Below are 141,800 nucleotides of genomic sequence, written 5' to 3'. Positions count from 1 at the left end.
CCGGGGCGGAGAAGCATGCAGTGCACAGAGCAGATGCTGACTTTCTAGTCACTTTCAGGAAAACAAAATTGCATGTTTAGGTAAGAAAGAATCGGCAGGGCATGGTAGCACACGCCTGTAATCCCAGCACTTTGAAAGGCTGAGCTGGGTGGATCACCTGAGGTCAGGAATTGGAGACCAGCCTGGCCAACATGGTGAAACCCCATCTCTACTAAAAATACAAAAATTAGCCAGGCCTGGTGGTGTGCGCCTATAATCCCAGCTACTTGGGAGGCTGAGACAGGAGAACCGCTTGAGCCTGGGAGGCGGGTTGCAGTGAGCCGAGACCACGCCACTGCACTCCAGCCTAGCTAAGAGGAATCAAACTCCATCTCAAAGAAAAAAATACAAAAAAAAGAATCAGCAAGGCACCATGTGCTCCTTATAAACACCTACTCTAAGGCCTCTAACCCACTCAATTTATGACATGCACATCACTGAAGCTCATGTCATTAGCCATCTGTTCTCACAAAGCTGTCACCACCTGGATGAAAAGCCACTAACACACTAGATGTGATGCAAAGTTGGACACTGCGAAAGAGCAGGAGCTGTCACCCAAACCCTGTGTGCAATGACTCCACAAACCTTGTCAACAAAGGGATGATCCATGAAGTCCGGGCCGCCAATGCTGAGGTTTAACACGTCAATCTTCTTTAAGATGGCATAGTTGAAGGCGTCCAAAAACCAAGATGTGTAAGATACCTAGTTAAATATTAAAACAGTCCGCTTAGTGTTTCAATCAAGTCTTAAAGAGCTAGGACAGTTTTTATTTCTAAGGCTCTTAAAATCATAAAGTATTTCCCTTAATTTTTTTTTTAACTTAAAACCAGAAATAAGGCCGGGCGCGGTGGCTCAAGCCTGTAATCCCAGCACTTTGGGAGGCTGAGACGGGCGGATCACGAGGTCCGGAGATCGAGACCATCCTGGCTAACACGGTGAAACCCCGTCTCTACTAAAAAATACAAAAAGCTAGCCGGGCGAGGTGGCGGGCGCCTGTAGTCCCAGCTACTCGGGAGGCTGAGGCAGGAGAATGGCGTGAACCTGGGAGGCGGAGCTTGCAGTGAGCTGAGATCCAGCCACTGCACTCCAGCCCGGGCCACAGAGCGAGACTCCGTCTAAAAAAAAAAAAAAAAAAACCAAACCAGAAATAAATCCTGAGTATGCATAATGCTCTGGAGAGTAAAATACAACACCTAGAAGTTCTAAGTCCTTGGAACTGAACCTAAGGAAGAGACAGCTGTGTTCCGCAGGTGGCCTATCTCTCCAGGTGAAATGCGCAGCTCTCTACACAAAGAATGTCTTCCTGGAAAACACTCATGCTTCCAACTGCCCTCTCCTGTAAAAGGACTTATCCCAAGGCACTTCTATTAAGTTAAGCATTTTGGAATAGTTCAACTTATCTATCTAATCTTCTCATTCCTAAATAGACTGAAGGACAAACGGCAGCGGTAACAGTTATTTCACAGTATTAGTCCTCTGATGTTCAAGTGCTCCTATGTTCCTTACAAAAGGTACATTACTTTGTGGATCACCTTCAGCTGTTGCTTTTTTAAAAATATAAAATTAAGTTTACAGTAGGAAGAGAAGCAATGTAATGATTAAGATTATGTTTTTAAAAGGCTTTTAAAAGATCACGTCTTTATATTTTCTTATATACACCAAAGAAATTTTAGAAGGAGGTATAAGAAAGGAACATCATCACACAAGAGACACGGGCAAGTGAGGAAAGAACCTGCTGGACGGGGACGGGGTGGGGGCCTCACTGTGTTACCTTTTGACATTTCTGAGCTATGTATTACCTATTCAAAAATTAACCTTAAAAAATAAATGATGAAAAAAGAAACAAATACTAGGACCCTCTCCCTTTTCTACGGTTTGCAAATGAAGAGTGAAGGAACAAAGCTTGTAAACTCACATTACCCAACACAATGCCAGGTGTGGGGACACAGAGGTAAATAAAACAGCTGAAGGTGGTAGGAGCCCAATCAGGGAGGCAAACACACTTATTCTATGTGCAACTGTTCTATTCTGTCATGCAGACACCCGACCCAGGGCACAGAGGTCTGGGGAAGCCTGGAGGTAGAGAAGAAACAAGGGACATCAAAGAATCGTTGTAAGTGGTAGCCTCAGCAGGGTCTTCAGTGTTCAAGTTAGGTCGACACGGTGGCTGGTGGGAGAAGGGCGGAGCCACCCAGGAGGCAGAGGAAGAGTAAACTGGGCATGTGTGCTGCGGTATGAATGGCTCAGCGTCACTGACGTGCACTCCTTTTACATAAGTGTGTTAAGTCCAGTGATTCTGCTTTTTACATTTCAGTATGAATTCCTCAAGTTTCAGGGGTCCTCAAAACACCTACCTGATTATTGGTAAAGACCCTGAAAATGTGAAGCTCTGCATCTGGAGCAAATCCTTGGCACTCCCTCATGCTGGCTATCACACCTGCCACGAATGTGCCATGGCCCAACCCTGTAGTCCATAAAGAAAACAATCCCATTAAACACACTGGATAGCAAGTGCCAGGACGCAACATTCCAGGCCATGAGTTTCACAGCCTTCTATTTCCAAGTGCTGGAGAGGAGGGTCTCTGCTGCTGCTCTACGATCCCCTTGGACATCACTGGCACAAGCACCCCTTCTAGGTCTAGCCACCTCCACGCTCTTCCGGATGGGGAGCTGCCCCTGCACCAGGCATCCCCACTCTCTCCTGAAGCACTACTTCCCGACATCCTCTGAGGTATTCAGAGCAGTTTCTGCCACAACAAAAGGCACAATAACAACTTGGGCTTGTCTGAGTAATTGCTGACAGACTGTGGAATCATGCACTAAATACCCTCTCAATCAATCAGAGAGGACGGGAGTGATGTCCTACGTCCACACATGACCACATTCTCACTGCCACTGAGACCCACCATCGTCCAGCGTTCGCTCGTTGGTCCAGTTGGTTCTCTCCTTCACATTTTTGAAGTGGGGATGCTTCTCGCTCAGCCCAGTGTCAAAAACAGCAACTCTTACATTAGCACCTTATTCGGAAAAGAAAGCAAACACAATCATGTCTGAAGAAATCATCTTTTTGGATTTTGCCTGTAAAATACATTCTTTCCTGGGACCCACAGAAAATGACATACTGTGGAAGGCCAAAGCCTGCTCAGAGCAAACAAGTTAAGCCAGCTGCTCCCAGGGTCAGCTGGCTAAGCCAAGGCCAAGCAAAGAGGACAGCAGGAGCAATGCCATCATCTGTCACCAAGTAAGATTTAAGGATAAGCAGAAAATCCTTCTAGACCCTCCTCAATTGCCACTAGCACTCAGGATGGAACCACTCCTTCCACTCCTAGCGGGCTTCTCAAGCCTCCAGGATGGCACCTACCGATACTCTCCTTCTGGCAATTTATCACAGGTCTCCACCCCCGCTTCTCAGAGGCCCTGCAAAACACTCACAAACCACACACCCAAGGAGCAGGACACAGAAAAGGGGAAAAGGGGGAACCATTCCCATTCCTGACAAGGACAGCAATTTACTCCATGCAGCTCATTTATAAAACAGCAAATGCTGCCGCGAGGAACAACTAACACCACACGGGGCTCATCACACCTAAGAAAAATCACTGCAGCGTGCCCTTTTCTAGAATAGTAAGTCTATTCCAGATACTGGCCAAAGCCATCAACACCAATGTGAAACACAACTGGCCTGTCTGACCAAAAATTCTAGAAAGCATCTAGAAAAAATACAGAATACCTGTATGACTTAACAGCTAACCAGTGTCAAGAGGGTAATGTCTTTCTGGCAAAAGGGCTGTGTACACATCAATACTATGTGAAACAATCTATTACACTGAGATAAATATAAAGATCAATGCTACTTTTAAAAAATGCACACAAAATCAGAAACCATTTGGTTTGGGGGGAATAAAAAATTATTTCTGATGATTAGAAAACTTGTTTTGTGAAGGAGTTCTCACTCTAAAAAGGTGAAACTATGGGGAGACACACATTTTAATGAAATGCCAGTCCACCAGGTATTATAAGTTGAAGTATCTCAGACATTTTGGAGGACAGGGAGCCAAGGAGATCAAAGGAGAGGTAAGGGTCCCTAAGTCAAGGAGATACCAGAAAGACACTTAGGCAAACTGAGATTTCCTGGGAGCAGGTGAAACTGGTTTACATTTAGAAGGTAAAAATCTTCACATTAGATAAAACAGGAATGTTTTGTCATGATGAATCAGCAAAGGAAAAACCCTTATTGTTCTGAGTTTTATTTCACAGGACATGATCATTAACACCGCTTCCTGTTCCGAAACAAATCATTAGCAAGTTGATAGTCAATTACTTAGTCACTCTGCATTCAGGGCACCAAACTCAAGTGATAAACTAATTTCCATGGAATTACCCAGATCAGGGACCATTTTTCCCCAAGAAGTGACAGACCTCTGCAGGCCTGTCGGCCAGTGCCAGCAGCCAGCAGTGCTGTGCTCGTTTGTGTACGTGTCAACAGGAGAGAAGTGCTCCACAGTCTGCCCCTTCTAACCTCAGAAATGGTAACAAAAATAAGACACAAATGGTGGCAATTAGAAAAGCCACAGAAACGGATGCCTGGCATAACAGGAGTCAAAGACGAGGAGTACTTGGCTACCTTCCAGCTCAACAAATAGAACGAAGGTCAGAAGTGGAAGGTTGCAGGGCTTTCGCACTAGGCAGTCCCGAACACGGAATTCCTAGATGTCCGGACTTTCCGCACCTTCCCTGGGTAATAGCACACACCTGTATATCCCATCTGCCAGAGCACGTCTGCCTGGAGTGTCTGGGCAACCTGGCGCGGGATGGCTCTCAGCAGCCGTCTACTCGAATGCCTTCCCGTAGCATGCCAGAAGCCAGAGCCCAGGGACAGACTGGCTCTTCGCAAGGGACGGGATGACTGCCACTTCTGGCTCCATCGGGTTTCATTGCAGGGTACTGTGGGGTCAGCTAGAGGCAAGGGAGAGAAAGGTCAGAACAGAAGAACAAAACACGATACCCACCAGGCAAAACGACCCCAAACACAGCGAGGATTACCATTTGCCATTCTGTTTGAGGGAAAGTGGGATTATCTTCTTTTTCTAGAAGGACAGTCTCAATGCAATTATAATTATAGGATGTTATTTAGCTATCATACTATTCCCAAATAGTTCTCTACTTGAAATTTTCTAACCAAGGTAAGGCAGAGAAAGACTGATTAAATTAAATAATAATAATTTTAAGAAGCTAACTGTGATACTAAAACTAAAGACAAACCTGATTTTTCATCAGCAACTTGTTCTCACTGAACCAGAAAGGGGAGAAGTTAAAGAAAATGACCCTAAGCATTCATGGAGTTTTATTTTCACTAGAAGTTTCACTAGATTTCTGGGATAGGCAAAAGCCATGTCATCCCATTGAGCATCAAATATCAACGGGACTTTAAAAAACCGTATATTGCTCAATATTCTCAATATTCTTATCTGCTAGAATTTCACCTTTCAAAAAAACAAAAGAACTACAAAGGAGTGAGAGATGGGGAATTTCTGAGGGTGATGGAATTATTCCATATCTTGATTTTGTTGGTGGATATTTGATGGTATACTTTTGCCAAAACTTGCCAAACTGTACTCTAAAAAGGACGAAAAAAAATAAGTAAATAAAAATAAAAAGGACGAATTTTACTACCTGTAAGTCTATTTTTAAAAAGCGGAGGAAAAAGGAAATAGCACAGAAATGGCCTAAGAGTTTTCCCTTTACCGGCCGGGCGCGGTGGCTCAAGCCTGTAATCCCAGCACTTTGGGAGGCCGAGGCGGGTGGATCACGAGGTCAGGAGATCGAGACCATCCTGGCTAACACGGTGAAATCCCGTCTCTACTAAAAAATACAAAAAACTAGCCGGGCGAGGTGGCGGGCGCCTGTAGTCCCAGCTACTCGGGAGGCTGAGGCAGGAGAATGGCGTAAACCCGGGAGGCGGAGCTTGCAGTGAGCTGAGATCTGGCCAGTGCACTCCAGCTTGGGTGACAGAGCGAGACTCCGTCTCAAAAAAAAAAAAAAAAAGAGTTTTCCCTTTACCTTTCAAAGACCATGTTACAATGAACAAGTCATATCTCAAATCCGTTTTAAGAGGAGAAAATCTATACTACTAATACAGTTCTGTTTCTAAAGCAAATCATTGTCATTTTTATTCCAGCCTTACCAAGCGACACCCATGTAAGTACAGGGACCTGGAAGCATACACAGTCACGTCAATTCTGGTAAGTAAATATTTGCACAGTCCAGCTGAAATGGTTCTTAATTGAAATTCCTGTGCTGAGTCTGATCTTTAAATCAACAGCACAGGACAATGCTGGAGGTGCTGACTGAAGAGCAACACTGAGACCAGGAAGGGGTCTGCTCTGCTCAACCCTGCACAGGCCAGACTACACCTCCAGTATTATACTCAGTTCAGGGCTTCACAGCTTTAGAATAATTTAGAAAAATTAGTACATTCAAAGGAAAACACTTACAATGATGAGGGGACTTGAAATCATGTCATCTGAGTAACTATGGAAGGATCTGAGTAACTATGGAAGGAACTGGGGATTTAGCTTGGAGAGAAAAAATTGCCAAAAGAGACACACCATGGGTATCTTCAAATATCAAAAAGACAGTTATCTTCATCATATCTTTAACTATTGTCTTGTAGAAAACAGGTACGCTTTGTCTTACGGATAGAATGAAATGGGTGGGATCCAGAGTGAGAATGGTGTCAGCCCAAAATAAAGCATAAAGCAAAACCTTCTATGAGTAAGAATCATAGAAATCGTTAACATTTGGTTACTTACAACATCCTGAACACTCTACTGCTTTCCTCATATGCATTACTTCATGTTCTCTTCATGACAGCCCCGTGAGGCGGGGAGTATCAGCTCCATTTTATGAATGACAAAACTGAAGCTTCAAGATGGGAAAGGCGCTTACTGCTGAAGGCCACAGCTACCTTCAAGGGGCACGGGCAGGCAACGCGGGCAAGGTTCCCCTCACAGGGGGGTCAGGCACCCAGGACACACGCAGTGGAGATGGTGCACAAGGGAATCCCACCTCCAGAGAGTCTAGGATTCTTGTGCTAAAATTAGGCAACTCCGTGTCTCCTAAAGCATTCTAGAGCTCTTTAAGATAACTGAAGTCAAGTAAAATACCACAATGTATATATTTGGCTAATTGTATCAGGTGTGATTGGCTTTTATCTTCCTGGATTATTCTGAGGTGTCACTACTTTTTAAGGAGAATAATACATAACATCTGGAGTAAGCAGAAAAGGCTCTGAGAAAGTCAGATGCCTGAAGTTTACACCTGGTTTTACTATGAAAATTAAACTTCTCTTCGTGTGTGTGTGTGTGTGTGTGTGTGTGTGTGTGTGTGTGTGTTTAATGCAGCAAAACCTCAGAGGCTCTTAGGCCTAAAATATGATAGATAAAGAAGAGAAAAATTTTAATTTCTTCTTCCTTCTGATGAAAGAAATGATAGTAAACAATAACAGAACTAGCAATTTGTTAACCTGATTTAAGATAAACAGGAAAAAAAAACCCTTTTCCTTTGGTAATATATATCTTTGGAAAATATCATTTAATAAATATGCAATTTATTACTTGAGGCTAAACTCTATCTTGACAAGCCCAATTGTAATGAAGTAGGAAAGACTAAGCCCTGGAGAAGAACAGGAAAAGCCAAATTCCTTCCATCCTCACACGTGCACAGCTGATGACTTAAACAAACCCAGCTGATGCATGACTACTGCTGGTCAGGAGGCTTTGAGAAAAACAAAATGAAACCCAAGGAAAACATATTTTGCAAGACTGCCTTAAAAAATGGGACCAGGAACGGTGGCTCATGCCTGTAATCCCAGCACTTTGGGAGGCTGAGGAGAGCGGATCACCTGAGGTCAGGAGCTCAAGACCAGCCTGACCAACATGGAGAAGCCCCATCTCTACTAAAAATACAAAACTAGCTGGGTGTGGTGGCGCATGCCTGTAATCCCAGCTACTCGGGAGGCTGAGGCAGGAGAATCGCTTGAACCCGGGAGGTGGAGGCTACAGTGAGCCAAGATCACGCCACTGCACTTCAGCCTGGGCAACAAGAGTGAAACTGCGTCCTGAAACACACACACACACACACTGAGAGAAGCAAAATGCAAGAAAGAAGCAAACATAAGGATGCGTCTTTCAGCACAAGAAGGCAGCCGCAGCCGCAGCCTTGAAGTCTGAAAGCTCTGAGACGAAGCTGGCGCAAATCACTTCCAACAGAAACAAAGATCACTACCATCTACCACTGCAAACCCTCAGATTTTCTTTTACCAGAACAGCACGAGGTCTCTTTTTAAAAAATAATTCCACCCCCCACCACCAACCCTGTGCACGAAAAAAACAAAATTAAACTAAAAAATTCCTACCAGGAAAATGTTCACAATTAGCAAACTAGATGGAAGGACACGGATACTCACTGTACTATTTTTCAAGTACTCTGCAGTTTGAGATTTTTCAGAGTAAATGGCAGAGACAGAAATCTGCCTACAATCACAATACTCACATTCTGCATACTTGAGGGAACGGAAGACTTTCCGTTGGGGCGTGACCCGTTTGATGTTTGGATGATCTTCCAGTGTCAGCAGCCCTGCTTTCTGTTTTTCTTTTATCTGAATCACCTCAAAATCACTAGGGTAGTCACTGGATGGATTGTTTCGAGGTATAATTCTCCAATTGTCTACTTCACTGCTCTTCAGGGCACTTGAAATAAATGAATTTCTAGCTTTGGCTGTAAAGTATCCATTGAAAGCCACAATATATTCTGAAACCAATCACCACAAACAAAAATAAGAATTTAGGCACATACATTGTAACATATACTACATTGTATCTAATCTAAAATCTGGCAAAACAAAAATTATCTTAAAGCCCACAGCAGATGAAAGGAAAACACAAAGACTACTTTCAATGGCTAGACAGCTGTCTGCAGAGCTTTGAGTAAAAATCATCTATATGGGGCTGGGCGTGGTGGCTCACACCTGTAATCCCAGCACTTTGGGAGGCTGACGTGGGCAGATTATGAGGTGAGGAGTTTGATACCAGCCTGGCCAACATAGTGAAACCTCATCTCTACTAAAAATACAAAAAATAAGCTGGGTGTGGTGGTGGGCACCCATAATCCTGGGAGGCTAAGACAGGAAAATCACTTGAACCCGGGAGGCGGAGGCTGCAGTGAGCTGAGATCACGCCACTGCACCCCTATCTGGTGACAGAGCAAGACTCTGTCCCAAATAAATAAATAAATAAATAAATATCTGTATGAATCACCTAACCACACAGAATACATCATTCAAAACCAGATACCTGTGATATTTTTTTAAAAAGCATATACCTACAGAAGTCTGAATACACAACAAAGAAATGTATATAATTTTTTTTCAAATAGGAAAAGAATTCAGAGAACTGAATGCTCAGTGTTTCTTAAAATGAAAACAATAGCAAAATTCCAGAGTGGATTATGTGACACTGTTTGCTTAGTTCTTCATATAAACTCTAGAACATAAACATTCAGCACCTCCCAGCTCCCCATCCTTACCAACTACAATGGCACCTGTTCCAAAGAATCAAGGTGTAGGCTGGGCATAGTGGCTCATGCCTATAATCTCAACACTTTGGGAGGCCAAGGCGAGAGGATCACCTGAGGTCAGAGTGCAAAACCAGCCTGACCAACATGGAAAAATGCAGTCTCTACTAAAAATACAAAATTAGCCAGGTGTGGTGGCGCATGCCTGTAATCCCAGCTACTCGGGAGGCTGAGGCAGAATGGCCTGAACCCGGGAGGCAGAGGCTGTGGTGAGCTGAGATGGCGCCACTGCACTCTAGCCTGGGCAACAAGAGTGAATCTCCATCTCAAAAAAAAAAAAAAAAAAAAAAAAAAAAGAAAGAAAGAAAGAAAAAGAAAAAAATTAGCTGGGCATGGTGGCAGGTGCCTGTAGTCCCAGCTACTTGGGAGGCTGAAGTGGGAGATCACTTGTGCCTGGGAGGTCAAGGCTGCAATGAGCTGAGATGGCACCACTGCACTCCAGCCTGGGTGACAAGAGCAAAACTCTGTCTCTAAAAGAAAAAAAAAAACAGAAGGTGTAGGTAAATAATTCATGTCAATTTCCTTGTATCATATAAGCTTACTCTACTGGGAAACAAACTTACACAAAGTTAATATTCATGAGCTGTGCAGTCAACCCATTGGAAATTCACGACAGAAGGCCAGGCACAGTGGCTCATGCCTGTAATCCCCGCACTTTGGGAGGCCAAGGAGGGTGATCACTTGAGGTCAGGAGTTCAAGACCAGCCTGGCCAACATGCTGAAACCCCATCTCTACTAAAAATACAAAAAAAAAGGCCATGAGCCACCATGCCTGTAGTCCCAACACTCTGGTAGGCCAAGGTGGGTAGATCACGAGGTCAGGAGTTCAAGACCGGCCTGGCCAAGATGGTGAAACCCTATCTCTACTAAAAATAGAAAAAATTAGCTGGGAGTTGTGGTGGGTGCCTGTAGTCCCAGCTGCTTGGGAGGCTGAGGCAGAATTGCTTGAACCCGGGAGGTAGAAAATGAACCGAGATCATAGCATTGCACTCCGGCCTGGGCAACAGAGTGAGACTCCACCTCAAAAACAAAACAAAACAAAATATTAGCCAGGCACGGTGGCAGGTACCTATAATCCCAGCTACTTGGGAGGCTCAGGCATGAGAACTGCTTGAACCCAGGAGGCAGAGGTCACAGTGAGCAGAGATCATGCCACTGCACTCCAGCCTGGGTAACAGAATGAGACTCTGTCTCCAAAAAAAAAAAAGAAATATACTGTAGAAAAGAGGAACATGTTCTTCAGCGATAGCTAATGTTATATTAAGCACACTTGAAAAAAACAGGATGGGAGGTCCTAATATTGAAGACAACATCGTTACCATATTCCACAACTGTTGATGAGAATTCCACCTTCAAAGTCAGGTGGGAACAGCCAGGGCATGGGGCCTTTTCAAAAGATTTCTTTTCCAGTCTGTCGCCCAGATGTTTCTTCCCACAGAGCAAAACCACTAGCAGAAGCAGCCAGATGTTGACAAGCTTCATGGTCATAAGCGAATATGATCATAAAATTGCATACGTTCAAATCACACTTTTTTCTTCTTGATTAGAAGTAAATTTTTGTTTCGGCTAAAAGCTGCAACATTACTGATCAGCCATCTTACAGTCTTGTCCAACGTAAATAAAAGTTAAATCCCATGGCCTTTTGTGGTTCAGCCTGAAGCGAGGCTTTCATTTCTTTCTCCGCTTCTTCTCCATCTTGGAAATAAGGCTTCTCTCACTCAGGCCGTGATGACTGAGTCCTATACTCCATTTGTACCACAGAACCAACGTCCAACAGGGTTGATCAATCAACCACTGTGAGCCAATCTATGAAACAAAAAATAGTGCAAACAGACATTAGTAGCAAACTGACATAGCCAGGTATGATTTAGTTGTATTTATAATTTAAACAGGTGGGTCAGTCAGGCAAGGTGGCAGGTGCCTGTAGATCAGCTACTTGGGAGGCTGAGGTAGGAAGATCATTTGAGCCCAGGAGTTTGAGTCCAGCCTGAGCAACAAAGTGAGACCCTATGTCTAAAACAATAAATAAGAGAATAAAAGAGATATCCCAGTTTTAAGACAAATTAATGTGCCATACAACCATGAAACGTATTATTTCGTGTTTATTTACTTATTACTCACTGCTTTCATGGGAAAATTTTTTTAGGCATCTTCAAAAATAAAACAATAAAATAAATGAGAAAAATGGAAAAAACTAAGGATAACAAAACAACACCAAAAATATTAAGCACACTGGACCTGAGCATTCTAGCAGTCAAAGAGAAGAGGGAATCAGGATGATCCTTTGTTCTGTTTCAGATTCTGTATTTCCTATCATTTGCAACTCAATCCCCAGAGGATTTCCCCAGTTGGCACTTTTACTTCCCACAAATTTCATGAGGTTTTCAGGCAAAAGCTTGTTATACATCCTCACTTTCTGCTGTAACATTAATACCTAACAGCAAAGTAATTTCCATATAAGTGATATTTAACACCTTCTTTAAGAAACACTATGCTTTAACATTACAGATTTTGAAATATTTTCTACCAATTCTATGAAAAGAGCATAAAAGGGTTTACTGTCTTGAAATCTATTTTACCTGAAACCTCACACTTAAAGAAATATAACTCGCTAAATGTGTTACAAAACCAGATGATCTCTTTACTGGAGTGACATGAGAGGACAGTTTGTGAGGGATGTTACTGCTAAACAAAAATGTCATTTGAATATTAAATTACACATGGACACTGACATCTTCCAAAACATCTAAATTGTAAGAAAAACTGCCATTCTTCACAATGAAAACAGAGCAATAGTAAAGAACAATGCTGGCTGTAACATACCCAGAAAAATCAGTTGCACAGACCATACCTGGGGCATAAATAATCCAGCAGGGTGGGAAATGCGTAAATGAAGCAAGAGAGGCCTTCCAGTGTTACTTAGGATTTTATTACTCTTATTTATTTATTTATTTATTTATTTTGAAGAAGGGCCTCACTCTGACACTGAGGCTGGAGTGGGTGGCGCAATCTCTGCAGTTCACTGCAGCCTCAACTTCCTGGGCTCAAGCAATCCTCTGGCCTCAGCACCCCGAGTAGCTAGGACTACAGGCATGCATCACCACACCCAGCTAATTTTTGGATTTTAATATAGAGAAGGGGTCTCGGCATTTTGTCCAGGCTGGTCTCAAACTCAGGTGATCCAGCCACCTTGGCCTCCCAAAGCGTTGAGATCACAGTCATGAGGCACCATGTCTGCCCACTACTTGTATTTAAAAAGAAAACATTAAGGACAAGGAGTTAGTCATCTATTAGGAAAGGTACTTCAAGCTCTAAAACTCATTCTTCTGGCAGAAACTGGTGCTTCTGAGTTTTTGGTTTCTGGAACTATCAACATGTGCTTCCGCAAGTAGAAAAACATTGATAAAAGTACTGTGAGGGGTTAAAATATCCAAACGATATTTTTACATTTACTAAGTAGGGACTCTCACTACTGTACTAACAACTGATCCTGAAAAACAAGTCTATCTCTAGTACTGGCACTGGCAACTAAGAGACGTGGAACTCATCTGAGACGAGTGAAAGTTTAAAGCAGTTACATCCACCTTGACAAGAACAACAACAACGAGAATGCCAACGCACGAGCAAAAGCAAAGAGCCAAACAGAAAGACCAGAAAAGCAGAGGGCACCTAAAGCCACCCTAACAGGTTTCACAGAAGTTTACTCAGGAGTAAGCCCCTATTTCTCAGTTTCTTTATGCTTGATACATCCAGCAGTGGAGTACAAAGAAAATAATGACATGAAGCATGTATCTAGCTTAATTAAAGACTACTGGCCAAAGAAGATAAAAGCCAGTAATAACAGTTCTCATACCACAGTAAATGAATATATATTTAAAAGATATTTATTAAATGGGTTCCTTACTCAAGGCAGGTTTTTTGATGTTGCTGTTAAAAAGGAAGGAATAATCATTTGAGCCCAGGGGTTTGAGACCAGCCTGGGCAACATGGAGAAACCCCATCTCTACCAAAAAATTATTAAAAATTAGTCAGGCATGGTGGTGCATCTATAGTCCCAGCTTCTCAGGAAGATCGCCTGAGCCTGGAGGGTTGCAGTGGGCCAAGAGTGCACCACTACATTCCAGCCTGGGTGACACAGTGAGACTCTGTCTCCACTTAAAAAACAAACAAAAGAGCCTCTTAAAACTTTTCTGCCTCAAGCTAAATAATCTACGACACATGTCGGCTCCATATAACACAAATATAAGTAATAGTAGTGAGAAAAATCTTAGACCCAACTGGGTTAAATCAACTTTAATTCAACCTGTTCTAAAATAATTCACTCACCAGGCGCGGTGGCTCAAGCCTGTAATCCCAGCACTTTGGGAGGCCGAGACGGGCGGATCACGAGGTCAGGAGATCGAGACCATCCTGGCTAATCCGGTGAAACCCCGTCTCTACTAAAAAATACAAAAAATTAGCCGGGCGAGGTGGCGGGCGCCTGTAGTCCCAGCTACTCGGGAGGCTGAGGCAGGAGAATGGCGTAAACCTGGGAGGCGGAGCTTGCAGTGAGCTGAGATCCGGCCACTGCACTCCAGCCTGGGCGACAGAGCGAGACTCCGTCTCAAAAAAAAAAAAAAAAAAAAAATTCACTCAAAGGTAAAGACTCTTAGGTAAGAACTTATAACACAGCCCATGCAGAATAGATGGCTGATGTTCTCTTACAACTTAGGCAGATACTTGCCTTTAAAAGAAATGGAAAGAAAGGGTTTGGTTGTTTTTTGTTTTTGTTTTTTCTGAGATGGAGTCTTGCTCAGTCACCCAGGCTGGAGTGCTGTGGCACGATCTCGGCTCACTGCAAGCTCCGCCTCCCAGGTTCACATCATTCTCCTGCCTCAGCCTCCCAAGTAGCTGGGACTACAGGCGCCCATCACCATGCCCGGCTAATTTTTTTTTTATATTTTTAGTAAAGACGGGGTTTCACCATGTTAGCCAGGATGGTCTCGATCTGCTGACCTTGTGATCCACCCGCCTCAGCCTTTCAAAGTGCTGGGATTACAGGCGTGAACCACCACACCCGGCCGGGTTTGGGGGTTTTTTACTGAAAAAAAGGCCAGGTGTGGAGGCTCACACCTGTAATCCTGGTGTGATTCCACTTTGGGAGGCTGAGGCGGGCGGATCACTTGAGGCCAGGAGTTGGACACCAGCCTGGCCAACATGGTGAAATCTACTGAAAAAAAAATTAGTTGGGCATTGTGGTGCATGCCTGTAATCCCAACTACTGGGGAGGCTGAGGCAGGATAATCGTTTGAACGCAGGAGGCAGAGGCAGCAGTGAGCTGAGATTGTGCCATTGCAGCAGTCCCGCCTGGGTGATGGCAAGACTGTCTCAAAAAAAATAAAAAATAATAAATGAAAAAAAAACTCTAAGGTAATCAGTTCTTCCCCAAATTAAAAATAATAATAAATTTGGGGTTTTTGGAAAACGGAGAAGGCAATTATTATAAGACACTTTACCTTAACTTATTCATTAGATCAGGCAACTTTAGAGTACTTACCAACTTAAGATACTATCAGGTACTACAGAACAAACACGGATTATTAGCGCGTCGGGACACAACCTTCAAAGTGTGATCTAGTTAAATTTAAGGAGGCCAAACACAACTAAACAAAATGCAGGAAATGAAAATGCCAAAGGAGAGGCAGGCATCCAGGGTCATAGATGCTGAACTGACACACAGTTCTCTCCAGGCTGTGAAGAGGGCACCGCAGCAGCTCTGGAAGAATCTGAGCTCGGCAGGACTGAAAGATGGGCATGAGGGAGGGAGGAGCAGAGCATCCCAAGGATGGCAACGCTGTAAAGACACGGACGTGCACAAGGATCAGCACCACCCAGCCTGAGGAGGGAGGCAAAGACGGGTCAGTCTGGAGAGGCTGAAAGCCGAGGGGGGCAGAGAGGACCTCAAGCAGGTACACCCCAGCCAACAACTGGAAATGCGGACCTCTTCCATCCAATGGCAGTGAACAGCACAGAGATAAAACACGGCCAAAGGATGAGATTGCTGAGCTCCTGTGTTCACGCATCCAACTCATTTAGTGAGAAACTATTACAAGCCAGTAACTGTTCTAGGAGTAGGAATAGAGTAATAAACAAAACACCATAGAAATCTCTGACCTCATGGCGCTCACCTTCCAGTGCAGGGAGACAGACCGTAACTAAGACAAGTAAAACATATGGTATTTAGATGGTGATAAAAACTACATTTGGGAAGGAGAAAAAACAGCTGGGCACGGTGGGTCACATCTGTAATTCCAGCACTTTGGGAGGCCAAGGCGGGTGGATCACCTGAGGCCAGGAGTCTGACCATCCTGGCCAACATGGTGAAACCCTATCTCTACTAAAAACAAAAAAATTAGTCGTGCGTGGTGGCAGGCGCCTGTAGTCCCAGCTACTCAGGAGGCTCAGGCAGGAGAATCACTTGAACCCAGGAGGCAGACATTGCAGTGAGTCAAGATCACACCACTACACTCCAGCCTGGGCAACAAGAGCAAAACTTCATCTTAATAATAATAAGAAGAAGAAGAAGAAGAAAAAACAAAGAAAAGGAATACAGCAAGTCAGGAGAGGGCTGGCTTTCTGCTACAGTGCTACCTACAGCAGCTGCTGAGAAGGGGCCTTTTCACTGAAGGCCCTTCGGATGCAGGAAGCTGGCCAAGGGTCTGGGGAAAGAGAATCCAGGCAATGGGAAAGCAAGTAAAAAGGCCCTGGGGCAAGGACCACTCCTGGTGTGTGTGAGGAAAGAAAGGCAAAGAGGCTGGCGTTAAGCAAGGGAAAGCCGAAGATGAAATCCGAGGAAACGGGGGAGATAGCCCGGGGAGGGCCTGCAGGTCCCAGAAAGGACTTCAGCTTTGATTCTGAATGGGAAGAGAAAGTGTGAGGCAGTCCTGAGCACAAGAGGCTTGCGTTTTAGCCCAATCGCTCTGGCTTCGGTGTGGAAGAGGGCACAGGCTGAGGCAGGGAGCATCTGGAGGACTTCTATATAGAAAGAGCCAAGGGAGAGCAGATGCTGGCTTGGACCAGGGTGGGCAGGGGAGGTGATAAGAGGCAATGACATTACAGATACGAAGGTAGAAGTGACAGATGTGCTGTCCACCAGATGTGGGGGGGCACACAAGTAAGGATTCATGGCAACACCGAGGCTGGTTGCCCGACTGGACCAGTGGAACTTGCCCCTAACTGAGACGGTGAAGATAGCAGAAAAGCTGGCTTGGGAGACACCAGCAGGAGCTGAGCTCTGAGCATGTTCAATTTAGGATGAGCCTCAGGGTCCAGGGCATGGCTTAGGGCAGAATCCCAGGCAATCCAGTGCCTTTTCTTTCAGACATGACAAAAGACAGAGGGCACAGGAAAGTCAGAAGGAAACCACAACCTGTGGGAAATAATTTGCAAAAGGAAGCTGGGCAAGCTGAAGAGACAGAGACCGCTAGTTTAGTAACTGGTCCCTTCTGGAAAAGGGCCACATGAGTGAGTGGGTGAGCCTGGCCGCGAGACTGCATTTTACCAAGCCTATCAACTCCAGCCCACCTGCTCTAGTCTACCAAACCACCAGCGGCTGCAAGGTGCCTTCAAGTGTAAAAATCCCATGGGGATGAATGAGGCTGGAAATGACAGGGACAAGGACACACCCCTTGCTGTGTTTGGATCTTGTGGACCTGCTTGTGTTCCTAAAAGGTGAGCTAAAATCCAGGTTCTAACAAGACACTATTTCAAAGGATTTATGGCTCAAAAAATATGGCAACAGATCCTGAAGTTTCTATAGTTTCCCAATCCTAGAATAAGGTGGTTAAAATGTATATTTCCTTTAAGGAAAACAAAAATGCCGAAATGGGGGCAAGAGACCGGTAAATGATGGCAGAGGGACTGGGGTCCCCAAGGCTGTACTTGTTACCAAGCCCCAAACTCCTGGGCCTTTTTTTTTTTTTTGAGACAGGGTCCCGCTTGGTCCCCCAGGCTAGAAGGCAGCGGCACAATCACGGTTCGCTGCAGCCTCACCCTCTTGAGGCCCAAGTGATCCTCTCACCTCAGCCCAGCAGTTGCTGGGACTACAACAGCACCACTATGCCCAGCTAATTCTTTTTTTTTTTTTTTTTGGTAGAAATGGGGTCTCACCATGTTGCCCAGACTGGTTTCAAACTCCCGGGCTCAAGAGATCCTCCTGCCTCAGCCTCTCAGAATGTTGGGATTATAGGCGTGAGCCACCATATCTGGCCTGGGCCTAAAGAGATCTTGTTCCCACTGACTCACTAGACAAGTCCGTGAGGCTTTGCAAGCACAGACTGCACTTTCCGGGGTCTAATACATCTATTCAGCTGTGACGACTGGTCCCTCCTGGTTCTCACTATACAATGCAAACCTGATGGGCACACTTCCCAAGACAGGCTCACCACTGAGAGGTAAGCAGGTAAGCAGCAGCAGGACAGGCAGACAGAGCATGCACATGCAGATACAGACACACACACCTAAGGAAAAGCACTTTTTTCTTCTTTTTAGATGGAGTCTCACTGCTTGCTGTTTTGTTTTGTTTTGTTTTGAGACAGAGTTTTGCTCTTGTTGCCCAGGCTGGAGTGCGATGGCGCAATCTCCGCTCACTGCAACCTCTGTCTCCCAGTTCAAGTGATTCTCCTGCCTCAGCCTCTCCAGTAGTTGGGATTACAGGCGCCCGCCACCATGCCCAGATAATTTTTGTACTTTCAGTAGAGACGGGGTTTTGCCATGTTGGCCAGGCTGGTCTTGAACTCCTGACCTCAGGTGATCCACCACTCCCCTCAGCCTCCCGAAGTGCTGGGATTATAGGCCTGAGCCACTGCGCTCAGCCCAAGAAAAGCACTTTCTAAAAAGAGTGCTAACTCTGCCTTTTCTTCTTCCCTTTCTGAAGAATTCTGCTGAAGACAAGAAGGTAGGTATTCATGGGAGAACGGCAGAAGCCCACCATGGGGTCTTAGAGTCTGAGCAGAGTGAGGAAGGTATGTGAAGGGAGAGGCACCAGGTGAGGGGGTCAGAGCCTGGCAAGTAAAGAAGGCACCACGCAGGCAATGGGGTGATAGCAGTGAAGGTGAAACTGTCTGATCAAAAAAATATTTTACATATAATGGGATGGAGTTTTCTTACTGTCAGATAAGGGAGTTAGAAATATGAAAGAGAAAAATACAAATGAACCATTCAGTATCAGAACAAAATGATAAATGCTGGTCTGCATTTAAGGTTTTCAATACATAGACTAACAGATGTAGAAAGAAAGAAATCTAAGTGCATGTGTACATGCTACATACATTTCCTAGCTATCTCCAAAAGGGTGTGGCAGCAGTGAAATCCCAATAGCAAGGAGCCCACCTAGTGCCCACAATTGGTTCTAAATATCTCTCTCCACTAAAAGAACCCAGGCTCTTTGGACAGAGAGCTAGTTCCAGGTTGGGTAGGGTAAGAATAAGACGGGTTTGGAACAGTGTCACTCAGTGAGGAAAGGCTCACAGAATGATGGGGAAGTGTCCAAGGAACACGGAAGCCAGTCTGGAGGGGCCCCCACTAACCAAATCCGGGGCAATCTGAGCATTGCAATAAATGATGAATATAACAGATCCCAATTGGTGGAATAAAACAGGAACACAGGAGTCCACAATGACATAAAGTTTGAAGAAGAATGAGATATTTACATCATCTCAAAATGCCTTACTGCTAACAAAATCTCTCTTTTCAAAGGGGAAAAGTCATTTTACAGCGGAGAGGCTCCACCAAGTTGTCCAAGGGAAGCATTAATGGGACAAATGGAGCCAGGTCTACAAGAGCAGATGCACTGAGAAGAGCCTGCATCACTTCTGGGAGGTTCCTGACAAAGATACACAACCTGAAATCAAATCATGAGAAACATGAGACCAACCCAAACTGAGAGACATTCTACAAAATCAACTGGCCTAGAATTTTCCTAAGCACCAAGGTAATGAAAGGCAAGAATGTCTGAGCTACTGCCCCAGATTGAAGGAGACTCCAGAGACAATGCAACTCATGAATCCAAACTGGATCCATCTGCTGTAACAGGCACTCAGGGACAACTGGTAAAACCCAAATAAGCCTGCCTGTGGATCAGATGGTAGTGATGTATCAAAACTAATTTCCTGACTTTGACAACTGTGCTGTGATTACGTAAGAAGGTACTTGCTTGGAAGATACGCCCACTAAAATACCGGGGGATAATGGAGTATCAGGTCTGCAATTTACTCGCAAATGCTTCAGAGAAAAAAAGGTTTCATACTGTTCGTGCAACCTTCCTGTTAGGTTCAGCCTGTTTCCAAAGCAGGCAGAAAAAATAAGTTCTTTATTTAGCCTCACCTGCCAGGGATGCACGAGCCTGGGGGTATTTTAAATGTGGTGACAGGGGCATTCTAAGCCTCTTATATTGGATTCAGTCAGTGCTGTTCACTGCTATGAAACCAAACCACATACCATGTCAGATAGATTTACACTCATCAATTGTTATGTAGAAGGACATCCAAAGATGGGACTGAGCTAGTTAAAGGGAAATTAAAAGTATATCTCATTTTAGGAAATTGACAGAATTCCTGAAAAGATTCATGGTAAATTTCTGCTAACATTAATCTGTGTTTCTATGATTTACATTCAACAAATCAAATGACATTTTGACAGAAAAAATGAGGCACCCCCTGTAGAATAAAAATCATGTTTATTAAGTCAACAAATCCAATAAAGTAAGTACTCTCACACGTTGCTGGTGAATATTAAAAAAAAAAAAAAAAACTCAACCTTTTAGAATGGCAATTTTCAAATATGTATTAAAACGCTCAAAAACGAACATTAAAAACTTTTGGTCCAACAAATCCAAAATAACAAAAACTAACACTCACTGAGCATTGATTATGTAGCAGGTGACATTCTAAGTAGTCTGCAAGTATTAACTCATTCAATCCTCCCAACAACCCATTACTACCCCCATTTTCAGATAAGAACTGAAGCCCAGAGTAGCCAGGCAACTTGCCTGGGGCCACACCGCCAGCAAGCAGGACAGCTGGGCTGGAAACTCAGGTGGTCAGCCTGGCTCCAGAGGCTGCACTCGTCAGAGGCAGGTCGCCTGCTTTTCTAAAATCTCCCCTAGGGATTTAATTCAAGAAGTATGAATGTGGAAGCACATAAGGCTTTATGTCCAAGGATACACACTGCAAGATTATGAGTGGGAAAAGCTGGAGACCATCTAAATGTGCATAAACAAGGAGACTGACTAAATAATTATGGTTCGTGCATACCACAGAATGCCATGCAGCAATTTCAAATGCTCCTCCTGCAGTAGGCTTAACAATGGTCCCCACAAACATGCCCACATCCTCATTCCTAGAACCTGGGAATGTTCCTTTATACACAAAAGCATACAGGCCAAAGGGACTTTGCAGCTGTGACTAAATGAAGGCATTAAGACAGTATCCTCGATGATCCAGGTGGGCCAGGTGTCATTACAAGGGTCTCTATAAGAGAGAGGCAGGAGATGAGAACAGGTAGTAAGAGACGTGACGATGGAGCAACGGGTTGGCTGGCCACAGTGGCTCATGCCTGTAATCCCAGCACTGTGGGAGGCTGAGGTGGGCAGATCACCTGAGGTCAGGCGTTCAGGACCAGCCTGGCCAACACGGGGAAACCTCATCTCTATTAAAAATACAAAAATTAGCTAGGCATGGTGGTGGGCGCCTGTCATCCTAGGTACTTGGGAGGCTGAGGCAGGAGAACCACTTGAACCTGGCAGGCAGAGGTTGGAGTGAGCCAAGACTGTGCCACTGCATTCCAGCCTGGGCAACAGAGAGAGAGACTCCATCTCAAAAAAAAAAAAAAAAAAAAAAAAAAAAAAAAAAAAAAAAAAGAAGGCAATCAAGAGGATGAGATAATCTGAGGAAGAAGTCAGGAGCCAAGGAACACAGGTGGCCTACAGAAACAAAAACAAAAGGAAACTGATTCTCTCCACAGAGCCTTCAGAAGGAGACAGCCCTGCTGAAACTTTGACTTGAGCTCAGTGAGACCGATTCTGGACTTCTGATATCCAGAATTGTGAGACAATAATTTCACGTTGTTCTAGGCCACTGTTTGTGGTCATTTGTTACAATAGAAATACGGGGAAATGCTAATGAAATGTTAAGTAAAACAGTTCATATACCATATAATCCAAATTTTATTTTACATTTTAATTTTAAAATGTGTCTATGAGTAAGAAAAAAAAATGCAGCTGGGTGTGGTGGCTCATGCCTGTAATCCCAGCACTTTGGGAGGCCAAGGCAGGCGGATCACTTGAGGCCGGGAGTTCAAGACCAGTCTGGCCAACGTAGCAAACCCTGTCTCTACTAAAAATACAAAAAATGAGCTGAGCATGGTGACACATGCCTGTAATCCCAGCTACTCGGGAGGCTGAGGCATGAGAATCGCTTGAACCAAGGAGGTAGAGGTTGCAGTGGGCGGAGATAAAGCCACTGTATTCTAGCCTGGGCAACTGAGACTCTGTCTCAAAAGGAAACAACGACAACAAAAAAACCCACTCAAAGCCACATACCAAAATGGTTACAGTGGTTCTACCTTTCAACTGTATGATTACAGATAGTTAACTTCTGCTTTATTTTATTTATGTTTATAGGGAGCACGTTACTTTTATACTTAGATAAAACATATCATTTAAGTATTTTAATAAACCTTTTCAAATAAATTTTAAAGAATAGGCCAGGCCTGGTGGCTCATGGCTGTAACCCCAGCACTGCAGGAGGCTGAGGCTGGGAGTGTGCGGTGGGGGCGGATCACCTGAGATCAGGAGTTCAAGACCAGCCTGCTAACATGGTGAAACCCCATCTCTACTAAAAATACAAAAATTCGCTGGGTGTGGTGGCATGTGCCTGTAATCCCAGCTACTCAGGAGGTTGAGGCTGGGAGAATCGCTTGAACCTGGGAGGCAGAAGTTGCAGTGAGCCAAGATCAAGCAACTGCACTCCACCCTGGGTGACAGTGAGATGCCATCTCAAAAAAAAAAAAAAAAAAAAAAAAGAATAAATCACACTTTCTGGTAAGACAGTGGCACAAAAATTCAAATATATATGCTAGATTTAATTTTATTTGTACATATACTAAAGCTTAAAAGGGGTCTATCTCCTACAAATCGTTGCCAAAGATCTGTCTAAAGCTATTTTCCAGCCTAAGGAAAAGACAGCCTTTGAAAGTACTAAGCTTTTGGCTAGTTCATTCTGAAAGGCTTATTATCATTTTTAATATCACTTAAGAGAGCCTACTTAGGGCTGTTACTGGATCCACTAAATGTTAACTGGATTTAGTTTCTATAAATTCTTTATGCAGAAGACCTGGTTATCTTTCCATACAAAGGCATAACCTTAAAAGACAGTATTTCTATACCTATCGATTTTTCATGAGAATGATTACATCTCTAATACAGGAATAATTTAAAATTTTTGACATCAAACACTAACTTAAAAAGACACAGTTCAAATTATAGACATAGAAAACAGGACTTAATGGGATTTGTGTAGAAGGGAGATTCGGCAGAAGAAATGGATTACCGAGCAAGCAGCTGGCCCAGTTGGTGGCTGTGCAGCTCTTGGAGCCTCCCACTTACAATTTTCACAAGAAAAGAATATCACAAAGATTATAATTCTGGGCATAACTAAAATATACCTGAAATTATCTCTTTAAAAATAATTAGAACATAATGCAGGTGAGAGAAAATGACTTGTATCACCCGATAATCATCTAATTATGCAGCTATGCCTCGCTTTGTAATAAACTAGTTTACTAAAATAGCTCCAAAGGAGACTGAATTGTGTTTAGACCACAAAAGGTTACTATCCAGTCCAACTAAAAGTCGGCTGAAAAACTACCACCGTCAGAACCAATTGCATACTTGGCTGTATTACCACTGTTTAACAGGCTAACAATTAAGTCATGCCAGACCAAACTATAGTAAAACAAAGGTGTCTTCTTTCTTTTTTTTTGAGACGGAGTCTCACTCTGTCACCAGGGTGGAGTGCAATGACGCGATCTCGGCTCACTGCTACCTCTGCCTCCCAGGTTCATGTGATTATCCTGCCTCAGCCTCCCAAGTAGCTGGAACTACAGGCGTGTGCCACCATGCCCGGGTAACTTTTTGTATTTTTAGTAGAGATGGGATTTCACCGTGTTAGCCAGGATGGTCTCGATCTCCTGACCTCATGATCCGCCTGCCTCGGCCTCCCAAAGCGCTGGGATTACAGGCATGAGCCACCGTGCCTGGTCGACAAAGTTGTATTCTGGTGTATTCTTACATCCAATGCAACCATTTCTTCTGGCACACTCTATCCATCAGGTGGTCTTGTATTTAAAACAAAAAAAGTTCATCCCAATGTATCACTACAGTCAAGAGTGAGAAACCTTGGTCTGTGGTGTCTTCACTGCCTACTATTTCACACAGGTCACTCTTGTCTTTTAGTCTCACCCTTGAGTCATCCAGTATTAGTGGGCCACACACAGGGCACCTCCAAACTTCTTACCTTCTTTATTTTACTTTAAAATGCGTTTCCTCAACTGGGCACGGTAGCTCACGCCTGTAATCCCAGTACTTTGGGAGGCCGATGCAGGCGGATCACAAGGTCAAGGAGTCTGAAACCAGCCTGACCAACATAGTAAAACCCCATCTCTACTACAAATACAAAGACGAGCCGGGCGTGGTGGCAGGCGCCTGTAGTCCCGACTACTCGAGAGGCTGAGGCAGGAGAATCGCTTGAACCCAGTAGACAGAAGTTGCAATGAGCTGAGATCTGCCACTGCACTCCAGCTTGGCGACAGAAGGAGACCCTGTCTCAATAAATAAATAAATAAAGCGTTTCCTCAAGCAGATTTCTGCAGTAATGATGGGAGCAATGCACAGTTCACCTCAGCCTTCAGTCTTCCCAGTTCTTTTTTTTTTTGAGACATAGTCTCACTCTGTCACCCAGGCTGGAGTGCAGTGGCGTAATCTTGGCTCACTACAACCTTTGCCGCCTGGGTTCAAGCGATTCTCCTGCCGCAGCCTCCGAAGCAGCTGGGATTACAGGCGCCTGCCATTGTGCCCGGCTAATTCTTGTATTTTCAGTAAGGACGGGGTTTCACCATACTGGCCAGGCTAGTCTTGAACACCTGACCTCATGACCCGCCCGCCTCGGCCTCCCAAAGTGCGGGATTATAGGCGTGAGCCACCGCGCCCGGCCCAGTCTTCCTAGTTCTTGCTAACCTCCTGACTAGAAGAGCTCCCACTTCATCCCTAGGTGCTTCAAAGGTTTCGCAAGCTCTGCATTGGAATTTCCCCTTTTTATATAGAAAGGACCAATTCTTGATTATACAGGGTGCCTGGGGAGTGCAGTAGTTTGACACGTGTCTGGGTCAGGTCCCAGCTTCCATCCCCAATCAACAATTTTGCTGTCATCTGCATCACACACTAGAGCATAAAATAAAATTTTATTTGACAAAAGTATTCTGCATAAATGTTTAAACAAAATGCAGTAGAGCCATACAACTGAATATTATTTGGTCATAAAAGGAATGAAATCCTGATTCATGCTACAACATGGATGAACTGTGAAAACATGCTAAGTGAAAGAAGCCTGACACAAAAGGCCACATATCATATGTTTCCATCTGAATATATGAAATAGTCATTAAAGGCAAATCTAGAAAGTCAAAGTAGATGAAAGGTTGCCTGTGGCGGAGCTTGGAAATGGGTATTGACCACGAATGGGCATCAGAGGTCTTGGGGTAACGGAAATGTTCTAAAAGTGGATTTGGTGGTGACTGTGCAGCTGTAAATTTACTAAAAACCACTGAATAGTACACTTAAAACAGGTGGATTTTATGGTATGTAAATTCTACTTCAATGAAGCCCTTACATTAAAAAATAAGTATAAATAATAAAAGCGGATTCTCCAGATTGAAAAACAAAAAATGAGAGGAATTACTTCTCTTCTGCAAGCCCTCCTTTTCTTACATATACAATCGCAGACCCTGACGTTAGGAGGGCTTACCTACATAGTTAAGACTTAAGGACGAGTCTCCAGAATTCAATTCAGGTCATATTCCACTCCATGTCATTTGGAAGTGTCAATCACAATCTAACAACTCCATGTCATTTGGAAGTGTCGATTAGAATCTAATAACTTGTGTAGACAAATAGACAACCCAATACGAAAAGTAAACATCTTAATAAAAATATTGACGATCCACAACGATCTTAGGTAGCGCAACCATGCCAAGGCGAGGCAAGATTTTTAAGATGCTACAGGTTTAAAAGGCAACCAGGTTCTGAGAGTTCGCCGAACAGGATCCCTGCATTTCCAAAAACCAGCAGTGGAATATGCACAGACCGAGATAAGGCAAAGACTCGAGGTCTTTTAAACCTGAAGCCAGCACTGCCCCGGAAGCGCACCTAGAATTCAGTCTGTTTGCAGGCTCGGGGCCAGAGCAGGGCGTATTGTTTCACTCGGTGAATGCTCATTTCACGTAAAGAAAACCATGCAACGGAACAAGCCGCCGGAGCGCGCACACCCCCGCAGGGCCGCGGGACAGGCACGCTGTGTCCAAACAACACCGGAGGCCCCGCGCCCATCTTCCCCGGCCCGGCCCGGCCCGGCCCCCGCAGCCCTCGCCTTGGGGCCTCGGACGCAGCCGGCACAGCTGAGCGAGTGGGCCGCCGCTGCTAGACAGGCGGGCAGGGGAGCTGTCCGGGAAGGCCGCGCGCGCGGGCGGCTGACGTACCTGCGCCGCCTGGAGCTCAGGGCCGGCGGGCCCGGGATAACGGCGCCTCCGCGGCGAACACGCCTGGGCACTCCATTCGGGGCTGTTTACTCCCAACTCTCGCGAGACTGGGCGACAGGGCCAGGGAGGCCCACAGCTGGGAGCGTCAGCCCCACAGACCCAGCGTGCCCTGTGTGTCCCGCGCTCCCGGGCCTGCGTGCGCGCTCTGGACGCCGTGGGCCGCGGGACCACGCCGGGAGGATGGACGATGGTCTCGCGACATTTGCGGTCGGGGACCTGTGGCAGGGTGGAAGCGGAGGGGCGTGGCCAGCGCGGGGCCAGGCGGCGACAACGCGCCGGGGGAACGCCTTGTCTGCGCTGCGAGTCGCTCTAGGATCCCAGACTCGGAAAAGGAGCCCGGATCTAGAAAGACTGCCTGGTGCAGGCTCCCTACCCCCACGGGCCTGCTGTCATGGAACCGTGGAGAACTCGCTTCCGGCGCGGACCCTCCCTGCAGGGGTCCACGTCCAGCCATCGGCGGTTCGGACTCCCCAACCCTGACCGGGCACCTGCCCTGAGTGCCCCTTAACCCGGGCGGTAGCTGGTTAAGATGGCGAAGTGCCAGACCGGAACGCGCGAAACCCCAAATTCCGCCTGCCCGACCTCCTGACCCCTGGCGCCGCAGGACGACAGACTGGGCCTCCCGACGCGCAGCGCCCTGCCGGGACACCGGTGCGTGCGAAACGGAAGGACCTTTGTAACGCCACGTGTTTGCCCTTTTTGAAAAAACAAGAATAAAGGTGTTAAACTCTCTGAAAAGCTTGCCGCCTGAAAGATGTCTGGGTGACTTAGATGCTAGGATCACAGGTTGTTTTCAATGTAAATGGCCCCATAAGGGCTGCTGGTGGGCGGTGATGCGCTATAGGTCGATCAGACGATTTTTTGTCTTTTTGAACTTGACACTGCACCACAGTAATGCTGAACTGCACCAGTATTACAGATCACAGCGCACCATCTTCCTTCAACATGATTTAACACAGTTGACTTAATATAGTGGATACATGTAGAATTACAAATTACCATATCCCACCTCAGGCTTCTACTTGGTAATTTTGAGCAAGTTATTTAACCTCTTTGTACCTCAGCTTCTTCATCCCAAAAATAGGGGTACCAGCCGGGTGGGGTGGTTCACGCCTGTAATCCCAGGACTTGGGTAGACCGAGGCAGGCGGATCACTTGAGGTGCGAAGTTTGAGACCAGCCTGCTCAACATGGTGAAACCCCATCTCTACCAAAAATATAAAAACTTAGCTGAGTGTGGTAGCCTGCGACTGTAATCCCAGCTACTCAGGAGGCTGAGGCAGAATTGCTTGAACCTGGAAGGCAGAGGTTGCAGTGAGCTGAGATTGTACCACTGCACTCCAGCCTGAGCGACAGAATGAGACTCTGCCTTAAAAATTAATAAAAAAATTTTAAAAAAATAGGGGTACTAATATCTACCTTAAATGATGAGGGTTAAATTAAGCACAGATACAAGGCCTAGCGCAGTGGCTTATGCCTGTAATCTCAACACTTTGGGAGGCTGTGGCGGGAGGATCACTTGAGCCCAGGAGTTTGAGACTAGTTTGGGCAACAGAGACATGTCTCTACAGTTATGTTTGGTTTTGTTTTTGCCAGGAGTGGTGGTGTGCACCTGTAGTCCCAGCTACTAGGGAGGCTGAGGTGGGAGGATTGCCTGAGCCCAGGAGGTCGAGGTTGCAGTGAGCCATGATTGTACCACTGCACTCCAGCCTGGGCAACAGAGCAAGACCTTGTCTCAAAAACAAACAAAAAGCATACGCATAAAGTACTCGGCTCCTATATGACTCAATACTTGGTGGATACTTGAATCCTTTCCTGACTCAGATCTCATATGATTTTCTGAACTTTTGGAGAACCCTTGCCTCTCTTTGCATTTGCAAACTGTCAAAGGCACTCCCTTCTGCCACCACAGAAAGCATTTGATCTTAAACTTGACTATGTCCTTCTGTTCCAACTTTGGGTAAATTAATCTTGGTCAGGGTTCTCTGAACAGCCCTTTAGTCACTGTGCCATTGAATACATGGCCCTACTGTTGGAAACTGGGGTAGAATAGTGATTGCAGTTATCAATCATGTGACAGTGAGGCCCCACAGCAGGGGAGAGAATACCACCACCACCAGTTCCAGAGAATGCCTGTACACTGAGGGGACTGCCGTGTGGCGGAGGAAAGTTACTTGGAGAGCTACCAAGACAGCCTGAGCTACAGGATCCTGGTCTACCACTGCTGGATTCCCACCATTCTGGTTCTAAAATAACTTCCTCAACTTGTGCTTCACATACAGAATAAAGCATCTGCAAATCTTTATTCAAATGAAATGTTATTTTAAATAATAAGAGCTGATGGCACAGGCATGAGCCAACCCTGGGAAAGCCTCCCTGGAGCTGTGGCTCCTGGGGTCCCAGCAGCCACTCTGCAGCGATCTCGGAGGTCCTAGTAAACCTGCCGGCAGCACTGCAGGCAGGCTGCTTCTTTTGGGCAGGGATGGCTTTGCCGAGAGCATCAACACCTCGGAGGCAAACACCAAGGAGGTGTTTTCAGGCAAGATCGCACCTGAGTCACTGCTGCTCGATGTGCACCTGGAGGAGACATCCCTGCAGACGTCTCCAGCCTCTCACTATACTCACTACAGCCTCGCCCACCAGCACTTCTCAGGGGTCCGTGGCTTTTTCAAGGACAACTTCATGCTCCTGGTGCTGGAGCTCTGCCACCTGAGACCTCTCGTGGACCCGCACACACAGAGAGCCTGAGGGTGCTACTGCCCACAGTAGATTATCCTTGGCCGCCGGCACCTGCCTGAAACTGGATTATTCACCAGGACCTCAAGCTGTACCCCCTCTTCCTGAATGATGACCTGGAAGTGAAAACGGGAAGATTTGGACTGGCAACCAAAGTCCAACATGACAGGAGGCAGAGGAAGACCCTGGGTGGGACTCCTGATTCCATAACTCTCAGGGTGCGGGGAAAGAAAGGGCACCGTTTCAAAGTGGATGTGTGGTCCCTTGGGTACGTCACACATACCTTGTTAGTGGGCAAACCACCGTTTGAAACCTCTTGTCTAAGAGACCTACCTCTGGTCAAGAACACACACAGCGTTCCCAAGCACAGCCACCCCGTGGCCACCTCCCTCATCCAGAAGATACTTCAGACACACCCGACAGCCCCCCACTGAGAAGCTTCTGAATAACGGGTTTTTCACGTCTGGCTCCATCCCCACCCGTCTCCCCATCATCTGCCTCCCATCACACTGAGGTTCTCAATCCCTCCCAGCAGCTTGGACCCTCGCAACTGCAAGCTTCTTGTGATCCTCAAGGCATGGAGAACCCCTGCCTGAGCAGCCCCAGGAAAAAGAGGAACCAGTGCCACCCGCATCCCCAGCTTCTGGGTCAGTGAGCGGGTAAACTGTTCCAACAAGCACAGCCTAGGGCATCAGCTGTGTGACAAGTGTTACACATGCCTTATTTTCGACAACACCGTGACAGCCTGCAGTGCGGTAGTGCTCCCTTATCTGGGGGGACATGTTCTAAGACCTTCGGTGGATGGTCTTGGACTCACCGTGGCTGGAACTTCAGCAGTTTGAGGTGCGACAGCAAAACTTCCATGAATTTCTTTTTCCTTCTTCCCAACGTCATGGAGAGAAGACTTGTTTTACTGTAGATCTCAGCAACTTCAGCATACAATATTTTTCTTTCCTTATTAAGTGGAGAAGTTTTACCTTTTCACTTAAAAGAGCACTTTCCAGCTTCTCGGCATATCCGTAGTGCCAGCATCACTACTCTTGGGCTTTGGGGACATTACGAAGTAAAGTAAGGGTTACCTGTGGACATGGGGAGAATTCTCATCCCAGGCAGGAGGGAGTGGGATGGTGCGAGATTTCATCGCGCTACTCAGAACTGTGTGCAATTTAAAACTTATGAACTGTTTGTTTATGGGATTTTCCATTGAATGTTTTCGGACCCTGATTGACCACAGGTAACTGAAACCTCAGAAAACAAAACTGTGGAAAAGGGGAAACTACTGTCCACAGAACATGATGACACAAGTTCTGCCCCATTGTGAGTTCCCGTCCAACTCACTGATGGAGGTCACCCCCCCTAAGTATTTCCACAACCACCTGAGCAAACACTTACTGGAGAAGGGTGTCAATGTCACGCCACGGGAAGGCCATGAGCCTGTCCACCCCCTCCCCTCTGGGGAGCACCTGGCTCCATACCTGCAGCACCATTATCCCGCCCTCAGCAGTGGCACTGTGCGGGGCTGCACAGAGCACATCGCCCTCGCAGGGGGCTTGCTGTGGAAGTTCTATTTATGCATGTTCCAGAGTGGGTTCTAGAGCCTCCTCCCCTTCCCTTTCAGTCTCACCATAGGAATTACATAGAGTCTTTTTTTTTTTTTCTTTTTATCTTTTGAGATAAAGTTTTGCTCTGTCTCCCAGGCTGGAGTGTAGTGCGGAGATCTCAGTTCACTGCAACCTCCGCCTCCCAGGTTCAAGTGATTTTCCTGCCTCACCCTCCTGAGCAGCTGGGATTACAGGGGCGTGCCACCATGCCCAGCTAATTTTAGTATTTTTAGTAAAGATGGGGTTTCACCATGTTGGTCAGGCTGGTCTCAAACTCCTGACCTCAAGATCCGCCCGCCTCGGCTTCACAAAGTGCTGGGATGACGGGCGTGAGCCACCGCGCCCGGCCAGGAATTACACAGAATATTTCTACTGAATTCACGACTGTCCTGTGCTTGGCTTTATACTCATTAAACACATATGAATCTTTAAAAAGAAAAATAACACACAGGCCAATACTGAGATTGAGACATAGATAGACTGGAATAGGTTTTGAGGACATAACCACCTAACCCTCTGGTTCCCAAATGTGGTTAGATTTTAAGTAATTGAGGTTGAAACACAGGAAAGTCTCCTAGGAGCTGTCTCTATCTGCTCTCTTCCCTTTTTTTCTTCCCATTCTTTCTTGAATCCATTACAATCTAGCTTAAAGACTGAAATGGCTCATGGAAAAAAATCACCAATGATCTCCCTCCACACAGCCAAATTCCACGAGCAAATCAATCTTCACCTTACTCAACCTACCAAGAGACAGAGATCCAGAAGTCAACTCAGCAGCTTCCAAAGACTAGGTACATTGTTCTCAACAATTTTGTTACTGACTTGTCAGCTTTCAACCAGTTATGACCGCTGGTGTTCCTAAGTTAATTTCTTGTAATCACTTCTAAGAAAAAAAAAAATTCTCTCATTCCAAATTACAAACATCTGGAACAAAACACTTCCAAAGGAAACAGAAACAACTACTTTTATTGTTAAACTTTCAACTGACAGATTAAGTTTCAAAGGTTCATATTTCCCATGTTCTTTTTTTTTTTTTTTTGAGACAGGGTCTCGCTCTGTCTCAAGGCTGGAGTGCAGTGGCACGATCTTGGCTCACTTCAACCTCTGCATCCCGGGCTCAAACGATTCTCCTGCCTCAGCCTCCTAAGTAGCTGGGACTACAGGCATGCACCACCATGCCTGGCTAATTTTTGTATTTTTTGTAGAGACAGGACATGTTGCCCAGGCTGGTTTCGAACTCCTGGGATCAAGTGATCCACCCACCTTGGCCTTCCAAAATGCTGGGATTACAGGCGTGAGCCACCATGCTCGGCCCATATTTCCCACATTCTTAATGAGACCCCATCCACAGTGGTCCAATCAACTTTCAAATTAGCTCTGGGGAAAAAATATATTTAATGAAAGCTAGAAAACCTAGAGGTCTTGCTCTTCATCTTTCGCTACAGCTACGGACAGCTCTGCGCCACACTTGCACCAATCAGCATGTTTGCCCATGTCCTGCCAAGGAGAGAAATTTACATCATCACTGACAAGGTGCGTTCACCTATTCTCATCACGTAACACTGATTCTGATTCCATACCTAATTTATCAATCTAAGACATTACTGAACCACGCAACCTTACATATTTTCACACGACAGTATTTTCACACGAAGTTGCTGCTGCTTATTACACATCAAAGTTCACGTCAATGTGGCATGAAGTCAAGAGGATTCCAAGTTAGCTCAATCAAAACCTTGGGGGTCACACAGCATCTCCCAGTGTGTAGATGTTCACATCTAAGTTCTGAAGACATGATCTGAGCATGGAAGAGCTTCTGGAGTTGGCCGCTGATCTTCTCAGTGCAAGTCCCATCTGGAAATCCTGTAGGCAATGTCATGGGCAAAACTGTGTCCATAAAATTGTGCTCAGGTCTGCTTATGACAGATTATCATGCCACAGAAAAAATGCCACAGGAGTCCAGACTTTTAACCAATCTACCAGCTTCTGCATCAGTATCACAATGCCAAGCCCTGAATTTTAAATGTGCACATATTGTCATATTCATATAGTGACTTATAGTTTTCAAAGCACTAGGTACATGGTCCTCAAAAATGGTTGGCTTTATAAGACCCCAACTAAGGACATTTCATAGGTTTCAATGTTAACGCATATTGTGAGGGTCTGTGCATAATTATCTTCACACCAATAAAGGTATTCACTACAATACATAAATTCATTACACAAACCAAGAATAAGCTTCTAACTTATTGACAGATATATCATGTCGCACACATAATTTGTCCATATTTTACTATTCCATAAATGCGTATTATTTCTATCAATAATGCTACTGGAATGGAATCATATTACATAGAAAAATGTAGGAAAACCAGATATAACAAGCTGCAAAGGGCTAAATTTCAGTTATGAAATGGGTCAGAGGCTGAGAAATCACTATTTATCCACAAGGATTGCCTTACAAATCAAAAGATGACTGCAGGTTTCTCTTACATATCTAAATCTAGGAATAAGTTCATTCCATAGCAGATTTGAAAAAACAAAAATATAATGTAGGAAGTAATATTATTGATGGCAAACCAACAGCATGAAATTTGGTAGGCTTATCTAGGATGAAAAGGAATAATCTAGATTGTTTTAATACCCTCTAAGATTCCATGTTAAGTCATCCTGACAAAAAATCTTTTTAAAAATATGGTAACCATAAATAAAGCTGCTCAAAGACACCACACCCACCCACACACACACACACACACACACACACACACAGACACACACGTACACAAACACGGTTCTCTAATGAAATACCAGTTGAAGTGCAGCATTTTCATTACAGATAGTCAAACAGCTAGAGCTATACAATACACACAGATTTTTCCTAATAGTACCAGCAATCTTAGTTATAAAATAATACTTTTCAGTAGTCTTTCTTGATGCACATTTAAAAACTAGTACAATTCCTCTAGTGTAATGGTCAATTTCCCTTAAAAAACAACATCTGAAATTATAAGAGCTGACAAATCACATTATATTTCAATATTAGACTGCTGTGGCTCTAGAACAACAGAAAAGCGTAACTTTTGAACAGGTTAGGGAAAAAGCATGAAATGTAGATGTCTTCAATCAGCCTCAGGCATTACTGATCCTGTGCCATCCACACACCCTTGAGGTTTTTCACAGCATTCTGACAGTATGATGTCTGCTTTGCAAATGACAAATCAACAGTATGCTGAATAATCAGCAATAAAACACAGGAGATAAATTAAATGTGTTTTTCCAAATGTCGGAATACCAAGGTTCCCAGGAGTTGGCAAAACTTCTCAAGCGGCCATCCAGACTCAGGCTGTGCAGGATAAGGCCTCCTTACGTAGTGAACGGTTGAGAATATTTGCTCCCCACACCCAGAGCCATTCAGGCATATACTGTGCAAAAAGAAACTAAAAATGAAAGAGAAAAAGGTTGTGAGGTTAGAACGAGAAATCAACACTGAAGGAACAAGTACACAGACCAGCACATGAATACCCACCAACCACAACAAATACCCACCAATCAATCACAACAAATACCCACGGATCACAACAAATACCCACCAGTCACAACAAATACCCACCAATCGATCACAACAAATATCCACCAATCACAACGAATACCCACCAGTCACAACACATACCCACCAGTCACAACACATACCCACCAGTCACAACAAATACCCACCAATCGATCACAACAAATACCCACCAGTCACAACAAATACCCACCAATCGATCACAACAAATATCCACCAATCACAACGAATACCCACCAGTCACAACAAATACCCACCAGTCACAACAAATACCCACCAGTCACAACAAATACCCACCTATCAATCACAACAAATACCCACCTATCAATCACAACAAATACCCACCAGTCACAACAAATACCCACCAGTCACAACAAATACCCACCAATCGATCACAACAAATACCCACCAGTCACAACAAATACCCACCAGTCACAACAAATATCCACCAATCACAACAAATACCCACCAGTCACAACAAATATCCACCAGTCACAACAAATACCCACCAGTCACAACAAATATCCACCAGTCACAACAAATACCCACCAGTCACAACAAATACCCACCAATCGATCACAACAAATACCCACCAATCGATCACAACAAATACCCACCAGTAACAACAAATATCCACCAGTCACAACAAATACTCACCTATCATATTAAATACAACAATGGAAAAAGCCCCCAGGCACTACTGTATTGAATACCTAGTTTTGCCTAAGATCTTACCCTAGATTCTACAGGGAATAGAAACATGACCACCACCCACCTACCCTACTTTCTGTAATGAGGCTGGACTGTCCTGCATGTAAATACAATTCTATCTTTACTTAATGTGATATGAACAGAATGTTCACTGGTTAAGAACCACAAAATCGGCAGGGCACGGTGGCTCACACCTGTAATCCCAGCACTTTGGGAGGCCAAGCGTGGTAGATCACAAGGTCAGGAGATAGAGACCATCCTGGCTAACAAGATGGAGCCCCGTCTCTACTAAAAATACAAAACAATAGCCAGGCGTGGTGGCAGGTGCCTGTAGTCCCAGCTACTCGGGAGGCTGAGGCAGGAGAATGGTGTGAACCCGGGAGGCGGAGCTTGCAGTGAACCGAGATCGTGCCACCCACTCCAGCCTGGGCGACAGAGCCAGACTCCGTCTCAAAAGAAAAAGAAAAAGAAAACAAAACTCAAAATCATTATAGGAATAAATCAGTTGGAACAGACACACGCATACATGGTTAGTACTCTATGAGAAAACTGGGGCTTGTTGGGTAGGATGGAACAAAGTTCAACAGGAAAACAATCAGAAACACCAAGACGTTGGGATGGTATCTTGACCTATGATGGGGGGGCTCAGGGGACCAGGGGAGGGAGTCCTGCTGATGCTGCTCTGCTTCAGGGGTCTCACTCAGGGCCTTTGTGCTAGCAGCAGACGTAGAGCAATGTCTGAAAACATATTTGGTTGTCACACTGGGAGTGGATGCTACTGGTATCTAGTGAGTGGAGGCCCAGGGTACTGCTCAATATCCTACAATACACAGGACACTCCCCATGACAAGGAATTATCCGCTCTCAATGCCAACAGTGCCGAGGTGGAGAAAGCCCGCACTCCTCTAACAGATTTGTCCAGAACTGAATGAGAGTTCTACTACCGCATATACGAAAGAGAAGAGACAGGCCCTTGGCAAGTACTGACATTCTAGCCTTGAACTGAACTGATGCATGACAATAGAGGTTATCCAATCCTCTTGTCAATAAGTGGACACAGGTTACTCTCCAGGGAGGACACACACACACACACATACACACTCACGCACTCTGTGTACAAAGAAAATCACAGCAGCAAAAGCTACCAGAGAAATATGCCACAGACAAAAAGCAAAGGATGAATCAAATCTTTGATGTAAAATTGGAAATAAAAAATGATAGTGTTGAAAATAATTTGAGTAACATAAAATGAAAACAGAAAGTTTTAACAACTTTATACAGAAAACTACTCCAGGAATTAAATCAGCTTAACAGAATTTCTTGGCAGAAAAACACATTCCCAAGGAAAGTTTATCAATGTGAACAAAATTTAATCGTGAGTAAAATGTTTGTGTTTTATAAATACAGTCAAAATATCTACTGCATCTAAACCCCATCCTCATCATATCTTTATTTCTAAAACAATTTTATGGTCAGTGACTTCTAAGACTACTTCTTAGGTTTCTCTGCTTTTCTCAAGTAATTAAAGGACCTAGAAACAACTACTTAAATAAAACTGCTTCTTTTTTTGTTTTTGAGATGAAGTCTAGCTCTGTTGCCCAGGCTGGAGTACAGTGGTGTGATCTTGGCTCACTGCAACCTCTGCCTCCTGAGTTCAAGCGATTCTCCTGCCTCAGCCTCCCAGGTAGCTGGGACTACAGGCGTGCCACCATGACGAATTAAGTTTTGTATTTTTAGGAGACGGGGTTTCACCATGTTAGCAAGGCTGGTCTCGAACTCCTGACCTCAGGTGATCCACCTGCCTCAGTCTCCCAAAGTGCTGGGATTAGAGATGTGAGCCACCGCCATGCCCAACCAAAACTGCTTCTTATTAAGCTCTCATTTTCTTTTTTTTTTTTTTTTTGAGACAGAGTCTCGCTCTGTCGCCCAGGCTGGAGTGCAGTGGCCGGATCTCAGCTCACTGCAAGCTCCACCTCCCAGGTTTACACCATTCTCCTGCCTCAGCCTCCCGAGTAGCTGGGACTACAGGCGCCCGCCACTTCGCCCGGCTAGTTTTTTGTATTTTTTGGTAGAGACGGGGTTTCACCGTGTTAGCCAGGATGGTCTCGATCTCCCGACCTCGTGATCTGCCCGTCTCGGCCTCCCAAAGTGCTGGGATTACAGGCTTGAGCCACCGCACCCGGCCTTAAGCTCTCATTTTCATAAAATAAGTAACTGTTGATATACGTATATGTTTATTTGGTAGAGGTAAATCTAATACTCTTTATGCAAACGTCCCAAAAATATCTGTTTGGTAATTAAGAAAACTCCGAGTATTTAAAAAAAAAAAAATTGGACCAGGTGTGGTGGCTCACACTTGTATTTTATTTATTTTATTTTTTTTGAGACGGAGTCTTGCTCTGTCGTCCAGGCTGGAGTGCAGTAGCACAATCTCAGCTCACTGCAAGCTCTGCCTCCCGGGTTCACGTCATTCTCCTGCCTCAGCCTTCTGAGTAGCTGGGACTACAGGCACCCACCACCACGCCTGGCTAATTTTTCTGTATTTTTAGTAGAGACAGGGTTTCATCGTGTTAGCCAGGATGGTCTCAATCTCCCGACTTTGTGATTCGCGGCCTTGGCCTCCCAAAGTGCTGGGATTACAGGCTTGAGCCACCGCACCCAGCCAGCTCATGCTTGTAATCCCAGCACTTTGGGAGGCCGAGGTGGGTGGATCACCTGAGGTCAGGAGTTCGAGACCAGGCTGACCAGCATGGTGAAACCCCATCTCTACTAAAAATACAAAAATTAGCCGAGCGTGGTGGCATGCACCTGTAATCCCAGCTACTCCGGAGGCTGAGGCAGGAGAATCGCTTGAACCCAAGAGGCGGAGGTTGCAGTGAGCCAAAATCACACCACTGCACTCCAGCCTGGGCAACAAGAACAGAACGCTATCTCAAAAAAAAAAAAAAAAAAAAAAATTCTAAACTAGGGCACAACTCTTTACTAGACCAGATAAAGGAACTCAAGTATATTATAATGAATAATGATGCATCCTCATATGAATACTTAGGATCACAATTTCAAATATCTGACCCAGTTACTTTCCAAAGTCCTAAGAGGTCCCAAGCCTTTGTCATGCCTAAACGATAAACTTAAAATAAAAGTTCTATGCTGCTTGAAAAAATTAGTCTAAGACTATATGGACATATTATTTGATAAAATGGTTGCATGAAATATAGCCCTATCTTGTGGTTTTGTGGTTTTTTTGGATAATATTTTTAACTTAGAGGTAGTCCTCAAGCAGTACTAGACTCTTTTACTTTGAAATTCCCATGTAAATACTCAGCATTTTTATAGTCCTACCATCCACTTACAGCAGCATATTTCTTTTTTTTTTTTTTTTTGAAACAGAGCCTTGCTCTGTCGCCCAGGCTGGAGTGCAGTAGCGCGATCTCGGCTCACTGCAACTTCTGCCTCCTGGGTTCAAGCGATTCTCCTGCCTCAGCCTCCCAAAGCAGCTGGGACTACAGGTACACACCACTAAACCTAGCTAATTTTTGTATTTTTAGTAGAGACGGGGTTTCACCATATTGGCCAGGCTGGTCTCAAACTCCTGACCTCAGGTGATCTGCCCACCTCAGCTTCCCAAAGTGCTGGGATGACAGACATGAGCCACCACACCCCGGCCAAAGCAGTATATTTCACCTTTAAGGTGCCACATAGATTGAACTTTGAAAGAATTTTGAAAATTCTTAATGTAATAATCTCACAAAAGAAAATGTAGTGTCTTAACCAAAATTATTAAGTGTCAGGCTTCAAAGTCAGAATTTACAATTCTCATCTTAGGCTTTAATCAGATTCCTCTGTATCACTGAGAAAGGTTCAGGATGCATTAATCTAATTATGAGACCTGAAGCACACTCCTACCTGAATAGAATGGGACCAGTACCCTGTGGTCCTTTTGGAAATCCCAAGAGTAGAAACAGCATGATGTGCATAGACTTTTGGCGAAGGCACCAACCACGAGCACCTGTGCAGAAAGCTGCTGGGTGCTGCCATGCTGGTGGCTACATAGAAAGGGATTAGACTCTGTACAAAGATTCCTTTAGAGGCATATTCATACTGCAAGGCTCTGCTGAAGTGGTCTAAATAAGCCTGTTGAGACAGAGGGAAGGAAAAGATTTTTAATTCTGGGTGAATTTGAAAATCCAGGAGAAAAAAAGATTTGCTTATTATCAATTCAGGAAAAAATACAGGATAAGCAAATGTGAGTTGCTGACAAAGAGTTCAACAAATCAGACCAAACAATTGTTAATAAATGTTCTGTGGTATTAGGATTTCATCTTCCAGTAAGTAGTATCTGACCTTAGAAGCAGAAAATGCAGCCAGCTGAGGAGTGGGTTTGCAGCAGGAGCCAGAAGAGATCGTGACGATGGCACCTTTCTTTCTCTCCACCATTCCCGGTAACACGACATGGACCATCAAACTAGCGGCGGCTATGTTCACATTTATGATGTCCCAGAGCTTGTCCTCGGAGAGCTGAGTGAAATACTGTGGGTAGGGATAAAACACACCCACGTTATTTACCAAGATGCCAATGTCTTTGTCCTTCAGGGCTTCTCGAATTGGAAGGTAGATCTCACGGCCGCTGCTGAAGTCCGCAACTATAATATCAGTTTCCACTTTGTACGTGTCGGCTATGTCTTTGGCAACAACCTGCAACTTCTCCTCGTTCCGACTAATCAGGATGATATTGAGACCTCGGCTTGCTAACTCCTCAGCGTAGGCTTTTCCAATCCCATCTGTTGCACCTAGGATGCAAGTCAGGAAAAGTGAGCACGCGCACTTCATGGTGTGACCCTTAAAATGGACCTCAAGTACCCCCTGTCAGGTTTAGTCCGAGAAAAATTCACACTAGAAGTCAAGTGAGTTCTAATATCTACAAGTCAAGGGCACTGTTGCTGAGTCAGGAACGTGAAGGGCGCATGCTACACACTCTCCCAGACATCCTGACACACGGACAGGGAGTTATTTTACATTCACCATATTGATTAGGAGACACAGTAGGAATTTGTTTTCAAACTATTATCTGGCTTGAATGAGTGGCAGGAGGTGCTTTTCTGGGAAATCTTCATAAATTAAAATGAAATTCAAAATACGTGAAGCATTTCTGAAAGTGGTGACAGTTTCTAAAGATGATTTTAAAACAGAGAACAAAAAGGAAAAAGCAAGTGGTACAAGTGGGTCTGGAGGAGGCCTGGGAACAGCAGAGAGCAGAATAGGAAGGATACCAATCATGAGGCAAGTTCTTCCTCAGATGAGAGCAGTAAGAAAATGTGAACATGGCCGGGCGCGGTGGCTCAAGCCTGCAATCCCAGCACTTTGGGAGGCCGAGACGGGAAGATCACGAGGTCAGGAGATCAAGACCACCCTGGCTAACATGGTGAAACCCCGTCTCTACTAAAAAATACAAAAAACTAGCCGGGCGAGGTGGCAGGCGCCTGTAGTCCCAGCTACTCGGGAGGCTGAGGCAGGAGAATGGCGTAAACCTGGGAGGCGGAGCTTGCAGTGAGCTGAGATCCGGCCACTGCACTCCAGCCTGGGCCACAGAGCGAGACTCCGTCTCAAAAAAAAAAAAAAAAAAAAAGAAAATGTGAACATAATCATGGCAGGAGCCATAAGTTTCATTTTTTTATCAGCATGTTCCCATAAAAACATCACATTAAATTCAATAACTCCTTGAGTAATGCATCCGACTTCATAGAAAAGATTATTTTGATTATAAAGTAGGTTACCACTGACAACGGCCCATCTTCCATACTGCTTGATCAAGTCTGCTCTGCTCCCCAGGCGGGGGATAAAATGCAGCCTGATCAGGCTGTAAAAGTCACAGATGACAGTGATGCTTTTTCTGGCCGTATACCAGGCTCCAACCAAAGCTAGAGCTTCCATATAGCAATTGCAAGACCTGGCGATTTCCCTGTACAAGAGGTAGAAGCTGTCAACAGCAGCCATGGCAACCTGCAGGGAGAAGGAAAGAGAGAGAGCCTCTTTGGTTAATAAATTAAAGGAACATACACAGTCTGAGTGAAGACATCCAGCTGAGGGCATCAGATCTTGTCAGTTGTGCATTCAAATAACAATAACTTTTCAAATGCACATGGCCCATGGATTCAGTCTGTCTGTCTGTCTATCTATCTATCTATCTATCTATGAGACAGAGTCTCACTCTGTCGCCCAGGCTGGAGTGCAGTGGTGTCATCTTGGTTCACTGCAACCTCCACCTCCCGGGTTCAAGCGATTATCCTGCCTCAGCCTCCCAAGTAGCTGGGACTACAGGCACACGCCACCACACCTGGTTAATTTTTTATTTTTAGTAGAGATGCGGTTTTACCATGTTGGCCAGGATGGTCTCGAACTCCTGACTTCAGGTGATCCGCCCCCACCTTGGCCTCCCAAAGTGCTGGGATTACAGGTGTGAGCCACCATGCCGGGAGATTCAGTCAATTTATGATCTCATCATTTAACATCTGTAGCTTATAAAGTTACTTTCTTCCAAGGAGACTAATCAACATAACTACCAGAAGTTACCAAATTCCCACTAAAATCAGGTACTACACTACATGCTGTGGCTACAGAGACAAACACAATATGCTCTGCGCCTGAAACATGCTCCTAGTCTAATAATAACAAACACAAAGCTTCTAATTCATACAGCGGAGGTACATGTATTTCTTTGCTTTATTCACAATCAGCAAGTACGGAGGACCTACTACCTGCGTAGGGACAAAGGAGATGAAACAGAGGTGGCACTAAGACATGGCCTTGGCCTCAAAAGCTTACGATCCACTGGAGACAAAACTCAGCTTTTAAAAACCTTTACATCAATTTAAAAAAAAATTTTTTTGTTTGAAGAGATAACCACCAAGCTTGGAAAAATGGCTTCTCAAATGACAACAGAGTGAGCACTCCTCCATCTTCTAACTTAATTTGTAACCATCATGTTGCCTGGTCGCTTAAATCTGAGGAAAGAAAAGTCCAACACAACTCTGGTGAATGTCCACAGAGCATGCATATACTAAGCACCTACTAGGTTCTATGTACTGTGATTCGAAGGATTCACAGATGAACTAAATGACCGTCCCTAGGTGAAGACCCAGACATTTAACAAAATAATGTAAAATGCCACATGATCTGGTAGATGTGTGCCTGCAATCAGAGATAACCCTGCAGAAGTGGACCAAGGCAAGGCATGGGGAGCCCTGGCCACAGACCGAGTGAGTGGACTTCATATCAGGCTAAACCAACTGTGTTCATCCTGTGAAAGACAAAATATCAAAACAACTGCAATAGACTACACTTATATCACAGGGAACTCAGATACACACAAACCCAAGGACACAGCTTATATTCTAAAAAGAACATTGATTTTAAGCCAAAAGAAAAAGAAATATAAAACTTCTGGGGGTGGCCACTTTTAAAGAAATCCCTTTAAAATAGAAAAAAAAAAAAAAAAAGGTCTGGAACCTAAGAAAATACCCAACAGTAGCAGCAAAAATGAGCATAAGTTTAAGAAAGAATGGGTGAATTCCCTCCTACTCCACTGCAGTGTAATTTGAGCTCAACCAAGTTTTGCAGAGTAAAAAAGGAACCAAGCAGAAGAAAACAAATGAACCACTGAAATGGAAACACGCACAAGAACGGCACCATATTGTGACAAGAGGCATATAAAATCATTTAAAAACTGTTGAATAAATATATGTAACTGTGTAGCGTTCATTACAAATCAACACAACATACAAAATAAATAGGACTGAAAACTGAAGAGGTAGAGAAGCAGTAGGGTTCCTAAATGCGCTACGGTAAGGAACAATCTCTCAAAAACAGCAAGTTCCACAGTGGCACCGTGTGAAGCTGGTATTGCTACCATATGAAGTTACCAAATTCAGCTAATATGGCATTAAGTTTAAAAAATGTTTTCCTCGGCCAGGCGCGGTGGCTCATGCCTATAATCCCAGCACTTTGGGAGGCCAAGGCAGGTGGTCAGAAGTTCAGGACCAGTCTGGCCAAGATGGTAAAACCCCATCTCTACTAAAAATACAAAAATTAGCTGGACACGGTGGTGGGTGCCTGTAGTCTCAGCTACTTGGGAGGCTGAGGCAGAGAATTGCTTGAACCCGGGAGGCGGAGGCTGCAGTGAGCCAATATAGGGCCACTGCCCTCCAGCCTGGGCCACAGAGTGCGAGTCCATCTCAAAACAAACAAACAAACAAACAAGTTTTCCTTAAATGAAAAGTCGGGCCCCTTTATTCCCTACAGGTAAAATGCTGCCCACTGGGGCTCTGTGCACAGAAACTCACCTCCCGCAATGAGAATGCCAAAGTTCATCAGGAAAAGGAAACGTTTTAAATTTGACTAAGTACATAAGCCAAATACTTAAGCTAAAAACAACTAAAATAAATGCTCCTTTGGGGTAGTTTTTCTTTATGCACCAGATTGGCTGAGTTCACCTAAAATATGAGCTGTGTAGTTCAATGAAGTCTTTCATTTTTCTGAGCAATCTTCCATACAGCAGTCACCAATACCCCTTACTGCTCCCAAATCCTTTGATTGACAATCCTTTGAAATATATTCAAAGTTAGGCCCCCCTTCTGGGTAGCGAATGAGCATGCCTGTTTCCAGATGTGCATGACAGGAAGCCGCACCACCACCCCTCCCACAATCCTCCTGCTGCTGGATATGCTGATGACGGGGCAGGTATCAGAGTTTTCACACTGGCTGCAGCCCGTCAACAGTCATAATTACTGGGTTCCCAAAGACATGCCCAAAACAGATTCCCAAAGACATGCCCCAAACATTAATATCCTATAAGAACAGTAAAAACTGAGATTTCAGCCAGGGACAGTGACTTACACCTGTAATCCCAGCACTTTGAGAGGCTGAGGCAGGCAGATCACTTGAGGTTAGGAGTTCAAGACCAGCCTGGCCAACATGGTGAAACCTGATCTCTACTAAAAATACAAAAATTAGCCGGGTGTGGTGGTGCATGCCCAACTTGGGGGGCTGAGGAAGGAGAATCACTTGAATCTAGCAGGCGGACATTACAGTGAGCCGAGATCGCACCACTGCACTCCAGCTTGGGCAACAGAGTTAGACTCCGTCTCAAAAAAAAAAAAACCCAAAAAACAAAACAAAACAAAAAAAAACCACCTGATATTCTATGTTAGACCATCCTAAATTGTGAGTTCCAGAAATAACTCATAAAACGTGTGTGTGCCTTTTGTCATAACTAATCAAACACATGGCCATGAGGAAAGTAAATGCAAAAACAATTACCTATATGTAGTTACCTGTACGTACCAGGACTTCTCAAGCAAAATGTAATAAAACTGGGAATAACAAGCTATGACTAAAGAAACCTAGACACTTGGAACATTAAGCTTATTCTTCTAATAACAGGTAGGCACACATCTAGGCTGTTAAAACAATGTTTTCAATGAAAAAATAGATAACTACAAGCCGGGCACAGTGGCTCATGCCTGTAATCCCAGCACTTTGGGAGGCCAAGGCAGGCAGATCACGAGGTCAGGAGATCGAGACCATCCTGGCTAACACAAACCCCGTCTCTACCAAATATACAAAAAATTAGCTGGGCATAGTGGCGGGCGCCTGTAGTTCCAGCTACTTGGGAGGCTGAGGCAGGAGAATGGCGTGAACTCAGGAGGCAGAGCTTGCAGTGAGCTGAGATCGTACCACTGCACTCCAGCCTGGGCAACAGAGCAAGACTCGGTCTCAAAAAAAATGAATAAATAAGAAAAAAAAAAGAAAAAGAAAAAATAGCTACCACATATCAAGATCAATGGGTTTTGGTCAAAGCAGTATTTGTGGGGAAATTAGTTGCTCCAAGTGTACAGAGTAAGGCTCTCGCTACAAAAAGAAGGTCAGGCTTGTCTCATGGAGGGACCCCACACTGATGGAAGCTTCCTCCTTAAGCCTGATTTTTTTCAAGAATCTGAACCTTTTTGAAGTAAATATCTAGCAAAAGGTGGCTGACAACACAGGGGGCCCCAGTTTCTCTGCTGAGGTCGTTACCTGCCCTGGGGTCTCTTACCTTCTAAGTCTGCCAGTTCTGGGTCGTCAGCAGTATACAGCTCTGTCCTTCTCTTAAGGCCAATCTGTGAATAAAACCAACAAGAAACAAATGCCTTTTCTTTTCCTCTTAGTTCAGCTGGGAAAACTATATTAAACTAACATCCAAGTGCTCAAAAATTAAGAAAACACAAAAATTCTTACGCCATGAATCTCTGTACGGCAGCAAACCATGTACTAAGCTCCAAGTACCCTCCTCTCAGAATAAGAAAAGCTTCTGGTGTCTGCTGGGGACACAGTGCATGTGTCCTCAGGAACAGCTGGAGGGTGCCCCCCTTTTCCTATGCCTTTTTTCTTTTTTTTTTTTTTGAGACAGAGTCTCGCTCTGTCGCCCAGGCTGGAGTGCAGTGGCCGGATCTCAGCTCACTGCAAGCTCCGCCTCCCGGGTTTACACCATTCTCCTGCCTCAGCCTCCCGAGTAGCTGGGACTACAGGCGCCCGCCACCTCGCCCGGCTAGTTTTTTGTATTTTTTTAGTAGAGACGGGGTTTCACCGTGTTAGCCAGGATGGTCTCGATCTCCTGACCTCGTGATCCGCCCGTCTCGGCCTCCCAAAGTGCTGGGATTACAGGCTTGAGCCACCGTGCCCGGCCTTTCCTATGCCTTTTTTCTTAGGGAACATTTCATCAAATGGGACAAAAGCCCATTCCAATCCCAGGGACCCTTGGGAAAACACCACCCAGGCACCACGCCGGCGTCAGGGAAGGGAGCAGCCACAGCTGCCCTTGGTGCCTTTCTCTGCCTGGTGCCTGTCTGGATTTCACATGGGCCTCCCACTGCCTCGCTCTGCACACCCCTTCTTCAGTTCCACCTGCAGCGTTCCCTGGAACATCCACATTGCCACAGGCTGTCCTGGCCTCTCCTTCCAAATCCTGGCAGGGATTCTGGCCAGCCTACCTGAGTTCAGGTGTCCACCACCTGTCTAATCTCCTGGCAGGGTTGCAGGGAGGAAGGTGTCCCACTGTGTTTGGGTGCAGCCCCCCTGAGGCTGTGAGTGGGTCAGGTGCTGAGGAAATGAAAGGAAACCTCTGGTCCACATTTTCCCTCTCCTTCACCACGCACACCGCGCTGGAACTGTTCTGTCTCTGACCACCCCAGCAGGCTGCAGTCCTCCAGCGCAGAGGCCAAATTCTACTCCTCTCTGTTTCTCCAGCACCTTCCACAAATCCTGGCACAAAGAAGCTCAACACTACCACATCTCTGGCTGCAGCTCAGAGGCAGAGTCTTTTCCTGTCCGGCTCTCAGTCTCCGCATGGCAGGATCCATCTCAGCCCCCAGCTCAGGAGCAGACCACCCACAAATTCCTTTGATCCTTTACAGAAAGAAAAGCTTGTGTGCTAAACCCACCAGAGACCTCCCACTCAGGCCAGCAGAGGAGACACACCCACTGCAGAGGTGAGTACAGGAACCGGGGGCTGAGAGGCTTCAAGTCCATCATGGCCCAGCTTTTCAACACCCCCACTAGACACCCCTCACCATCTTGTCAGGGGAGGACCATCATGCGCAAGTACCTTAAACATGTGTTAATATTATGGTTGCTACGTATATTTTAAAAATCACAGAGCATCAGAGGGGTTGATGGCATTCAAGGTCTGGTCCTCAGCCTTGATGGACAGAAATGCAAGTTTTTCATTCCTCAGAGGCAGCTCAAGACAAAGAGATCTGACTCACATCCACAAAACCCACAGAAGACTGATACATTCAAATGCCGATTTAGGAATGGATAGTGAACCCACAGCGAAAAGGCCTAAACACACATGGCCACTGGTCCCACAGTCTCTCGAGATCTACGTGGAAAACAAACTTCTAGAACAGCAATGAAGACTGAGGACACCATCATGAATAAACCAGGACTCCGTGCCACCTGCTATACACGGAAGTCAGAGAAAGATACACCAAGCAACTGCAACGTAAGGTGGCAAGGGCGCCACTGGGGAGAAATGGGTCTTGAAGTGTGAGTAGAATCTCTAGGCAGAGAGGAGGGAAGGGGCCTCCCAGGCCTGGGCCCACGGAGAAAGGCTCGGCACTGTCAAGGATCTGGCCTGCTCAGGAAACACTGGGAAGTCCCCCGCGCGGACAGCACAGGCTGTGCCATCCTGTGTGAGGCCCCATGTGCGCAGGCACACAGGCTTGAAGGAGGCTGGGAGAGGCAGACTGGAGACGCCTTCACGCCAGACTGGAGTGCTTGGGCCTCCTCCTTGAGCACCAAGGGAGGGAGCTGGTGGGGCTTGTTTGCGAAGGTAACGCAGCAGGGGAGGGGGGGGTCCTGAACCCTCATCACCCAGCTGGGGATGAAGGTGGGCCACATGGAGAGCACAGGCTCTGTGGCCTCTGCTGCTCCGCAGCCTCGCCAGACACTTCACATATTCTCTCACACCCTGATGGGCCAAAAATGTTAAGAGAATTGGAAATTAAAATTCATTCCCTCCTCTCGATCTTCTTCCCTGCCCTCTGTACATGATGGAAAATAACATTTTTCTCATGACAAAAGAAATCAGTACTTTCCCCCAAAGCCACCACATTTCAAAAGCTCATGGCCTCTCACTGAAACTTTCAAAGGAATCTATCACACGTTTAAGCCTAGAAGCCCACGAAGGGATATGTAGATATCAAGCCTCGTCAAAGTTGCTTTAGGTGTCTGACTCATTACTGTTTTGTGGCTTGAATAGTGAAAGCTATTAACCTGTGCTACGTCTGGTCTGAGCATTTGGCCCCACTACCCGATTGTCGGTCTTGAAACTTAACCCCCCAGGTGATGGTTTAGAAGGGAGGGCCTTTGGGAGGTGATCAGATAATGAGGGCTCCACCACCTTGAACTTGGACAATTCAGCCTCCCAAACTGTGAAAAGTGTTTGCTGTTTCCAAGCCACCCAGTTCATGGTATTTTGTTAGAGCAGCTCAAAACCAACTAAGGCAGCCTGCAACCTAGAGAAACCCATGATGCGGAAAGCAATACTAAAACACAGTAAAATTCTGATTCCTGTACAATCTACCTGCAAAAAGTTATTCTAAAGCTTTGTTTTCTTAAACAGAGAGTAGAATGGTGGTTGTTAGAGGTGGGGGCATGGGTGGGAAGTTTTCGTCAAAGGGTATAAACTTTCAATTATAAAATGCGTACATCTGGAGATCTAATGTACAGTACGGTGACCGTAGTGAGTAATACCAAACTGTAGGCTTAAAATCTGCTTAGAGGGTAGATCTCAAGTGTTCTCACCATAAAGAAATAAAAAAGTAACTGAGGAGATGAATGTCTTAATTAACTTGGTTGTAGTGATCATTTCACAAAGTACACACATATCAAATCATGTTGTACACCTTAAATTTCTATAATTTTATTTGTCAATTATAGTCCAATGAAGTTGGAAAAATATAAAATAATTTTTTTAAAAAAATTTTAAGCTTTGTTTTCTCATCTCTGCAGAAAACTAAAACATCTGTGAACAAAACAAAACAAAACCAGAACTGTCTCCAAACTAGAAAAAGAAGAGCAATTCCCTATTATCTTTTAAGCATTTTCTACTTCTACGGGTCAAGAGTCATCAAAAACCTACAGGAAACATTACAACTGCAAAAGCATCATGGGACAATTATGGTCATAACTGCAAGGAGCAAAGTCACCTCTTCAAAGCACCACTGCTGTGGCCTGTAACCCGATCCCACTCCACAGTGAAGGGGACTCCACTCCACCTAGCAGTGTAAAGGGCAATCAAATCAAATACAAAAACCTTCATGAACCAAGAGTTCTGGGAGGAAAGTCTTGGCTGAAACATGGACATCACCAAGCTATCCAAATGCATGCGACGTGGGGCGGGTGGTAAAAGAACACAAGGCAGACTGGCCAGGGTTTTAAAGAAGACAAAGCAAGTAGGACAGAAAAAAAACAATCAAAGCACCAGCGAACGACAGTGTGGTGGGCAGAGTAATGGCCTCCAGGGATATCTACAGCCTAATCCCCAGACCCTGTAAATACGTTACCTTATGTGGCAAAAGGGACTCTGTAGATGTGATTGAGTTAAGGACTCTGAGCTGGGGAGGGTGGGTCCAATGTCATCATGTGTCCTTGTAAGGGGGGTAGGAAGATCAAAGACAGAGAGCAATGTGACTAGAGGGAGAGGTCAGAGAGAGCTCGAGTTGAAGGTACTCTGTGCTGCTGGTTTCGATGATGGACAGAGGGGTGGGTCACCAGTCAGGGACTGAGGGTGGCCTCTAGAAGCTGGCAGAGGCCAGGAAAAGGATTCTGCCCTGGAACCTGCAGAGGAAGACAGCCCTGCTGACACCCTGACTTTAGCCCAGTCAGAATGATCTCAGATTCCCGTCTCCAGAAGGAAGAGACATCTGGGTCATTTTAAGCCCTACCTTTGTGGCAGTCTGTTACATCAGCCACAGGGGATAAGGATAAACAGTGGCAGGAAGGGATGGATGAACAGTCAGTTCAACTTTCAGGACATGGAAGAGACAAACTGAAAACTCTGCAACCTCCCTTAGGCTAAAACCACGATGTGTATTCAGGAGCCAGAAAGTCTCAGAGATTCCTGTCATCTTCAACTGACCAGGGTAGACCTGAGGTCCCCCTCCTTACCAGCTGGGATTATCTAGCTTTTCAGTAAGGCTCCAGGGCTATGACTGTTTTCATTGAAAACATTTTTTCAAAGAAATCTTACTTTTTTTCAGAGTGTGAATCTGTCTTGTACTCAGCACTCCAAATCCTCTGTTCTTCCTAACCTTTCAAGTCCCATGCCTTCTCCTCAGTTCAATCACTTCCTGACAAGCACCGACAACATGCCAGCCCTGGGGAGAAACTTCCTTCCTGTCTCTTCCCTTCCCAGGTCGTGGCACTGCCCCCGCCTCTGAGTTCCTCTCCATCTCTCTTACCCATGTGGCACTTAGCACACACTGCTCTGGATTCTATGTAAACACTAAACTTGCTTATATCTCAGTTTCTTGGTTGTCCAAGGAGAGCACAGGCCTCTGGAGGACAGGAGATGTACAGAAAACAAATTTTTCTGTAACTAAAAAAAATTTTTGTTTTTAGACAGAGTCTTGCTCTGTCTTCCAGGTTGGAGTGCAATGGTGCAATTTCTGCTCACTGCAACCTCCGCCTTCTGGGTTCAAGCAATTATCCTGCCTCAGCCTCCCAAGTAGCTGGGACTACAGGTGCCTGTCACCATACCCAGCTAATTTCTGTATCTTTAGTAGAGATGGGGTTTCATCATGTTGGTCAGACTGGTCTTGAACTCCTGACCTCAAGTGATCCACCCATCTCGGCCTCCCAAAGTTGCTGTGATTACAGGCATGAGCCACCACATCTGGCAAAATTTGTAAAATATATACAGAAGTACGTAAAACGTATTATGCACAGTTCAAAGAATAAAACAGCCACTTAGCCACCAGCCTACTTAACAAAACTAGTGTCCTAGAAGTCCTGTATGCTGCTCCTCTGATTACAGCCCCTCCTCTATCCTGGAGGCAGCCTCTGTCCTAAATTTTGGGGTAGTCACTCCCTGACTTTTTTAACAAAACAGCTGTATACCCCAAGCATGTATTCTGAAACAGTAACAGTACTGCCAAGTTTTGCCTGGTTTTGAGCCTCATGTAAAGGAGCCACACTGCATGGACCCTTTGGTGACTTCTTTCTTTCACTCAACATTATTCCCGAGACTCATCCATGCCCCTGCAGCTGTAGTCCATCCTCCTCTGCAGCTGCACAGTATCTAACGGTTCAGATGCACTGCCGTTCACAGATCCCCCTGCTGCTGGTGCTGGGCACATGCATTGTTTCTGTTGGTTTTGACTTTACAGTAAGGAACAGCACTGCAGGGGGCACTTGTCCCCATCTCCTGCACACCTGTGCAAGAATTCTCAAAGGCATCTGCCCATGGCTGAACTGCTGGGCCACATGCATTCCACTGCCAAATGCTTTTGCAAAGCAGCAGAACCCATTCACACTCCCGCCAGCAGCGGGTTCGTGCCACTCCTCAATGTCACTGGCTGGTAGCATCCAAAGCTTCACCTTCTGCCAACAGGGTGGCTGTGAAATGGTATCTCATTATGGTTTTAATTTACGTTTCCCTGGTTACTAATAAGGCTACAGTCCTTTTTATACGTATGTGCTGCCTGTGTTTTGTAACCTTTGAAATGCCCATTCCTATCTTTTGTCCTTTCCTTCTTTTTCTCTTAGAATTGTAAGAATTCTTTAAATATTCTAGATACTAGCTCTCTGTATGTTTTGTGTCTCATTACAGTATCTTTGATAAACTAAATGTGCTATTATTATTTTGAGACAAGGTCTGGCTCTACTGCCCAGGTTGATGTGCAGTGGCATGATCACAGCTCACTGCAACCTCCGCCTTCCGGGCTCAAGCCATCCTCCCACCTCAGCATCTCAAGTAGTTGGGACTACAGGCATGTACCACCAAGCCCAGTTTTTTTTTTTTTTTTCTTTTCTGGTAGAGATGGGGTTTCGCCATGTTGCCCAGGCTGGTCTCAAACTCATGAGCTCAAGCAATCCACCTGCCTTGGCCTCCCAAAGTGCTGGGATTACAGGTGGGAGCCACTGCACCTGGCTGAATATCTTAATTTTGAAATAGACACACGCATCAATCTTTCTGCTTTAGGATGTGTACTCATTACGTTTTATTTCAGAAATCCCTCCTTAGCCTCAGGTCATGAAGAAACTTTTTTGAATTATTTTCTAGAAATTTTACACTTTTGCTTTTTCAGTTTAAGTCTTTAATCCTCCTGGCGTTTTGTGATGGTGTGAGGCTGGGATCTCACACAACTTCTTTTTTTTTTTGAGACGGAGTATCGCTCTGTCGCCCAGGCTGGAGTGCCGTGGTGCGATCTCAGCTCACTATAACCTCTGCTTTCCAAGTTCAAGCAATTCTTCTGCCTCAGCCTCCCAAGTAGCTGGTACTACAGGCGTGTGCCACCACACCTGGCGAATTTTTGTAATTTTTTTTTTTAAGTAGTGACGGGTTTCTTCATATTGGCCAGGCTGGTCTCAAACTCCTGACCTCATGATCCGCCCGCCTCAGCCTCCCAAAGTACTGGGATGCGCCCAGCCGGATCTCACACATCTTTATATTCCTCCTCAGCACCTGACATGCTACTGTAGACAATTTTATTTAATAAATAGAACCAAATACTGCTTTGTGTTTAAAGCTTCAAATTTAACTCTTGAGAAAAAATTTTAAGAAGCTTCTCATATTCTGTGTCAGCAGTTTGACAAAGTTAGTCATTGGTGTATCATGACTTTTTGGGATTTATTTGCCTTCACTGCCAATTTTTGGTATATGACTAAACGCACAATGAAGCTGAGCCTAAGAGCAGCAACATGGAATTAGAAACCTGGATTCTAGTCCAAGATCCAATACTCCTCACTGTCATATCTGTATTTGTGCAATAAGAATTAAAGTATTCAGAGTACCCCACTTCTAGGCGGATACCTAAGATAATTAGAAATTTTGCTCACATAAAAACTCCTACTTGCATGTTCACAGCAGCCTACTCACAACTGCCAGAAGGCAGAAACAAACAAAATGTCTATCAACGAATAAATGAATAAGCAAAATGTGGTATTACCCATACAAAGGAATATTATTCAGCCATAAAAAAGCATGAAGTACTGATACATACTACAACATAGATAAACTTTGAAAACATTATGCTAAAGGACAGAAACGAAATACAAAAGGCCATATGTTGTATGTTTCCACTTGTATGAAATGTCCAGCGTAGGCAAATCCACAGATAGAAGATAAATTAGGGCTGCTGAGGGACGGGGGAGAAAAGGGGTATGACTGTTAATGGGGTTGGGGTTTCTTCTGTAGGTGATAAAATGTTCTGGAATTAGTTACTGGTGATGGATGCATAGCATTGTGACTATAGTAAGAACTACTGAGTTATACACTTTAAAATGGCTAAAATGATAAATTTTATGTCATGGGAATTTCAATTTTTAAAAACCTACTTTTAAAAAAAAGTAGCGCCAATTTGTTCAACTCTATGCCCCTGCAATATTCCTGCAGTGATTAAAACCAAAAGCGGCCGGGTGCAGTGGCTCATGTCTGTAATCCCAGAACTCTGGGAGGCCAAGGCGGGCTGATAACTTGAGGCCAGGGGTTCAAGACTACCCTGACCAACACAGCGAAACCCTGTCTCCACTTAAAAAAAAAAAAATTAGCTGGGTGTGGTAGCACGTGCCTGTAATCCCAGCTACTGGGGAGGCTGAGGCACAAGAATCGCCTGGGCGGGGGGTGGGGGGGTGGGGGGTGGAGGTAGCACTGAGCTGAGATCGCAGGCACCACTGCACTACAGCCTGGGCAACGGAGCGAGACTGTCTCAATAAATAAATAAATACACACACACACACACACACACACATTCTGAAAGGGGCCTGCCTGGGTTGGAATCCACCTCTCCATTTAAGAGCTGTGTGTCCTGAATGACGTTACTTTGCCTCTCTCTGCACGTTGTTCACACCACCTGTAAGAAAGGGGATAACTGTTTCTGCCTAAGAACAACAAGAGGAATAAAATGAGGTGGTCCATAGAAAGCACTCAGAACAGTGCCCGTCCATGACAGACCTAAGCTATTAGCCACAATTATTGTGTTTGATATTAGCTACTGGGTATCTGTGGCGGTCAGAGTAAAACTGAGAACTCACTTTATGCAAAAGATGCTGCTAAGTGCTTTATTCCTATTCTCTCACTTTATTCTCTCATTAACCTTATAAGGCGCAGTCAGATTCTCCTGTTTATATATGGGGAAATTGAGGCTTACAGAGGTAAAGTAGTACACTCAACACCCCACAACTCAGAAAGGGCTGCCTGCAATTCAGATGGAGGTGTAGCAAGGCGCAGAGTCCTGACCAGGGAGCCCACTGTGAGACCCCCAGACTGCCTCGCAGTCAACTGTACACATCCTGCTGGGATCGCCGAGGGGCGCTGCAGCGATCTGGTTTCTGGGGCTGTGTCTGGGTGGCACGTTTTCAGAACAGGGACCTGCCTGGTTCGTCTTCCAGTCCTTCCCCTCCAGCACCCGGCAAGGCCCAGTCAACACGAGCAAACTCGGAAATCCTAGCTGAACCCACGACCGCTGCATGAGGAATCGGCGTGCCCGTTCTTCAGGAGGTCAATTCTTCTGAATTACTTCCATTTTAGAAAAACAATGGTAACAACTCAAACCAAATCGTTTAGAAAGGAGAATAAAGCAGCACCGACAAAGGAGGCGATTGCTGGGGTCGCTCGGGGTAGGAGCCGGGTGAGAGGCTGCAGGGAGGGCAGGGCACCCGCCGGCGACAACGGGGTTCGGGGTTCGGTGGGAGAGGCCCGGGGGAAGGGAGAGTATGGGGGTGCAGCGCCGCGGCGGGGGGCGTGGGGATGGAGCCGGCGGAAGGAGGGCTCTGAGATGTGAAGGGGCGGGGCTGGGGGTGTTTGGTCTGAAGGAAGGAGTCTCACGGGACGAAGGGACGAAGATTTCCTGGGGTCAGGGGCGCCGAGGGGCTTCGGAGCCGGATGCCGCGGAGGGGGCCCGGGGCCTGGGGGGCGTGGTGAGAAGTCAGAGGGGTCCGGCGAAGCAGCCGGCTGGCGCAGAGGGGGCCGAGGCGGGGTCTGGGGCGGAAGGGCCGCGAGAGGGCGCCCAGGGCGCTGGGGGGGGCGCGGTACCTGCAGGGCTGCAAAGTCTTCCAAACCGGTCCCGCCAGACCCGCGCGGCCACCGCCCACGTCTCTGCCGCCGCAGCTGCTGCCGCTCCGCGCCCTCACGTGACGCGCGCACGCGCCGGGGGCGGAGCCGTCTCAGGCCCCCCCGACCGGCGTCCCCAGCGCGCCGGCCCGACCCGAGTGCGCGTGCGCGGCAGTTGCCTTGGCGACCGGGGAAGCGTTGAGCTGCAACGACTAGGGCGCGAACGGCTGGCGAAGAAGGAAAACTGGGAGTCTCTGACTGGGCGGGGGCCGTAGCGACGTCCACTGCGGACCAGGGCTCCCCACAGCTGCGAGGCGTTCGGTGTCGCCGAAGTAAACATGCATCCTAAACCCTCGGAGCCTGCGGCAGGTGGGGCAGCAGAGCTGGATTGCACGCAAGAGTCCGGCGTGGAGGAGTCTGCGGGTGACCACGGGAGCGCAGGCCCAGGGGGCTGCAAGGAAGGTGCCGATTGCCCCCCACGGAGGGTGGTGGGCAAGGGGCCGACACGGCTGGGCGCTCCAGCCCCCTTCCCACACCACATACCCGATCTTCACAGCCAAATAATAACAATAATAGTAACGGTAGCAGCCAACGCTCTGCAGTAGGGGCTTCTCTCCCCATTTCCTACAGAGGAGGAAATACTTAAGATACTTAAGGGGTTATAAAACTTTCTCCAAACAGATAACCCTCGGCTAGTCAGTGACAGAATAGACTCGGCCGGGCGCGGTGGCTCATGCCTGTAATTCCAGTACTTTGGGAGGCGGAGGCTGGCAGATCATCAGGTCAGTCAGGAGTTCGAGACAAGCCTGGCCAACATAGTGGAACCGTGTCTCTACTAAAAATACAAAAAATGAGCTGGGCGTGGTGTCAGGCGCCTGTAGTCTCAGCTACTTGGGAGGCTGAGGCAGGAGAATCGCTTGAACCCGGGCGGCGGAGGTTGCAGTGAGCCGAGATCTCACCATTGCACTCCAACCTGGGCGACAGTGGGAGACTCCATCTCAAACAAAAACAAAAACAAAAACAAGACAAAAACACCCACCAGACTCAGGCCCAGACAGTATGGGTCTCCAGAGCCCCAGCCCTTACCCACCACGCCATTCTCCCTGCTCCCAACTTTGATGCTTTAAATATATCCCTTTATTGCTATCAGCATGTAAGATCAAAGGCTTTCTCCCCCTCCAGACTGCATGTTGTGTCAGGGCAAGACATCCTGATTGAATTTGGAGTTTAGTCCAGTGCCTGACCTAGGGTAGAGAGTCCAAATGAAGAGTTGGTGGTTCTGGGGTCAGTGTGTGACCCCCTCACCAAAGTTTGCCAGAATGGACTTGAAAGATAACTTTCATAGCTGGGCGCAGTTGCTCATGCCTGTAATCCCAGCACTTTGGGAGGCAGAGGCAGGTGGTCACCTGAGGTCAGGAGTTTGAGACCAGTCTAGCCAACCTATCGAAACCCTGTCTTTGCTAAAAACACAAAAATTAGCAGGGCGTGGTGATGTGTGCCTGTAATTCCAGTTACTTGGGAGGCTAAGGCAGGAGAATTCCCTGAACCGGAGAGGCGGAGGTTGCAGTGAGCCAAGTGGGAGGCTGAGGTTGCAGTGAGCCAAGATCACACCACTGCACTTCAGTTTGTGGGCAACGGAGCAGGACTCTGTCTCAAAAAAAAAAAAAAAAAGAAAAAAGAAAGAAAAAGAAAAAAAAGGAAGGAAGGAAGGCCGGCTTCAGCTTCTGCTCCCAGTAGACTAGACTTGGTGCCCTAAGGGAAACCTTTTAGTGATTAGATTAAAAAGCCACTTGATTTGTGTTCCAGTTTCTGAACCCAGGCAACAAATAAACCAGCTGATTTGTGTTCCAGGCAACAAATATATCTTAAGCATCAACTGTCCAGATGAACCTTGTATGAGGAGCCATAGGGAACTGGCATTGCTCAGTGGAAAGACACTGACCTTGGAGCCATTGACACTGGGTTCAGGTTGAGGCTTAGCAGCTGGCCAGCTTTATGGCCATTGGCCCAGAGCTTAACCTCTCGGAGCCTTAGTCTCCTCATCTGTAAGCTGGGATAATTATACAGGAGTATATGGAGAGAATTACAATTAAATGCTCCAGCATATAGTGGGCCATTATTAAATGGTAGCTCTTATTAATTACATATTAATATTTATATATCGAGCGCTTATTCTTTATTTTTTCCACAAACATTTATCTGTTGCTTCCTGTGGCTGGGCATTCTATGCAAAATTGATGAGTTTAAGAATCAGTCCCCCCACGCACAGCCTTTAGTCTTGTTCACTAGACCACACAAACACAGAAAGCAGCAGACAACCGCTCTTAGTTAAGTGCAGTTGAATTGGCCAATTTTGAATGACCTTTAAAAAAAAGTATTCATTTGAATGTGCTCATGTTATTTTTATCAAAGATATTCTCACTATTTTTGTTTCTTTTCATGTGATTTTCCTTTCGAAGATTTTTTTTAAGAGATAGAATCTCACTGTGTTACCCAGGCTAGATCTTCCTGCCTCAGCCTCCTGAGTAGCTGGGACTACAGGCGTGCTCCACTACACCTGGCTTGAGAAATTTTTTAAAAGGCAAAAGAACAAAGAACATTGAAACGAATACCCATGTTTTGCCAGCAAGAACTGAAAATGATTAACATTTTATCATATTTACTTGAAGTCTTTTTTAATTAAATAAGTTCCCCCCAAACAAAAAATAAATAAAAATAAATAAGGTCGGGCACGGTGGCTCACGCCTGTAATCCCAGCACTTTGGAAGGCCAAGGCAGGCGGATCACCTGAGGTCAGGAGTTTGAGAGCAGCCTGGCCAACATGGTGAAACCCTGTCTCTACTAAAAATACAAAATAATTAGCTGGGCGTGGTGGTAGGCGTCTGTAATCCCAGCTACTTGGGAGGCTGAGGCATGAGAATTGCTTGAACCTGGCAGGCAGAGGCTGCAGTGAGCTGAGATCCCAGCACTGTACTCCAACCTGGGGGATAGACCAAGACTGTCTCCCCACCCCCCAAAAAAAGAAAGAAAACATTTTACATAAAGTTGGTGTTCCTTTTGTCTCCTATCCCCCACCTGATTTCTAATCCCATTCCTTTCCTCCCTTGTCCAGAATTTTATATGCATTCTTGCAAGCACTTCTCTATACATACATGCCCTGAAACAATGCATAGCATTGGTTTGCATATTTTTAATTTATGTACGGTATCCTGTGCTTATTGTGAAACTTGCTTTTTTCACTCCATATATGTTTCTGAGAACTATCCCTATGGATAGATGTACTTCTAGTGCATTATTCTCAAAGGCAGAAAAGCAAGTCATTGTTTTATGTAACCAGTCCCTATGGATGGACATTTACATTGTTAACAGTTTTTGGCTTTTATAAAAAAATGCAGAAACAAATCTCTTTGTCCATGTTTTCTTGTGCACCTATACAAAAGTTTTTATAGAGGACTATCTAGAAGTGAAATTTACACAGTCTTTGCCAGTGCTTTAAAAATTGTTATACCTTTAGGCCGGGCATGGTGGCTCATGCTCGTAATCCCAGCACTTTGGGAGGCCGAGGTGGGCAGAACATGAAGTCAGGAGATTGAGACCATTCCGGCTAACACAGTGAAACCCCATCTCTACTAAAAATACAAAAAAAAAAAAAAAAAAAAAAATTAGCCGGGCATGGTGGTGAGCACCTGTAGTCCCAGCTATTCAGGAGGCTGAGGCAGGAGAATTGTGTGAACCTGGGAGGTGGAGCTTGCAGTGAGCTGAGATCGCGCCACTGCACTCCAGCCTGGGCGACAGAGCGAGACTCGGTCTCAAAAAAAAAAAAAAAAAAAAAAAAGTTGTTTGCATTTAAAGATTACTAGTGTTCTTTTTTTTTTTTTTTTTTTTTTTTGAGAGACAGGGTCTCATTTTATTGCCCAGGCTGGAGTGCAGTGCTGTGAACACAGCTCACTGTAGCCTCAACTTCCCAAGCTTGAGTGATCAACCTGCTTCAGCCCCACAAGTGGCTGGGACTACAGGCACGCACCACTACATCTGGCTAATTTTTGTATTTTTTGTAGAGATGGAGTTTGCCGTGTTGCTCAGGCTGGTCTCAAATACCTGGGCTCAAACAATCCACCTGCCTCAACCTCCCAAACAGTGGGATTACAGGCATGAGCCACCATACCCGGCCGCTAAAGAATACTGGTGTTCTATAGTAAAAGTGGATGGTCATTAACCAAGCTGAAGTTGGGGGATATTTTTTGGTATATATCTTGGTCTCTACAGACATGATCTCTTTTATTTTACAGAAATTAATGATCCTAAGGAAATATGTGTGGGTTCTCCTGCCACATCCTACCAAAGCCAGCAGAAACAGAGTGGTGATAATGGGTCAGGGGGTCACTTCGCACACCCAAGAGAAGACAGAGAAGATCGGGGCCCCAGGTATGTGGGCGTGCTGCCAAGTAGTGCACATTTACGGAGTAAGGTGGATGACGTAATCACTCCCTTGTACAGATAAGGAAATAGAGACTGGTAGAGAATGAATTGCCTGCCTGGTGTCTGAGAATGGAGTGAGGATGGCACTGCCTTTGCTGCACAACTGAGCGCACATTCTATTCAACTTTAATGCCAGACCTGCAGAGAGGAACAGCAGTAGTTCCTGATGACACCATTTAAAGTATTTTTTATTAGAACATACATTGCAATTTTTAGGCTGGGCACAGTGGCTTATGCCTGTAATACCAGCACTTTGGGAGGCTGAGGCGGGCGAATCACGAGGTCGGGAGTTTGAGACTGGCCTGGACAATATGGTGACACCCCGTCTCTACTAAAAATACAAAAAATTAGCTGGGCATAGTGGCGGGTGCCTGTAATCCCAGCTACTCAGGAGGCTGAGGCAGGAGGATCGCTTGAACCTACGAGGTGAAGGTTGTAGTGAGCCAAGATCGTACCACTGTACTCCAGCCCGGGTGACAGAGTAAGACTCTGTCTCAAATTTAAAAAAAGAACATACATTGCAATTTTTAAGAATGCTGAAAATAGGCCAAGCACAGTGGCTCATGCCTGTAATCCCAGTACTTTGAGTGGCCGAGGTGGGTGGATCACCTGAGGTCTGGAGTTCAAGACCAGCCTGACCAACATGGTGAAACCCCGTCTCTACTAAAAATACAAAAATTAGCCGGGCATGGTGGTGCATGCCTGTAATCCCAGCTACTTGGGAGGCTGAGGCAGGAGAATCACTTGAACCCAGGCAGCAGAGGTTGCAGTGAACTGAGATTGTGCCATTGCACTCCGGCCTGGGCAATAAAGTGAGACTCGTCTCAAAAAAAAAAAAAAAAATGCTGAGAATAATACTGGATGAGGCCCTAAAATCTATATAAAAAAGAAGAAGAAAAAGAAAAGGAGAAAGAGAAAAAGAAGAACTTAAAATAGGTATCAGGCATATAGGATGTTATAGAATTTTGGGCAGGAATGGATGTGGTAAAGAACTGTGAGAATATATTTTACAGCTGACAATTTGCAATAAGCTTATTCATATTTTACATTTTAACAGAATGACTAAAAGTTCCCTGCAAAAACTCTGCAAGCAGCACAAGCTTTATACTACCCCAGCATTGAATGATACGCTGTATTTACACTTTAAAGGTAAGGCCCTAAGAGAGGAAGTGGTTCACGTCAGGTGGAAGGATTCTGTCTAGTGGTATAAAAAATTACTTGCAGGGATCATCTTTAGTTCTCAGAATGTATCTAAGCAGGACATTTCAGAGTTTAGTGGAGATTTATGGAAAAGGAATAACTTATATTTCAAGAAAAAGTCGGCCGGGCGCGGTGGCTCAAGCCTGTAATCCCAGCACTTTGGGAGGCCGAGACGGGCGGATCACGAGGTCAGGAGATCGAGACCTTCCTGGCTAACACGGTGAAACCCCGTCTCTACTAAAAATACAAAAACTAGCCGGGCGAGGTGGTGGGCGCCTGTAGTCCCAGCTACTCGGGAGGCTGGGGCAGGAGAATGGCGTAAACCCGGGAGGCGGAGCTTGCAGTGAGCTGAGATCTGGCCACTGCACTCCAGCCCGGGCGACAGAGCGAGACTCCGTCTCAAAAAAAAAAAAAAAAAAAAAAAAAAAAAAAAAAAAAAGAAAAAGTCTTGCCTGACCAGAGTTTACAAAGGAGCCACTGGCTATAGGAATACCAAGGAAACACATTATCTTTTATTGTTGTTTCCTAAGGAATTTTTTTCTTTTTTCTTTTCTTTTTTTTTTCCAGATGGTGTCTTACTCTGTTGCCCAAGCTAAAGTGCAGTGGCACAATTTCTGCTCATTGCAGCCTCTGCCTCCAGGTTCAAGCTATTCTCCTACCTCAGCCTCCTGAGTAGCTGGGTTACAGGTACCCGCCACCACACCTTGCTAATTTTTGTATTTTTAGTAGAGGCGGGGTTTCACCATGTTGCCCATTCTGGTCTCAAACTCCTGAGCTCAGGCAATCCACCTGCCTCAGCCTCCCAAAGTGCTGGGATTACAAGTATGAGCCACTATACCCAGCCAGGACTTTAATTTTTCATACCAGAAAGTTAGTTTATAAGTACTTTGGGCTTGGGAGGTATATGTTGGGAAGGATTGCAGCTTGATGTTGGAAACAAATAATGAAGATCTTTGGGTGCCCCTTAGAATGGAGAGTCATGAGCAGGAGCCAGGGTTGGAGTCCAGTATCACATATAAATGGAAGCTCAGGGTCACAGACAGGGCTTTTCCCAGCCTGAGGGCTCCCAGCCTGTGCTGATGGGGTGACCAACTTGCTCATCAGTCCTCTCATTGTTCTTTTGTTTCTTCAGTAGCTGTTTGCTGAGAGTCTACCGTGTGCCCAGCACTGCTCAGTGCTGAAAATGCACAGAGGGAACCGGCAAATGTGTCTTTGGTGTCCTGGGGGATGGGAGCAGCTGTTATGAGGATGGTGCCCTGGCAGGGAGATGCCCAAAGGGATCCAGGAGCACAAATGACTCAAGGGGTCAGAACAACTCCTATGGGTCTCCTCACTCGAAAATTCCCCACCCAGCATCCAAGTGTAGCAGTGAGTAAGATGATGTAGGAGGACAGACCCCCGGGGGACTGATACTTAGGCGGCGGAAAGAAAAAAGGAACCAGTAAGTTTGACTAAGTAGAGACAGTCAGAGAGGTAGAAGAGCTAGGAGAGAGAGGTGCCCATATTAGTTATCTATTGCTACATAATTAACTACCCTGAAACATAGCAACTTCAACTCATGATCTCACCCAGTTTCTGAGGGCTGGGAACTCGGGAGTCATTAGCTGGGTGGTTCTGGCTCAGGGTCTCTCATGAGGCTGTAGTCAGACTGTCAGCGCAGCCTCACTCATTTGATGGCTTGAGTGGGGCTGGAGAATCCACTTCCAGGCTCTAGGCCTCACCCTCATAGCTGTTAGCCACAGGCCTTAATTTCTCACCACAAGAGCCTCTCCATGGGAGCTGGCTTCCCTTAGAGCAAGTTACCCAAGAAAGGAAGCAAGGCCAAGACAAAAGTGGAGGTGACACTTCATCACTCCATTGTATGCTGTTGGTGTCAGGATCCACTCCTGTCTTACTGCATTGCTAACATGAAGGCATCGATACTAGGAGGGTGATCCAGACAGCCTGAGGAGGAAGCTTGGAAAGGGGTGCAGGGCCCATGGGTCAGATGCCTTGGAATAGTCAAGGGCTAAGAGGACTGCCAATAGCGTGTAGCAATTAGGATCTTAGGGAGACTTTAGCCAGGTGGTTGCAGTGATGGGGGGATCCAGTGGTAGCAGCAAGTTGGAGATGGCTTGAACAGCAAAGGGGGAGGAGATGGGGTGAGAGCTAGAGCAAAGACCGGGGAGAAAAACCAGAATGTCAGAAACCAAGGGGACAAATAATCCAGTTTCTTCAACAAAAAACTGCAATGGAAGAAAGAGAGAGACACACACATACACACTCTAGGTTAAAAGTGACGTAAGGCCGGGCGTGTGTCTGTTGCCTGTGATTCCAGCAATGTGGGAGGCCGAGGCAGGCAGATCAGGAGTTTGAGACCAGTCTGGCCAACATGGTGAAACCCTGTCTCTACTAAAAACGCAAAAAAAAAAAAAAAAAAAAAAAAAAAAAAAAAAAGCCAGATGTGGTGGTGCATGACTGTAATCCTAGTTACTTGGGAGGCTGAGGCAGGAGGTGGGCTGCAGTGAGCTAAGATTGTGCCACTGCGCTCCAGCCTAGGCGACAGAGCAAGATTCTGTCCAAAAAAACAAAGGTTGGCTGGGCGCAGTGGCTCACACCTGTAATCCTAGCACTTTGGGAGGCCAAGGCAGGCAGATCACCTGAGGTAAGGAGTTCGAGACCAACCTGGCCAACATGGTGAAACCCCATCTCTACTAAAAATACAAAAATTAGCCAGGTGTGATGGCGGGTGCCTGTAATCCCAGCTACTCAGGAGGCTAAGGCAGGAGAATCACTTGAATCTGGGAGGTGTAGGTGTAGGGTATAGTGAGCCGAAATTGTGCAATTGCACTCCAGCCTGGGCGACAAGAGCCAGACTCCATCTCAAAAAAAAAAAAGTGACTTAAGAGACATCCACTAATGACAAGGTTCGGACCTTATTTGTGTGTTGATTCAGGCAGTAAACAGTTTGGAAAAAAAGACAACAAAGAAGTGTGACCAGTTACTGGCTATTGATGACATTGAGGAACTGTTGTTGAGACGTCACAATGGTGTTGTGCCTATCTTAAAGACGTAAAGACAAAAAAAAAAGTTCCTATCTTTCATAGATACTGACTTCAGCACGAAGACCTTGGAGTAACATGACAAATACTTCCGCTATAAAAATTTTTGTGGAGAGGGTTTGCAAGGAGGGAGAGCATCAGGAAGACTAGCTAATTGACGCTGGGCTTAGTACGTAGGTAACGGGATGACCTGTGCAGCAGACTACCATGGCACACACTTACCTATGTCACAAACCAGCACATCTGGCACAGGAACCCAGGAACTTAAAATAAAACTTGAAGAAATAAAATAATCAAAATTTTTGTGGAAAAAAGATAGGATTTAAAAAAGTCTATCTATACAATACCTATGTTTAAGTGTATTCTATAACTATTTTAAATATTATGTATGCTCATAGCAAGCTTGGAAGGCGAGAGAGAAAAATGAAAACGATTATCTGTTGGCAGGAACATGGGTGCATTTTTGCTCACCACTGATATGAAAAATTTGTAATAAAAACTTTTTCAGGCAACGAAATAAAGAACTTTAAAAAGTGTTGGTAATAGTAGGTAAAGCATGAATTACACATTGATGATGAGTTACTAAAGGAAACTGAAACGTTTGTTTTCCTAACCCTAAATTTGGCTCATAAAACTGAAAAAGAGAACAAAACAAGGCCTATAGTTTGCACCAGGGTTAGGCCTGGTGGGGGCATTTTCAGGGCAGGTTTACCCCCACTGCACCCCCACCTCCACCCACTCCCTACCATGAAGGCAGCAGTAGGCTCCACCCTTTCAGGTGGGTGATTCCAGCAGAAACACTATTGTTCTTTTCAGCAAGACCCCCTGGGATGCATCAAAGTTGGTCTTGCTTGGCTAAGTGTGGCCACCCCCGAATGAGTCCCCATGACTCTGATAGGCTGCCCAGAGAGCCGTCAGGTGATATTAGGAGAAGGATGGTTCCTCCAAGAAAAGTTGTTACTGGAGGAAGGAGGTGTGGATGGCTGTTTTGAGCAGACTAAGATACCATAGCCTGGGTGGCTTGTAAACAACAAAAATGTATTTCTCACAGTTCTGGAGGCTGGAAAGTCCAAGGTCAAAGGACTGGCAGATATGGTGGCTGGTGAGAGCCTGCTTTTTTATTCTCAGATAGCACTTTCTTGCTGTATCCTCATGGAGTGAAGATGGCAAAGGAGCTCTCTGGGGCCTCGTTTATGAGGCCACTAATCCCATTCCTGAGGGTTCTTCTCTCGTGACCTTATCACCTCCCTAAAGTCCCACCTCCTAATACCATCACATTAGGGGTTAGGATTTCAATGTATGAATTTTGAAGGGACACAGACATTCAGTCCCTAATAGCAGGCAAAAACAAGGGTGACCATGACCCCTCTGCCCCGTGAGTAGGAGCTGAATTCCCATGTGCTTCCTTCTTGTTAGGTTTTGATCGCATTGAGAACCTGGAAGAGTACACAGGGCTGCGCTGTCTCTGGCTGCAGAGCAATGGAATACAGAAAATCGAAAACCTGGAGGCGCAAACCGAGTTGCGTTGCCTCTTCTTGCAAGTGAACTTGCTCCATAAGATCGAGAACCTGGAAGCTCTGCAGAAACTGGATATTCTTAACCTCAGCAACAATTACATCAAGACCATTGAAAACCTCTGTAAGAGTACCCAGGAAGCAGTGTGCCTATTTGCCATGTGTCCATCACTTTCCCCTGAGGGCGCTTCTAAGATTTTATATTATGGGCAAGAAGTGTTTTTGGTTTTGTTTTGCTTTGCTTCTTTTTGAGACAGGGTCTTGCTCTGTCACCCAGACTGAAATGCGGTGGTGCAGTTACAGCTCACTGCAGCCTTGACCTCCTGGTCTCAAGCAATCCTCCCACGTCAGCCTCCCAGGTAGCTGAGACCACAGGCACGTGCCACCAGACCTGGCAAGTTTTTCTACTTTTTATAGATATGGGGTCTCACTATGTTGCCCAGGCTAATCTCAGACCTCCGGGGCTCAAAAGTTTCTCCTGCCTTAGCCTCCCAAAGTGCTGGGATTACAGGTATAAACCCCTGCACCTGGCCCAAGAAGCATTTTTATGCCTTTGTTTTTGACTTCTGCTGACCTTACCTTCCAGCCTGCCTCCCAGTCCTGAACACACTGCAGATGGCCCACAATCACCTGGAGACGGTGGAGGACATTCAGCATCTACAGGAGTGCTTGAGGCTTTGTGTCCTTGATCTTTCGCACAACAAGCTGAGTGGCCCTGAGATCCTGGGCATTCTGGAAAGCATGCCCGATTTGGTAAAAGCAAGAAAGCACGAAAAAGCACCACAGGAAACCATTTCTATTATTTTCATCAACTATCAAGTCCTTTTGTCTTTTTTCTCCTTCCTGCCTTCCTTCCTTCCCTTTTTCACACTTTTTCCTCTTTGTGTTTTTAGCTGGAATATCTGAAATGCCAGATGTCACATTATTTTACCCTCAAACAGTTCAGTGTGTCCCTCTGACAGATAAGGCCTTTTTTTTTTTTTTTTTGAGACGGAGTCTCACTGTTGTCACTCAGGCTGGAGTGCCATGGCACGAACTCGGCCTACTGCAACCTCTGCCTACGGGTTCAAGCAAATCTCCTGCCTCAGCCTCCCAAGTGGCTGGGATTTCGGGTGCACGCCACCACACCCAGCTAATTTTTGTATCCTTAGTAGATTCAGGGTTTCATCATGTTGTCCAGGCTGGTCTTGAACTCCTGACCCTAAGTGATCCACCCGCCTCAACCTCCCAAAGTATTAGGATTACAAGCATGAGTCATCACGCTCAGCTACCACTCAATTGATTTTTCAAGGAAACCAGGTCCTCTGTCTGGTGTTATCCACATTCTGGATTTAGCTGACTGCATCCTTGTGGTGCCACTTAACATGTTCTGCTGGGCCTGGTATTTCCTGTAAAATGATATCGGAGTCAGAGACTGGATGGTATTCGGGCTCAATATTTCACCTTGAGGTGTGCCAGGCCCTTCCACTGCCGGTTCCTCACATCAGGGAGCATGTGATGCCTGCTTGCTTTTCCTTTTGTCATTTTAAGATTCACTAGTGGGTTCAGATGTTGTCAGCTTTGTCCAGCCATTATCAAGTTTCCCATCAGTCCTTCTCCCAGTTATTTCAGCAGTCACTGATGAAAGTTGCCTAGATGAATTATTTAATGAGAAGTCACACAATGACAACTTTCCAGTTCTCTCACTGTCTCATCATTTGTTAGCTAGAATGCGTCAGCTAGAATGCTTCTACAAAGAGCTTTCACTCACCAACTAGTGGTTCATGCAGTTCATGCAGAAAAGGCCAGAATCAATGTTTGGCCCTTTTATTTATTCATTTTCTTTTTCTTTCCTTTCTTTTCTTTTTTTCTTTTTTTGACAGGGTCTTGCTCTGTCACCCAGGCTGGAGTGCAGTGATATAATCGTGGCTCACTGCAGCCTCGACCTCCCGGGCTCAAGCAGTTCTCCCACTTTTGCCTCCAAGTAGCTGGGAGCACAGGTGCACACCACCACGTCCGGCTAATTTTTATATTTTTTGTAGAGATGGGGTTTTGCCATATTGCTCAGGTTGGTTATTTATCAATTTTCAGTAAAATGAATTGAGACCCTAGCAACCTCTCATGGTGACAATGAAGTCTTTCTTTTTTTAGTATCATTATGAATGCATGCATTTATATATACAGTATTTGACAAGATTTAACTCTTGCAGTCACTTTAACTTTTCATGTTCAAATTTTCCCATCCAGGTGAGGTATGGTGGCTCATACCTATAATCCCAGCACTTTGGGAGGCCAAGGTGGGCAGATCACTCGAGGCCAGGAGTTTGAGACCAGCCTGGTCAACATGGTGAAACCCTATCCCTAATAACAATACAAAAATTAGCTGGGTATGTTGGTGCACGTCTGTGATCTCAGCTACTTGGGAAGCTGAGGCATAAGAATTGCTTGAACCCAGGAGGCGTTGCAGTGAGCTGAGATCTCACCACTGCACTCCAGACAGAAAGAGACACTGTCTAGAAAAAAAAAATTCTCATCCTTTGGCTTGCTTCCCATGTCCTTTGAAGTCCTCTCTAGTACCTTTGACAGCTTCCTTGCTGCTTAGTGTCTATGTGTTGTCATGTGTACTAGGAACAAAATACTAAAACTAGTACACAAAACCCTTGAGTTTATTGTATACCGCTTAGTGCATTGATAAACAAGGAGAAAGCGAGTCAACTGAAAGCAAATCACAGTTCAGGAACAATCTGTAGCATGTAATATCAAAAGACTAGTTTAGAACTGCAGGGCATGGTGAGAATAGAAAGCTCTATTATATTATAATCCTCCCATTTGTTCGTTTTTGTTTTGGCTGGGGTTGCCATAAGTACTGTGTGGCTTAACCAATAGAAATATATTTTTTCGTGGCTGGGTGTGGTGGCTCACGCCTGTAATCCCAGCACTTTGGGAGGCTGAGGCAGGCGGATCACAAGGTCAGGAGATCGAGACCATCCTGGCTAACATGATGAAACCCTGTCTCTACTAAAAATACAAAAAATTAGCCAGGCATTGTGATGGGCGCCTGTAGTCCCAGCTACTTGGGAGGCTGAGGCAGGAGAATGGCGTGAACCTGGGAGGTGGAGCTTGCAGTGAGTCGAGATCGCGCCACTGCACTCCAGCCTGGGCAACAGAGCTAGACTCCGTCTCAAAAAAAAAAAAGAAAAGAAATTTATTTTCTCATAATTCTAGAGACTGAACGTCATGAGCAAGGTGTGGGCAGGGCTGGGTTCTCCTGAGTCCTCTCCTTGGCTGGTAGAGGGCCGTCTTCTCCCTGGGTCCTCACATGGTCCCTCCCTATGTGCTGTGTCCTACTCTCTTCTTCTAAAGACACCAGTCAGATTGGATTAGGGCCTACCCTAATGGGCTCATTTCAACTTCATCACGGCTTTAAAAGTCTTATCTCCAAATACGGTCACATTCTGAGGTGCTGAAGGACTTTAACATGTGAATTTTGATTAGGACACAATTCAGCCCAGAAGGAAAGCAGGTTGCTTTATATTAATAGTTGTTTTGTGACTGCATTTAAATCCTCCCCACACTGTGTACCCCTTTATTGCTGCCTGGGTGTATTGCTCCCACTGCCCCACCCTGTGCAGGGTAAGTCACTTGAAAATAGAGCAAGAATGGTAAAGACAGCATGAGAATGAAGTTTGGGAAATGCTAAACTAACTCATTTACGATATCTTCAACAAAGAAACAGTTTAGATATGAAAAATATTCCATCAGTTTAGGCAGACAGATTTTGAAATGGTTCACCCTCATGTTGCCTTAAGCATTCAACTTCTTTTTTTTTTTTTTTTTTGAGATGGAGTTTTGCTTTGTCACCCAGGCAGGAGTGCAATGGCATAATCTCGGCTCACTACAGCCTCCGCCTCCTGGGTTCAAGTGATTCTTCTACCTCAGGCCCCTGAGTAGCTGGGATTACAGGTGCTCGCCACCACGCCCCTCTAATTTTTGTATTTTTAGTAGAGATGGGGTTTAACCATGTTGGCTAGGCTGGTCTCGAACCCCTGACCTCAGGTGATTCACCCACCTTAGCCTCCCAAAGTGCTGGGATTACAGGAATGAGCCACCAAGCCCAGCCCCTCTAAGCATTCAACTTCTTTGAGTTTCTTTTTTTTTGAGACGGAGTCTCGCTATGTCTCCCAGGCTGGAGTGCAGTGGTGCGATCTCGGCTCACTGCAAGTTCCATCTCCCGGGTTCACACCATTCTCCTGCCTCAGCCTCCCGAGTAGCTGGGACTACAGGCGCCCGCCACTACGCCTGGCTAATTTTTTATATTTTTAGTAGAGACGGGGTTTCACCGTGTTAGCCAGGATGGTCTCAATCTCCCAACCTCGTGATCCACCCGCCTCGGCCTCCCAAAGTGCTGGGATTACGGGCGTGAGCCACCATGCCCGGCCAACTTCTTTTAGTTTCTTAAGGCAATAGAGGAGGTGACAGTATTTAAAGATGGGGGAGGATGGCAAGTGGGATTGCTGAACCCCTTCCTCCTCCCTGGTCCTAACTGACAGCAGGGAGCACTGTAAGCTGAGGGAGAAGGGCCCTCCATCCTGCGGCACTCAGCAGAAGTAAGCGGGCACTCTCCATCCTTTCCCTTAGTCACTGCTGCTTCTCTGGCTAGCAGCTATGTGCATTTTCTTAAAATGGATCCTGGCTGGGAAGAAAAGAAAACAATCAATTAGGCAGAGATTCATTTCAGTAAAAGAGGTTGGGTAGCAAAACTATCAACTGCTCTCAGAAAAAGCCTCAGAAAATGTTTTCCAGTATTGTTCCGGAGGGACAATGAGATCTAAGATCTGAAGTTCAAGTGGAGGAAAGGGCTGCTGAATGATCTAGACAGCTCTGATAGCATGAGAGCAATGGAAACCTTCCGATTTCTCCCATCAAGTCACCAGGACGTGATATTGGCACTTCTCTAGATTTTGTTCATTTGTTCTTAGTGCACAGCACATATCAAATAATTCAGTCGCATCTTTCAGTAATCATTTTGGTTCTGCTTGTCTTCTTGCAGCGTGTACTGAATTTGATGGGAAACCCGGTTATCAGACACATTCCTAATTATAGAAGGACAGTCACTGTACGACTAAAGCACTTAACATACCTGGATGATAGACCAGTGTTTCCAAAGGACAGGTAAGAAGAGAAAAGCCTTCTGATCACATTTTAATGTTTAATAGTTGACCATGCTTAATATTAAACTTTTTAAATTTCTGATTCTTGAGCAATTTCACATATCGAAAACGTTCTTTGGAAATAGGCTTGATGGCTACATAATTGACTATAATGGAAATTTAAGCACTTATTCATAGATTTTTATATTCCTTTGATAAGTATCTTTGTATTGGTGGTTTACCTCTTTGCTGATGAGTTCCTTGGAATGGAATTTTGGGAGTAGCATCACTGCATTGAAAAATGCGGTTTCAGACTTTGTAAAAACTCTTACACATATTTTCTAGTTGTTTTCTAGAGAGTGTGTACCAATGTACAACCTCACAAGACATAACCATGAGAAGAAATCTTTGCCAAGTTAGTTAATGGGTGAAGACAGTACCCCGTTGTTTTAAATTGCCATTTTTGGATAATTGATGAAGTTGGGCATTTTTTTCACTGTTACTGGACACTTATATTTCCTCCTTTGTGAATATTCTGTCCGTGACTTTTTCCGAGTTTCTTTCTGAAGTGATTTTCTTACCGACTTGTAAGAGCTTCTTTAATATTAGGAACATTGTACCCTGGACTGCCATGTTTATCGTCACTGCTTTTATCTGTGTTTTTAACTTACTTTTAAATTTAGATCAATTTAGTAATTCTAATTAGAATAAAATATCAGTCATATAGGCTACTTGATGAGAAGTACAATCTGAATTTTGCATTATACGACATTTAAGATCAATGTAGCTTGTAATATGTTTTTAAACTCACAAATTTAAATCAAACTAACAAATATTTCCAATAGAGCTTCCACTTTAGCCAGGTAAGAAAACAAGACCTGCTTCTGAGAGGTTCAACAGAAATTGACCCAGCTCCCTGGGCCCCAGGTCTGGGGGTGGTGAGGACGGGGAGAGCAGCCAGTGTGCAGGGGCCTGACGCCCAAGCCAGCTCTGCAGCCACGAGCTACATTACGACCTTGGGGGAGCTCCCTAACCTCCCTGGGCGCACGTTCCTCATCTGCAGAGTGGGGATGAGAATATTGTTGCCACAGGGTCCTTGTGAGTGCCTGTGAGCAACATGCAGGACTCTGAGCAGGTGCTGGGCTCCTAGGAGTGAACCAGTGGGAGCAGCTGCCACTGAAGAGGCTGCCCCTGCCCCGGGGGCCATGCTGAGGAAAGTAACGTGGATGTGAGCAATAGGAGCCACCGTCCTTTACAGCATAGCCCAAGACTTCAGCTCAGGAGTCAGATTAACCTGGCTTGAATCTTTTTTTAGAGACAGGGTTGTACTCTGTCACCTGGGCAGGAGCGCAGTGGCGCCATCACTGCAGCCTCAAACTCCTGGGTTCACACAAGCCTCCTAAGTAACTGAGATTACAAGTGTGCATCACCAAACCCAGTTAATTTTTAAGTTTTTTGTAGAGATGGGGGTCTCACTATGTTGCCAAGGCCGGTCTCAAATTTCTGGCCTCAGGTGATCCTCCTGCCTTGGCCTCCCAAAACTCTGAGGCTCCCAAAGCCTCACAGGCATGAGCCACCACACCCCTGGTGTTGAATCTTAATCCAACCACTGACTAATTGTTTGACACTGGGTACTTGCTGTCATCTAGGATGCAGCAGGCATGTCTCACCTGTCATTAATGCACTCTCCATGACCTATGTAAATAGTGCCTTCTCCACTTGATGTCTCTTCGGCCTGATTTAATTTCCTCTTAGGACACATCAGCCTCTGACATTTCTTTGTTTAGGATCTGTCTTCCCCGATTAAAAGGGCTCCTCTAACAGAGATGAGCTCGTACACTCACTGCTGGGTCCCCAGCCTCTAGAACGGTGCCTGGCACGTAGCAGGCAACAGATAGGCCTCTGCTGGCTGTCTGCTCTGAGATCAAAGGGTCTGAGGTTTTCTCACTGTGTGGTAAATGGACTGGAACCTGGCTTATTCTCCTTAGCATTTTCTGTCTCAGTGACTTGTGGTCTTTCTCTGCTATAGTATACTGTGCAACAGCCTGTCCGACTATTTCCAAACCCCTGTACCTTTGATTTTACAGCAGGGATCTGCTGCTTCTCTCTGAAGGTAAGCCTCCTGTTTTTAAACCACCAGACTTTATTTTTCAAATAACAACTTTGTTGGGGTATTATTCACATCCCATACAGTTTATGTATTTAAAGTGTACAGTGTGGCTGGACGCAGTTGCTCACGGCTGTAATCCCAGCACTTTGGGAGGCTGAGGTGGGTGGATCACTTGAGTTCAGGAGACTCCCTCTCAAAATAAAATAAAATAAAATAAAAATATAAATATAAAACAAAGTGTACAATGCAGTGGCTTTGAGTATATTCACAGAGTTATGCAACCATCGCCACAATCAATTTTAGAACATTCTCATCACCCTAAAATGGAAACACTGGGCCGGGCGTGGTGGCTCACGTCTATAATCCCAGTGCTTTGGGAGACCGAGGCAGGCGGATCACGAGGTCAGCAGATCGAGACCATCCTGGCTAACATGGTGAAACCCTGTCTCTACTAAAAAATAGAAAAAAATTAGCCGGGCATGGTGGTGGGCGCCTGTAGTCCCACCTCGTCAGGAGGCTGAGGCAGGAGAATGGCATGAACCCGGGAGGTGGAGCTTGCAGCGAGCTGAGATCACACCACTGCACTCCAGCCTGCACAACAGAGCGAGACTCCGTCTCAAAAAAAAGAAAAGGAAACACTGGGCATGGTGGCTCACACCTGTAATCGCAGCACTTTGGGAGGCCAGGGTGGGCAGATCATGAGGTCAAGAAACCAAGACCATCCTGGCCAACATGGTGAAACCCTATCTCTACTAAAAGTACAAAAATTAGCTGGGCATGGTGGTGGGCGCCGGTAGTCCCAGCTACTCTGGAGGCTGAGGCAAGAGAATCGCTTGAACCTGGGAGGCGGAGGTTTCAGTGAGCCGAGATTGCGCCACTGCACTCCAACCTGGGTGACAGTGCGAGACTGTCCCAAAAAAATAAAAACACCATCCCCATTAGCAGCCCACCCCCTATTTCTCGCTGCCTGAAGGCCCTGGCAGCCACTCCTCTCCTTTTCCTCTCTGTTGATTTGCCTGTTCTGGACATTTCATATAAATGGAGTCACCCGCCATGCGACCTTTTTTTCTTTCACTCAGCGTCATGTTGTCAGGGTTCATCTGCGATGTGGTGTGCTCCGTCCAGTATTCACTCCTTTTTGTTGACACATGATACTGCATTTTGATACACTACATTGTATTTGTCCATCAGCTTTTGGAAATTAGGATTGTTTTCACTTTTTGGCTATTGTCAATAATGAAGTTTTTGTGTGGACAGCTGTTGTCTCCTTCTGGGTACGTATCTAGGAATGGAATTTCTGGGTCATACAGGGACTTTATGTTTAATTTTTGAGGAGACACCCCCTTGTTTTCCAAAGCAGCTGCACCATTTTACATCCCCATCAGCAGCGTAGGAGGGTTCCAGTTTTCCCATATCCTCACCAACACTTCTGATTGCCTGTCTTTTTCTCCCTTTTTGTTTTTTTAAGATGGAGTCTCACCCTGTCACCCAGGCTGGAGTGCAGCAGTGAGATCTCAGCTCACTGCAACCTCTGCCTCCCAGGTTCAAGCGATTCTCCTGCCTCAGCCTCCCTAGCAGCTGGGATTAGAGGCATCCGCCACCATGCCCAGCTAATTTTTCTATTTTTATTAGAGACGGGGTTTCACCATGTTGGTCAGGATGGTCTTAATCTCTTGACCTCGTGATCCACCTGCCTCGGCCTCCCAAAGTGCTGGGATTAAAGGGGTGAGCCGCCGCGCCCAGCCCTGTCTTTTTATGTCTAGTCCCCTGGATGGTATGAAGTGGTGTCTCACTGTGGTTTCCATTTGCTTTTCCCTGGTAGATAATGGTGTCGAGCATCTTTCATGTACTTATTGGCAGTTTTTATGTCTTCTTTGGAGAAATGCCTGTTCAGTTTCTTTGCTGATTTTTAAAAAATTAATAGACTTCTGACAGATTTTCTTTTTTTTTTTTGAGACAGCGTTTCGCTCTGTCGCCCAGGCTGGAGTATAGTGCTGCAATCATGATTCCCTGCAGCCTCCACCCCCTGGGCTCAAGTAACCCTCTCACCTCTCAGCCTCCTGAGTAGCTGGGACTGCAGGTGTGCACCACCACGCCTGGCTAGTTTTTGTGCTTTTTGTAGAGATGGGGTCTTGCCATGTTGCCCAGGCTGGTCCGGAACTCCTGGGCTGAAGTCATCTGCCCACCTTGGCCTCCCAAAGTGCTGAGATTACAGGCATGAGTCACTGCACCTGGCCTAGACTTTATTTTCAGGGCAGTTTTAGATTTACAGAAAAATCGAGCAGAAAGTAAAGAGAGTTCCCATATACCACCCACCCTCACAGTTTCTCCTATTTGTAATGTGTTACATTCGTGTAGGACATTTGTGACAAGCAATCAACCAATGCTGGTACCTTATTATTACTGAAGTCCATCATTTCTTTAGGGCTCATGCTTGGTGTTGCACATTGTATGGGTTTGGACAAAGGTATCATGTCATGTATTCCCCATCACAGTATCTCACAGAATAGTTTTACTGCCCTAAAACCCTCTGTGCTCTGCTTATTCATCCCTCCCACCTCCTCAGCCCCAACTCCTGGCAACACTGATCTTTTTGCCATCTCCGTGATTTTGCCTTATCTAGAAAGTCATATAGCTGGAATCATACAGCATATAGCCTTTAGGGACTGGCTTCTTTCACTTAGCAATGAAGTTAGGCTTCTTCCATGAATTCGTGTGGCTTGACAGCTCATCTCTCTTCACTGCTGAGTGATATTCCTCCCTCTGGGTGTGCCAGAGTTTGTCTATCTATTCACCTACTAAAGGATATGTTGGTCACTTCTAATTTCTGCCAATTAGAATAAAACTGCTGTAAACATCCATGTGCAGGTTTGCATGTGGACATAAGTCTTCAGTTCATTTGGGTAAATACTTAGGAGCACAATTGCTGGATCATATGGTGACAGTATTTTTAGTCCTGTAAGAATCCGCCACACCGTTTGCCAAAGTGGCTGTACCATTTTGCATTCCCACTAGGAACAAGTGAGAGTTCCCGGCACTCCACATCCTCATTAGCACAGCGTTGCCAGTGTTTTGGATTTTAGCCATGTTATAGCCACATCATGTTATCTTGTTGTCCTAATTTGCATTTCCCCAGGACATGTGATGTGGAGCATCTTTTCACAGGCTTATTTGCCATCTGTATATCTTTTTTGGTGAGGTATCTTGATCGTTTGCCCAGTTTTTTATTGGGTTGTTTCCTTATCTTTGAATTTTAAAAGTTATTTGTATGTTTTGGATCCAAGCCCTTTCCCAGATAGCTTTTTTTTTTTTTTTTTTTTTTTTTTTTTCAAATATTTTCTCCCAGTCTGTAGCCTGTCTTCTCATTTTTTAAAACTTTGCTCATTTTTTGTTTTGGGTGGAATCTCACTCTGTCACCCAGGCTGGAGTGCAGTGGTGTGATCTCAGCTCACTGTAACCTCTGCCTCATGGGTTCAAGCGATTCTCCTCCTACAGCCTCCCGAGTAGCTGGGACTACAGGTGCATGCCACGACACCCGGCTAATTTTTGGATTTTTAGTAGAGATGGGGTTTCTCCATGTTGGCCAGGCTGTTCTTGAACTCCTGACCTCAGGTGATCCACCCGCCTCCTCTTCCCAAAGTGCTGGGATTATAGGCATGAGCCACCATGCACGGCCTAAACTTTGGTCATTTTGAAATTGTGTCATCTTTTTATTAATGAGTTGTGAGGCTTATTTATATTTTCCAGGTACAAGACCCTTATCAAATATATGATTTGCAAATATCTTCTCACATTCTTTGAGTTGTCTTTTTACTTTTCTTCGGTAGAGACAGGGTCTCGCTATGTTGCCCAGGCTGATCTCAAACTCCTGGGCTCAAGTGATCATCCCACTTTGGCCTCCAAAGTGCTAGGATTACAGGCATGAGCCACTGTGCCCTGCTGGCTTTTTTTTTTTTTTTTTAAATTATTATTTATGGTATTCTTTGCATGACAAACATTTTTAATTTTTATGGAATCCGATTTCTCTATTTTTTCTCTTGTCACTTGTGCTTTTGGTGTCATATCTAAGAAGGCTGTGCAGACCATTCCACCTTAAATAATAAAATTCACACGTGTAAACTTTCATCCTTGCAGTCACATGTCTGATGCTCACTTTGCTTTCATTTTGAAGAAAATGAGCAAGTTGATCAGAGAGTGTGTGTTTGGAGTTCACCTCCCCTATTTATGTTTCTTTGTTTTTTTTTAAACAGAGCTTGTGCGGAGGCCTGGGCTAGGGGAGGGTACGCAGCTGAAAAGGAGGAGAGACAGCAGTGGGAGAGCAGGGAGCAGAAGAAGATCACAGACAGCATTGAAGCCTTGGCCATGATCAAGCGGCGGGCGGAGGAGAGGAAAAGACAGAGAGAGAGTCAAGAGAGAGGTATGCGCTGGGCCGAAGACAACAGCCCCAGAGTTCCTTTGAGGTTAGGCGAGTCTAAGCTGTCAAACTCACTCTTTAATCTTGGGGATTTTTTTCTTTTTTTTTTTTCAGACAGAGTCTTGCTCTGTCGCTGAGGTTGGAGTGCAGCAGCATGATCTTGGCTCACTGCAACTTCTGTCTCCCGGGTTCAAGCAATTCTTGTGCCTCAGCCTCCCCAGAGCTGGGATTACAGGCACGCACCACCATGCCTGGCTAATTTTTGTATTTTCAGTAGAGAAGGGATTTCGCCATGTTGTCCAGGCTCGTCTCGAACTCTTGGCTTCAAGTCATCTGCCTACCTTGGCTTACCAAAGTGCTGGGATTACAAGCATGAGTCACTGTGCCCAGCCTTGGATTTTCTTTTTTTCTTTCTTTCTTTTTTTTTTTCTTTTGGTGGGGACCAGATCTTACTCAGTTGCCCAGGCTAGAGTGCAGTGGCACAATCTTGGCTCACTGCAACCTTCACCTCAAGTGCTCCTCTCACCTCAGCTTCCTAAGTAGCTGGAACTGCAGGTGTGCACCACCATGCTTAGCTAATTAAATTTTTTTTCCCCCGTAGAGATGGGGTCTCACTATGTTGCCCAGGCTGGTCTCAAACTCCTGGGCTCAAGTGCTCCACCCACCTTGGCCTCCCAAAGTGCTGGGATTATAGGCGTGAGCTGCTGCACCTGGCCAGGGATTTTATTAAATTCTGTGGGTCAGAAGCCCAAAATGGGTTTCACTAAGCTAAAATCGAGGTGTCTCAGGGTTATGCTCCTTCTGGGGGCCCCAGGGGAGAACCTGCTTCCTTGCCTTTCCCACCTCCTAGAGGCCGCCTGCGTTCCCTGGCTCGTGGCCCCTTCCTCCAACTTCCAGGTCAGCAGTGTGGCATCTTCCAGCCTCGTTCTGGCTCTGACACGCCTGCCTCCCTATTCTGAGGGCCCTTGTGATTCTTTTGAGCCTGCCTGGATAACCCAGGACAATTTCCTGATCTCAGGGTTCTAGATCCTAATCACATCTGCACAGTCCCTTTGTCCATGTAAGGTAACATGTTCATAGCCTAAGATTAAGGTGTGAACATCTTTGGCTAATATTTTCGTATTTTTTTTTTTTTTTTTGTAAAGACAGGGCCTTGCTGTGTTGGCCAAACTGGTCTCAAACTCCTGGCCTTAACCAATCCTCCCACCTCAGCCTGCCAAAGCGCTGGGATTATAGACGTGAGCCACCGCGCCTAGCCACATACACATTTTTATGTAAAAATGGCATAATTATGTTGCTTCCTGTCTAGTCTTTTGAATTAGCATACTATAACTATTTTCCATACAATAGATATTTTCTTACTACAGATATTTTATCTTTTCCCAACTTTTCATTTTGAAATGTTAAAAATTTTCGGAAAAGCTGGAAGAATAGTCAAACATAGTTGTATGTCTGCATTTATTAATAGATTCTGCGGTTTTTCATAATTTGCTACATATATTTGCCACACACACACACAAACACACACACACACACTTTGCTTTTCCCCTGAACCATTTGAAGATAAAGGCAAACATCATAGCCTTTAAATCCCCAGTGCTTCAGCATGCATCTTCTAAGAACTTCTTGCGTTCTGTTTTCTTGATGGCTGTGACTTGTTCCATTAAAGGGCTATGCTCAGCAGCGCCTTCATGGGCATTTGGCTGCCATCATTATCCACTGTAAACGACACTAATGAACATCCCTCAAGGATACTTCTTTTTTTTTTTTTTTTTTTTTGAGACAGAGTCTCACTCTGTCACCCAGACTGGAATGCAGTGACTCACTGCAACCTCTGTCTCCTGGGTTCAAGCGCTTCTCCTGCCTTGGTCTCTCTAGTAGCTGGGATTATAGGCATGTGCCACCCTGCCCAGCTATTATTATTATTATTATTATTATTATTATTATTATTATTATTATTATTTTAGTAGAAACGAAGTTTCACCAGGTTTGCCAGGCTGGTCTTGAACTCCTGATGTCAAATGATCTGACTGCCTGGGCCTCCCAAAGTGCTGGGATTACAAACATGAGCTACCACGCCCAGCCCCTCGAAGAAACTTTTTAAACTGTGTTCCTTATTTATTATTTTTTTTTGGACACAGAGTCTCGCTCTGTCTCCCAGGCTGGAGTGCAGTGACACGATCTTGGCTCATTGCAGCCTCCACCTCCCAGGTTCAAGCGATTCTCCTGCCCCAACCTCTTGAGTAGCTGGGACTACAGGCGCGTGCCACCACGTCTGGCTAATTTTTTGTATTTTTAGTGGAGAGGGGGTTTCGTCATGTTGGCCAGCCTGGTTTTGAACTCCTGGCCTCAAGTGATCCACCCTCCTTGGCCTCCCAAAGTGCTGGGATTACAGGCGCGAGTCACTGCGCCGAGCCCCTCAAGGACACGTTTTTAAACTGTGTTCCTGACCTCTTTCCTGGTCTCAGAAGTTTGCTGTGAGCCCTTGAAGTATGCACGAACACCCTTGTCCTCCCGGGACACTCCCACATTCACCTTTGCATTTTCCGCCAGTAGGGGAGAGGACATCTTCAGATGATAGTGAGAACGTGTCTGCCAGTGAGGAAGGCAAGGAGGAGGCTCCCGGGGACAGAGAAACAAGGCAGAAGATGGAGCTATTTGTTAAGGAAAGCTTTGAGGCCAAGGACGAGCTCTGCCCGGAAAAGCCAAGTGGAGGAGAGAAGCTACCTATGGAGGTTAAAAGAGAGGATGGAGATCGAGAGCCAGAGAGAACCTTCCCAGCTGAGACTCCACCACCCCTGCCACCTGTGGAGGTTAAAAGAGAGGACCGAGATCAAGAGCCAGAGAGAACCTTCCCAGCTGAGACTCCACCACCCCTGCCACCTGTGGAGGTTAAAAGAGAGGACCGAGATCAAGAGCCAGAGGGGACCCTCCCACTTGAGACCCCACTACTGCCGCCGCCTGTGGAGGTTAAAGGAGAGGACCGAGATCAAGAGCCAGAGGAGACTCTCCGAGCTGAGGCCCTGCCAGCGCTGCCCCTCGGAGCTGCCAGGGAAGGTAATGAGAGCAGAGAAACACACACAGACACACACGCCTCTCAGAGAGCCCCAGCCTTTGACTCAGGCCTCTGTGGGACCTGGGGCTTGAGTTTCACTTCTTCTGTGTTGCTGTTTCTAGAAGATAATGTACGCAAGTTGTCTTGTTATCTAGAACAGTGCTGCTCAACAGAAATGGAACAGGAGGCTGGGCGCGGTGGCTCATGCCTGTAATCCCAGCACTTTAGGAGGCCAAGGCGGGCGGATCATGAGGTCAGGGGATCGAGACCATCCTGGCCAACACGGTGAAACCCCGTCTCTACTAAAAATACAAAAAAGTTAGCTGAGTGTGGTGGTAGGCGCCTGTAGTCCCAGCTACTCGGGAGGCTGAGGCAGGAGAATGGCGTGAACCCGGGAGGCGGAGCTTGCAGTGAGCCGAGATCTGGCCACTGCACTCCAGCCTGGGCGACAAAGTGTGACTCCGTCTCAAAAAAAAAAAAGAAAAAGAAAAAAGAAATGGAACAGGAGCCACTACTAGATTCTCTGGTAGCCCTATTTTAAAAAGTAAAAGGAACTTTGGGAAGCCAAGGCAGGAGGGTTGATAGAGGACAGGAGTTTCAGACCAGCCTCAGAAACATAGTGAGACCTCATCTCTACCAAAACTACAAAAATTAGCTGGGCATGGTGGTGTGCCCCTGTAGTCCCAGCTACTTGGGAGACTGAGGCAAGAGGATTGCTTGAGCCCCGGAGGTTGAGGCTGCAGTGAGCCAAGACTGCGCCACTGCACTCCATCCTGGGTGACAGAGTGAGACCCTCCCTCAAAAAATAAATAAATAAATAATTTAAAAATTAAAAAGAAACAGTAAAAGTATTAATGATATATTTGATTTAACCTAATATATAAAAAATACAATCATGTTAACATGGAATTAATATAAAAATTATCAATGAGATATTTTACTTTTTAAAAAAAATTAAGTCATCAAAACCCAGTATGTATTTGACATGGTTGAATGGTAACTTTTTAATGGTGAAAGGTGGGCTGTTCATCTCTGACATAAATGAAGCCCTGAGAGCAATAGAGGGATCAGAGTACAGGACCCAAGGATACAGCCTGCGAGGTGGCTCACTCATGTAATCCCAGCACTGTGGGAGGCCGAGGCGGGCAGATTGCTTGAGGCCAGGAGTTCGAGACCAGCCTGGCCAACATAGTGAGAAACCCCCTCCCCGCAACCCCCGAGCCTCTACAAAAAAAACCCCAATAAATTAGCTGGGCATGGTGATGACCACTTGTAGTCCCAACTACTTGGGAGGCTGAGGTGGGAGGGGGTAGGAGACGGGAGGTCGAGGCTGCAGTGAGCTGAAATCGCACCACTGCACTCCAGCCAGGGTGACAGAGTGAGACCCTGTCTCAAAAAAATAAAAATAAGTAAATAAAAAGGAAAAGTAGGGGCCTGGACGAGGAAGGGGCCCATCGCGATTCCACATTCCTCAGGCGATCTTGCAGTTATGAAATTGTACAAGCCCTGACCCTCGTGCAGCAGGAGGGGCGTGTGCCTGGCTGAGGGACAGGCCAGCGGTGGGATGTGAAGCCTGCCCCTCTGTCTCTGAGCTGGCATCACTTGTCGCCCCACAGCGGCTGCCGTTTCCAAGATTCCTGCGGCTGCTGCTTTGATTCCTGGATGGTGCTCTTCATCTCATGGGATTCGCCTCCAGGTTACAGAAAGGGGGAGCTGTGCCATTCTTTTCCCAGCAGACAGAAGCCTGTGGTGAGCTGCGGCCTCTGTCATGGAGGCTGGCCTTTGGGCTCTGAAGAGGGTTTTTGTCTTTTTTTTTTTTCGAGATGGAGTCTCACTCTGTCACCCAGGCTGGAGTGCAATGGTGTGATATGGGCTCATTGCAACCTCCACCTCCTGGGTTCAAGCGATTCTCCTGCCTCAGCCTCCTGAGTAGCTGGGACTACAGGCGCCCGCCACCACACCCGGCTAATTTTTGCATTTTTAGTAGAAACGGGTTTTGCTATGTTGGCCAGGCTGGACTTGAACTTCTGACCTTGGGATCCGCCCACCTTGGCCTCCCAAAGTGCTGGGATTACAGGCATGAGCCACCGAGCCCAGACCTTGGGAGCCCTTCTTCACCGTGAGCTTGTCCATCTGCCCACTGTGTGTTAAACTAACTCCAAGACTTGTTGTTGCTCTTTAGAGCTGACTCCCCAGGCTGTGGCCACTGAGGGTGTATTTGTTACAGAACCTGATGGGACGAGAATGGAAGATTTAGAAACCGTTAGACTGGAGACAAAGGAGACATTCTGCATCGATGTACGTGAAGTATTTAATCTTGGAGATAAGTATCAGTTTTACTGTTAGTAAAATAGGTGATCAGATGCAAACTCTGGAGACCCTCGATACCCCAAGTGTGGTCCTTGGGCCGGCAGGACTGGCACTGCTGGGGCGCTGGTTAGAAATGCAGACTCCCAGGCCTCACCCAAGGCCCACTGATCAGAATCCAACTTCAATGCACTGCCCTAGGTGATTCGTGCACATGCGTGCTCAAGTTTGGGGAGCCCGGGCCCAAATCACTACCCTTGAACCATGTCTACCACACTCGATTCGTTTTTTGCTAAAGAAGCTACTTTGCTAAGCAGTTCTGACTAGTTGCCTTATCCAAATTGGTGGTGAGAGTTACATTGTATCATCAGAGTTACATTGCATCATTATACATTGTATCTTTTTCCTCCTCCTCGGACACCACCCAGCAGGTAGCTCAGGCTCTCACTGGCGTTCTGGCTCATGGAGGTGTGATGGTTCAGTGTCCCATTCCCTTGAGTGAATGTTTGATCGCAGCCTTGCCTGTCACTCTTCCCTGAAGCTCTTCCCATTTTGATGACAGTCCCAAATGCTTAGGCCCACAAGAACGGTACCATGGGAATTCACACATTGTGTCACAACCCCCCAAGAACTGTCCTTTGATGGGGCAGGAATAGGAGAGGCATTTCTGGGCACTTCTGACCTCATACCTTGGAGAGGTGGCCCCCTCCCTACTTCCTTGTTAAACTCCTAAACTGGTGTTTCTAATGTCCAAACTTCAGAACTTCACATGACCCAGTAAGAGTTAAAAGTGATCACGGTCAGAAATCATAGTGGGTTTCTAGTTTTCTGGAGCTACATAAAAAAAGAAACAAAGGCCAGGTGTGGTGGCTCACACCTGTAATCCCAGCACTTTGGGAGGCCAAGGTGGGTGGATCACATGAAGTCAGGAGTCAGCCTGGCCAACATGGTGAAACCCCATCTCTACTAAAAATACAAAAAAAAAAAAAAAAATTAGCTGGGCATGGTGGCAGGTGCCTGTAATCCCAGCTACTTTGGAGGCTGAGGCAGGAGAACTGCTTGAACCCAGGAGGTGGAGGTTGCAGTGATCCAAGATCTCACTACTGCACTCCAGCCTGGGCGACAGAGCAAGACTCTGTCTCAAAAAAAAAAAAGAAAGAAAGAAAAGAAAAAGAAAGAAACATAATTGGGCAATTTCTCTCTCACATTTGAGAACTGACCATATAGATAACTACAACACTAATAGCTAATATTAGCTGGTTTCTTATTATATGCGTGACACCATTCTAAGTATGACTTGTATTGATTGATGTAACCCTTCCTACAACTCTAAGTGGTACATACTATTATCATCCCAATTTCCCAGATGAGGAAAATGAGAAACAGAGAGGTTAGGCAACTTGCCCAAAGCCACACAGCTAGAAAATGGTGGTGGGGGAGTAACAACCCAGGCAGCGTGGCTCCAGTTCATGCATCCAACCACGCACTATGCTGCCTCTCCAGCCATGCACTGGTTTTTATGGACAAAGACACCAAACACCCACAATACAAGAAAGTCCTACCAGTTTTGGAGAGATACAAAATATATTACTTTTATACCACCGAGAGTTTTTGGACTAGTTTGTACAGAGGTGCATTTGGTTTGGGTCCCATTATTTCCCCCAAGATGAACGGACTGTGTCTCTTAATAAAGAAACAGAAAAAAGATGTGGAAATTCTTTAAATATGTCACACATTGCAAGTTCCCTTTCTTTTATTAGATCCAGACACCTGAAGTGGCAACGCTTGCTTTGTTTGTGCCTAGAGTTTCTTTGGGTGGGGAACAGGCAGAGGAGTCACCCGAGTGATTTGAGTAACTGTAACTAAGGCTGGGTTGACTGTGTGTTTGCCTTTATCGTGCCTATCAGAACGTTGACGGCGCATGTGCCTCCCTGGTGATGTGCGGCTCACTTGCTCTTTCAGGACCTACCTGACTTAGAAGATGACGACGAAACAGGCAAATCTCTGGAAGACCAGGTTAAGGTCATTAGTCCATTTTCCCACAGTCAGCTTAATTCCACTTTCATTCTTGTCATTTACAGTCTCTCTCCCAAACTTGAAAGTAAAATGTTCCCTGTGCATAAAAAGCATTGAATCCCCCATATTCTCTTTTTTTCTTTTTCTTTTCTTTTTTTTTTTTTTTCAGGCAGAGTCTGGCTCTGTCGCCCAGGCTGGAGTGCAATAGCCTGTTCCTGGCTCACTGCAACCTCCACCTCCTGGGTTCAAGCAATTCTCCTGTCTCAGCCTCCCGTGTAGCTGGGATTACAGGCATGTGCCACCACGCCCAGCTAATTTTTGTAGTTTTAGTAGAGATGGGATTTCACCATGTTGGCCAGGCTGGTCTCGAACTCCTGACCTCAAGTGATCCACCTGCCTCAGCCTCCCAAAGTGCTGGGGTTACAGGTGTGAGCCACTGCACCCAGCCCACACCCCCCATATTTTCACCTTGCTGAAGGAAATGCCATTTGTTCTTGTTCAATTCTTTAAGATTTTATGATTAACCCCTTGAGAATCTATTGCTGGTTTGTAACAGCTGAGCACAGTGCAGTTACCTGAAAGCACTTTCTGTCGTTAAGATGTAGTTCTATGTCCATCCTATGAATGTCTGTCTGAATATAGCTACAGGTAGAGGGAAAGAAATGAAAACAGGAGAGAGGAAAGAAAGGGGTGAGTCTGTGAGGCACGGTGGGGAATTCTCTCAGAGTGGCGTGACCCTCTGCCCAGAGGCCATGACTGAGATTACCAGGAGCCCATATGTGCCAGACCCGTACCCTGAGGGAGAAGGAGGCATCAGCCAACATCTCTGTGCGCGAGCTCAGTGGCAAAGAAAACAGACACAGTTATTGTGGGGGGGCTGCTGTCCAAGGAGCTAATTCTAGAGAGTCTGTGAGGGAAGCTGGGTTCAGGGGTGCGTCAAGCAGAGCCCAGGGCTCAGGGGTGTGCCCTCTCGGGTAGCAGGAGGGTGTGGAATAGCCAGTGGCTGGGGGAGCAGAGGCCGGAGAGAAGGGCATGGACATGAGCCGTGCCCAGGGAGTGGCCACCCCACCCCCAGGCCTAACTTTCAGAGTCCTGTGCTCCCTTGGGCCTTTCTTGGATGTGACAACAGAATAGTTTGTGACATTGGGTGAAAAAGCAGAACTGGCATGGTGCATTGTAGAGTGACTCTGTTGTGAAAACAGAAACTTGCAAACACATCTTTTCTTCTGTGAATAGAATATGTGCTTTCCGAAGATTGAGGTCATCTCGAACTTGAGTGATGACAGTGACCCTGAACTGGACTACACGTCACTCCCTGTGCTGGAAAACCTGCCCGCAGACACTCTGTCAAATATATTTGCCGTCTCTAAAGACACCTCAAAGGCGGCTCGGGTGCCCTTCACAGACATCTTTATAAAAGAAGCTAAGAGGGACTTGGAAGTCCGAAAACAAGACACTGAGTCCCCACGACCCCTGATCCAGGAGCTCAGCGATGAGGACCCCTCTGGCCAGCCACCAATGTCCCCCACCTGCCAAAGAGACGCTGCACCACTCACTTCCAGTGGAGACGGGGACAGCGACTTCCTTGCAGCCTCTTCTTCAGGTAAGAGCATGGGGCCGAGAGCACAGTGGAGATGGTGTTGGCTCCCCGGCCTGGGATGGGTGGGGCAGGGCAGTCACTCAGCCCTACCCCAAGCTTTCATGTTCCTGGAGGAGTCACCTAGGACAGAGCACACAGATCCTCTGAACGTCCCATTCCTGAGTTCACGGCTCTGAAGCTGCCACTTGCTGGTAGCCAGCTTGGGCCAGAAAGCTGCCGAGCCAGCCTGTTCTTGGGCAGCCAAGTCTGACTGTGTGTGAGGGTCACAAGGCACCTGTGGTCATGCAGATCTCCTGGGGCAGGGGCCTAAGGACCCTGCATTTCCACCCCCTCCTCACCATCCCTGGTCTCAGCTGTTCTAGACCAAGGCTTTTGGAGGGGACCACGGACACCACTGCTGGGGAATGTGGGGCAAGCGAGGTGACAGCGGCAGGAGGGCGTGGCTGCTCCACAGTGACCCAGGCCTGGGTGAATCACAGGCCAGTCCTACTGGCCTTCAAGGTGGGGAAGGCAAAGGGGCACCAGGCAGGGAAGGCGGCCAGAGGCCTGGCTGCAGAAGACCCAGAAAAACATGCTTAATGTACTGGGGCCTCCCCTCATGCTGCAGGCTGGCACATGTGCCTGGCAGATGTGGTTTGGGGGAACAGCTGGTTAGTGCTGAGGACAAGCAAGCTGGGCTGTTTTTTCATTCAGCACCTGCCTTCAGGTGCACCCCCAAATCAGGGGCTTTGTGGAGCCTGGACCATTCTACTCTCACCCAGCACGCATCGGTGGCCGGGCTTTTTTCTGAAGACAGCTGCCTGGCTGACTCCAGACTTGCAGGCAAGAAGCAGGGAGGGCTTGAGTGCATTTCCCGGGAACACTGAGTGGCCTTTTCTTTCACTCTAGGAACCAGCACAGACAAGAGAAGTGCAGTCTGAGCTGGAGCCCGTGGAGCCTCGGGTGGGGGCAGGCCTGGAGGACACTGAATAATTTTTGTTTTGTTTGAGACAGTCTCGCACTGTGGCCTAGGCTGGAGTGTAGTGATGTGCTCTCGGCTCACTGCAACTTCTGCCTCCTAGGTTCAAGCAATTCTCCTGCCTCAGCCTCTGAAGTAGCTAGGATTACAGTGTCACAACGCTGGCTAATTTTTGTATTTTTAGTAGAAACGGGGTTTCACCATGTTGACCAGGCTGGTCTTGAACTCCTGACCTCAGGTGATCTGCCTGCCTCGGCCTCCCAAAGTGCTGGGATTACAGGTATGAGCCACCACGCCCAGTCAAGGACACTGAATTTGGCCTGGACTGAACCCCAAGGCTGCCCCCCTGTCCTTGGAGTTACAGTGACAGGAAGAAAGCACAGGTCACCCTTCCTTCCACAGTGCCGACTGAGCGCGCCACCACACCCTCAGAGACGTGTGTCGGAGTTGCCCAGCCCAGCTCTGCCCACGTGGGACCTCACTGCATTCCCAGCACCGAAAGCATCATGGTTCCCCCCGGTTATATGTAGCATAAATGGTTTAATTATAAATGTCTCCTTTAGGCATGATAAACATTTTAATACCCACGCGAGTTAATGTGTGATTGGGCTATCTCCTATTTGTGTGAGTCACATGCAATTCCTTTCACCAGCCACCCTGAAAAAAGACCTTTCTCTTACTGTGTCATGAGAAACCAGACAGACCCCAGGTCCCTGCAAAATCTCCAGTGGGCCTTTTCCCCACAGGAAAGCAGAATCTTCCACTGCAGCTAGAGAAACTCAGAGGATAAGGGACTTGATGCTTTAGACATCAAAATAAGAAGGGGAGAGAGGAAAGAAAGGGGGGAGTCCGTGAGGCACAACAGAATTCTCCCAAAGTGTTATGACCATGATCCTCTCCTCAGAGGCCACTATCGAGAGCCCACAGGTGCCAGACCCATGTCCCGAGGGAGAAGGAACATCAGCCATCATCTCTGTGCGTGAGCTCAGTGTCAGGTAGTTACTGCGGCGGGATGCTGTCCAGCCTAAAATATGTGACCATTCCAGTTCATCTTCAGCTGACAAGTTTATTTAATCCCTGAACCTGGATCCAAGGCATCTCCCTGTACAAAACATCAGACCGTGGCAGAGACCGACAAAGCAACCCAAAACAGCAGCTGCCGACGGCCGCTGTGCCCACCTCAGCAGTAGCTCTGTGCGGGCCTCACTCCACCCTCACCAAACACAAGGAGGAGCCAGCGCTACTGCCCCATTTCACCAGACAGGAAGGCACGAGAACTGAGAGACCTGCCTGAGGCCCCCACAACTGCAGGGCAGCGGAGCCCTGTCTCCCAGCACAGACTAGACTCCCAGCAACACAGGCCCGCCAGCACCTCCAGCCTGCCTTTTGGGATGATCCTCAGGCGATATACAAAATACAGAAGAAACTACTAGTATATTTTGTTGCCCTAACCCTTCAACTTGGCTCCACCTTGCTTGGCTCATCATCACAGTGGCCTCCAGAAGGTGGCGAGATCTGCTTTTTTTTTTTTTTTTTTTTGAGACAGAGTCTTGCTCTGTCGCCCAGGCTGGAGTGCAGTGGCCAGATCTCGGCTCAGTGCAAGCTCCGCCTCCCGGGTTCACGCCATTCTCCTGTCTCAGCCTCCCGAGTAGCTGGGACTACAGGGGCCCGCCACCTCGCCCGGCTAATTTTTTGTATCTTTTAGTAGAGACGGGGTTTCACTGTGTTAGCCAGGATGGTCTCGATCTCCTGACCTCATGATCCGCCCGTCTCGGCCTCCCAAAGTGCTGGGATTACAGGCTTGAGCCACTGCGCCCGGCGAGCTCTGCTTCTTAAGTTTCAACTGTAGAAGGCACATTTGGTCCCGGAGGAAGGATGAGGGGCTCTCTGGGGCTTGAGGGCAGCCCACCTTGTGTCCTCAGAAGCCCATTCGAGGCTTCTTCCGGGGGCGCTGAGAGCCAGAGAGGACGGGTGTGTGCTGCTGGGAGCGGGTGGTCCAGACGCTGGAGGCCTGGGAGGAGGGGGCTGTGGCGGCACATCCTGGGGTGCCCCTTTGGGGTGGCAGCTTAGTCATGTAGTCACGGAGCATCTGCCGCCGCTCTGCGGGGACGCCCTGGGCACACGCATCCGGAGTCAGCTCCTGGGAGGGTGGGGTCACAGGGGGCTGGGGCAGAGCATCAGCAGGTGGCCACTCAGGGCTGTGAGGGGGGCTGGTGTCCTCTGAGGGGTCCACATGGCCACTGAGCGAAAAGGTGCTGGACAGCTGGGTCCGGCGCTTGGGCCGCCTGGGCTGTCTCCCGGGCCCTGAGGTCCTGCCCTGCTGCCTCTCCCACCAGGCAGCCCCTCGGCCTGCCCAGGCTTCCCCCAGGCGCTCACTGAGCTTGTCCTCCGGGCCTGACTCGGGTGCAGGGGGTGGCTCTGCCACAGGGAGGGAGCCCAGGTCTCTCTGCAGCAGGAGCCGCCCTTGGGCCATGGCCTTGCGGAGCACGTCCGGCCGCTGCCCTTCCTCTTCCTCCCGCCGCAGCTCTATGCTACCCAGCAGCTGGCGGTGGGTGAAGGTGGGTGCTGTCCACACAGGAGGAGCTAGGGGCACTTTCAGCAGGGCCTTCAGCCACTGGCTACAGCCAGCAGTGTCTTGGGAGGTCCAGGAAGCAGTGGGGGCATGACAGTCAGACTCGGTGTCACTGCGAGGCCTGGAGTCTCTGCGGTGGTCGGAGTCCGCCTGGGGGCGGAGCTGCTGGTAGAAGACATCCCCCGCCGCGGAGAGCTGGAAGAGCACCAGGCCTGGTGTGGGCGCCGAGGGCAAGGGTGGGACGACGGCGGCCAGACCTGGTGATGGGAATGACAATGACCTCCAGGGCCTAGCGGGGGGAGGGGTGTTTTCCACCGCGCCCCCCAAGCTCACTCCCCTGCCCCAGCACACACCTATGGTTGGTGCTTTCAGGCGCTCCTGCAGCCGCCACTGGATCTTAGGCTCCAGCAGAGGAAATGCAGGAAGGGAGTCGGTCCTGGAAGGAAGAGACTGGGGGGGGCCTGCCAGGCGGGGCACCGACGCCCCTTCTCCTGAGGAAGGACAGACAGCTGAGGCCCCATCTAGGCCCCGACAGCCCCATCTCCCACATGCCGCCCACCCTGGCCTAGACCCTCACCAGCCAGGTGCAGCAGTTGCAGCTGCCCACCCTGGCCTCCGAGGAGCAGGGGCTGCACGCAGCCGGGTCGGGGCGGAGGCAGCAGTCGGGCCAGCAGGAGTGGGGAGGGGAGGCCATGGTTCCACTTCAGCATCGGCACCAGGGGGAGGCGCTCGTCCACTAGGTAGAGAGAGAACTGGGGCCCGAGAAAGAAGGGGGATGTGGCTGAACCTGGGAGCTGAGCTGTGTAGTGGCCCTCCAGGCCCCATGTGGCTCTCCGGGTGAGTACAGAGCCCTGAGGGGCAGCAGCATCTCCCATCAGCCTCCAAGTGCCTCTCAGACTGTACCTGCCAGCCCTGAACAGGAGGTGCTTCCCGAGTGGGTGGCACCTTCACCAATTCTGACCAACAGCCAGGTAGAGAGACAGAACAAGTGGGAAAGGTGTGCTCAGAAGAGGTGTGGGGGAGCCTTGCCAGCAGAAACCTGCCTGGCCTTCCCGCAGCCACCCCCAAACTCTCCTGACCCCAGAGCCTATGCTTGAGGCATGCCTACAAACGTCCCCAGGAGGGCGAGGGGAGGACGGACCTGCTCCCTCAGAGCCCCTGCCTCCTGCACAGCAGAAACTGTCCAGCTCTGCACGGAAGCCCCACCCTGAGGCTCCTCCTCCCCCTGTTCCACCCCTGGCTGTATCTTGAAGCCCTTACTAAGGGGAGGCCCTGGCAGAGCTTCCCCACCTGCCTGTTAGCACTGGCTGTAGGATCCACTGCGTGTTTGAGCCACAGATTCATCCAGGGTTGAGTCTGGTTTGCTGGGTGGTTGTCTGGGCCCAGCAGAGCCGCTGGTAAGCAGCAGCCTCTAGTGACCATCTGAGACAGAGCAGAGGTGGGGCGGGGCGGTGTTGTGTGCCACTCACCTGGGTACAGACGAGATGGAGAGTAGGGGGTAGGCATTCAGAGCTGGAGTGCCCCAGGTACTGGGTGAGCAGGACACGTTCCCCTTTCTGGCACGAAGCCTCTGCCCCCACACGAAAAAGCAACAGACCACAGCCCGGCGGGCCCTGGAAGAGAAACACAGGGTCAGCCCTCCCCAGTCCCAGGCCCATGACACCATCCTCGCCCAGGCCGCAGCCAGCCTGGGACTCACTGCCCTGCGGCTGCTCCCGCAGTCAGGGCAGATCTCCTGCCGCCACCGCATACCTGAGTGTCAACCATCTTCACTCCAGTGCGGTCACCCACAGTCAGCACCCGAGGGTGGGCGGTGAAGTCTGCCCAACGCCAGGAAGAGGAATCCCGGAACACAAGGGTCTCGGGGTCCTTGTAGACTTGCTGCAGCCTTGGGGAGATGGGCAAGCCATGGGTAGGGGGGACAGGCTGATGTGGAAGGCAATCAAGGGTCGCGACATGCTGAACAGGGAGTGACGGGCCAGAGTTGTTAGGGTGGGGGGTTACATGGGAAGCAGCAATACCCATCCTCAGGGCTCCACAGGCAGACGGCTCCTGAGCGGCTGCAGATGGCCAGCTCCCCGGGCAGGTGAGGGCTACGGGGCAGGAACGTATTCACATCAGGCTGCTCGCCCCTGCCCCCAGCCCCTCCTCACTGACCAGACTGACTCCCCCTCACCTGAGGCTGATCCCTGTGGCCCCCTTCTCCACCTGCATTGCCTGCAGAAGGGTTGGCTGCCACTGTTTACCAAACTTCCACACGGCACAGTGGTAGTCAGAGCGGACGGCCAGCAGAGCTGAGGAGGGATGGAAAGGGTCAGGGGTCAGGGGTCAGGCAGCAGGTCAGCCAGTGAGGGAGGAACGTGTGTAAGGGCCTTACTTTCTCCCTGGACAGTGCATGTCACCACCTGCCGGACAGGTCCCTGGAGCTGGATGCGTCCAGGGTTCCCAAGGAATTGGGGACTGTCACCTGGGCTCAGAACAACCTCTTGGAAATCTGGGCCTCTCACTAAGGATCAGTGCACGAGCTGTGGCCACTGCAAGCCCCACATTCCTGCCCTTCCCTGGACCATGCCAAGAGCACCTCCTCCACCAGACGGGAGCCCGCTGGGATCTCCTGTCTCGAAAGAAAGGATACGCAGCCTGTCCAGGGCGCCTCCAGCAGGGTAGACCAGCTGCCCAAACTGGGGTGTCCTTCCAGGCACCCAGGCCAGCGCACCCCCAGTGCAGGCCTCGTCCAGAAGCAGCTGCTCCCACCGCAGCACCAGCTCCTCGTGCAGCAGCTCTGCCAAGTGGCTCGCCACCGATGTGCCCAGGATGGGGCCCCCAAGGATAGAGAAGCGGCGCTGTCGGTTGCTGAGGTAAGCCCAGGGACACCTGGGGACCAGAGAACAGCAGGAGGATCACTCAGTGGCACTCAGGGGAGGACAGGTCCCATCCCAAGGAGGCCAAGTGCAGTGGACACATTTCTTATTCACCTAGAATTTCTTCCTTTGGGAAACCACCCCATCCTGTTCCCATGCCCTGGAAGCAATCATGTGACCCAGACCTGGCCATCAACAATATTCCATTGCCCTTGCCACAGTGACTGGTTCACAGACGAGTGTGAGACCCAAGCCAAGCCAACCAAACTCCTTTCTGGGACTTCTGGTGCCTCAGAAAGGACACTGGCTCTTTCCTTAGATCATAAACCATCTTGCTGCTATCTACAGACAGCCTGTCTAGGAACTGTGCAGGAAGAGGCAAGTGGACGACAGAGTAAAGACAGACACAGCTCTACGAATATTATTCAAACACCTGGATGCAGCCATGCCTGAAGTCCACAAATTTAAATCTGCTTTCCCCTGAGATGATTTGGAGTTGGAAGTCTGCTATAAGAAAGTACAGCTCAGACTGCATGGAGCAGGGGGAAGTGTGTATGACAGAAACCTGGATGTGCGTCCTAGCACCTCCTATATCCCCACCACCAGCTACGTCTATCCATCTCCTCCTTTCTCATTAGCCACTTGCCCCCAGGGCTGGTGTCCACCGAGGTCCTGGAGCAGCTTCTTCACACTGACCACTGTTGTCTTCTTAGTGCGGCTCTGCATGGAAAGGGCCTCGTCAAGCTCACACACCCTCAAGTTCACCCCTGAAGGACAGCAGGGAGTCCCTACCCCTGGTGTCATGGGCCACTCACCCCTGCTCCCTCCAGCTTGAAATTCTCCAGCATCAGCTTCCCCAGGGGTGCAAAGGCTACGTCTCCATGATCCCAGAGGAACCGGCTGATCTGGGGAGAGGAGAAGGCCAGGTCACTAAGCATAGTCTCCAGGCTACGCAGCACTGTCCCCCGTGGGTCCACTCACCTGCTCAGTCACATCCAGCACGACTCGGGGTCGCCTCCGATACCGGTACCCTCCGCGGAAAAGCAGGTCCCGGGCAGTCAGGCCAGGGTCCCAGGGATCTGAGAAGGAGGTTACGGAAAGGGATGGGGCGGGCACAGGAGTGCAGCCAGATGCCCTGGGCGACTGGAGGCATCCAAGGGCCCCGAGCGAGCACAGGCTTAGCAGGGAGAGGAAGGTCTCAGGAGTGGGAGCCGCGGGAAGAATAGGTGGAGCGGTGTGGAATGAGCCCAGAGGAATGAGACCCTCACCGATGATGGAAGGCAGCATGGGGAGAGGCCCAGGGGTCGCCGGCTCCCACAGCAGGTCCTTGGTCACATGCAGTGCCCCGTTCTGAAGGGAAGACAATCACAATGACAGTATCATGACGAGTGCCTTCCCCGGGCCAGGCTCTGTGCAGGCATTCATCTTTTATCAACTCATCCAATCCTTACAACAATTCTGCGAAGTTGGGATGACTGGCATTGTCACACTACCACCTGCCCCAGATGACAGAGCTGGTAAAGAGAATAGCTGGGATGTGAACCCAGGCAGCCTGACCCCAGAGTTCATGTTTCTGACCTCCGCCTGTGCTGGCTTTCAAAGAAGGAAGCCCCTCATGCCACCAGTGGCTGGTCCGCATCCCACTTAACCTCACTTCCATTCAGGAGACCTTGCAGTCACTCTGGGAGCCCAGCAGGCAGTTCCACCTCCCTTTGCTGGGCTGGCCTGAGATGTTTCAGCTCAAATGACACAGATCTAGCAAACCAGACTCCTAGAGGAGCCCCAATTTGATGTCAGACCTTCCCTCATAAGGAGGCCATGCCTGACCCCTGTCCCCCAAGCCCCCACTCACTCTCTGTCTTTTTATTTGCTCATCCATTTGCCTCTGCCAGGCTTCATTCCTAGACAGGGTGTTTCCAAGGGGAACTAGGGGGCTGAGGATTCTAAGCAAAGGGCCAGTGTCCCTCCAGAGGCACCAGAAACCCTGGCAGGTCTCTCCTCCCCTCTCCCAATCCTACTATGCTGTTTCGGCATCCTTCTGGTTTCATTCCAAGCTCGGATCACATTTTGTAAACACCTTATCCATTGGATAAAGTTCACTTGTTTATTCTCGCTCAACTCAGCTCTCCGTTCCAGGAAGGAAGGGGTCAACCGACTGATTCAGGCAGCATTTCCAGGGTCTCATATGGCATCCGGCATAGTAGGGGCATCCATCTAGGGATGGCAGGGTAGCCCACGTACCCCAGAGGAGGTGGCACAGCCTGTGTCTCAGCACACTTGTGTGAATGCCACCCCACTCTGTGGCCTTTCAACTGGTATGAATGTGAGATAGGGGACCCAGGAAGGGGTGCCCCTGGAGCTGCCAGGGCCCCTGCCTCTATCCTCACCTGTGAGTTCTGGGGCTGGGTCTCTGGCAGAGTCAGCGCATGTTGCCAGCTGCACATGAAAGAGAGGTCTGGGATGTCGCTCAGACCAAGGGGTCCAGTCATAAACAACGCGGGGCAGAGGGAGTGGGGGAAGTCCATCCCGGAAATAAGGACCAGGCACCACACTGGCCACCTCGAGAGACTGGAAGCTGGTAAGGGGCGCCAGGGTTCCTGAGGAGAGAAAAGTGCACGATGGGAAGCATATGCTCTTTGAGGAAGCAGATAACAAAATATATGTAGCCCAATACCAAGCAGTAATGAGAACTGTATTAAAGCAAACCACCCGTCCAGGAGAAGGGGATCTGGTAATGGGCTGAGGGCATGGTTTCAGCAAAGCCAGCCAGGAAAAGCCTCGTTGAGAAGGTGGCATTTGAGCACAGCCTGAACCCAGTGAAGGACAGAACCACGTGCATAACTGGGGAGAGGGTTCCAGGCAAAATGATCAACAACTGTGAAAATCCTAGAGCAGCGAAGTGTGTGAGAAACGAGGCAGCCAGAGTGAGCGAGGTGAGAGCGGTAGAGATGGAGTCAGACAGACGGCAAGGGGCAGCCTCTCTCACAGCTCGAAACCTCATCATACATTTACAGACTACACCCCCAAGACGCTCGAGTTACTCCAGCATCTGCATCTCAGCATTGTCTTCCTACTGTTAAGCACAGTGCCTCCCAGAAAATGCACTATGGGTTGAATAAAAATAAATTTCTATCACAAGGGGCTAGGCGCAGTGGCTCATGCCAGTAATCCTAGCACTTTGGGAGGCCAAGGCGGGTGGATCACTTGAGGTCGGGAGTTCGAGACTGGCCTGACCAACATGGAGAAACTTGGTCTCTACTAAAAATACAAAATTAGCCGGGCGTGGTGACGCATGCCTGTAATCCCAGTTACTCGGGAGGCTGAGGCAGGAGACTTCCTTGAAGCCGGGAGGCGGAGGTTGCAGTGAGCTGAGATCGCGCCATTGTACTGCAGCCTGGGCAACAAGAGCGAAACTCCATCTCGAGAAAAAAAAAATTATATCACAAGGCTTTGGTAAATACAGTCCTCTAGAAGTATAAGCAGCCATAGCATCCCTCCTTTTTAATTAACAAAAATAACAGGGGCAAAAATAATAGCAGCTCTCACTGACCAAGCGCCAGCATCTATCTGCCAGGCACAAGCTAAATGCTGCACTCTTCTACCGCAGCCCCTGTTACGGAGTTCAGGAAACCAAGGCTCAGCAAGAACTTTAGTTCAACAACTCTTAGCTGCCACATCCAAGACTTGATTCCCATCCGATTCAGAGGCAGAGCTCTGAACCACTGCTCTCGCATGCACCGAAATGCAAACGCTAGCATTAGAGTCTCGCTAAACACAAATCTTTTCCCTTTGGCCGAGTGCGGTGGCTCCCGCCTGTAATTCCCGCACTTGGGGAGGCCAAGGCGGGTGGATCACCTGAGGCCAGAAGTTTGCGACCAGCCCGGCCAATATAGTAAAACCTTGTCTCTACTAAAAATACAAAAATTAGCAGGGCGTGGTGGTGCACACCTGTAATCGCAGCTACTGAGGAGGCTGGGGCACGAGAATCGCTTGAATCTGGGAGGTAGAGGTTGCAGTGAGCCGGGACCATGCCACAGCACTCCAGTCTGGGTGACAGAACAAGACTCTATCTCAAAAATAAAATAGAAACAAAAGTATTTTCTCTTGGAACCGCATAGCCTGAAACGATCGTAGGCAGGCGGAGAGGGCTGGTGGAGCGCACGACCCCACAAAAGCCCTCAGACAAGGCAGCCTCGACTTCCCCGGCCGGCTTCCCGCCCTCGCTGCGGGCTCTCCAGGCCCCTTTAGACCTCCAAGACTACAGGACTCAGTCGGGTCCGCACTAACGACAGGCCGGGGACTGCGAAACGTGAGCCAGCTGCGGGGACTGGGAATTGGGGGAGTCCCTCCCCGCCTACATCTGCGCGGGTCCACTCCTCTCGAACATGCCCAGTCCGCGCGGAGGGGCGCATGCACTTACGTGACCCCGGTCTCGTCGTGGTCGTCTGGAAAATGGGCTTCGGCGTGATGCTCGCCGGACCCTGACACCACGAGGGAAATCTCAAGTAGAACCCCAGCTTTGGCACTCAGGATGGGTCAGCCCCGCCGCAGCTACTCACGGTCTTCCGGTTTGGACCGGAAGTGCCTCCTGGTGAGGCAGGAAGTCCCACCTCCCCGCCGGGCCTCTTAGGGTCCTGGCGCGCCCCCTCCCGGGAGGAGAGGGAACGGGCGTGCAGGCGGCGCGCGGGCAGCGGAAATAAAGCTCCCTCGAGTTCCAATAGTGGAGGCCGGGTGGACTTAGGTTCGAATCCCACATCTGCTTCACCAATTTCCTCAGAGTTGTATTAAATTAATCATTTAACGAACTCTCACGGAGCACCTACTATAAGCCGGACACTGTATTAGTCAGTAGGTATCCTACTGATTGTCCTTAAATCCCAAGAAGCGGGCTTCACAAATAAGGGTACAAATACCTCCTGAGAGTGAGGCTTTTCCAGGGGTAGTCATGCAGGGAGAGCTTTAGGCAGTGGTCCTCAAACTCTAGCTAGTGTGCGTCAGCAGTAGCACCTGGGGGGCTTGTTAAAACACAGTCTCCAATTCGGTGAGTCTGGGGTGGGGCCTGATAATTTGCCTAAGTTCCCAGGTGATGCTGATACTGCGTATCTGGGGCCCATGCTTTAAGAACCACTGTCCAGTCATAAACCTTACCATTATCCTAACATAGTAGTTCTCAAACTTGAGTGAGCCTTAGAACCACCTGGGGGAAGTTTGCTAGGCTCCGCCCTACCTCTGCCCCCCGAGCTGCTGATTCAGTAGGTCTGGGATGTGGCCCAAGAGTCTGCATTTCTAGCAAGTTCCCAGATGATGCTGGTCCAGGGGCCATACTTTGAGAACGGTTGCTTTAAATAATCAATTTCCAAATTCTCAGCTGTCATCTATACCTTTATTTGTTTATTTTTTTGAGATGGAGGCTAGAGTGCAGAGGCGCGACCTTGGCTCACTGCAACCTCCGCCTCCTGGGTTCAAGCAGTTCTCCTGCCTCAGCTTCCCGAGTGGCTGGGATTACAGGCCTGCGCCAGCATGCTTGGCTAATTTTTGTATTTTTAGTAGAGATGGGGTTTCACCATGTTGGTCAGGCTGGTCGAACTCCTGGCCTCAAGTGATCCTCCTGCCGAAGCCTCCCAAAGTGCTGGGATTACAGGATGAGCCACCGTGCCTGGCCTATATGTTTTTTTTTCTGGAAGTTTTTACCTGGACTAAAAGTGTCAGCAGGGCTGTGTTCCTTTTGGGAGGTTCTAAGGAAGAGTCCACTGTGTTGCCTTTTCTGGCTTCGGGAAGCTGCCTGTGTTCCTTGGCTCATGACCCCTTTCCATCTTCGAAGCCAGCAATGCCAGCTGGATTCTTCTCATGAGGCCATCTCTCTAGTTTTGACTCTTCTGTCTCCCTCTTTCCCATGTAAGGACCCATGTGATTATAGTGGGCCCACCCAGGTAATCCAGGATAATCTTCCTATTTATTTTTTTGAGACAGGGTCTCACTCCATTGCCCAGGCTAGGGTGCAGTGGTACCATCATGGCTCACTGCAGCCTCAATTTCCCAGGCTCAGATGATTTTCCCACCTCAGTCTCTCGAGTAGCTGGGATTACAGGCACGTGCCACCATGCCTGGCTTTTTTTTTTTTTTTTTTTTTTTTTTTTTTTTTTTGAGACAAGAGTTTCACTCTGTCACCCAGGCTGGACTACAGTGGTGCGATCTTGGCTCACTGCAACCTCCGTCTTCCAGGTTCAAACGATTCTCCTGCCTCAGCCTCCTGGGTAGCTGGGACGACAGGTGCCCACCACCACACCCAGCTAATTTTTCTATTTTTAGTAGAGACAGAGTTTCACTATATTGGCCAGGCTGGTCTTGAACTCCTGGCCATTTGATCCACCCACCTCGGCTTCCCAAAGTGCTGGGATTACACACGTGAGCCACTGCGCCCAGCCTAATTTTTGTAGTTTTTGTTGAGATGGGATTTCATCATGTTGCCCAGGTTGGTCTTGAACTCCTGGGCTCACGTTACCCTCCCACCTCGGCTTACCAAAGTGCTGGGGTTACAGGCATGAGCCCTATTTTAAAGTCAGCTGATTAGCAACCTTACTTCCACCTGCAACCTTAATGCCTCCTTGCCAAATAATATACTCATAGGTTCTGGGGATTAGGCTGTAGGCATCTTTGGGGGAACCATTATTTTGCCTACCACACTAATATTCTATATTACCCTTATAAAACACCTATCCAGCTTTGACACTGGGAGGCCAATTCCAGTTCTTCCTTCCCTCCTTTCTCTAAATAAGCCATTATCAATTTGCTTTTGTAACTGACATATACTTAACATGCAGTAAAGCACACAAGTCTTAAATGTACAACTCATTTTTTATTAATACATACATAGAAACCCACATAAACACCACTCAGATCAAGACAGAGAACATTTCTATCACTCAGGAAAGTTCCAGCCAGGCACAGTGGCTCATGCCTGTAATTCCAGCACTTTGGGAGGCCAAGGTGGGAGGGTTGATTGAGTCCAGGAGTTCAAGACCAGACTGGGCAACACAGCAAGACCCCTGTCTGTACAAAAAACATTTTTTTTAAAGAAAATTCCCTGGCGCCACTTTCCGGTCAATACTTCCTTCAAGAAGGAACCACTATTCAGACTCTTATCACCATAGATTAGTTTCGCCACTTCAAGAACTTTACATAAGTGGAATCATGGAGAGGATGTGTCTGGCTTCTTCTGTGCCCTGTGCCTAATAGAGTCACCTGTGTTGTGCACGCAGCTGTTGGTTCCTTTTTAAATTACTGAGTCGTGTTCCATTGTATGAATATACCACCATTTACTTGTTCACGCAACCTCCTGTTGGTGAGCGTTTGGGGCGTTACTGGGTTTGATGACTTTGTGGAAGCCTCTCTGTGGATATGTGCAGCCCTCAGTCCATTTCTGGACATCTGCTGTGCTGTCCCTTCACTCTCCTGGGCCTCATCCCACTCTCTGAGCTGCACACACACACAAAATGGAATTGTTCTTCCTGATGTCAATCCTTGACATGTTGAGGAGGCCGACTACCCAGCCCAACACACCTGCTCCTCCCAAGTCAAAGGTTCTGGGAGGACTCCACCACCTGCTCCTTATATGCCCCAGCACCCTCACTGTCACAATCCTGGTGAGCGCTGACAGGCCTAGCTTCAGTAGCAGCAGCAGCAGCAGCAAGCACTGTGATAAATCTTACAGACACTGGTCATGCTTTCCCAAGTAAGTGGCTACTGTAAGACTCAGTTAAACTTGCAGCCTCCTTCAAGCAAATACGCATTGCATCACAGTAAGCCTGTGTAAATTGTCTTCATCCCTGTCTTCATCTTATTTTTCCTATTTCTCTTGATCTCTAGCTCCTCACTTTAAACAATTGTTATCTTGTGGTATTTTTATGAATCAACTCAAAATCCCTTCTTAGGGGGGGAAAAAGGCAGACTGTCAAATGGCTATTTAAAAAAAAATTTTTTTTTTTTTTTTGAGACGGAGTCTTGCTCTGTTGCCCAGGCTGGAGTGCAGTGCCACAATCTCAGCTCACTGCAGCCTCTGCCTCCCAGGTTCAAGTGATTCTTCTGCCTCAGCCTCCTGAGTAGCTGGGACTACAGGCATGCACCACCACACCAGGCTACATTTTGCATCAAATGGCTAATTCTTGGCTTGAGAGCACTTCTGTTTGACTTCAGAAAGGCCTGCAGTGAAATTTTATAGCGTGGATTCCAATGATCCTGCTGACAGTGTGAACCCGGAATTCCTGTGTTGAAGTCTCCAGGCTCAGCCAGTGAAGCAGCTGAGCAGCCTGTGATGTGGAGGTGCCTAGGGGCCTATGGCAGGAGTCAGAGTGTGGAACTGGACCTGAGGCCCCCAGATCCTCCTCACCCGCCTTCAAGGCTCCGCGACCACCCACGGTTAGAGAAGCAACTGCTAGAGCAACCCCTCACCCACCTGCCGGAACTTCCGTTCAGGCAGAGAGACGTTGGCCTCAGCCATAAGCATCCAAGCCGCCGCGGTTAGGAGACTGGCTTTCCCATTGGCAGGATGCACTGTCCGTCAGAGATCTAAGGGCTCTCATTGGCCAGCGGTGTGGCAGGGGTGGAGCGCACCATGCTTTGTCCACGTGGTCCCCACGTGAAGGAACCCGCCCTGCGCGTGTGAAAGGGCGAGAGCAGCGCGAGATAGGGCCCAGCGCCTCAGATCTTTGTTGGCGACTATGGCTTCGGCTTCTCAAGGCGCTGACGACGGCAGCCGCAGGAAACCCCGCCTGGCTGCCTCGTTGCAGATCAGCCCCGAGCCCCGCCCCTGGCGACCGCTACCCCCTCAGGCCCAAGGTGCCTGGGAGCCCGCGCCCGCGATAGACCACGCGGAGGGCGGGCAGCCCCAGGTCTCGGTGTTGAGGGACAGTGGGCCTGGGGCAGGGGCCGGAGTCGGGGAACTGGGGGCAGCCCAGGCGTGGGAAAACTTGGGGGAACAGATGGGGAGGGCCCCGAGGGTCCCTGTGCCCCCCGCAGGGCTGAGCCTGCCGCTCAAAGACCCACCTGCCAGCCAGGCCGTGTCCTTGCTCACGGAGTACGCGGCCAGCCTGGGCATCTTGCTGCTCTTCCGGGAGGACCAGCAACCAGGTGAGGCCGGGCCGGGGAATGGGTGTGCCAGAGGACAGAGCCGCGGAGGGCTGGGTCCCAGGACGTGGGGAGGGGGTCTGAGGAAGGTGGACCTTGGTCCCTATGCTCAGAGACACCGCCAGAGCAGGACCTGGCCTGAGCCTGAGACCTCGGGGTGGACCCTGCTGTGAGCAGTGGTCTCCAAGAATCACCAGCCACACCAGATGCTCAACTGTGGCAGGGTCACGGCAGGTGAACGTTCTCTCCACCTGACGTCCAGGGAGACTGAGGCCCCTTGGTATTTCTGCATACGTTTTTAGAGCCACTTACATGCAATTTAAGTTGCCATGCCACTAGTGGAGATACCGGAATGAGAGCCACTCCCCTGACTCAAAGACGTTATTAAGCACAGTTTGGTAAATGTAACACCGTGTATGTGATACAGAGGTAAACCGTTATTTCCTCTTCTTCAGTACATACCTCTCAAACCCCTTGACTCAGTGTTTGTGTGTGTGTGTGTGTGTGTGTGTGTGTGTGTGTGTGTGTGTGTGTGCGTGTGTGTGTATTTAAGCCAGGGTCTTACTCTTGTCCAGACTGGAGTGCAGTGGAACAATCTTGCCTCACTGTAGCCTCTGCCTCCTGGGCTCAAGTGATACTCCCACCTCAGCCTCTGGAGGAGCTGGGACTACAGGTGGACTCCACTACACCTGGCTAACTTTTTTTTTTTTTTTTGTAGTGATTGTGTGGTTTTACCATGTTGCCAAGATTGGTCTTGAAATCCTGGGCTGAAGCTATCTGCCTGCCTAGGCCTCCAAAGTGCTGAGATTACAGGCGCGAGCCACCCCACTTGGCCCAGGGTTTTAATTTAAAAGTTAATTGCAGATATTATGCTCCTTACCTGTAAGACATTATGCTCCCTACCTGTAAATACGTTCACGTGTTTGTGTGTGTGTGTGTGTGTTTTTGAAACGGAGTTTTACTCTTGTGGCCCAGGCTGAAGTGCAGTGGCACGATCTTATCCCACTGCAACCTCTGCCTCCCAGGTTCAAGTGATTCTCCTACCTCAGCCTTCCGAGTAGCTGGGATTACAGGTGTCCACACCAAGCCCGGCTAATTTCTTTTTGTATTTTTGGTAGAGATGGGGTTTCACCATGTTGGCCAGGCTGGTCTCAAACTCCTGACCTCAGGTGATCCGCCCACCTTGGCCTCCCAGAGTGCTGGGATTACAGGCTAGAGCCACCTTACCCAGCCCTCTTTTTTTTTTTTTTTTTTCCCTTTGAGAGAGTCTTGTTCTGTTGCCTAGCTGGAGTGCAGTGGTGAGATCTCAACTCACTGCAACCTTTGCCTTTCGAATTCAAATGATTCTTGTGCCTCAGCCTCCCGAGTAGCTGGAATTCCAGACTTGTGCCGCTGTTCCCAGCTAATTTTTTTGTGTTTTAGTGGAGGTGGGTTTCACCACGTTGGCCATGCTGGTCTTGAATTCCTTTTTTTTTTTTTTATTTTTTTTTTCTGAGACGGAGTCTTGCTCTGCCGCCCAGGCTGGAGTGCAGTGGCCGGTTCTCAGCTCACTGCAAGCTCCGCCTCCCGGTTTTACACCATTCTCCTGCCTCAGCCTCCCGAGTAGCTGGGACTACAGGCGCCCGCCTCGTCGCCCGGCTAGTTTTTTTTTGTATTTTTTAGTAGAGACGGGGTTTCACCGTGTTAGCCAGGATGGTCTCGATCTCCTGACCTCGTGATCCACCCGTCTCGGCCTCCCAAAGTGCTGGGATTACAGGCTTGAGCCACCGCGCCTGGCGCTGGTCTTGAATTCCTGTCCTCAGCCCCCCAGAGTGCTGGGATTACAGGAGTGAGCCACTGTGCTTGGCCTCATATACATTTCTTAAGAACAAGGGCATCTCTTATGTAACTACAATACAATTATCAAATCCTGGAAATTTAACATTGATATACTACGATCTTCTAATTTCTATTCACATTCAAATGTTGCCAGTTGTCCCAGTAATGACCTTGTGGCCATTTTTTCCCTCCCCAGTATGACGTTACAGTTAGCTGTCATACCTCTTTAATCTCTTACCTGAAACAGTTCCTGTCTTTGTCTTTCACAATATTGATGTCTTTGAAGAGTAAGGGCTGGTAGTTTTGCCAGTGTCCTTCAGCTTGGGTTTGTTTCCTCAGGACTGAGTTCAGGTGATATGTTATTGAAGTGATGTCGAGTCCTTGGCCACGCATCTCCCCAGGAGGTTTGCAATCTTGGTTTGTCCCCTGGCTATGTGAGCTGCGGGCATTTGACTAGGGTTGCATCTACCAGGTGTCTTCACTTTCTTCTTTGTGCTGAATAAGTCATCCAGGGGCATTTGGAGATCTTGTAGATATCCTGTCCCCATAACATTGTCACTTGTGGTTTTGATGGCTCTCCCCAGATTCAGTCGCTGTTAGGATGGCAGCCACGTGCTGGTTTTCTAAGGCCAACATCCCTTCCACGTCTGTCTGTGGTTGCTGGTTGTGATGCCCGTTTAGAGCAGACAGATCTCAGTGCTAGTGAGGAGTGCTGAAGTGGGTTCCCTTCCAAAAGGGAAGTCCCCAGAGGGGCAATCCTTGGGAGAAACAGTTTAGCAGCAAGTACTGTGAAATTAAATAACCCTGCACCTTTGACCATGTGATCCCAGTTCCAGATTTTTCATCTATCTCTTTTGTGTTATAAGTAACACCCAAAATGATACTGTTTCATAGAAAAGGTGTTCAAATACAGGGCCACTGGAGGAGAGGAAATAAAATCAATGTGTATGTGGCAGGTGGAAGTGCTTGGCGGCTTCCTCCTGAGAACAGGGTGGCGTGGGCTCTGGAGAGGGGACCTGGATATGGGTCCTGACACAACTTGGGCAAACTGCCTGCCCTTTCTGCTCATCTGTGAAATGGAGTCACGCATCCCTGTTGTAGAGGGGTTGGGTGAGGACTTGGTTGAGTCAGCAGTGGGTCACAGCCTGCAGAGGCACTCAAGGGTGTGCGCGACATGGGGTGGAGATGGAGCCCGGTGGAGTAAGGGAAGGGCAGTCAGGGTCTTGTTATTCTGGCTGTCCTCGATGTCAGGTGTCAGGAGGAGACAGAGGTGGTACCTGTCACAGGGCCAAAGGCCGGGGGGTTCCTTCCTCACCTTGCTCCTTTCCCAGGTCCCTGCTTCCCCTTCTCTGTGAGCGCGGAACTGGATGGGGTGGTCTGCCCTGCAGGCACTGCGAACAGCAAGACGGAGGCTAAACAGCAGGCAGCGCTCTCTGCCCTCTGCTACATCCGGAGTCAGCTGGAGAGCCCAGGTAATGGAGGGAGGGCCAGGCAGCTGAGCCTCAGCTGGGGACAAGAGGCCCAAGGCCGGCGGTCCTGTGGGGAGGCTGAAGTGGCTGTGCGTGTGGGCAGGAGGTGGGTTGCTGTACGAACCATCTGGGCATCAGGACATCACCTGCAGGGAGCTGGGGCAGGGGACAGGTGCCGGTCTCTGCTTTCATGTCCTCTGGGGACACTGGGGGTAGGGACTGCTAGAAGAGCAGCTCATGGAATGTCCTGTGTCTGGAAGATGAAAACTTCCTCTCCCCTGTTCCTTGGCTTCCTGAGGGATGGAGGGTGTGCCTTGGCACCCACACCAGCCCATCCTCCTTGTCTCTTCCAGAGTCCCCCCAGACCTCCAGCCGGCCTCCACCGCCCCCCCGGAGCGTAGGTAGGTGAGCTCTCGCGGACGCAGGCTCTAGTGTTGAGGGGAGAGGTGTGGGCCCCCTTCTACCTGCACTCTCTCGCCCCGGCACAGACAGCATCCTGACCCACGGGGAGCGCTGCGCAGCCTTGGTGAGCGCCGGCTTTGACCTCCTGTTGGACGAGCGCTCGCCATACTGGGCCTGTAAGGGGACTGTGGCTGGAGTCATCCTGGAGAGGGGTAGGGATCGCCCCAACCCCGGCCCTGGCCCCCTGGGAAGGGCCCCCTCGAGCTGCTTGCCTTAGGCTGGGCCCTCTCTGCCCTCCCTGCACAGAGATCCCAGGTGCCAGGGGCCACATGAAGGAGATCTACAAGCTGGTGGCCCTGGGCACCGGCAGCAGTTGCTGTGCCGGCTGGCTGGAGTTCTCGGGCCAGCAGCTCCATGACTGCCATGGCCTGGTCATCGCCCGCAGGGCCCTGCTGAGGTGAGGGGCTGTGGGGTGGGTGCCTGACAGCAGCCTTTGCCGGGACAAGGTCGTCCCCAACCATCCTCTACCTGTCACTCCTAGGTTCTTGTTCCGGCAGCTCCTGCTGGCCACGCAGGGGGGCGCCAAGGGCAAGGAGCAGTCCGTGCTGGTCCCCCAGCCGGGGCCCGGACCCCCATTCACCCTCAAGCCCCGCGTCTTCCTGCACCTCTACATCAGCAACACCCCCAAGGGCGCAGCCCGTGACATCTAGTATGCAGGGCCCCTGGGGCAGGCGGTGGATGGGGTGCCCTCGGTTGGGCTGCTGGGTGGGAGCCAGGGTCAGAAGAGTGGCCCTGATGCTGGTGTCTGTCCCCTCCTGGCCTGCAGCCTGCCCCCCACCTCAGAAGGCGGCCTCCCGCACAGCCCGCCCATGCGCCTGCAGGCCCACGTGCTCGGGCAGCTGAAGCCTGTGTGCTACGTGGCACCCTCACTGTGTGACACCCACGTGGGCTGTCTCTCAGCCAGTGACAAGCTGGCGCGCTGGACCGTGCTGGGGCTGGGTGGTGCCCTGCTGGCCCACCTGGTGTCCCCACTCTATAGCACCAGCCTCATCCTGGGTGAGCACGTGACGAGGGCTGGAGGGTGGGAGGGGAGGGCAGGGAGGTCACTCACCTTGTCCTGTCCCTTCTGCCCTGCAGCTGACTCATGCCACGACCCTCCGACTCTGAGCAGGGCCATCCACACCCGGCCCTGCCTGGACAGTGTCCTGGGGCCATGCCTGCCACCTCCCTACGTCCGGACTGCCCTGCACCTGTTTGCAGGGCCCCCGGTGGCCCCCTCTGAACCTACCCCTGACACCTGCCATGGCCTGAGCCTCAACTGGAGCCTGGGGGACCCTGGCATCGAGGTTGTGGATGTGGCCACTGGGCGTGTGAAGGCCAAGTGAGAAGGGCTCCCTGGGGCCGGGGTGAGGAGGGGTCCTGGTGATGGAGGGCTCCATGCATGAACTTCCTCACCTCAGGTCTAACCCCAGCTCAACCCCTTACTAGCTCCGTAGTGGTGGTGACACCTCTGCCTGTCCTGTGACTCCTGTGACAATGTCACAGTGTGAGAGGAGGTAGTGTGAGGCGTGTGGCAGGCCTGCTGGTCCAGCTTGTATCTCTCTTATCTCAGTGGCATCTTCTCTTCATCCAGTGCCGCCCTGGGGCCTCCCTCCCGTCTCTGCAAGGCCTCCTTTCTCCAGGCCTTTCACCAGGTGGCCAGGGCTGTGGGGAGGCCCTACCTACTGGCCTTGAAGACCTACGAGGCTGCCAAGGTCGGTCCCCGTCAGTCCCGGTCCCTCTCCAGCCTTGCAGTCCCTGCCCCCTGCAGGCATCTTCTCTCACCCCACCTCTCATCTCCTCCCCTAGGCTGGGCCCTACCAGGAGGCTCGCCGGCAGCTCTCTCTGCTCCTGGACCAGCAGGGCCTGGGGGCTTGGCCCTCGAAGCCACTGGTGGGCAAATTCAGAAACTGAAGCCGGCCTCGGCGGGCCTAAGGTCCTGGAGTCAAGCTGTACCCTGCTGGGGGAGTGCCCTGTCTGAGGAAGGTTGTTGGGGAGAACGTGTGTTGTGCAGGGTGAAACTGGGGCTGGAGGGAAGGAGGAGCCTGCTGTGGTTGGGAGGCTGCTGCTGCACATTTGCGCTTGAATAAAGGAGTATTCCTCGTGACTGTATAGTTGGCTGTGTGTTTTGGGGTGGCCAGGGGCCCTTTGTTTGCGGGGAGAGCCCATCCTCCTTTGGGAAGCCCTGTGTTCACTGGGCTCCCACCTGGATCCTCTCACTAAGCCACTGAATTGTCACCCCAGCCCCTGTTCACAGGGCTGGAGGCAGGTTTAGGAGGGGAGGTGACCTCCCCTGGTTCCTCCTGTTTTCCAGCCTGTGTGCTGGGGGAGGCCACTGAGGCCATGGGTTGTGGGGGTTGTAAAGGGCAGGAGGAGGGCAGGCTGCTTGGGTGTGTGAGCATTTTGTCCTCTGGCCACGATTGGGGCTCCAAATCCTTGCCTTTTGGGGCCCCTAGGATGGGGGAGAGGGGCAGAGAACGCCCTTACCTGGTGAGAGCTTCAGCTGCTGTGGTCCTCAAGGGTGCTGTGGGTGTCGGGGCAGCCCCGTGTTGAAGGATGCGGGGAGGGCATGAGCAGCATCAGTCCTTTCCCTGGGCTGCCCGGCTGTTTGACCTGGGCAAGTCATTGGACTGCTAGAGCCTGCGTCTTCCACCGTGGAGAGGGACAGTGCTCCTGCCCAGTGTGGGCTCGGCAGTTCTCTCTCCTTTTCCCCCAGGGTAGCATAGTAAGCCCACATGGCAGTCAGGCACTCTGTTGACTCTGGATGTGGAGAGAAGATGGTAACACTAAAAGCATGTGTGTGTGCGCGCACACACATACACACACTCCTGGAGCCTCGCCGGCATGGGCATTATATCCATTGAGCCAGGAGCACAGCAGCTTTGAAGTCCAGGGACCTGGGGCCAGGGATGGTAGAGGACCATGGCCAGCCCTGTGACCCCCACCCCGTGACTCCCTCCCTGCATCCCCAGTAGTTGCAGGGCTCAGAACCACAGGCTGCTCTCCCCTGTGGGCCTTGGGACACTGGTCAAAGATGGTATGATGGTTAATTTTGTGTCGACTTGACTGGGCTAGGGGATGCCCAGATGGCTGGTAATGCATTATTTCTAGGTGTCTGTGGGGTGTCTCTGGGAGGGATTCACATCTGATCATTGGGCTGAGTAAGGAGATTGCCCTCCCCAGTGCAGGCAGGCACCATCCAATCCATTGAGGGCCTGATTCACTCTCTCCGCTGGAGCTGGGACATCACAACTGCTGGGTCTCTGGCCTTCAGACTCGGACCAGGACTCACACCATTGGTTTTCCCAGTTGTCAGGCCTTTGAGTGTGGGATAGAACACCATCACCCGGGCCCCCAGCACTCACAGCAGTTGGGACTGCTTAGACTCCGTATCGTGTGAGTCAATGCCTCACAATACAACTCAATGTATCCTGTTGGTTCTCTTTCTCTAGAGAACCCTGACCAGTGCAGACAGCCCCCTCCAGAGCTGTCACTCGGGGCCAGGCCTGATGTTGAAGTCGTGAGATTGGGTCGTCTCCCTCCAACCCCCTCTTGTCTCTGCCACTGGGCGTGTGTGGCCAGGCCAGCCACTTAACCTCCGTGCATGTGCGTCGACTCTTCTAGAGAAATAATCACAAGGCTGGTCCCAGGGGTGTGTTCCTGGCCAGCCTGCCCATCTGCAGGCCTAGGCTTTCCCTCTGCTTTCACTGGGCTCATGCTGTCTCCTTTTCCCACAGTGATGATGACATGGGAGAATCTGAGGGAGGTGGGGTGGAGGAAACAGCACCAGTGGACAGATCAGATAGCTCCAGCAGGCCCCAGCCTGAAGCGTGGCGTATCTGTTCTGTTTTAACCTCCCACAGCTCGCCATGATAGATGCAATCATTGCCTCAGTGTACAGGTGAGGAAACTGGCAAGATGCAGTTAGGTAAGTTCTGGAAGAGCACCCAGCACCTGAGGTGGGCTGGAGCTGTGGTAATGTGCAGGCTGCCGGCCTTCCAAGCCCTTCAATTGCAGTCACCACCCACAGCTGCAGCTGGATTTCCTTACATGACCTTGGATGAAACTCTGAGCCCCAGTTTGCTCATTTATAAAACAAGGACTAGGTGATATCCTTCCTAACGTTCCCTCGCGTTCTCTGCTCTGCTCTTTCCCGACTGCTGCAGGAGGTCAGGAGGATGCCCAGAGCTGCAGGCTGGCAGGCTGCGGGGGGGCGAGGCTGGAGCTGGGAGCATCAGGTTGGGAAAATGGCAGCAGGGAGGGCTGGAGAGGGGAGCTGAGGCAGGAGGAGCTGTAGTTCACATGTGCAAAGGACAGGAGGTGAGCCCTTGCCGAGGGAGGAGGACTACAGAGAGAGGCGTTTGCACCAGCAGGAAGGGTCCGCAGGGCCTGGAAAGGCAGGAAAGCACCGATTTCTTGTTTGAGAAAACAAAGATTTTTACCTTAGGTTTTGCTTTTTTAAAAAAAACAAAAAAACAAAACCACGTGTCAGGCCAACATTGAAATAATTATTTCTCATGGCTCTTTTTTTTCAGGGATGGAGCAGGGGGTTTAAAAACACCCAAACCTATTAATTAGCCTGTGTATTACACATTGTTTTCCCCAGGAAATAATTTAAATTGATTTTCTTTCTGTACTGCAGTAGTAACTACAACCAGATCTGGAAGTATACCAGCCATTTCAAACTTCAGTTGGATGCAGTGAGCCTGTTGGTATTCATTAATCACATAATCACTGGGCAAATAAGTTATTCAAATTGACATTAACTCTGTTGTGTTCCGCCAAATAAATAATATTTGTCCCCACATTGCATAAATCTGCTTGTCCAATCCTTTCCTCCCAAGACAGTCTTTTCACGACACCAGAGTCGTTCAGTTCTTTTGACTCAGCTTGTTGGTTACTGCGGGGTGATGATGAAAGCTACTTTTGAAATGCAGATCTGTTAATGCCTAGTTGGCCATATCTCCTCTGGGTGAAGTTTTGCCAACAGTAGCATATTCAAATTGGGAAGTGATGTAATTTCACTTGGCACAAGTCAAGTGCTGCCTCCTCCGAGTGCCATCCCGTCACTCCACCCTTCCTCCTGCAGCCCAGGGCACCCTCTGTTCCGGGCTGACCCGTGCGTTGTCTTCACTCCGGGACAGAGTGTGCCGAGTGGAAGTGTGGACCTGGGAAGTCTCTGGGAGGCCAGGGCGCCGCTCTGTCTCCCCAATCCTCAGTTTCCCCACTTGCCAACTGAGACGGGGTCACAGACATGCAGCCTGCAAGGCCATGGTGAGATGAGGTGGGAAGTGCACCCAGCACTGTTCATGGCTCTCTCGGCAGCCCTCAGCAGTGACTGTCATCAGGCTTGTCTGCCATTAGCTCCTAGCATGGGGCCTTGTCCCTTTCTCTCCATCTCCTCCTGTGGGGTCTCCCACATAGAAGGTGCCCAACAAGCAAGCACTGAATGGAAAATTCGTTAACTAGAGGATCACTTGCAGGAGTGTAACCCACCCCTATATAGAGAGAGACCAGAAACACTGTCCTCAAAACCCTTTAGAAGACAATTTGAAAATTTCCGTTGTGCTCTGAGCTCTTTTCCTCCGCCCTGGAGCAGTCAGTGAGGACCTAGAGAAAAGTTAGTGAGTGTCTAGAAGAAAGTAAATTGTTACCTTGCCTCATGGTTTAGTGGTAAAATTACCTTTTAAAAATTATAGTTTTAAAGATACATATATATTTTTTGTCACCCAGGCTGGAGTGCAATGGAGTGATCTCATCTCACTGCAACTTCAGCCTCCCAGGTTCAAGCGATTCTCCTACCTCAGCCTCCTGAGTAGCTGGGACTACAGGTGCCCGCCACCATATCTGACTGATTTTTGTATTTTTAGTAGAGATGGGTTTTCACCATGTAGGCCAGGCTGGTGTCAAACTCCTGGCCTCAAGTGATCCACCCGTCTCGGCCTCCTAAAGTGCTGGGAATACAGGCATGAGCCACCATGCCTGGCCTAAAAGATATTTTTAAAATCGATTTTCCTGGGTATCCAGAGGCAGCAGGATGAAGTACCCTTCCCTCTGTGCCATGCAGAAACATTAACTCCAATCGGATCACACCCTAATGCAAGAGCCCAAACTGCAAAACTCTCAGAAGAAAACCTAACAGTAAAACTTTATGACCTTGAGTTAGGCAAAACTTTCTTAGACACGTCATCAAAAGCATCATGATAAAAGAAAAACTAGAAAAATTGGGACTCCATCAAAATAAAAACCTTTGTGTTTCAAAGGGTACCATCAAGAAAGAAAAGAAAACTCACAGAATAGGAGGATATACTTGCAAATCATGTATCTGATAAGGGACATATGTCTACAATATATAAAGAACTCTTACAGCTCAGTAATAAATTCAACCCAATGAATGGGCAAAGGATATGAATGGACATTTCTCCAAAGAAGATACTCAGGCCAGGCACGGTGGCTCAGACTTGTAACCCCAGCACTTTGGGAGGCCAAGGCAGGAGGATCACTTGAGGCCAGGAGTTCGAGACCAGCCTAGCCATCTTGGTGAAACCCCATCTCTACTAAAGATATAAGAAAAAATTAGGGCCAGGCGCGGTGGCTCAAGCCAGTAATCCCAGCACTTTGGGAGGCCGAGACGGGCAGATCACGAGGTCAGGAGATCGAGACCATCCTGGCTAACACGGTGAAACCCTGTCTCTACTAAAAAATACCAAAAATTAGCCGGGCGTGGTGGCGGGCGCCTGTAGTCCCAGCTACTCGGGAGGCTGAGGCAGGAGAATGGCGTAAACCCGGGAGGCGGAACTTGCAGTGAGCTGAGATCCGGCCACTGCACTCCAGCCTGGGGGACAGAGTGAGACTCTGTCTCAAAAAAAAAAAAAAAAAAAGAAAAAGAAAAAAAGAAAAAATTAGCCTGGTGTGGTGGCAGGTGCCTGTAATCCCAGCTACTCAGGAGGCTGAGGCAGGAGAATCACTTGAACCTGGAAGGCAGAGGTTGGAGTGAGCCGAGATCGTGCCACTGCACTCCAGCCTGGGTGACAAAGAAAGACTCTGTCTTAAAAAACAACGAGGTGGTGGCTCACGCCTGTAATCCCAGCACTTTGGGTGGCCAAGGCGGGCAGACCACGAGGTCAAGAGATTGAGATCATCCTGGCCAACATGGTGAATCCCCATCTCTACTAAAAATACAAAAAATTAGCTGGGTATGGTGGCACGCACCTGTAATCCCAGCTGCTCGGGAGGCTGAACCCAGGAGGTGGAGTTGCAGTGAGCTGAGATTGCGCCACTGTACTTCAACTTGGTGACAGAACAAGACTCTATCTCAAAACAAAACAAACAAACGAAAACAAAAATTAGCCAGGCATGGTGGCAGGTGCCTGTAGTCCCAGCTACTTGGGAAGCTGAGGCAGGAGAATCACTTGAACCTGGGAGGTGGAGGTTGCGGTGAACCGAGATCATGCCACTGCACTCCAACCTGGGCGACAGAGCAAGCCTCCATCTCAAACAACAACAACAACAACAACAACAACAAAAACCACTGGCTTGTACACTTGAGTGAATGGTATATGAATTATATCTCAGTAAAGTGGTTATGTGAAACATCTTAAAATTCCATTTTCTTGAAAGTCAGGGTTTCTATTACAACGCATTGCTGTCTTGAAAGACCTGATCTGGGCCAGGCGTGGTGGCTCATGCCTGTAATCCCATCTCTTTGGGAGGCTGAGGCGGGCAGATCACCTGAGATCAGCCTGGCCAACATGGTGAAACCCCATCTCTACTAAAAATACAAAAATTAGCTGGGTGTGGTGGCATGTCCCTTTAGTCCCAGCTACTTGGGGGCTGGGGCAGGAGAATCACTTGAACTTGAGAGACGGAGGTTGCAGTGAACCAGGATCACACCACTGCACTCCAGCCTGGGCAAAAGAGTGAGTGAGACTCTGTCTCAAATTGAAAAAAGACCTGATCGTCCTGATGTCCTTGTGCCTGCCTTGGGTGCATGCTCAGACACTATGGCAACAAAAGCCAGGTGCTGCAGCTCTCACAGGAGTTTACTCCCCACAAGGCAGTCTGGAGTAGATAGCCTGGGACTGGACGGGTGTCTGCCACCCTCACCTCGAGGGGAAGCTGCCTCCTCTTGTAACTGACCCACAGGTTCCTCATCCCCCCTGCTCACTTTCCTTTTGGTCCAGACTTAGTCACAGGCCACGCCTCACAGCAGAGGTGGCTGGGAAATGAGTCTGACTGCAGCTCCATGTTTCTTCACTAACAGGACAGTGCGGGGTGGTGGGGAATGGTGGTGTCAGGGTCAGTGGTCTTTCTCACAGGGTGCTGGGAAGGACTGCCAGGCCCCACCCCGCTGTACCCCCGAGAAAGGCCTGGCCATGGCAAGGGAGCCTTCTGGCTGCATGGACCCAGGCCACATGCCCCGCATCACCCTGGGGTGTTCCACCCTCTATCCCCTCCTGCCCTGACCACATCTCCTTACTCTGCTCTGTCACTTTCTCTGCTCCAGACATAATGGCCGCCATGATCAAGTACGTTCCTACCTCTGAACCTTTGCATGTGCTGTTCCTCCTTCTCCAAAGTGTGTCCTCCAGAGGCCCTCACACCTCACTGCCCCTCCCTTCTCCGGGAATTCTCGAATGTCATGGCTCAGTGAGGCTTTCCACGGTCACCCTCTGCAAAATTGCAACCTCTCCTTAGCAACCCCCACGTGCCCCTGCTTTCTTCCTCATGGTTATTTGTCTCTTCTGTTCCTGGCCAGACCACCCAGGACCTGGAACCATGTCTGGCACAGTGAAGACTCTGGGTGAACGAACGCAGAATGCATTTGGGAACAACACCAGCCAGCAGTGCCGGCACAGTGAAGACTCTGGGTGAACGAACGCAGAATGCATTTGGGAACGACACCAGCCAGCAGTGCCGTTAATGCCGCAGCCCAGCGGCCACAGCCTGACACACCAGCCACTTTCTGCAGCCTCACCCGTAGCCAGTATCCTCTTCCAAATCTGCAGTCCTCTTGCCAGCTAGTCCTGACACTCTCCCAGGGACCCCAGAGCAGGCTCATTTATTTTCCAAAGATCCCAGGGTCTCCAACTCAAACACAGGCACCTAGCGCGCAAGAGCGTGTGTAAGGCTTCCTAGGCAGGTGGGTAGGAAGGCAGGGGCCAAACACTCCTTGTGAGCGAGACTGTGTCCGTTCCCCTGTTCACTGCCTTGTCCCTGGTGCTGACCACGGGCTGGTGCCCAGTGGCACTTGGCGAGATGAGGGAAGCAGGTACCGCTCCAGGGAAAGGATGGGCACGCACGTTCACAGCACACCGCCTGCGCGTTGGGCCCTGAGGGGAGAAGGCTTTAGGACACATGCATAGGGCTGAACAATGATTCCCAAGGTCACTACGAAAAGGAGATGTTTCACTGCGTAACAGAGGAGGTGTTGGCTGAGAAGACATCAAGTGTGGATGTCAGGGTGAGGTGGCGACTGGGTCTGAGTGCGTGTTTCTCTCTGTGAGTATTTGCTAATGCACTTTGGGTGCAGATTCTCCCTCCCAGGATGGCAGACCAGCAGGGCCGGCCAAGGCGGCTGGAAAGGCCAAGCTCCTCACCCCCAGCAGGGCCAGAAGCCAGTGCTGGTCTGGATGCCTCCATGTGGCAGGCCAGGTGTCACTAACACAGGCCTCCGTAACAACGGTTTCGGCACTGACCGAGTGGTTCAGTGAAATATTAAAAGCTGAGAGTGCCCGTGCCCTTCTACAAAGGCTGGACTGTCACAAAAGCCCATCAAGAGCTTTGCCTGGGCCTTTCCTGGGCCTTGAAGCATGACAGGATAACGAAGGAATTCTTAACGGGACCCGTTTAGATTTAAACAAATTTTACTGAGGGTCTGAAGAAGCTCCCTAGGCCTCCACAAACAAGCCTTATTGGGGACTAAAGGAACTCCCCAAACCTCCATGATTTAGCAGGAGAGATGAGGGTATTCACCCCAGCACCTGGACCCATTTAGGTAAGTAAATTTACTGAGGCTCCAGAGGAAGAGCTTCAGAACTCAGATCTTAGTTATACATTAAAAGAAGTTAATCACTTATGTCTTTAGATGAATGCACACTTACACGTAGACATATAGCTTAGAAGGTGTATAAGGTCTGGATAACTCTGTAGTTTTGAGTTGGTATGGCGATAATTTCCAGGTTTTCTCTCTGTAACCAGTGACAGAAATAAAAATTCCCGTCTCTCCAGTTCATCTGCATCTTGTTACTGGGCCACGAGAAATAATCAGCCCAACACGTGGTTTGGTTTGGGAGCACTTGGAGCCTCTGTGGAACGTGAGCCCTTTATCCATGACATGCAGGGTCATGCTAGTCAGGGTGGACCAGCTGCTGGAACAGACAGCCCACAGTTTCAGGGACTTACTACAGGCGTCATCTTGCTCAGGCCACCCACCAGCGCAGGGGATCAGCAGCTGGGCTGCCGCCTCCCTCTTGCAGCCCTCCTCCGTTAGGGTGGGCCTACAGACATTTCTGTAAAGGACCAGAGAGTAAAGATTTTCGGCTTGCAGTGCAGGCCATAGACTCTAAGTCATGACTGCTCAGCTCTGCCAATGGAGCGCAAACCCAGCCAGAGACAATACCCAAATGAAGAGCCCGGCTGTGTTTCAGGAAAGATGTATTTATAAAAACAGGTTGCAGATGGGAGGCAGTTTGCTGACCTCTGCCTTAGGGCTTTGGAGCATTTGGAAGGATCTTCTACACTGGGCTGAGGCACGTGGAGGGGAGGAAGAGGGCAGAGGGTTACGCAAGAGATGTTTGCAGCCAGACCTGGCAGTGCCTTGTACCCTTTCTGCACACCCCACTGACCAGAACCCCTACCTGCAGGGAGGATGGAACCGTGGGCCAGTGGAGGCACAGAGGAAGAAGAACCAGGTATTGGCAAACCCATTGCACTCTCTGCCACCAGGAAGGGAAGAAAACAGCCTCACAGTGTATAGCAGCTGATACAGTTTGGCTGTGTCCCCACCCAAATCTCATCTTGAATTACAGCTCCCATAATTGCCAGGGGTTGTGGGAGGGCCCCGGTGGGAGATAATTGAATCAGGGGGGCGGTTCCCCCATACTGTTCTCGTGGTAGTGAATAAGTCTCATGAGATCTGATGGTTTGATAAGGGGTTTCCCCTTTCGCTTGGTTCTTATTCTCTCTCGCCTGCTGCCACGTAAGACGTACCTTTTGTCTTCCGCCGTGACAGTGAGGCCTCCCCAGTCACGTGGAACTGTGAGTCCATTAAGCCTCTTTTTCTTTATACATTACCCAGTCTCAGGTCTGTCTTTATCGACAACATGAAAATGGACTAATACACCAGTGCAGTTTGATAACAAGGGGACAGGCCCTGGAACCAGCAAACATGAGTTCGAATCCTGACTTCTCTTACTATCAGTGGAACATTTTGTGCCTTGATTTTCTCATTTGTAAAATGAGGGCCTCCCTTAAGAGCTGCTCTGTGGATGAAAGGAAATAAGGTGTGAAAGGTCTTGTGTTGGGGCTTTATGCATGGGAGACTCTCAGATTGGTCATTTTAAAAAAAGGCTTTATAGGAGCAGTGTTAGGTCCACAGCGAAATTGACAGGCAGGTATAGAGATTTCCCATATAACCACATACCATAGCGGTATATTTGTCACAATCCATGAACCTACATTGACATATCATTGTTACCCAGAGACTGGGCTCGCTCCTGGTGGTGTACCTGCTATGAGTTTGGATACATACATACAGACATGGACCCACCATTATAGTGGCCTGCAGAGCAGTTCCGCTGCCTAAAACCCTCTGTGCCCTGTCTATGTATCCTTCCTCCTACCAACCCCTGGCAACGCTGACCTTTTGTTTTTCTCAGACAGAGTCTGGCTCACTGCATCCTCCGCCTCCCAGGTTCAAGCAATTCCCCTGCCTCAGCCTCCTGAGTAGCTAGGATTATGGGCGCACGCCACGCCTGGCTAATTTTTGTATTTTTAGTAGAGACGGGGTTTCACCATGTTGGCCAGGCTGGGCTTAAACTCCTGACCTCAGGTGATCCACCTGCCTTGGCCTCCCAAGGTGCTGGGAGTATTGATGTGAGCCACTGTGCCCGGCCCAATGCTGACCTTTTTACTGTTGCCATAGTTTTGCCTTTTCCAGAATGCCCTATAGTTGGAATCATACAGTGGGTAGCCTTTTCAGAGTGGCTTCTTTCACTTGGTAAAACACGTTTGTCAAAATAATGAATTGTGAGGCCATTAGGCCGAGTCAGCTCCAGTGCTTGGGGTTCCTACATAAGCAAACCAAACCCTGACTCAACGGAAACAGTAAAATGAAACTTAGGCCCACCTCATCAGAAACCACCAATTAACCCCTAACTGGAGATTTTACCAATCAGATGCCTCCAAGTAACCTCTAACTAAGGACTTGCCACTTTAGCCAATCAAATATTTTCTTTGTTTTGCTTCTGTGAACATCTCTAAAAAAGTGTCCTACCTACAACGCCCTCTGGGGAGAGCCCTCAGCCACCGGGAGTCTGGAACTGCCTGATTCCTGAATCGTTGTCTGCTCAAATATACGCATGACAATTTTAATGTGCCCAAGTTTATCTTTTAACACATTTATGTTTCCTCCATGTCTTCTCAGGCTTGATAGCTTATTTCTTTTCATTGCTGAGTGATATTCCGCTGTCTGGATGTGCCATAGGTTTTAAATCCATCGCCGACTGAAGGACATCCTGGTTATTCCCCGGTTTGGCAGTTATGTAGAAAGCTGCTATAAACATCTGCGTGCAACCTTTAGTGTGGATAGAAGTTTTCAATGCCTTTGGGCTGGTGGCTTTTTTTTTTTTTTTTTGAGAGAGTATCAGTCTCTCACCCAGGCTGGGGCACAGTGGCGGGATCTTGGCTCACGGCAACCTCCATCTCCCAGATTCAAGCGATTCTCCTGCCTCAGCCTCCTGAGCTGGGATTACACTATCATGCCGGGCTAATTTTTCTATTTGTAGTGGAGACAGGGTTTCGCCATGTTAGCCAGGCTGGTCTTGAACGCCTGACCTCAGGTGATCCACCTGCCTGCTGGGATTAGGCATGAGCCACTGTGCCCAGTCAATCTTAACATCATTTTTGTAGTGAGAGACAGAACCCCAAAGAACCCACCGGGGAGTATAGGTGGATGAGGTGGGGGGTGCCGAGAGGGAGTAGGAAGTAGAGGTTAAGAGCATGGAGTATGGGGCCAGACAGGCTGGGTTTGAATCCTGAATCCATCACTGAGAACCAGGGGACCTTGGGATAGTGACCTAAACTGCCTGTGTCTCTTTCTTCATCTGTAAAGTGGGGATAATAGTACCTTCCTCAGACGGTTGCTGGTAGGATTAAGTGACGCTTGTGAAGCTATGAGACAGGAGCTGACATGCCACCAACACTCCACAGATTCTGTGATCATCGCCCCGAGTTGCTGCCCTGTGCATTTCCCTCTCTCTCGGGACAATGTCCCGATTTTCCACTGGGAAACTTCACCCTCTCCATTTTTTTTTTTTTTTTTTTTTTGAGATGGAGTCTAGCTCTGTCACCCAGGCTGGAGTACAGTGGTACAATCTAGGCTCACTGCAACTTCCGCCTCCCAGGTTTAAGTGATTCTCCCACCTCAGCCTCCCAAATAGCTGGGATTACAGGTGTGAGCCACCAAGTCTGACTAATTTTTGTATTTTTAGTACAGATGGAATTTACCATGTTGGCCAGGCTGGTCTTGAACTCCTGACCTTAGGGGATCCACCAGCTGCAGCCTCCCAAAGTGCTGGGATTACAGGCATGAGCCACCGTGCCTAGCCTCACCCTCTCTATTCTTAACCACAGGGTTTAGGTGGGATTGAACCTGTTTCCTGCTCCAGGGTGAACGCTGACTCCCAGAAATCGATCAGTATAGCAACAGTGGTTGGTTTAAGGAGGTGTTTGTAACCCACTGCAGAACCAATAAGGCCAAAATCACACGCTTGAAATTCTTGGAAAAAGAGACTTTCTCTTCCCAGAAGGCTTTGTGGAGTGAGAGTGTGAGACTTGGAGCTTGTGCAGTGATCTTGTGGCCATGAGGAGAACCTGGGGGTGAAGCTGACACACCCAGGGAGGCAGGAGAAAGATGCAAATCTAAGCTTGCTTGTTTGACATTGATGACATTGGCTGAACTCCTGGATTAAACCACACCTGAACTCCCATGTGGATGTTCAGTTACAAGAGTCAATACTTCTTTCATTTGTTTGTTCATTTGTTTAATGAAGTCTGAATAGAGTTTCTTCAACTTGGAAATAAATCATTCCTAAGTGATATTTACAGGTGTGTTTTAGAAAGGAAGTTCTTAGAGCTGTTACCCTTGGACATTGGAATGGGAGTCTTGCATGAGAGGGAAATTTACTTTGGTGCAACAAGCCCTTGGCATTTCCCCTGTGTATTCTGTCTCCCAGAGTCCCCACGGGAGCTCCAACTGTAGTTGCCCATGTGGTCTACAGGACTGATCACACTCCTTGTGTACTGACTGCCTTCCTTTCCCTGTTGATACGGTTTGGCTATGTTCCCACCCAAATCGTGTCTTGAATTATGGTCCTCATCATCCCTATGTGTTGTGGGAGGGACCTGGTGGGAGGTAATTGAATCATGGGGGCAGTTACCCTAATGCCATTCTCATGATAGTGAGTTCTCAGGAGATCTGATGGTTTTATAAGGGGCTTTTCCCCCTTTTGGTTGGCACTTCTCCTTGCTGCCTCCATGTGAAGAACGTGTTTGCTTCCCCTTCTGCTATGATTGTAAGTTTCCTGAGGCTTCCCCAGCCATGCTGAACTGCAAGTCAGTTAAACCTCCTTCCTTTATAAATTACCCAGTCTTAGGTATGTCTTCATTAGCAGTATGAGAACAGACGAATATACCTGGCTCAGCTCCCTCTCCCCTGCTAGTGTTTCCTGGGATCATCTTCAGGTGAAATGCCTGCACTCAAATCCTTGCTCCAGGGTCTGCCTCTTGGGGAACCCCAAGATCTGGGAAAACCAAGAAGCACCTCCTCAGGAGCCTGTGTGAATGTGGCAACCCCCACATACGATGACTCTGAGTAATCACTTGGCCTCCTTTCTTCCTGGGACTTGTCACCAGCCATGCTTGTTTATTTATTTATTTATATTTTTTGAGACGGAGTCTCGCCCTGTCACCCAGGCTAGAGTACAATGGTGTGATCTTGGCTTACTGCAACCTCCATCTTCTGGGCTCAGGAAGTGATTCTCCTGCTTCAGCCTCCTGAGTAGCTGGGATTACAGGTGCACGCCACTATGCCCAGCTAATTTTTGCATCTTTAGTAGAGACTGGATTTCACCATGTTGGCCAGGTTGGTCTCGAATTCCTGACCTCGTGATCCATCCTTGACCTTCCAAAGTGCTAGGATTACAGGAGTGAACCACTGTGCCTGGCCGCTTGTCTTGTTTATTGCCTTTTTTAAAATAAAAAAAAGAAGATTTTAAAAAATAGAGATGAGTCTTGCTATGTTGCTCAGGTGGGTCTCCAGTTTCTGGGCTAAAGTGATCCTCCTGCCTTGGCCTCCCAAAGTGCTTACAGGTGTGAGTCACCGCATCCAGCCATTGCCTTCTTTATGTATTTGTGCCCTGCCTTCCTACCTCCCCTCCATCTGCCACCCTAGTTCCACGCAGTCATCTGTCTTGCTCATTATGGTCTCCAAAGTGTGAGAAGATCTGGTGCATGGTGGGTACTTAAGATATATTACCCCCAGAAACCAAACATTGCCCCACCAACCTTATTTTTTGTTTGAGACAAGGTCTCTTTCTGTCGTCCAGATTGGAGTGCAGTGGCATGATCACGGCTCACTACCGCTTCAAACTCCTGGGCTCAAGTGATCCTCCCACCTCTGTCTCTGAAGTAGCTAGGACTATGACAAGGAGGCCACAGGGCCTGCAGGTACAGCTGGGCACCACCATGCCCAGCTAATTAGAAATAACTTTTTTTTTTTTTTTGTAGAGAGAAGGTCTTGTTGTGTTGCCCAGGCTGGTCTTGAACTCATGGGCCCAGGCGATTCTCCTGCCTTGGCCGCCTAAAGGGCTAGGATTATAGGCCCAACTTTTTTTTTTTTTTTTTTTTTTGAGACAGGGTCTTGCTCTGTCACCAGGCTGGCGTGCAGTGGGGTGATCTTGCCTCACTGCAACCTCCGCCTCCCAGGTTCAAGTAATTCTCCTGCCTCAGCCTCCTGAGTAGCTGGGGCTACAAGCATGCACCACCTCGCGCAGCTAATTTTTTTGTATTTTTAGTAGAGACAGAGTTGGCCAGGATGGTCTCTATCTCCTGACCTCGTGATCTGCCTGCTTCGGCCTCCCAAAGTGCTGGGATTATAGATGTGAGCCACTGTGCTTGGCCTATAGGCAACTTTTGACTCAAGTCTTGGTGGTGTGCTGAGGTGAGTGATACCTGGCCCCTGCCACCCCCTTTCCAGGGAGAATCTCTCACATCCTCAAGGTCAACCCCAGCAGGCCTCACGAATGGCCCCACCCCAATACACCAAGGATGCCACAGCATCACTTCTTAATATTGTTTAATGTTTCTCTGAGATTTGCAGGGAGGTGGGGACCCTGAGTGCTTTGTTAGGAAGGTGCAAGGCGAAGCTGCTGAACTTACCAAAGGGGATCTTATTTCAGGCTGGTCATTGGCCAAGTACAATGGAAACCTTTGGAAGCAGCAAGATTGGCTAATTTTAGCTCAGGGCATCTGAATTCATTCCAAGTCACATCACATGGACCCCAGCGTTCCCCTCGGCTTTGTTCCCCTAACGGCAAAGGTGAGTTATGAAAACTGCACAGCAGCTGAGCCACTGGCTCCACGGCTCTCCACGTGTCATCTGGAAGTAGGCTGCCGCGGAGGCAGGGCTGGGCTCTGCTCAACTCAGCAAAGTCCACCTCAGACCAGACAGCTGCGGATGACAAGGAGGCCATACGGCCCGCGGGGACAGTGGCTTCCCTTTGTTTTACTTTTAACCGACATTAGATTCCTGGAGATGCCCCTTGGTTAGACGTCATGTACAGACCTCAGCACTGGATAGAGGCTGGTGCTGGGCGGGGTTGGGTGGCACGGAGTTGAGAACAGCAGGCTAAGAGTTCAGAGCCCGGGTTTTGAGTCTTGGCATGGCCACCCTTGGCTGTGTGGCTTGCCAAATTATGCCTCCTCCCTGGGCCTCCACACCCACACCTGTAAGATGGGCAGGATGGAGCCAGTGACCATGAAGGTCCTTTTAGCTCAAAGAATGTGTGAGGCAGGTCATGCCGAAGCTGGCCAGAGTCCGGAGGGACAGCGGAGGGTCCCCTCTGTGTCACAGCCGGAGAGAGATGATGTGCTCTGAGCCTTGGGGACTTGTTCATCTGTAAGGGGGAGGCGCTGTCCTCCTCAGAGGTAGTCTGGGTGGCTGGCACATACCCGGCCTGCTGTACATTCTATCTGCCTGCTGGAGTGGGGGCAGGCACAACATTAATTTCATTTTTTATTTGAATGTTAGGCCAGGCTGGCACTCCCCCAGTCCCCCTTTCCTCCCCTCTGTCAATCTCCACTCCCCTGCGAGCATGTCCTGGGGTCACTTCCCCAGTACTCCTGGGCTCATCTCCTAAATAAACGACTCACAGGACATGGCACTCCCAGACACAATGCCCTGAGAAGGACATAGCCTCACTTATGTAATGTCCTGGCCAGGAATGCATGGCCTCAAAGCACCAGGAGACAGCGGACGAACACAAAATGAGCGTCCTTGTGTGCGTTCTATATTCGACTCATAATTTCAATGCCATCTAAGTCAAAAGCTGGGGAAGTGGTCCAGATTACAGGAGATGAAAAAGATAGGATCCATACATATAGTATCTGGTATATCCCATCCTAGACTGGACCCTGTACTGGAGGAAAAAAGGCTATAAAGGATATTATTATATCAGCCGACAAAATTGGAACTGACAGTAGATTAAAGTAGCGCATGGAAGTTAATTGTGCTGAAGTTGAGAAACGTACTGTGGTTCTATAAGAATCTCCTTATTCTAAGGATCTATACGCTGATGTGTTTAGGGTCTCCTTGGGCTTTCCATCCTAAAATAAGGCAACTGGTTTACTTTAGAGCTTTCTACCCTTTTGCAGGGGCAGGGAGAGGAGTCGAGGGTTCCTTTGAGAATCTGATGAAATTGTTGAACACTTAACATTTTAAAGTGCACCTACCCCCAGAGGTTCATAGACCTCTGGAACCTCGTGGAAACTCCCAGCTAAGACTCCTTGGGCTGAGAGTCTTCTGCTGAGCCTTCTGGTCACCACATTCTAAAGTGACAACGAGGCTGGTAGTGGTGGGCTCACACCTGTAATCTCAACACTTGGGGAGGTTGAGGCAGGAGGATTGAGATCAGCCTGGGCAACATAGTGAGACCCCATTTCTACAAAAAATAAAAAACATCAGCCAGGCATGGTGGTGCATACCTGTGGTCCCAGCTACTTGGGAAGCTGAGGCAGGAGGATTGCTTGAGCCCAGGAGGTCAAGTCTGCAGGGAGTTATGATTGCGCCACTGCACTCCAGCCTGGCAACAGAGCAAGATCCTGTCTCAAAAAAAAAAAAAAAAATCAATCAATTAATCAAAAATAAAGGTGCACCTAGAAAGCAGAGGGCCATGATGTGGGGAACTTACTTTCAAATGGTTCAATAAACATATTATTAACAATACCACGTAGATAGGACAAAAATATAGATGGAGCAAAGGAGAAAGCAGATGAACAAAATGCAAAAAAAAGAAAAAAGTGGTGTTCAGGTGTTTTATGCACTATTTTTGTTCTTGCAACTTTTTTGTGGGTTTGACATATTTTCCAAGTAAAATGTTAAAAAAAAATCAGTTGTTTGGCAACTAGTAATCTTTCATTAGGTGATCCCCAGGATCACTGTGTCACTGTGAGGAAGAGGAGGCAGGGAGTTTGATACGCTGCTGGAGAAAGGCAGGCCACTGAGTGTGTGCAGCCAGGTAGCCAGGCGCTTCCAGAATGAGGCCTCATGGTGGAGGAGGTGCCCTGATGCGGTGGGCGGGTGGTGGAAAGAGAGCTCAGTGAACTTACATTCAGACTTGGACCACTTGCTGATTTTTGCCAAGGGGGCAATTTTGTGGATAGTGAAGGGACAGAGTCTGTTTTTCTTTCTTACCTCTCTCTGTGTTCTTATCTGCTCCCTCCATGGTATCAACTGTGGCAATGAGCCCTACTTCCCAAAGTCACAGACTGTCCAAGCCGGGAAGGACTTTCATCCTCTCTTCTAAACTCTCCTGGGACACATGAGAAAATGAAAGTCTGGTGAAACTGATTTGTGTAACTTTGTGTTACGCAAAGTACCTGGGACACCCGAGACATCTGCTCAGGACAGCATGGCAAAATGTTGTTACAATCTCATCTTGAATCTTTTCTTTGAGGGGTTGGATGCTGTTTTAGATGAGCCTAACAGCAGCAGCATGACAGAGTGATCTGCTGGAAACTGGGACACTTGGATCTAACTAGATGACCTGGCTGTGTGGCCTTGGGTTGGTGACCCTCCCTCTCTGAGCCATAATCTCTCCTTTTTTTTTTTTTTTTTAAAGACAGGGTCTCACTCCATCGCCCAAGCTGGAGTGCAGTGGTACCATCATAACTCACTGCGGCCTCGACCTCCCAGGCTCAGGTGATCCCCCCACCTCAGCCTCCTGAGTAGCTGGGACTACAGGCATGTGCCACCACACCCCGCTAATGTTTGTATTTTTTGTGGAGACTTGGTTTTGCCATGTTGCCCAGGCTAGTCTTGTGCTCCTTGGCTCAAGTGATCCGTCCACCTTGACCTCACACAGTGTTGCAATCACAGGCATGAGCCACTGCACCGGGCTTAATCTCTCCATTTTAAAATGAGGGAGTTGATTTACTTAAGAATTTGTTATCCTTCTGGAGGGGTCATTGATTCCCTTGAGAATCCAATGGAAACACTGGACACTTTGCACTGTGAAATGCACATCACCTGCAGAGGTGCACGCGTCCCTCGTGGAAACTCCCTGCTCGGATCGACTGTCTTCCAGTGGGACTTCCAGTTACTATATTCTAAAGTCCTAAAGCCATCGAAATAGAGTCAGTGGTCCCCAGTACAGTCTTGCATCCCTTTCACGCCATTGAAGAATTAATTCACCCTTCCCCAGCTCACTACTTGGGCTCAACTCTGTCTGGCTAGGACATGCTGAGTCAAAGTTTCCCAGTTACCGCTGGCAACCACGTCCACAATACAACACAAAATGGCTTGCCATGAAGGGCTGTTTTCTCTTTGCCTTCGGCTGGAAGATGTCCACCTTTGGCTACAGTCGTGCCCACTGGCCTCAGAGAACACAAGCGCTTCGGGGTAACATAAGGGACCTTTCAGCCAACAGGGGTGAAGAAACTGCCTGGTAACTTGCTTGTCACGTCCCCCCTATTCAATCAGCATGAAGGAAAGGTGGTTCGGCAAGGCTAGACTAAAACAATTTAGACCCGTCTCCTGGGACATTACCAGGGAGAAAAAATAGAGTATTTAATTAAGCCCCACATGCGAGCAATCAATTCCAATTGTCCATGTCTAATTTAGCAGAGAATCTCAACTGGGTGAATGTTAAGACTCTATAGAATCTCATAACAGTGGTGGTGCTTCACCTAATTTTGATTTTAAATATTTCTTTTAGTGCTGGCACACTTTGGTGAAGATGCCTGGTAGGTGAAGCAGAGGAGAAGGGAGATGCCTGGGTAGAAGCCAGTTACAGGGATAGGCAGAGCTGTCATTAATAAGTTTTGTACCAGGCATGCAGCACAAAAAATGTCTTCAGTGAGAAGGCAGGGCAGATGTGGGGGCTGACATGGGTCCCAGACCTTCCAGTGGCTGTTTAGGCTTTGTCTCTGGTTCCAGAGTGAGCTTACCACCCAGTTCAAAGGGCTGGGCTGGACACTGACTGGAAGGAGAGGAGACTGGGGATTTGTACATTTTTTTCAGCATCATTAATTGCAAATGTTTTGCCCCAGGAGGCAGAGCTCTGCCTGCTTCACTGCTGGTCTTCTTCATCCACAGGACAGTCCTTGAGCTTGCTTTGTGGAACCCAGGTCAGAAAACCACAGGTCTAGCCCAATACCTGCCTGCAGCTGACTGAGGGGAAGGGGCCTGCCCGAGGTCACATACAGAGTGAAGACACTGGATTTCAGCCAGTGCCCAAGCCAGCCAGCTCCCAGAAAGAGAGTAAGTGGGAGACTTTGCCCTTTTACTATTTTGCCTAAGAGTAGTTATTAAAATGTCAGTCCGGGCCGGGCGTGGTGGCTCATGCCTGTAATTCCAGCACTTTGGGAGGCCGAGGCGGGTGGATCACCTGAGGTCAGGAGTTCGAGACCAGCCTGGCCACATGGTGAAACCTTGTCTCTACTAAAAATACCAAATTAGCTGAGCATGGTAGTAGGAGCCTGCAATCCCAGCTATTTGGGAGGCTGAGGCAGAATTGCTTGAACCCAGGAGGCAGAGGTTGCAGTGAGCTGAGATCAAGCCACTGCACTCCAGCCTGGTGGACAGAGAGAGACTCTGTAAATAAATAAATAAATAAATAAATAAATAAATAAATAAATAAATAAATAAAATGTTAGTCTGGAACAGAAATACTTCTATGGCTGCTGTCCAAGGTGCCTGTCACATGGAATTTCTATCCAAGGTTTATGGGAATCTGCCTGTCACTTTGTGGAGTGGAGTGGCTGTCCAGGCTGGGGATTTTATAGGGTGCAGGGGCTTTCCTTGTGTCATGGCCACTGCACTACTATGTCACCTGGTGACATGTCAGCTTGGGAAAGATTGGGGTCTAAAAGAATGGGGCCATGTGCCCGCATCAGCTGGGGGGACACCCGGAGGACTCCAAGGAAAGGTGGGCTCCCCAGGAGGCCAAGGCTCCCTGGACACTAGATGCTGGTGCAGGGCGCTTCCTGGGCCAGAGCCCTCTGCCACGCTGCTGCCTGGCATTGCCATCTGTGGAGGACTGTGCCTGGCACATAGCAGGACATTGTGAAAAACTAACAGAACGAATGAACAGCAAGGGACTTGTTAGCAGTGGTAAAATGCTGACTACTCTCATACGTACACTACATCAGATTGGCAGGGCCTAAACCGCTTGACTGTCATCCGTTTGGATCTCGTGCACTTTCTCCAGGGGTCTTAGAGCCAACAGCAAACTCCTGTGCGGGCCATGCCACTCTGGGGAAGTGCCATCAGGATGTCTCCCAGGTGTGTCCTTCTGGGAGAAGCCAGGATTTGACAGAACCTTGTATGATTAATCCTAGGAAGGAGGGAGGGCTGTCTTGCCTGAATGGCTCAATGGCTCCTCATCCCAAACTGGGCTTCTGACGCCCAATCCAGCCTCATCATCTCCCTAACCCATAGCCTGTGCACATCACTCTGCCCTCCATAGAGCATGCAAGGCCCACGCCTTCTCATCCCAACCCACCTGTTCAGCTTCATCTCCCAAAATACCCCTCTACTCTCCAGCCCTGCCCATGTCTCTGTGAAACCTTTGGGAGCCCACTGCTTGGAATTCATTGCTCCTTCCTGCCTGCTCTCACAATATGCTGCTTTATCTCCAGTGACTCAGACCTCCATCTGCCTCCTCCCCTGGATGCAAAGGACAGACTCTGTTCACAGATGAATGGACAAATAAATAAATACATTGAAATGTGAGCTAAGAATGTCTGTCTCCAGCATGGAGAAGACTAGTCTGGGAAGCCAGCAGGGGGCAGTGCCTACAATTCCCCTTGTTTCTGTGCCAAAGCTACACGGAGTCCATGGGGGCTCAGCTGTGGATGAAAAGCCATGATCCCCTGCAGTGTGGGAGGAACCAGCAGCAGGAACGATCTTCTCAAGGGACAACGTGGACCCTGAAAGAGTTTGTCTCTGTCAAGGCTAAGGACTGGATAACTGGAGAACACCACACCAAGAGTCCAGGCGGCCAAGGAAGGCCTGGCTGTGCTGGCAAGTGGAGTTTCTGCCCAGGTCCCAGGTCTCAGGTCCCAGGTCCCAGACATGCCTGGGGATGCCCTGCTCCTCCTTGAGCTCCAGGTGGGGGATGGCAGGCTTGTGGGCATCAGCCTCAACATGGGATTTACTGCAAAAAGGCTGATTCTTCCTTCTTAGCTACAAGTGTTCAGAGCTGGCAGGAGGCAGCAGCATTAGGGAAATACCACTGGTGGTGGTAAGCGGAAGGAGAACATATTGATCCCTCTGGAACCCGTGGAAAGGTTGGGTGGGGGAGTTTGATCAGAGGGGTTTGCAGTGACTGGACCTTTGATTTCCAATGGTGGCATGGCCCAGGAAAGATGGTCTTAGCGAAATCATGAAATTCTGTAGGCTCAGTGTGCAAATACCAATGGTTACTAGTTCTGTGGGCATCCAGAACCCAGCCTGGGATGTTAAAACCTCTGCTGGGAAGGAAAAGAGAATGAAAGAAGACTGAGCTACTCCAGCAAGATTGGACGTGCTCAGTAGATGGGCAGATAGAGGAAAAGGCAAGCAGGCTGGACACAGTCAGCCTGGGACATCGGGCCCCGAGGGACAAAGATCACAGACACACAGCCTCTGTGGTTTTATACCCCTCCAGCTTTGGGAGTCCTCCCTGGGTTCTAGAACATCACTAGGTGGTCTATGTGGGGTACCCTTGAGTGTGTTTCAGGCAGGGCGATGGGTTGAGGTTACCATGTAGTCACAGGGAATGCTGAGTTACATGTGCATGATAGGCAAGGCTGGGCCCTCCAGGATTAGGTCATTGACATCGTTCATGAGCTCATGTTCACTGGCCATGTGGGGGTCCAGGAGTTCACATTCACTGGCCGGACCAGCGCTTTGGAGGTGGCGGAGGCGGGCCTGAAGCTGCTCCTGCTCCTTCTTGAGCTCCAGGTAGGAGTGGGAGAAGGTGTGGAAGATAGACGTGGCTGGGAAGGCCATGATGAGGATCCCACTCAGGATGCTGCTGAGGGCCACCATCTGGCCTGGCACACTGCGGGGCACCATGTCCCCGTAGCCCACCGTTGTCATGGAGATGATGGCCCACCAATAGGAGGCGGGGATGCTGGTGAACTCCAGCACCCGCCCTGACTCCTTCTCGGCCACGTAGACCAAAGGGGAGAATAGGGTGACGGCCACAGCCAGGAAGAGAAGGAGCAGGCCGAACTCGCGTGTGCAGCGGCGCACAGTGAGCCCCAGCGTCTGCAGCCCCAGTGAGTGGCGGGCCAGGCGCATCACGTAGAGGATGCGCAGTGCCCGCAGCACACGCAGGACCAGCCCCACCTTCTCCAGGTAGGAGCTCCCGCTGGGCCTCTCGCCATCCTCCGGGGGCTCCTCAGACACCGCCAGTGACACGTAGTATGGGGAGATGGCCAGGATGTCGATGATGTTCAGGGGGCCCTGGAAGAACTGACACTTGTCTTGGGCCTGGACAAACCGCAGGCAGAACTCCAGAGAGAACCAGGCCACGCAGACGGTCTCCACGATGAAAATATAGTAGCACTTCCGAGAGCATTCGCCCTGCGGGGAGAAGAGGCAACAACGCGGGGTAGAGAGTGGACCCGCAACAGCGCTGGAAATTGGGGGACGACTTCATGCCCACGAGCTTTGTGCTGTAGACTTAGTTGTCCACCAGAACCTCCTTTTACACAATTTTCCAGTTGTGGCTGGGTATACAGCAGATTGGCTAGGTCAGAGACTGTTTTTCTGGCTTCCCTTGCCACTAGGTGTGGCGAAATGACTAAGTCCTCACCTCTGGACTGGAAACAGAAGTGATGCAAACCACCTCTGGATCTAACTCGTGCACACTCTTTTCATCCTTCATGTGAGCCAGGACAGCACAGATGGGCCTGCAACCCAGCTAAGAAGAGAGGACTGGACCAGTGCTCCAGGGCAGAAGGGAACATCAAGGTGGGAGAATCTGGAATAAGAGTTGTCTATACTCACCCACATCCCTCACCTTGGGACTATTGCACAACAAATTTGGTTTAAAACTATTCTAGTTTGCGGTCTCTTTGTTATAGCTGCCAGCCTCTACCTTAATGACATAAGTACCTCGGGGGACCATGCAATGCTCTCCTGCTGTTACTTGAGCCACATAGCACTGTCGTGAGCAGGCAGCATGACCCCATTTGACGGCCCAGGAAGTTGGTCACAGCAGTGAAGTGACTCGCCTGAGCTCACATACGTAAGAGGTGGTACCAGGGTCTCTTAGCCGCTGTTGGCTATTTTGTAACTTTGTTGTTTACCACCCCTCATTCGTTTAGCCAACAGAAATGTATGGAGGGCCCACTTTGTGCCAGGCATGGTGCTAACCCCTGGGCATACTGTGACTAGACAAACAGATATCATTTCTGATGGCTTGAAGGCTGGTGGGGCAGAGAGGGTTCCTAAATCCCCAGGACGGCCCTTGGGATGTGTAATTGCTGTCCTTGACATGCGGGATTCCAGCTCGGCACTTCCAGCCGGGTGGGCGCCATTCTGCGTTCTGTATTTTGTTCTTCCTCCCGAATAGTTCAGGGTAGTTCCACCAGCCCTTCTGCCGCTCAAAGTGTGGACCTTGAGCCAAAACCATCAGCCTCCCTGAGGAGGTTGTTAGAAACATAGCATCTCAGGCCCCACCCCATCCCACGGAATCATATTCTGCAGTTAACAAGATCTCCAGGTGACTCATGCAAATTGAAGTTTGACAGGCACTGTTCTAATGTGTGGTTCTCAACCTTGGCTGCAGGTTAGAATCACCTTGGGGTTCCTTGAAACATTCTGTTGCCTGGGTCAGGTCCTCCCAAGATTCTAATTTAATTAATCTAGGTTTGAGCTGAGCAGTAGAATTTTCCAGAACCCCCATGGATAATTCAAATGCGGAGCCAGGGTAGAAATCTTCGCTATAAATATTTTACACACACACACACGATACATATACTTGATGGATGGATGGATGAATGGCCGAAGCAACTTGTCTGTGTAAAAGGCAAGATGTTGACAACCACAGTTTTCTTTAGATTAAAGTGCTCTGAAGTGGAAAAAGAAATTATTTCCAGTGCCCACAGAAATCATAAGCGGAAATGTTCTTTATGCCTGGCTGCTGGAGGAAGAGAAACAGGCTGAACCATGCCAGTCTCTATTTGCCTGTCCAGGGCAGGGTACCTTTCTGGTTGGACTTCTGTGTGGACTATTGCAGGGCTGGGAGTCAGAGCCAGCACTGCCAAGGGGTGGAATCCAGAGTGTTCCAGCCTCTTCTTTGGAAACTGAAGCACAGAGAGGGGCAGGGGTCACTGTGAAGCCACACAGCAAGTTTTTTTTTAGCAAGATTGGAGAATCAGGAACTTTCTGTGCCCTGCCAGCCTTCAAGCCCTCCAGAAAGCACGTCTGCTTGTCTAGTTACAATACTCCCAGAGCCTAGCACAGTTTCAAATCCCATCTCTTCCACTTACTTGGGCAAATCACTTGTCCCTTCTGGACTTTCAGTTGTCTAACCTCTGAAGAGCTGTCGTGATGAATGGAAATTATGCATATAAAGCCATTAACAGCACCGTGCACCTCGCAGGCACAGGATGCACTGTAGCCATTTTAACACAATCATACATTGGTCATGGACCACAGTCTGCCTGGTCAGTGTAAGGGTAGCAATACCTTCTTCCTATTGCTGGATATTACAGGAAGATGAGGGGATTCTCCAACCCACTGAGAGGCCTTCGCCACGACTACCCAGGGTTTGCTTCAGGATCCTGAAGGGCTCGGAAGATTTGGGTTCCGATTCCCCAGCCCTGCTACAAACTTGCTGTGTGACTTTGTAGTGGCCACTGGCTCTCTCTGTGCTTCAGTTTCTAATACAGAGTTTGGAACAGAATTGGTATTTCTCAAAGCTGATTTGGAAACCCTGGCACCAGAAGCCCCCAGGGTGCTTGTTGTAAATGCAGATTCTTGGGCTCCCATCACAAAATCCAAACCTTAGGGTGGGGCCCAGAAATCTACATTTGGCAACTCCCCCCATTCACTCTGAGGCACCTGGAAGGTTTTCAGGCTCTGAGCTAGATTCTGCCTACAAGGCCTCTTTCTTTGCAGACATCCTGGGAGTTTCTTCCTAGGCTTAAAATACTCACAGCCTGGGAATAACTTCCACACTGATGACCCAATAGCTCAGGAAGGTGACTCCTGAGAGGCCGAGAAGGCTCTGCCGGGTCCTCCTGCCTGTGGGCCTGGCGTTTGGACATTCAAGCCATGCACACCGACTCCTCCCCTCCCACGGCCTGGCCCTCTGGCCACCTCTCTGGACTGCAGCAAGGGCTCTGCTTTGCCGCGTCACTGCACCTGCATCAGGCTCTGCTCTGCATCCTAAATCCAGCCTCCCAGCACTGGTCCCTCAGAAATGCCAGCATTGGGCAGGGGGCGTTTATGGAGCGTGGGCAGAGGAAATAATTCCCAGCTTAGCAAATATTCGAAGAAAAAAGAAAAGGGGAAAGAAGGAAAGAAAAAAGTTATCCTTTCTCCCTTTGTGGAAGTTCTGTGCTTAAACCCAGAAAGTTCCAGGTTCTAGGAAACCCCTGGTCCCTGGGCACACCGGGATGGTTGGTCACTCTATTCCTAGCCCTTGTCACAGGCAGAGCGAGGTGTGTTCTGGCTCCTTCCTACAATGAAGAAGAACAAGTGTCGGCCCGGAGAAGGCCCAGGGCATGAATGATGAAACAATACGGATGAATCCCACGGGCCTGGCATGGAGCAAAGCAAGCTGGCTGTGTGTTTCCATTTGCAGGAAGCTCGAGATCAGGCAGCCTCATCTAGGTACACAAAGTGATCAGAACAGAGGCTGCCTCTGGGTAGTGTAAGGATGGCCTGTGAAGGAAATATTCTGTACTCACAGGGGAGAGGCTGACACGGGTGCATCCGCTTATTAAATTCTGCACCTAAGATTTGTGCATTTCAGTGTATGTACATTTTACCTGTAAAACTGTAGAAGAAAAATAGTAACAAATGATAAGTGATTTGAGGTGGAGAGGGGATGGAAAGAGAGAGGAAACAAGAATGGCAGAATATTGGCTGGGCACGATGGCTCACGCCTGCAATCCCAGCACTTTGGGAGGCCAAGGCGGGTGGATCACCTAAAGCCAGGAGTTCGAGACCAGCCTGCCAATATGGTGAAACCTTGTCTCTACTAAAAATACACAAATTAGCCAGGCGTGGTGACACATGCCTGTAATCCCAGCTACTTGGGAGGCTGAGGCAGGAGTATCGCTTGAACCTGAGAGGTGGAGGGTGCAGTGAGCCGAGATCGCACCACTGCACTGCAGCCTGGGTGATAGGTGATAGAGTGAGGCTCCATCTCAAAAAAAAAAAAAAAAAAAAAAAAAAAGTGGCAGAATATTGACCATTGCGTGTAGCTGAGTCATGGTTTCCCAGGGGTTCCCTATATTATTCTATTGACTTTGTAAATGTCTGAAATTCTCCATAATGAAAAGTTAAACAGAAATAAAGGATAATCAAAACCACAATAAGACACAATTTGACATCCACTAGGATGGCTAGAATCATAAAGACAGACAATAGCCAAGTGTCGGTGAGATTGTGGAGAAACAGGAACCCGTCACTGCTGGTGTGGATGTAAAATGGGGCGGTGGCAGTGGAAACAGTTTGGCAGGTCCTCAAAAGGCTAAACAGAGTTAACATGCAACCCAGCTGTTCCACTCCTAGGTGCATAGCTCAGACAAATGAAAACATATGTCCACACAAAAATTTGTACACAGGCCGGGTCTGGTGGCTCATGCCTGTAATCCCAGCACTTTGGGAGGCTGAGGTGGGTGGATCACCTGGGGTCAGGAGTTTAAAAGCAGCCTGGTCAACATGGTAAAACCCCGTCTCTACTAAAAATACAAAAATTAGCCAGACATAGTGGTGGGCGCCTGTAATCCCAGCTACTCAGGAGGCTGAGGCAGGAGAATCACTTGAACTCAGGAGGTAGAGGTTGCAGCGAGCCAAGACTGTGCCACTGCACTGCAGTCTGGGTGACAGCATGAGATTCTGTCTCAAAAAAACAAAACAAAATAAAACTTGTACACAAAGTCTATGGTAGTATTATTCATAATAGACCCAAAGTAGAGACAACTTAAACATCCACAAACTGATGAGTGAATACATAATATGCGGCCTATTCATACAATGGAATAGTAGTCAGCCACGAAAAGGAATGAAGAGCTAAATCATGCTACAACATGAATGCACCTTGAAAACACGATGCTGAGTGAAAGAAGCCAGACACAGACACCCCATGTTGGATGATTCCATTTAAGTTGGATGATTCCATTTAAGTGAGATGTCCAGAGCAGGCAAATCCACAGAGACAGAAAGCAGAGGGGTGGGTGTCCGGGGTTGGGTGGAGGAGGAAGGGAATGATGGCTTCACAGCTCCATGATGATTCTAAAGACCACCAAATTGTGCACTTTAAAAGGGCGAATATTGAGTTACAGTCAGTCTGAGCTGGCTGCGTACTCCTGGGGGAGGCAGCAAGTGGGAGTAGTGGGGGGTCCCGTAGCCTGGCCTGCACCTGTTTCACGCAGCAGCAGAGTGAGTTTCCTGAGGGCAAAGCTGCTGCCCTGGGGGCCCTGCAGGTGCAGAGAGGGCCAGTTCGGGAAGCTCCATCTGGGAGGAGCTCAGGATCCACATGACCTTGGAGGCTTCCTCGCTCCCTCTGTCCCTCCCACCAACTCCTGCCAGTCCCGCTTTGGAACGTGGCCACCTCTCACTTTTGCTGCAGCTCCTTAGTCAGGGCTGGTCCATTCCTCAGCTCGGCATCTCTTCCTCCCCTCCCTCCTGCTGTGAGTTCACCATTTGTGCCTCTGGCCCTGGCCTGAGGCCCTGAGCTGTTTCCTCTGAGGCTCTCCTGGGGCCGGGATGTGCTGACTCACTCCTCCTCCCACTCCTTTAGCCACTTTTCTCTCCTGCCCGTGCCCTCTGCCACCTTCCCCTCCTTTACTCTGCTCCCATGGGCCTCCCCCAAGCCGCCCGTCATCATGAGCCACAATCCCTCCTCCCTAGGTCTCCCCTCCCGCCCACTCCCAGCAGCTGTCCCCCCTTCCCAACGCTGGGACACAGGGACTCTGAGAGTGTTGGAACCAATTGGACGGGGTCAGCCCCATCATGGGACCCGGCCCATGAGTCATCTAACTGAAGGCGTCTTCCCTTCTGTGAACGGGGCAAGGTGATTCTCATCCTGCAGGGCAATTGTGGGCACCAGGGAGACCTGCTCAGGGACACTGTAGTGTAGGAGCTTCTGTAATCTACGTTGCTTGTCTTCCTCCTCAATCCTCTACCCCCGCTGCTCTCCGGTTCAGGCCCTGCAGCTGATCCACCATGGGCTCTCCCTGGCCTTCACCTTGGGCAGGTTGGATGGCTGACTTCTCTTCTAGAGCTTCCAGCAAATTCTTATTAGAAAGCAGCTGCCACTGGGCTGGGCATGGTGACTCACGCCTGCAATCCCAGCACTTCGGGAGACAAGAGATCACTTGAGGCAAGAGAGTTTGAGACCAGCCTGGACAATGTGGGAAAACCCTGTCTCTACTAAAATTAGCGGGGCCTAGTGGTGCATGCCTGTAATCCCAGTTACTCAGGAGGCTGAGGCATGAGAATCACTTGAACCCAGGAGGTTGGAGGAGAGCCGAGATTGCACCACTGCACTCCAGCCTGGGCAACAGAGCAAGACCCTGTCTTGAAAAAAAAAAACCAACTGCCGCTGAGGGAGCATTACTAGCTTAGCTGCTGTCAGGCAAGGTACGTAACTTCTTGAGGCCCAGTTTTCTGATCTGTCGAATGGGATTGCAGTGAGAATTAAATTAGGAAACAGGGAAATGACTAGCACAGGGCCAGGAGCCCAGCAGGGGTCTAAGAAGTATCCACTGACTCTGAACCTCAAGTGGTTCTCCCTGTGTGGAGAGGGCAGGCCGCCATCCCATCGTCTCCATACTAATATCCCTTCAGCAGCCACCGAAGCAGAGACCTAGGGACCCTCCCAGTGTCCAGCACAGGTCCAGCCTGCAGGGGCCCTTCCTGAACGACTCATGAATAAGTGGGGGTGGCGGTGTCTGCGCAGGGCACTTGCAGGGGGCTGGGAGTTGGACACGCGGAGGCCGGGGGAGTGTGAGGAGGCAGAGGAAACTGTCACCTGCAGAGCATCAGGGAAGCCCCAGGCCAGGAAACAGGGAATGTTGCTTCTTGGCCGGGACACAGGGAGAGACACAGCTGCAGGAAAAAACAACCCAAAGCAACAAAACTAGGATAAAAAGCATTTGCTAGAGCAATTACTAAATGCCACCGAGCACAGAGAAGCTCCAGAGAGCAGGCCAGTTCTTTAGGAAGCTGATTCATGGTCCGAGAAAGGGATAGACGAGGAGGCAGGAGCTGGCTCTCGCATGGGGCCTCTTACTAAAGGGTGAGGAGGCAGGGAGGTGGACAGGGCAGCCCAAAAGGTGAGCTGCATCCTGGGGAGAGAGCCCCAAGAGTCTCAGTTGGTCTTTTAAGAATCTCTCTCTGTGGGCTGGTCGCAGTGACTCATACCTGTAATCCTAGCACTTTGGGAGGCTGAGGCTAGTGGATCACCTGAGGTCAGGAGTTTGAGACCAGCCTGGCCAAAATGGCAAAACCCTGTCTCTACTAAAAGTACAAAAATTAGCTGGGCATGGTGGCGGGCGCCTGTAGTTCCAGCTACTCTGGAGGCTGAGGCAAGAGAATCACTTGAACTCAGGAGGCGGAGGTTGCAGTAAGCAACCTGCACTCCAGTCTGAAAAAAAAAAAAAAAAAGCCGGGCGTGGTGGCAGGTGTCTGTAGTCCCAGCTACTTGGGAGGCTGAGGAGGCAGGAGAATGGCGTGAACCTGGGAGGCAGAGCTTGCAATGAACTGAGATTGCGCCTCTGCACTCCAGCCTGGACGACAGAGTGAGACTCCGTCTCAAAACAAACAAACAAACAAACAAACAAACAAACAAACAAACAAACCACTCTCAGTGCCTTCCTTCCCCAGCCCTCCACCTTAGTAAGACACTGAAATGTCTACAGTCTAGGATGAGAAGGAAGGTGAGAACCAAAGAGCCCACGTGGTGCTGCAGAGACATCACCAAGGGTGCTTTACTTGGTTGCCATAGGGTGTGATGTGCATGTCCCTTTGACAATATCCCTGAAAGCCCCAGGCAATGCTGTGGGGCAGGAGTAGCACCCAAGGTGGGAGGAGAACCGTGGGAAGGCCGGCAGGGATGGTCTTGAGCGTGGTGAGTTCCCCTGCTTCTCCTACCGAGTCTCCAGCCAGAGCAAGCCCTCAGAAAAGACATGCTGAAAGCCAGAGCAGAGGAGCAATGAGGGCAGGCACTGGAAGGGGATGGAGAGGACATCTGAGTCACCGGCCCCTGACTCGGCCATTGCAATTCAGGTTGGAGGGAGCCAGGGACGGAGGCTGGTGAGCAGAGCAGCAGAGCAGGTGCAGGGGTGTGAGCCCAGCTCCAAGGGGGAGCAAAACAACAAGCATCCACTCTGTGCTGGCACCTGATATACAGGTGCTCATTCAGTCCTCAGCACCACCCTCTGAATAGTGTTATGATTGTCCTCTTTGATGGGTGAGGAAATAGAGGCACAGAGAAAGAAAAGGACTTATCTGAGGGCAGAGCCAGAGAGTGGGAGAGCTGGGACTCAACCCAGGACCAGCAAACTGAAGATGCTGGCCCTTTCCATGACCTGATACTATCTGCAGTGGTTGGGATGTCTTAGTAGCAGTAGAGAGGAAGAAAAACGGTCCTGGCCAGTGGAGTTCAGGCTGCCCCGGAGGGAGGTAAAAGGCAGAGCTGTCCGGCCAGGTCTGAGGTCACGTGGAGAGGGCGCGACGGATGAATGGCAGGGAGGACAATGAAGGCAGAGGGAAAGAAAGAACCTGGAAAACTGCAGCAAACAGACAAGGACATGAGGCTGCAGGTGCCCAGGGCTGGAAGGATGCTAGAGACCAGTCAGCCGTAAAATGCCAAGTCCAGACCATCATTTTACCAGCAGGAGTTTGAGGTCTGGGGGCGGATGTGACTTGCCCTGGATCTCCCAGTGCATTCAAGTGAGAGTCGGGGTCAGGCGGGGTGGCTCAAGCTTGTACTCTCCGCACTTTGGGAGGCAGAGGTGGGTGGATCACCTGAGGTCAGGAGTTCGAGACCAGACTGGGCAACATGGCGAAACCCCATCTCTACTAAAAATACAAAAATTAGCTGGGGATGGTGTTGCGTGCCTGTAATCCCAGCTACTTGGGAGGCTGAGGCAGGAGAATCGCTTGAACCTGGGAGGTGGAAGTTGCAGTGAGCTGAGATCGCACCACTGGACTCCTGCCTGGGTGACAACAGCAAAACTCCATCTCAAAAAAAAAAAAAAAAAAAAAGAGGGTCAGGACTAGATCTTGAATCCTGCCTATTGAAAGGGGTCTGTGTGGCAGCTGTGGGAACAGAACCCTGGCTTCATGTCTCAAACTCATCTTGTTCCTTGGAGGTGGGGGTCGGTCTTTGGAGTGTGTCTTTCTGTCTTCAGCTATCAACATGGAGTAGGCCATCAGTGCTGGATGGATAAACCAATAGTGGCATATACATATAGTGGAATAGTATTCGGCCATGAAGAGGAATGAAGGTCTGACACATGGCACAGTGTGCATGGACCTTGAAGACATGATGCTGGAGCAGGAAGTCAGTCACAGGAGACCACACCTGGCATGACTCCATTTCTATGAAATGTCCAGAATAGGCTAATTCATGGAGATAGAAAGTAGATGGGTGGTTGCCAGGGGCTGGCAGGAGAGGAGGGAGGAGAGGCTGCCTAATTGGGACCGGGTTTTCTTTTGGAGTGCTGAGAAAAAGTTTTGAAACTAGATAGAGGTGGTGGTGGCTGCAGAAGATCGTGATTGTACTAAATGCCACTAAATTGTTCCCTTTAAGGTGCTCGATTTCATGTTTTGTAAACGTCAATGCAGAAAAATGGAGCAGGGGCTGGGGTGCGGTGGCTCATACCTGTAATCCCAACACTTTGGGAGGCCGAGGTGGGAGAATCACTGGAGCTCAGGAGTTTGAGACCAGCCTGGCCAACGTGGTGAAACCCATCTCTACAAAATATACAAAAATTAACTGGGCGTGATGATGCCTGCCTATGGTTCCAGCTACTCAGGAGGCTGAGGCAGGAGGATCGCTTGAACCCGCGAGGCAGAGGCTGCAGTGAGCTGAGATTGTGCCACTGTACTCCAGCCTGGGTGACAGAGTGAAACCCAGTCCAAAAAAAAAATATGAGCAGGGCTGCTCAGAATCTAAGCTCCAAGGAAGTAAGAAATTTGTCTTCTCTCCAGCACCCAGAAGAATGGGCTTTAGTGGGCAGTCAATGACTGTTGCTGAAGGAAGGTAAAGGATGAATGTTTGGTTTCCAGTTAACTACTACCGAATGAATGAATGAATGATGATCGGTGTGATGGACGTTCACTGAGCACCTCTGTGTATCGGCACTCTCCCAGCTGCTTTATGCACCACATGACTCCTTGAGGGAAGCGCTTAGAGACCCCCATTTCACAGAGGAGGAAACTGAGGCTCAAGGAGGTTAAGCGACTTTCCCAAGATCACTGGGTTAGTCACGGGTGAGGCCAAGGTTGAAACCCAGGGCGCCTGGCCTTTGCACCATCTTGCTGGCCCGAGAGCTGTTTCACAAAGTCTGGCTGCCTCAGAAGCACAAAGTGCCCCCGAGGCTGAAGTTCTAGACTACAGGTGAAGTGGCCCAGAATTGAAAGTTAGGACTGGGCACGGTGGCTCATGCCTGTAATCCCGGCATGTTGAGAGGCCAAGGCAGGTAGATCACTTGAACTTAGGAGTTTGAGACCAGCCTGGGCAAAATGGGGAAATCCTGTCTTTACAAAAAATACAAAAAAATTAGCTGGGTGTGGTGATGCACACCTGTAGTCCCAGCTACTTGGGGAGCTGAGGTGGGAGGATCACTTGAGCCCAGGAGATGGAGGCTGCAGTTAGCTGCCAAGATCATGCCACTGCACACTAGCCTGGGTGACAAAGTTAGACCCTGTCTCAAATTTAAAAAAAGAAAGAGAGAAAGAAAGAGAAGGAAAGAAGGAAAGAAAAAGAAAAGGAAGGAAGGAAGGAAGAAAGAAAACAAAAGGAAAGGAAAGGAAAGAAAGATGGTATCAGTGTTGTGTAGTCATAGGGGGTTGGATTTTACAGCCAATCAGAGGTGAGTTCAAATCTTAGCTCTGCCACTTACTGTGAACTTAAGAAAGTGATAAAACCTCTCTGAGCCTCAGTTTCCTCATCTGTAAAATGGGGGTGGAAGTGGTATTCACTTCCCCATGCTGCCACAGGGGTGAAATCAGTACACGGTGTGAAATGCCAGCCTCATGAGCGGCACTTAGGAAACATTGGTTCTTTCATCCTTTTGGGGAAGAGTCCCCAGGGAAATCCAGAACTTTGAAATCTGGTGCCCCTTAGAAGAGCTCAGGCGCTGGCTTGGTCCTTCCTGTCTACACTGCCTCTTCCCTTCTCCATTGTAATGTTTTTTGAGATGGAGTTTTTCTCTTGTTGCCCAGGCTGGAGTATAGTAGCACAGTCTTGGCTCACTGCAACCTCTGCCTGAGGGTTCAAGTGATTTTCTTGCCTCAGCCTCCCAAGTAGCTGGGATTACAGGTGCACGCCACCACACCCGGCTAATGTTTTTTGTATTTTTTTAGTAGAGATGGAGTTTCGTCATGTTGGCCAGGCTGGTCTCGATCTCCTGACCTCAGGTGATCCACCTGCCTCGGCCTCCCAGACTGCTCGGCTTACAGGCGTGAGCTGCTGCACCCGGACTCCACTGTAATTTGCAATCCCTGGCACAGACCTTTACCCCACTATCAGGTTTACTCCAAGGGACGTTGCTATGAGAAGGTAGAAAAACGGAAAACTGCTTACAGCAAATGTCCATCCATTGTTTCTGTTTCGGATGGAGGAGTTCTGTGGGTTATAGCCCTGGGGTCTGTTCCCCCACCCTGCCATCGTGACATTTCATCTGCGTGGATGCTATCAGGGTCAATCTGCAGGACACTGGCCCCACACCCAACGGGCACTGCCTGACCCAGAAGCAGCTGGTCCCTCTCAGACTGACATTCCCTGAGGGCAAATAAGGAACACAAAGCACGTGTGTCCAGGAAGAGGCCATCATCCTTTTACGTAAATTTAAGGTCACCGTCTTGGGAGAACAAAGACTGCCCCGTCCTCAGCCTCCCTGCTCTCTGAATTATTATCTAAACAGGAACACAGCCACTCTCCGGGCAGCACCTCAGCCTGTCTCTGGGCACACACACAAAGGCGCGTTCGCTAAGGAGAAAGCGTAAAGATACTGTGGCTGGGCCCGGGCATAAATCTCTCTTGTCCCAGGAGGAGACGTGGCTGCCTGATCCTCGGCTGAAACTTTGGACTGCACAGGTCTGCAGGCCCACGTCTCCCCTCTAACTTGATTTCTCTAGTCACTGTTAAGCTGGGCCTGGGCTCATACCCTTCGTCATTTTCAAAGCATTAGATTTTGAAAAGATCTTGGCCCTCTGCACAACCGAAATCCTGGCTCCTACACAATTTCTCCCCTCTCTGGAAATCTCTAAGAGGGAACAGGTTTGTGGGCATCCAGGGGCCTTTCTTTATTCATTGGAATCAGGGCACCCTTAAGAAATGGGGTAGGGAGG

The 141,800-nt window shown here is 48.6% G+C and overlaps 6 protein-coding genes across 9 annotated transcripts in view; 2 read left to right on the top strand and 4 right to left on the bottom strand.

Moving 5' to 3' along the window:
- MBTPS1 (membrane bound transcription factor peptidase, site 1) overlaps positions 1-26,663 on the bottom strand; it is a 67,225-nt gene extending 40,562 nt beyond the window's left edge. For both annotated transcript variants that reach the window (XM_010355642.2, XM_030924369.1), the window contains exons 1-7: positions 26,461-26,663; positions 10,992-11,478; positions 8,593-8,850; positions 4,792-4,995; positions 2,946-3,056; positions 2,394-2,503; positions 625-741 (exon numbers count right to left, since the gene is read on the bottom strand). In XM_010355642.2, the coding sequence (XP_010353944.1) occupies positions 625-741; positions 2,394-2,503; positions 2,946-3,056; positions 4,792-4,995; positions 8,593-8,850; positions 10,992-11,160 (969 nt within the window). In that variant the 5' untranslated portion in view covers positions 11,161-11,478; positions 26,461-26,663. The remainder of the gene's footprint in view (positions 1-624; positions 742-2,393; positions 2,504-2,945; positions 3,057-4,791; positions 4,996-8,592; positions 8,851-10,991; positions 11,479-26,460) is intronic.
- A 5,131-nt stretch (positions 26,664-31,794) lies between these two features.
- HSDL1 (hydroxysteroid dehydrogenase like 1) lies at positions 31,795-55,035 on the bottom strand. The gene is made up of 6 exons (XM_030924368.1): positions 54,925-55,035; positions 45,223-45,286; positions 40,907-41,132; positions 39,477-39,922; positions 39,039-39,266; positions 31,795-34,293 (listed from the first exon to the last, which is right to left on the bottom strand). Exons 3-6 carry the CDS (start codon positions 41,124-41,126, stop codon positions 34,195-34,197), a joined length of 993 nt encoding a protein of 330 aa, XP_030780228.1. The 5' UTR covers positions 41,127-41,132; positions 45,223-45,286; positions 54,925-55,035; the 3' UTR covers positions 31,795-34,194.
- Positions 55,036-55,280: 245 nt separating this feature from the next.
- DNAAF1 (dynein axonemal assembly factor 1) lies at positions 55,281-88,191 on the top strand. The gene is given in 13 exon segments (XM_030925567.1): positions 55,281-55,404; positions 59,232-59,367; positions 60,479-60,570; positions 65,079-65,300; positions 65,763-65,929; positions 70,206-70,327; positions 76,666-76,832; positions 79,386-79,886; positions 82,067-82,182; positions 84,154-84,207; positions 85,444-85,810; positions 87,168-87,222; positions 87,224-88,191. Coding segments are annotated over 13 exon segments (2,262 nt in total). The 3' UTR covers positions 87,363-88,191.
- Positions 88,192-88,465: 274 nt separating this feature from the next.
- TAF1C (TATA-box binding protein associated factor, RNA polymerase I subunit C) lies at positions 88,466-96,788 on the bottom strand. 3 transcript variants are annotated; one of them, XM_010355637.2, is made up of 15 exons: positions 96,619-96,788; positions 94,586-94,795; positions 93,467-93,548; positions 93,180-93,277; positions 93,014-93,103; positions 92,845-92,918; positions 91,973-92,211; positions 91,715-91,831; positions 91,514-91,631; positions 91,359-91,430; positions 91,090-91,225; positions 90,807-90,950; positions 89,915-90,089; positions 89,691-89,828; positions 88,466-89,594 (listed from the first exon to the last, which is right to left on the bottom strand). In XM_010355637.2, the coding sequence occupies exons 2-15, from the start codon at positions 94,721-94,723 to the stop codon at positions 88,684-88,686; spliced, it is 2,532 nt and encodes an 843-aa protein (XP_010353939.2). In that variant the 5' UTR covers positions 94,724-94,795; positions 96,619-96,788; the 3' UTR covers positions 88,466-88,683. The 3 variants fall into 3 exon arrangements, with proteins under 3 accessions (XP_010353939.2, XP_030781160.1, XP_010353940.2); XM_030925300.1 differs by having other exon boundaries at positions 89,691-89,825; XM_010355638.2 differs by lacking the exon at positions 91,715-91,831 and having other exon boundaries at positions 92,054-92,211.
- Positions 96,789-100,807: 4,019 nt separating this feature from the next.
- Positions 100,808-107,154, top strand: ADAD2 (adenosine deaminase domain containing 2). Its single transcript, XM_010355636.2, is given in 12 exon segments — positions 100,808-101,324; positions 104,034-104,249; positions 104,471-104,611; positions 104,962-105,009; positions 105,097-105,222; positions 105,288-105,299; positions 105,302-105,467; positions 105,552-105,719; positions 105,837-106,066; positions 106,148-106,391; positions 106,644-106,764; positions 106,859-107,154. Coding segments are annotated over 12 exon segments (1,986 nt in total). The 5' UTR covers positions 100,808-100,915; the 3' UTR covers positions 106,964-107,154.
- A 20,584-nt stretch (positions 107,155-127,738) lies between these two features.
- Positions 127,739-141,800, bottom strand: part of KCNG4 (potassium voltage-gated channel modifier subfamily G member 4) — an 18,461-nt gene continuing 4,399 nt past the window's right edge. Inside the window, exon 3 of the mRNA XM_010355635.2 lies at positions 127,739-129,620. Within this exon, the coding sequence (XP_010353937.1) occupies positions 128,817-129,620 (804 nt within the window). The 3' untranslated portion in view covers positions 127,739-128,816. The remainder of the gene's footprint in view (positions 129,621-141,800) is intronic.

Source organism: Rhinopithecus roxellana, chromosome 20 (assembly GCF_007565055.1).
Source record: "Rhinopithecus roxellana isolate Shanxi Qingling chromosome 20, ASM756505v1, whole genome shotgun sequence".
In the NCBI taxonomy this organism is placed as follows: domain Eukaryota; kingdom Metazoa; phylum Chordata; class Mammalia; order Primates; family Cercopithecidae; genus Rhinopithecus; species Rhinopithecus roxellana.
The sequence above is the reverse complement of the archived record's forward strand: the minus strand, read 5'-3'. Positions and strand labels throughout refer to the sequence as shown.

Bases quoted from the DNA above. Each gene is read 5' to 3' on its own strand.
- HSDL1 (XM_030924368.1), bottom strand. From the start codon at position 41,126: ATGGCTGCTGTTGACAGCTTCTACCTCTTGTACAGGGAAATCGCCAGG. The intron at 39,923-40,906 runs GTAACCTACTTT...CTTGCATCCTAG, and splicing joins AAGATGGGCCGTTGTCAGTG to GTGCAACAGATGGGATTGGA. The intron at 39,267-39,476 runs GTCAGATACTAC...CTGTCTCAACAG, and splicing joins CTGCATTTTCTGCTTCTAAG to GCTTATTTAGACCACTTCAG.
- TAF1C (XM_010355637.2), bottom strand. From the start codon at position 94,723: ATGGACTTCCCCCACTCCCTCTGCCCCGCGTTGTTTATGACTGGACCC. The intron at 93,549-94,585 runs GTGAGGATAGAG...TCTTCCCTTCAG, and splicing joins CCCAGCCCCAGAACTCACAG to AACGGGGCACTGCATGTGAC. The intron at 93,278-93,466 runs GTGAGGGTCTCA...CCTCCTTCTCAG, and splicing joins CATGCTGCCTTCCATCATCG to ATCCCTGGGACCCTGGCCTG.